This window comes from Bos grunniens, chromosome 9 (genome assembly GCF_055505025.1).
Source record: "Bos grunniens cultivar Pamir isolate PY7600 chromosome 9, Bosgru_T2T1.0, whole genome shotgun sequence".
NCBI classification, from domain to species: Eukaryota; Metazoa; Chordata; class Mammalia; order Artiodactyla; family Bovidae; genus Bos; species Bos grunniens.
This window is the reverse complement of record NC_141173.1, coordinates 97,148,259-97,268,835: the sequence shown is the minus strand read 5'-3', so window position 1 is coordinate 97,268,835 and position 120,577 is coordinate 97,148,259. Positions and strand designations below refer to the sequence as shown.

Here is a 120,577-nt window from a genome sequence, read left to right as displayed (position 1 = left end):
CCAAGCCAAGGGAGCAGGACTGAGGCCAGAGGGGCCTCGGGCCTGGACACAGGGCCCCGCGGGACTGGGGCTTCATCCGGGGCGAGGGCAGCCCCCTGAGGTCGTCTGAGCCAAGCACGGGGAAGCTGCCACTGCCCAGCTGGGCCCAGGGCGCTGGACCAGATGGCACCAGCAGGGCTGGAGAGAAACGCATTCAGGGTCTGATTGCAGGTGGAGGTGGGAGGATATGCTGATGGGCTGGATGTGGGGTGTGAGAGCCAGTGAGGGGTCCAGAGGTGCCAGGCGTTTGGCCCGAGCCTCTGAAAAGACGGCCTTCCCTTGACCAAGGGGACAGGAGACATCCACCGAGCACGCGGACAGCACACGGATGGGGACAGGAGACATCCACCGAGCACGCGGACAGCACACGGATGGGGACAGGAGACATCCGCCGAGCACGCGGACAGCACACGGATGGGGACAGGAGACATCCGCCGAGCACGCGGACAGCACACGGATGGGGACAGGAGACATCCGCCGAGCACGCGGACAGCACACGGATGGGGAAAGGAGACATCCGCCGAGCATGCGGACAGCACACGGATGGGGACAGGAGACATCCGCCGAGCATGCGGACAGCACACGGATGGGGACAGGAGACATCCGCCGAGCATGCGGACAGCACACGGATGGGGAGGGGCTTTGGAGTCATTCAGATCCACCTCCATCAGTACACCACACATCTGCTAAGCCTTAACGTTCACGTCTGTAAAACGGGCCAACACTCACCCTCCCTCCTGCCCAGGGTGCAGCCGAGAGGATTAGGAAAGCCTGGGGCGGTGGGTGAGCTTTTCCTCAGAGGCCCCGGTGGTAGGCGCCTAGGTAGAGAGGCCCTTCTGGGCCTTCTAGTCTCTGCAGAGGGCTCCCTTCAGTCCAAGCACTAACACCGCCCTGGATGAGACCTAAATGAAGGCACATGCTTTCTGGCTCCCCGGAGAGTTTCATTTAGGGACACGGAAATTTTTAGTTTCATCTCATTGTCCTGTGTCGTGTGATATCCTTATTTTTGTCAACCATTTTTTCAGTACCATCTTATTTACTGAAAAAAAATCTGCATATAGGTAGATCCATGCAGTTCAAACCTGTGCTGCTCAAGGGTCAACTGCGCTTCAGCATCAGGGCTGAGGGTCGGTTTCTTGGGGACTTTGACCCCAGGGAGAGTGGTATTGGGGGGACACAAATAGTGGGGGCAGGGAGCAAAGCCTTCCTCTGGGGAGCGCAGGTGAGAGGCAGACGGGGCCCACTTGGCCATGGCCACTGTTAACCATCTGTGTGCCCTCGCAGTCCACCAGGACCCTGCTCCATGGGACCTTCCGAGGAACGCAGAGCCCCGCCCACCGTGACAGCATCCCCGCTGGGTGGTCCACACACCCCCAGGTCCCAGGGACCACCATGTGCCGCTCCTCTTCTAGGAGACTCGCCGGCCACGCTCCCTACACGGACTTCACGTGCAGTCAGCCATCTCGCCTCCAAAGACCTTCTGCCTCGTACCAAGAAAGGCCATTTCCGTTCAAATTCAGCCTTTTCCAAATTTTCTTAAAGCTAAGTCCTCTCCAGTGTTTGCAGAACCTGTCAAAAACCACGCAGAACAAGTGTTCCGTGTGGGGCCCTGCGGGGAGTGTGCTGTGTGAGACACTGGGCAGCAAAAGGGGCGCCTTCTTTCATCCTGAGCCCTTCCCCCGGAAGCCACAAGGTGGGCAGAGCGGGATGGTGGTGGGCTGGGCAAGGCCGGCCCCGAGGGGAGGGCGCCCATCAGGGGTGGCAGAGGGTGATCGTGGGTGAGGAGGGCGACCTCAAGTCAGGGTCACTAAAGTCAAAGACCAGCTTCCCCGATGGAAACTCAAGACAGGGCAACTGAAGGGGGCAGGATTCTGAGTGGAGTCCTCTTAGTGAAAAGTGTTGCCATGACAACCAGCAGACCGGAGGCACCACAGCTCGAGGGTCCATGTGTGTTGTTTTGGGGGGCGGCAGGGGTGGTGACGTCCCAAGGCATCATGGAAGCAGCTCACTTTCATGTGATTCAGGGAATAAAGTTCTTTGCCTGGTACGTTTCATCAATTTCATTTCTTTCATCTAAAGCCAAGGGTCATAGGGCCTGCCTGGGACCTGCCCCTCACGGTGCCTGCCCCCATGACTCAGCGCTGCTCTGGAGGAGTGAGGCCTGCTCTCGGGATGCTTCCCCTAGGGGGGTGCCCAGAGCCCCGCCAGGTGACCCCTGACACGCTCTCCCTGTCCAGGGGTGACAGGACCATTTGTTCAATTCTGTTTTCCTCTAACTGCATCAAAACAGCAGTATAAGTAAACTTTATTGATTCACCAACTGCCCAAAACAGCATAAGAAGTAAAGAAAGGGAGTGAAAGTCGTTCAGTCGTCTCCGACTGTTCGCGATCCCATGAACTATACAGTCCACGGAATTCTCCAGGCCCGAATACTGGAGTGGGTAGCCTTTCCCTTCTCCAGGGGATCTTCCCAACCCAGCGATCAAACCCAGGTCTCCCACATTGCAGGCATATTCTTTACCAACTGAGCCACCAGGGAAGCCCAAGAATACTGGAATGGGTAGCCTTTCCCTTCTCCAGGGGATGTTCCTGACCCGGGAATCAAACCGGGGTCTTCTGCATTGCAGGTAGACTCTTTAGCAACTGAGCTGTCATGGAAGCCCATAGCTCACTACCAGGAGGAAGCAAAGAAATGTGAGTAATAACTCACAGCCTGACTTTGGCCTTCCCCTGCATCTTTAGGGAAAACAGTTCACTTCCCCCAGGATGGGAATGACAGCGACTGTCATGGGGCTCCTCAAGCTCCACAATAACGCTCCAGCCTTACCTCCCCAGCACCTCTGGCCACTCTGTCCCCAAACACCCAGCTCCCTGCCTTGGAGTCCGTGCAGCCTGGAGAGGAGCTGCAGGACCACCCTGCCCAGGATTCGTACAGTGACCCACCCTCCTGGGAGGCACAACACTCTCAGCCACCCTTGAGCTGCCAACTCCCCGTCGGCCAAGTTCATCTGAAAAAGAAGTCATGTCCCGCTGGGTCATGGGATTCTCCAAAGCTGGTGAAGGGGTTTCTAATCAATCTAACCTGGCCCCCACCCCAAGGCACACCACCTGCTGGTGACCTGACCCCTGGAAGAAAGATAAGACCTCCATGTCCTCCATGCCCACTTCTTGATCTGGTGCAAAGGGGTGGAAGAATTCCTTCTAGACAGCCCCCTGGGGTGGCCGTCGACGTCCCTGAAGGTGGTTGTGGCCAGCGTGTCACAGGTTGGTAGAAAGCAGACAGCTGCATCTAGAAAGCTCTTGGTGGGAGCTGGGTCTCCACTCTTGCGTGGATTTTCCTGGGCACAGGGTTTGCCTACACTGTCCTGACCTTCCACTTATCCCAGCCCCCCGCCGTTCAATACACAGTCTCAACAAAGGTGGGGCTTAAAATCTTGGTTAAAAGGAAACTAAACTAGACTCGTGAAAGGTTGTAATTCTTACTTGCTGTCGGGGAGCGTTTTCCTAAACTCCTACGACCACAGCTGGCACAGACTGTTAGTCGATTTGCAGGGGCTCAGGGGAAGAGATTATCAAGGTGCTCGAGAAAAGAGCGTGAGCAAACACCTCACATGCGTGGTCACATCTGGCCACCAGGGAAGACAGCCCGAGGCGCCGATGAAGGGTCAAGTTCACTCACAGGGCCCGCGAGTGCCTCTCCAGGCAGAGAGGACTCCTGTGTCTTAGTGAAAAGGGAGTGGCTTGGACAAGTTTCCTGGACAAGTTTCCTGGACACAGCATCTGAGAACCAGCAACCGTGGGCCACAACGCAAACCTTTATATAAGACCCCAGAGTGTCCGTCTCGAGAGAGATGCTTGTAAGTTCTCAAGGGGAAAACAGTCTCTCCAGTTGGAAATAATCAGAACATGAGCAGAAAGGAAGGGCGCTGACTCCGGTAAGTCTATAGTCAGACATCATACTCCCTGCTCGGTCTGTCTTCATAGTAACATCCGGGAAGCTCTAGATACTAGTCGGTCATTTCAGGTGGAAACCAGATTCATGCAAGAGAAGCCCCCCTCCCCGCTCCATGTAAGCCTGGGGTGTATACCAGGACTGTGGGATCTGCACTCATGGTGGCTGTTTTGGTAAAAAAATAAATAAATATCCCAAGGTCTGCTTCCTTAGAAGGAGGAAGAACCAGGTGTGGGTGAAGCTGACAGAGCCCCCCGTGGGCCTTGAGTAAGCATCTACACTCGGAGAGACTCAGGGACACTTGTGAAGGGTTGGCCGACACCCAGACACAACTGTCTTTGGAATGGGACAGGAGACGCAGAGAGGGCATCGGACGCGGCAGCAAACTCAGGGGCTTTTCACTTAAGGGCAGAAAGCAGGACCACCCAGTTAATAATTTATCTTTTATTCAAATCGTTGAATACCTTATATTACAGTAAATTTGATTGGAAAAAAAATGAGGAAAGAAATCAATTTTTAAAAATACACTCATGTTGAAATCATATAAGCTAGCCAAACGAGAGTACAAACCCAGGAACCCTGCGGGTTGGTTGGCTTTCCAGAATATGAATACCACTGAGTCTATATACAGCTCTATAAATGCCAGAAAAGTCATTCGTTAAACACTTCAGAGAAAGGCGCCAACAGCCGGGGAAGGACGCGGTCCCCCCTCCCGTCCTGCGGACCGGGCGGCCGGTCTCGGCCGTGCCCGGGCGGGAATCCAAGTGCAAGGCTGGGGGCGAGAGCCTGGCCCACTGGCTTTCATGCAACTTCCGTGAGTCACGCACTGTGCAAATTAAGGCTTCTTATAGGTCGAATGGTCGATAGACACTTTTTTTTTTTTCTTAAAAAAATAAGCACAGTAAAGGTGGTATCATGAGAACCTGAAGAGGTGAGACCTACACCCCAAGTCTGGAAAAAAGTCTGACATCTCGACTCCCATTCTCTCAGACACACATGTGCGCACATAGGCACAGGCGTGCGCATGCACGCGCACACGCGCATACGCACACACACACACACACACATCAATCTTTGGGTGGGTTGTTTGACTTCACCAGCTGGCGAGAGAAATACTGATAAGTGTGCTCTGTGCACCTGGAATCGAAGACATCATGCAAAAAAAAAAAAGGCTGCAGCTGTTACTGACTCGGGAGGCAGAGAGCGGGCGGCTCCCTCCACAGCCCAGGCAACTGCGGACCCACGCGTGTGCGCACGCACACACCCGTGTGCCCTGACGCCACAGAAGCAAAAGAGAAGAGACAGAGTGGTGGAGTCTAACTGAGAGGATACATGGTGGACCAGTTCAAAGCGTCCGAGCATGCCCACAGCCTCCCCCCGCCTAAAAGATGGACAGGAAAGGTTACCCCCCTGCCGGCAGGAAAAAACTGTTGGTGGTTTTTTTTTTTTTTTTCTTTTTTCGCAAACCTGAGTAATTGTCAAAAGTCAATAAATAGGAGAGAATTAAATGCTAAAATATAATGATCAAATACCCTACAGGGCCTAAAGCAGCAAGGGTCTTCCTTAAAGGCAGCCCTCAGTCCCAAGACGCGTCTGGCCCCGGCGCCTTTAGGAAGCGCACGGCGGCCACGCTCAAGGTGAGGGCTGGGGACAGACCCGGGGCTGGCGCGGCCATCAGCGGCCGCGCCTCCTCCCCGTGCCCACGGAGAGGGGCGCCCCCCTCCTCCCCCACCACCAACACTCTTCCCTTTTTTGGACAGTTTTCGTTAAAGGCCAAGGACAGAAGCATCACGGAGTCCCATCGGATCTGGTCGGAGCCGGCGCGGGCGAGCCTAGACGTGCAGGAGGTCCTCGTCGCTGTCGTCGTGGAAGGTGCTGATGGGCGTGGCCGCCGCCCGGGGCCGCCCCCGGCGCGCCGGCTCCCCGCGCACCAGCCCCACCCGGTCGTCCGCCCGCAGCGGCGGCGGCGCCTTCCGAGGCAGTGGCCGCAGCGGGGGGCCACCTTCGGCACCAGGAGCCCGGCCTGGCGGGCGCACCTTCACCTCGGGCAGCGTCAGGACCTCGTCCTCGCTATCCTGCTCGTCGCCGTGCAGGGCGCTCAGCGTGTCGGCAGCTCTCACCGACTTGGCGGCCACGTGCCCGTTCTCCTGGCCCTCCTTCCCGGGCCGCGGCGCCGGCGGCTGGATCTCCTCCATCAGCCACTCTGTCTCGTTCTCGTCCGCCTCCTCCTCCTTGTTCACCTGCCAGGACACCGCAGGGACCATGGGCCCACCTGATACCTCATCTGACCACCCCTGAAACCCCAGCAGGGAGAGGAAGGGGAAGGCTGGCAAGCGCCAGCTCCTGCTGAGATCCGACCAAGGCAGACAGGGTCAGGGACTCAGGGACGGGCCCTCTGATCCTGAAGCCCTAAGTGGTAGAGAGAGGTGCCGAAGGGGAAAGGAGCCCGGTGGACAACACCACGTGGATGCGTGCAGTTGAGGGAGACCTTCTAGAAAGCAGCTGGCAGGACAATCAAGAGCCAGGAGAGCATTTATGCCACCTGGGCTCAACTGCTAGAAACTCAACCAAAGGAAATCATCCAAATGCCAGGGCACAACAAGTTTCATTGTCATGCTTTCTGTAGAAAAGCCAAAAAAGTAGAAACGATCTGAATATTAAATGCTGTAAGAAATTAGCCGCCATCACAATTAGAAAACCTTGAAGAAGAAAGGACAAAGAATGTGTTCAGGTTGAGAGCTACGAGAGGCAGTTTCCCCTTCGGCGGTTTCGAACGGCCTGCGATGATGGTTTCCTTGCAGCCACTGGCCGACATCTCGACATGTGGACTGTGTGTGTGTGTCTAGCGGGGTTGGGGACGGGGCGGGAAGCCGCCGGAGGCCTCAGCAGGCCTTACCTTCGAGTACTTGTAGGACACGTTCGCGCTCCGGCGGCAGCAGTTGGTAAGCCTGCTCATTACCATCTCCCTGCAAAGGGGGTTCCAGTTACTCCAGCCTGGAGCCACCCCACCCTGGATCCCCAACACTGTGCCCCCCGACAGGAGGCTGTGCCCACCCAAGCACACGCTCCCTCAACCCACAACAGCAGGGCTTGGAGCCAAGTCAGAGGAAGGAAGGCTATGGAATCAGGAGAAGCAGATTCAAACCCTGTATGCAAAGACACGCCCCGTCTTTGTGGTGCTAACAGAGACCAGAGTGAGTTACCCCACATCTCTGCGCGTGCTCTTCCGCATGCGGATGGAACAAGCCCACACCTCCCTGCCACCCCAGGGCTGTGCTGAGATTACCGGGCTGAGTGGCAAACCCAGGGCCAGCTTACACCCAGACCTCCTGCCCCACTCCAGCATCTGGCTGATGGCCTCTGGGGTGGTGGTGGTCAGCACTTCCTGACCCTGTCATTTGCCTCTGGATTGGTGGGCAGGTGAGGGGGGAGATAGGAAGCCCCAGAGCCGGCCCATCCCTGCCCTTGGGACACGGCTGACCACATGCAGAGCCCTGGGCCTCGTTCACAGGTGACGTGAAACCTGCTGGACAGTCACACTGGCCTGCCCGTGAGTGACAAGACCTTTCATCCGCCAAAGGGGAGACTACGGATGGGGGTGAGGTCACAGCTGGCACCTCGTAAATGCTCTCCTCTTAAGGGAAGGGGTCAGTTGATCAGAAGATGGTCAGCTCACGTGGGGACACGTGCAGCGAGCCATGTCCTGGGAACAGGGCGGGCTCGGGCTGAGGCCCATGGGGCATCTGGCCACGTGACCTGACAGCTCAGACGCACAGACAGTCATCGCAGGAAGCTCTACACAACACAGCGTCCAGGGTCTTAAGAGCTCTAGCTGCTGCTGCTCAAGAAGAGGAAGCCAGGGCTTGACTCTGGGCCTCTGGCCTGGCCCCCCGCCCGGACCCTCCCCTCTCCTTACCGGCGCTCCTTCTTGTACAGCAGCAGGGTGAGCAGGCAGGCGGTGAGTGCCACCAGCAGCAGGCTGAGCACTGCCCCGACCGCCTGGCTGCGCTCTGAGAGCCCTTTGTGCTCCTGGGCGTCATCCCCTGCGATCTCCTCGTCGAAGCCCGCCCTACAGGGAGACCACAGCGCTCAGCCCCCTGCCCGGCGAGGCCCAGGCCCTGACTGTGCACACCCACACCCAGGAAGACACGAGCCACTAGCCGGGAGAACCCCCGTGGGCAAACCCCTCTGACGCCGAGACTGAGGTGGAGGGGCAGGAAAGGCCGAAAGACACTGCCTCCGCCACACGAGCTTCCATCACTAAGGGGATGAGGAGAGCTGCTTTGGAGAACATGCCTCGCCCCCCTGCAGCCTTGCTGACCCTGCTGCGGGGCCCTGAAGGCACAGAGGCACTTCTGGAGCAGAGACTCAGGGGGACACACCAGCTGCCCTGGTCTTCCAGGACCACGACTCTCTGCTCTGGGAAGACACAGGGTCACAACCCAGGTAACAACTTCTCCCTCGCAACAACTCATCTCTGGAGCCAGCCTTGGCACTCTGGGGCTGGGGGACACTGTGGGCCAGCACCCCGCTTACCCCAGCGGGCACACGGCAGAGGTGTGCCAGGAGAAGAGGTACTGGCAGTCGGCAGTCTCGTGGCTGAACTCGGGGATCCCGTCCTTCACCAGGGGGTCACAGTGGAAGAAGATGGTGGAGGACACAGACTTTGTCTTGTCTTTTCCACACTTGGAGGACGAGGTGAACACCACATCCAGGTCGCCATCTGTCAAAAAGGCAGACGCACACACAGGCACAGTAGCGTGAACATGCGTGCTTCAACAGCGGGCTGAGTTTACCTCTCCATCATCTGCAAAAGGTCTGCAGAGACTTAGAATCAGACGAAAGGGTCCTTCGTCTCATGTCCCAGAGGAGCTCTTCACAAGACTGCTCACACACAATATGGAGCCCCTGCCCTAAGTCAGGAAGCGGGAGAGATTTGAACCTTGCCCTAAGACAGGTCTGGCCTTTGTCCTCAGCAAACAACATGATGTGGAGTGGGGGCTGCCCACATGTCTCAGTCCGCCTAGACACCAGGGTTGACCATGTAGGCAACCAATCAACCAACAAATCAGCCCACTAACCAACCAATCAACCAACCAGTCAACTAGTCAACCAGCCAACCAACCCACTAACCGAACAACCAACCAACTAACCAACCAGCCAGTCAACCAACCAACCAACCAGTCAGCAAACCAACTAAAAAACTGACTAGTCAGTCAAGCATACACAATGAAGTATCAACAAACCCTGGACATGGAGGCGCAGTGGGCCTCCCTGGTCAGCTCCTGAACTTCCGTGCGTGTTGTCACACGTTCACACTGTCACACATTTGTCCGTTGACACCTCCTGACTCCACAGGGAGAAGACGCCACAAGCGTCTGGCTCCCTCCTGGACTTCACCCTGCGGTGCTTCTCCCACTGGCTGGTTTTAATTTACACCCTTTCACTATAATAACCTGTAAGCATGACTAAGACAGCTTTTCGTGGTGTCTTTCTAACGAGCTATCACACCCAAGGAGCGCCCCCTGAATGTGCAGCTGGTGTGAGACGCAAGGGGTCCCTGTGCGGACCCTGCCTCGTGAGGACAGCTTGGCGGCCGGTGCGCAGTTGCCCCCGCTAGAGGGCCAGGGTGTGCAGTGTGTGCGGTGGAGCGAGTGGAGGCCAGCCCCGAGGCCGGCCATGTGGGCTGGGCTCAGGGGGCCCCCGGGGTCCTCACTCGTACGTACCCGGCTGAGCCGTGACCCGAGAGGGCTGCCCCACAGCCTGGACTGTGGACACAAAGCCATGAGGTTGGTGAGGAGCCAAGGTGGCAACACCGAAGCTCAGCCAGAGACGGGCCTGGAGGCCTCCCGCCCTCACCCTCTGGAATGAACGCAGACGTGTGGCGGGGTGGTACGTAGATGAAGGTCTTAAAACCAAACCTATTTCCTACTGGTGGTGAGTGAATGGAGTGAAAAGGTAAGAAAGGGATTTATCTAACCAAGAATAAATAAATGCGCACACACACACACACACACACACGCTCCCTAAGCCTGGGGACTGCAGGAGGCCAACTAGACTAGACATAGGCCTTACAGACATAAGGTTCTCAGCCTGGTAACTGGGCCCCTGACCAGGGCTGCGGCGTGGAGCCGGACCACTGCTGCAGACCCACCAGCGGCAGTGCCCCTGGGTGAGAGAAGGGAGCCCCGAGCTGGGTGTGGCAGTGCGGAAGTGGGTGGGGGTGGGCAGGCCGAGGTGTGCCAGCAGGAAGGCCCGAGAAGTGGCAGGGTGCCTGCAGGTGCTCTTGATGGAGAGGCGTGGACGCGAGCCAGGCTGACCTGGCAGGACTCTGCCCAGCTCCAGTGGGCACTGCCAAGCACAGAGACTGGCTTATTTACCACCTGCGCATGGAAACTTCTCTGAGACTCCACCTACTCAGGGAGCAGCTACCCACCCCACCTCCTCTCGGGGAGGTCAAAAGTCAGCTGGTTTTGTAAACACATTTAACTGTTTTTAAAAAAGCAAGTTCATTTACCTAGTTCAAAAATCAAACCATGAAATGGTTTACAGAGAAAGACTAGTTGATGAAAACAAAAACACAGGAGCTGCCTCCTGGAAATATTCTTTCCAGGTCAAGAAGGAATTAGCAAAGACATGGGTGAGGGGGGTGAGGAGGTATAAACGTCAGTGGCACAAGAAAGAAGCGTACATATGAAGTGCAAAGTGTGGGAACACAGTCAGTAACTACGTCACGTCTTTGCATGGTGACAGATGACAACCAGACCTAGCGTGGTGATGATTTTTGAAATGTACGGAAATGTTGAAAACGCTATGTCGTGCAACTGGAACTAACAGAGCACGGCAGGTCAATTATGTTTCAGAAACAAACCAACAAACTCACAGAAAAAGAGATAAGATTTGCGGTTACCAGGGGTGTAATACTCAGATGCCACACACCACATGCTAAATATAACGAACCCTGCTGTATGTCAAAAGAATAAATCCTAAGAGTTCTCACTACAAGAGAAAAATAATTTTTTTTCTACTTTTTTAATTTTGTACCTACAGGACATGATGGACAGTCACTAAGTTTATTGTGATAATCATTTCATGATGTATACAACGCAGATCATAATTCTGTACACCTTAAACTTATACAGTGTTAGTCGTTCAGTCGTGTCCAATGCTTGTGAGACCCCATGGACTACAGCCCCCCGGGCTCCTCTGTCCATGGAATTCTCCAGGCAAGAATACTGGAGTAAGTTGCCATTTCCTTCTCCAGGGGATCTTCCCAACCCAGGGAGCGAACCCAGGTCTCCTGCATTACAGGCAGATTCTTAACCATCTGAGCTATGGCTCTATGTCAATTTTATCTCAACAAAAAGGAAGGAAAAAAAGAAACACAGGAAAAAGCTGCATCCGTGTAGCGGAAGGCCTTCCTCCACACCCACTGCGAACACTTGGGCCAGGTCGCTCTCTTTTCATCCTTTTGACAAATATAAAATCTCTTACCTTCCCCTAGTAACATCTGAAGTTTAAAAATAAAGAAGCATTGTGATGAAAACCAAACCAACCAAAAGTAATTCTGGCTGTGGTCCTTCATGCCCACCTCACCACCTCTAGTTTAGACCAGGCTTTGCACATCTGTGTAGGACGTAAGTCTTCCCGACAGTGAACCGCTGCGACTCTGACATGTGCTGCTCAGTCCACAAGACACAGGATTGGATCTGGGGCTTTCAGGTTAAAACCAATCTGATGTTTTAACCAAAGGGAGTGTGTGCTCATAAAAAGGTTAATGTGCCTCCGAGGAAGCTAAACGTGGCACGCGGGTGGAGAGAATTACCTTGAACGTAGTATCTGGTTTGGTTGGAGGTTCCGACTTTGCGACTGAAGTGCTGGTCGTTGGCCTTCCTCTGGCAGATGCTGGCCCCAGAGCAGGCGGGGCTGCTGGAGCCCGTGATGGACGACAGCTGGATCTCGTAGACGTACCTGTCCCCGTTGGTCCTCACGTCCCCAGAGGCGCTGAATCGTCTGAGGAGAAAGAAAAGGGCTCGGGGACAGCCCTGGATCCCGGGACCCACCTAGTGACGCTGCTAAGAAACTTAAAGAAAGAAACTAGTAAAGCCAGAAGGTTCCTCATCAAAAATCGGTCCAGAAGGTTCCAGCTCCGACCCCTGGGCTTATCACAAATGGTAAGAGGAGGAGCGACATTATTTTCACACTCGAGAGACCTCGCCATCTTTGGGGTTCGACTCGAACAGCTAAGCGATGCCTGCCCTCTGTCTGAGCCAGACGTGACAATGGTAACTGGAAACGGTAACTAAAACGCGCCAACACGGACCTCTTCGTCTCACAGCCTTCAGCCGGGCAGAGACGGGAGGATTACGGGGCGGCGCTCCCACAGAACGGCCCCACTTACTTGAAGTAAATATCCCCGAGGCTGAAGCTCCGGCCGTTGGCCGGGTTGGTGATGGTCCCATTCACCATCTGCACCTCCTGAGGCTTCACGGCGCAGGCCGCTCGTGAGTCCCAGCTGAAGTGGTAGGTGCAGCTGTCGACGTCGAACCTGCAGGGGCACACGGACCGCGGTCACGGCCCCCCTTCCGCCCACCTGCCAGGGCCCCGGGAGCCCCCCACCGCCCACCTGCCCTTCCGCCCCGGGAGCCCCCCACCGCCCAACTGCCCTTCTGCCCCGGGAGCCCCCCACCACCCGCCTGCCAGGGCCCCAGGAGCCCCCCACCGCCCAGCCCTTCCCGCCCCGAGCCAGGGACCAGCCGCTCCAGGCTAGGGGGTTGACTTCATCTCCCTTCCCCAACACCATCCAGCTCAACCACCATGTGAAAAAAAAAAGCAGGCAAGCACTTCAACATGTAATTTTTTTACATTTAGACACTGGGCAACATCTAACAGCTGGGAAGATCTGCTCCCGTATTTTTGAAAGCCTGCTTTACAAGCATTGATTTTGACCCTTTGACAGTTCCTGGGTCTCCCCTTTCCCAAGCCCTGCTTCTATAAGGAAATTGGGCCTGTTCAACAAGCACAGCTCACATGCTCCCTCTGCTGGCCAAACGCCCTCCCAGCACCAGAGGCGGAAATTTCCAGCAAAATAAAAGGGCATTCCAGGTGGTGCCGCCCCACCTGCTGGGAGTCCCAGACCAGCCGCCTGAACAGCTGGCCGTGGGCGGCACCCATTAGTGAAGCCTTAGTTACACTGAGACCTTGAAGACGGAGGCCGGTGAAATCCCACTTTATGCAACTGCTTTATCAGTCTCATGCACGGGTCCCAGCCTCCATCCAGGACTCCTCCCTTGCAGACTTGCCCTGGCCCCACCAGGCTAGGGGTCTCAGGGGCCGGTCCCCCCCATCGCTACTGTGACAACCCCAGTATCCTCTCTGAGGCACGCACACTAAGCCGCCAAGCAGAAACCGCGGGGAGGAGTTCTGACGGGGGCCCAGCCCGCCCAGCGCCCAGCTACCCCCTGGGGTGGGGTACCCCGCACCCTCACCTCGTGAACGAAGGCCGCCCCACTGTCTTGGCACAGGTCAGCTCGATGACAGCAGACGCTGTCTTATTGTCCCCACAGTAGTGGCCTTTAGAGTAAGTTACGATGACTCTGTCATCTGAAACACAGACCATTGAACTGACGTTATCTCTAGGGCATCCTAGGAGCCTCAAGGTCAGAAGTGGCTCTGGAGACTCATCTCCCTGGCGGTCAGCACCGCCAGCCTGGTGACTCGCACCCAGCCCACGTCACTACCTGCATGGCCAGAGGAGACCGGGGTCACAACTCAGCCCCTACCTGTGAGCACTCTCCTGTGTGATAGGGAGACCCCAGGGCGTGCAGCTCAGGGCTGAGCAAGGAGCCCCCCGCATGGCATGTGTGCAGGGCTGGACCGCAGGTAACGGCGGCAGCCTGAGGTCCCCAGCTCCCTGCAACCTCTGTGCCAGCCCGGCGCTTCCCCCATGTGCCCCACGAGCCACCTGGGATGAAGAGGGCAGGGGGCGAGACCTCCACCTCGCAGAGAGACGGCCCACACAGAACCGCTCTGGTCTGCTCGGTCTCCTGGCTCCACATGGGGCTCTTCCTGCTTCTGAAGAGGGTGTGGTTGAGGAACCAGCAGAGCCCTAGTATGCAGGGGCCAAGGGAAGCAGGGACTCGCTTTCAGCAGCCTGGCTCCCAGGGGCCAGAGATTCTGAGAGCTGCCCTGGGGACGCCCGAGCCCAGCCCTCCTCAGCGGACGGATGGCGGCTCCAGGGGCCGGGACACAGCAGGCTCAGGCCTGGCTCTCGGCAGTCCTCGGGCGTGGCGCTCACACCCAATCCACATCCTTAGAGGCAGTGGGCCCAGAATGGGCAGTACCAGCTGCCAGGGGTCCTCCAGGCACGGCCGAGGCACAGGGGCCAACCAAGGGGAGCTGAGGGGTGAGACCCAGGCTCCCAGCCCCAGTCACGGTCAAAGCTACTCTGGGTGAATTTGTTATAAATAACTGGGCTTCTCTGGAAAACTCTGGAAGTTTCACAGCTTCGAAGAGAAATGCTTAAACTCCTAGAACATGGAAACAACAGGTGGAGGTCTTGCTGAAGTGCTGCCCCGCCCCACAGACGAGATGGGCAGCACTCTTGACCTTCCAGGCCTCAGGCACTCAACCTCAGAAGTGGACTAAGACGTTGACCTGGAAAATTGCTGAAGGTTACACGTGTGCACACACATGTATGACACACACACGTATGAAGCACAGATCTTGAGGACTGCTGGTTCCTGTGATAAGAGTCCGACTCTTCACCCCATTAGGTGATGTCCCCTAAGTGAACATGGGGTCACGGTGACGGGCCTTAGACGGTTGTCCTGTTGGGGCCAGAGAGGCAAGATCCCACCTGGCGTGTCAGAGAACAGGAGGTCTCACTATGCTTTTCAGGAGGCTTCAACCTCCTAGTCTTTGCACTCGGCTGTGGGAAGACCCAGGTCAGACGTCCACACGATGACGAGGCACAGGAAGAGAACGACCCTCAGCCCCCGGCGCCCTTCACGGCAGCAACAACCGAGGTCTCCAAGGTCACGGGCTGGGAGGTCTGGACACTTCTGCTGGGGCTCGGGCGGGGGGTGACTTCACCCCCACTTCCAACCTGCAGAGTCGGGGCTTACTCTCCAGGGTGAGAGCTGTCCTCCAGAATTTCCTTTCTCCATTTCAACGGCTCAAGTGGACTAAGTCTCCCTGTGCTTTCATCAGGACAGCTTGGGGAACCCCAGCCCCTCCCCGCAGCTGAACAGGCACAATGACGGCTTTCTTCCTTGTCCCTTCCACCAACCCTGACTGTCCCTAAGTAAAGAAAGCCCAACCTTCTCCCTTCACATGAAGAGTCTTTCACTCAACAACCAACTGCAAGAGAAATTTTCCATCAGAACTATTAACAAAGAGCTTCATTTTCCGATGTCAAATTATTAAGACATTTACGAGGATGTATCTGGATGGTCCTGACCAGGTTTTCGTGTTTGTCGTCTGGCTTCTCCCGAATAAACCCGTGCACGTGTACGGGGAGACTCCGGCACTCGGCCCACAGTTGGAGCAGCGACTCACAGGAGCCCTGGACATCCCAAGACCACCCAGCCCTCTAGACACAGATCGGGACCTGCCGTCTCAGAGAACACGAGGCGGTTCTAACGCTTCAGGAGGCACCAGGCTGCCTGAGAAACGGTTACTGAGAATAACACTCCTGCAGGTTCCGACGGAAGCCAGCGCTGACCCTCCAGTCCCAGGACGACACCCTCACCTTCCCAACTCAGACGCGACACGTGTGACCGCAGGGCCTTACCTACAACATCCAGCTTCTGTGTGTGAACGAGCCCGAGGACCTGCACCTCGCCAGAGGTGCTCTTTTTGCACACGCTGGCTCTCTCCGAGCAGTCCTGGGGTCCCTTGTATATTTTCTGACACAGGTTGATGTAGTACCTGCAGAACAACACGGAGGAGGTGAGCAAGGTCGGCGTCTGTCCCGACACGCTTGGGGGCAGCTCTTCCCACCCTTTCAGAAGAGGCTACCGTCCGAGCATCTCTCAGCACCTCTGGACACAGCCCTGACTCAGGTCTCTGAGTAAACGAAGGCCAGAGAGTGGGTGGGCGCTGAAAATGCGCACGTGCCCACCGGGCACACAGGGTGAGTCCCGAGAGTCAGGTGGCTAACAGACTCAGGCGGCCGAGAGTCAGGACAGGCAGCGGCTGAAACCCTGGCAAGGCATTCCCCCGTCTTCAGGTTCCCGAGGCTTCCGGGTCCACGCTCCCCACTGCTCTAAGCATGGAGCGGTCAGGCCAGCACAGCCAAGGTACTAGGGGCAGCAAAGTGGGGCAAATTAACACCCCCACCAACCCAACACAGATGGGTGGTTTAGTCAAAGTCATGTCCGACTGTTGCGACCCCATGGACTGTAGCCCGCCAGGCTCCTCCATCCTTGGGATTCTCCAGGCAAGGATACTAGAGTGGGTTGCCATCTCCTTCTCCAGGGGATCTTCCTGACCCAGGGATGGAGCCTGGGTCACCCGCATTGCAGGCAGATTCTTTACCAACTGAGCCACCAGGGAAGCCCAACACGGACAGCATCCCAGACAAGAAGCAAACTGCGCCTGATTCCATCAGGCCCACAGCTGCTCACCAGCTGCTTTGGGATCTCAAGGCTGGCTTTAGCTGCCTCTGCTTCCAAACCCCCCGGAATGCACCAGGCCTGCCCGAGCAGAGGCCTGAGGCTGTCCCACCTTCAGAATCGGAGCTTGAAGCGCTGCACACTCGCCCCGTCGGGGCGACGGACACAGCCGGCAGGCTGGTAGGGGGAGGTACTCACGAGGCTCCGTTGTGGACGAAGGACCAGGAGCCGGTGAGGGACGAGAGCAGCCGCAGGTCGTAGGTCCGGTGCTTCTGGACGAACTTGCACTCCATCTTCTTCGGGGGGCAGACCACCTTCGTCTTCCACTCGAAGGTCACCTCACACCCGCGCACCTCGCTGAAGACCTGGGGCCGCCCCACGTCGGCGTCCTCGTCACACTTGAAGATGATGACGGACGTCCGGTGGCTGGTGGCTGGGCGGCACGCGAGGCGAGCGTCAGGCCCCCCGCCCGGCTGGGATGCCTGCCCCCGCGGCGCTGGCGCTGAGGGGTGCTGTCCATCCCCAGCCGTTCCCCATTTCCTGCTGTGTTTCATTCCCATTTCCACCCTCAAATTAGGACCAAGTTCCCCTTCTGCACTTAGCCACCCCACAGCAACAGTACAATTCCTTTCAAACAGGTATTACTTGATTAAAGTATGAATGATAACGATAATAAGAATCCTGTGATAAGCTAAAAATATGTCATCTAACCTACCAGGAAAAAGATGCTTTCGTAATAAGCCTCCAAAGAAGGCTACAGTAGTGCCTTGTAGACTTAATGTTTCTAATTCCTCGTGTGTGTGTGTGTGTGTGTTAGTCGATCAGCTGTGTCCAGCTCTTTGTGACCCCACGGACTATAGCCCGCCAGGCTCCTCTGTCCATGAGATTCTCCAGGCAAGAATACTGGAGTGGGTTGCTGCTCCCTTCTCCAGGGGCTCTTTCCCAGCCAGGGATTGAACACAGGTCTCCTACATTGCAGGCAGCTTCTTTCCTGTCTGAGCCAACAGGGAAGCCCTAATTCCTTAACATGTATCATTCTGTTCCATGGCCACTTACAAGAACTAAACAACTTGTCATGCAGTTGTCCCGTCACTTTCCCTGAGAACTCACATCTGTCTGTGCCCCGTGTGTTACTAGGACTCTCGTGGGTCCATTCTCTCCACGGCAGCAAGGGCACTGAGACCCCCCACACCCCGCCCCTGCCCGGCACAGCCCACTGTAGAGCGGACGGTTGCAGAAAAGGCCCTGCAGACCTGGGACAGCAGCAATTCTAACGAGCGTGGACGTGAGCCACTGGTGCTGAAAAAACTGGCATGCGGACACGAGCCCCTGGAGCTGGGGAGGGGGAGAGCTGACCGCCCCACACCTATCTGTCACCCTGCCCCACAGAGCAATTGATGACTTTTCTTTATGGAAAATAGCCCCGGCGAGAAAACACCACATGCACCAGAGGCGCTGCCACTAACGTGGACAGTCCAGGAAGAGAACCTCCAGGTGCAGGGCTACCGCACCGGCCAGCGGGGGCCCCGGCGTGTCCACTTACAGTGCTTGCAGAAGCCCCACTCGTGGTCTCTGTCGTAGTTGGCGGTGGTCGCGCACCAGAGCCTGGCCCTGCTCTCCACAACACACTCCTCGTAGCTCTTCCCGTTGAACACGAAGGGGAACACACACGGCTCGCCGTCCTCAGTTTCTGGGAAGGGGAAATCGGAGTGACCCCGATTATCCACACCGCGTCAGCTGCGCCCGGCCAGGGGCGGTCACCTCGAACAAGGATTCCCCGAGAGAAGCCCCCCTAAACTGACTGATGGTTTGTGGGCCTGAGCACTCACACCCAGGGCTTGTAGGATGGGCCGTTTCGTGCGCTGGGGCTCATGGCATCTGGAGCGCCATTCCTGAGTTCCCTCCTGCTGCCGTGTCTAATTCCTTGTCTACTGGGAACAGACACTCCGCCCGCTCGTAAAGACTTACCCGGAGGGCAAGTGTCTCCGTTGGCGTAACTCAGGATGACAGCTTCGTCCTGATGCCTGTAGTCCAGCTTCATGGACGCCAGCCGCCCGAAAGACGCCCCCTTACTCCCGGACAGCAGGCAGACAGCACCGTCTTTGCAGCCTCCTTCGTCCAGGCCTGCGGCCGCGGTGCACACCCCGACACTGTAGGTGTGCAGGCCTCGGGTCACCTGCGGAGACACCGCCCCGCGCTGTGACTGGGTCTCCAGAGGGGGCAAGGCCAGCGCTGGGGGTGTGGGGGGCACGAGCAGGAAGGCGGAGCTCTGTCCATGGGCCGTGCACTTGCCTGAGAGCTCACCCTCCTTGTCCCCCCCTGCAGAGCGCGATGCCCTGGCCACTCCCGGGCACGTCCCCCCTCACCAAGGCCGTGCCTCCTGGTGCAGCACTGCAGACCATGCTCCCACGGGCCTCCAGCTGCCTGCCCCCTACCCTAAGCCACGTCTCCTGCCAGTAACCCCAGAGTGCTGAAGACTCGGGACTGAGCACAGAGCAGCCACGACCTAATTGAACACGGTTCTTCTCCCTGGCCGCCCCGCCTCTGCAGGCTCTAAGCTGCTGCACACCCGTCCTGGGGGCCTGCACCCAGGCAAGGTCTCTTATTCTGGGAGCCAGAGGGCTGGCACCTGGGCGTATGACTCAGAGCTCACCGCTCCCCGGCTGCCACACGCAGGAGGCGCCGGGATCTCGTGGGCTTGGTCCACAGCCGTGTGACTCAGTAAGATCTACATCTCAGGGATGGCTTGGTCCACAGCCGTGCGACTCAGTAAGATCTACATCTCAGGGATGGCTTGGTCCACAGCCGTGCGACTCAGTAAGATCTACATCTCAGGGATGGCTTGGTCCACAGCCGTGCGACTCATAAGATCTACATCTCAGGGATGGCTTGGTCCATAACCGTGTGACTCTGTAACGTCTATGTCACAGGAATGTGGGCCCCAGCCTCTGAAGCACAGCCTCCCGACATTCAGCCTGGGGCGAGACCAGCCCCTGACACCCAAATGTGTCTCAGGTCGGGGCTGAGGGGTGGTCTCTGGGCGGCAGGCAGAGGTGGAGCCACATAGGCTCTGCCAGCCCCGCCCCCTCAGGCACATGGTCACTCACACGGCCCTGAGCAGCCTCCTGCTCTCCATCTGCGTGGAACAGGCCATGTGACCCTCCTCACTGAATGAATGAATCCTTGCCAAGCCCACGAGAAAGGCTCACTCTGAACCATGGGGCACAGCGAGGGTACGAGCCGTGACCGGTTAGCACACCATCCAGCGCCCCTGGCAGGCCGAGCCCGCACCGGGGACAGAGTGAGGACCACCCCCATCTGTCCCCCAGACCCCAACAGTGCACGAAGGACTGCAGGTTCTCCAGCGCTCACGGAGGCCGCATTATAACACACAGAGGAGCCTGAGAGTGACGCCAGGTTGCAGGGGCCCCGAGGTCACGGGCTCTGGGGCACGGCGTTACCTTGAAGGTGCTCTTGGAGAGACTGGACAGGTTGAAGCTGTAGTACAGCTGTTCGTCCGTGAGGGAGCAGCCGTCCGTCTTCACTTCGTCGGGACAGACCAGAGGAGTCTCCCACTCGAACACGAAGTCACACACACTGGTCCTCAGCAGTTTTGGCGTTCCCTGTTTGGGAGGGGGGCCCAGGTGTGAAATCCACGTGGATTAACAAGTACAGTAACCTCCCCGCTCCCCCCGCAGGGCTGGAGACCCCTGCCCCAGGCGCTGTGGGCTCAGAGATGCTCCCAGACCAGCAGGGGTCCCGGGTGACCCACGGTGGGCTCTCTCCGAGAGCAGGGAGCCACCATCCTCGCCACGGGCAAGCAAGCAGCAGCCCCACCAGGCAGGCCTGCCTGCACCCAACTCCCCTCCGCCCCCAGGCCCGTGTCCCTGCACTTAGCATGCCAATACTCCAGACCACCAGCTCAGAGGAAAGGGTGGGGGTGGGTCTTTAAACTTTGCGACAGGGAAGCCTGAGACACTGAAGAGTCTCCGGCGGCAGAGGAGGGAGCAAGTGTTTCCTGTACATTCGAGGGGCTGTCCCCACCCACGTCTCTGGAGACTGAGGGGATGTTTATACTGAGGGCGAGACACAATCCAGCCGGACATTCCACAGGCCAAGTATCTAAATAAATATCCATCAACGTCCTCACTGCCTCCCCTCCCTCGTTCAGCGGCAGCCATAAAAACAGATGAAGAATTTCATTAATTGTTGCTGAGAATGCGTTTTTCTATTAATGTACACGGAGGAAGTATTTCCACTGAAGATAAAAAAATGCAGGGGAAGCAGAGTTCATCAAATGTCTCTCTGAACTGGACCGCACATGCAGCGTGAGATGCCCTGCTTCTGAGCCCCGCTGAACACTCATCGCTCTCAGCACTCCACCGCTCTGAGACCTAGCGCGAGTCTGGGGGGCACCTGTGGACATGCGTCCAGACCCCCCCCCCCAAGACACGCGAACGCACGTGCAGAGACAAGAGGGGCTAGCGGATCATGGCTGCCCACACCTCGGTCATTCGGGACTCCCCTCCCGCCCGGCAATGTGTGAACGGAGGCGACATGTCGGTCCAGGAGCTGTGAGGTTTCCACGCAGACGCCCAGGATGGCAGCCCTTCCTGGGAAGGCGGCCGTGAGCCACTTCCTGCCACCATCCACTCACCCACGTCGCCCATTCCCATCAAAGGACTTGTAAGGTTTCCAGAATTTAGGAATTTCAAAAGCACAAGTATGGGGGAAGGGAGTTTCCGACAGACACGTACGCAATGCTATATTTAAAATGGATAACCAAAAAAAGACCTGCTATATAGCACAGAAAACTCTGCTCAACGTTAAGTGGCAGCCTGGATGGGAAGGGAGTTTGGGAGGAGAATGGATGCATGTATGTGTCTGGCTGAGTCCCTTCGCTGTTCACCCGAAACTATCACAACACTGTTCGTGGCTATGCCGTTGTGCTGTTCGGTCACTAAGTCGTGGCCGACTCTTTGCGACTCGATGGATCGCAGCGCGTCAGCCCTCCCTGTCCCTCACTGTCTCCCGGAATTGGCCCAAATTCATGCCCACTGAGTCCGTGATGCCACCCAACCATCTCATCCTCATTCCTTAAACGACTATACTCTAATACAAAATAAACAGGCAGCACAGGGGGCTGAGACCCAGGCCGCCAGCACAGAGCTGTCCGGTGGAGCAGAGGTGGGGACCCCTGCCTCTGCAGGGCCACGTGACGTCAGGCAGCCCTCCCAGATCATCACGAAACGGGGGCCGCAAACCAATGGTTTATCTCCTGTTCCCAGAGGGAGGGCAAGAGAAAACTTACACAAAACTCCTTACAACAAAACAGCGCTCTTTTTTAAAGGAAGCTGTTTTTTAACTGCAGATAAAAGGAAAATCAATGGCCTCCTTAAAAGTAGATGGTACACTATCATAGCTACTGATACTTTTATCCCAAAGCTCTTCTTTCATTTGCTAATTTGTGAAATATGAATTATATCCGAATGATTACAGCTGCCAAAATGTCTGACTTCCCAACAAGAATAAAATCAGTAATGTTAAAATTTAAAAAGAGAAAACCAAAGTTGACATTTTAGTGTGATGGTAGGCAGGGAGCTCAGACAGTAAAGAATCTGCCTGCAATGCAGGAAACTCGGGTTCAATCCCTGGGTCAAGAAGATCCCCTGGAGAACAGAACGGCAACCCACTCCAGTATTCTTGTCTGAAGAATCCCACGGACAGAGGAGCCTGGCCGGCAACAGTTCGTGGGGTCGCAGAGTCAGACACGACTGGATGACTAACACTTTCTTTCACTCCCAGGCAAAGGTGAAGGCTACTTCTTTGCTCGAGCATTTATCACAACAAGCCTCCTTGTGCCAAATCTGCCCTGGTGACTCCGGGGGGGCCCACTTATTGCTAAACTGAGGGCCTGCAGTGATTCCACACACCACTGACAGTACACAGCGCGAGGCAGGCGCTGTGGACACGGGCAGCCTTCGTCCGAGGCAGGCTTCGAGGGCCTCCGGCTCTGGCCGGCCGGCCCGCACACCGATGCCTCATACACCGGTGCCCACTTACCATGCTCACGCCCCGCTTACAGTGGAACGTGATCAGTGAGGTGTAGTTGAAGTGCCGGTCCGCCAAGCAAGGAGTGCTGCTTTCAAAGTTCAAGTAAACTTCGTTGGCTATGGGATTGAGGATCGGAGGTCCTGCCACTCGGCCAATATCCTGAACAGAGAAAGCAGATGACGTTTCAGGAAGGTAATCGTTCCCCAGGTTAGAGGAGTAAGGGCTGACGGAGAAGTTACAAAAGTTGCACGTCCTCAGTTTTGAGGACAAGTAGCACCTAAAGAAACCGTGTTACCAGCGGCTCACGTGAAAAGTCCTGACAGTGAGGCACAAAAAAGAAACCTCACTTTGCCGGTGGGCATCGACTACATGAGCAACAGTGGCTGTGCTTCTGCTCAGGGTGGGGCTTCCCTGGGGGCTCAGATGGTAAAGAACCCACCTGCAGTGCAGGAGGCCTGGGTTCCATCCCTGGGTGGGGAAGATCCCCTGGAGAGCATGGCAGCCGACTCCAGTGTTCTTTGCCTCGAGAATCCCACTGACAGAGGAGCCTAGAGGGCTACAGTCCATGGTGTTGCAGAGTCGGACACCACTGAGAGACTAACACTTGACTAAGGGACAAATTTATCACCAAGGCATCTACTCAGGGTCCACTTTCAAAGATTCTAGGCAACAGGAGTCTCAGGTCACACCCGGAAAGCTGCTCAGGCCCTTGACCTGCCGGCCGGAGGCTGGAACCCACATGGCTGCCCCGTCCCCTCAGCGGCACCGAGGCGTGTGCACACAGCACACACTCACACCCCCACCACCTTCTGCGGCTTCGCTCGGCCCTGGCACACACCGGCCGCTCAGCCAGTGTTTTTGAGCAAATAGACACACAAATCAAAGAAATGTGATTGGCCAGGAATGGTGTGTATGTATATGTGTGTTTATGTGTGTGAGAGATGAGTGTGCGTGTGAGATGAGTGCATATGTGAGACGAATGTATGTGTGTGATAAGTGTGTGTGAGATGAGTATAGTGTGTGTGTGAGAGATGTGTATGTGGTAAGTGTGTGAGAGATGAGTGTGTATGTCAGATGAGTGTGGTGTGTGAGAGATGAGTATGTGTGTGTGGTGTGTAAGAAATGAGTGTGAGATGAGTGTGTGGTGTGTGTGCTGTGTGTGAGATGAGTGTATGTGTGGTGTGTGAGAGATGAGTGTGTTTGAGACGAGTGTGTGTGTGTGGTGTGTGAAAGATGAGTGTGCAGTGTGTGTGAGATGAGTGTGTGTGTAGTGTGTGAGACATGAGTCTGTGTGTGTGAGATGAGTGTGTATGTGTGTGTTTGAGATGAGAGTGTATGTGTTTGAGATGAGTGTGTGTATATGGTGTGTGAGAGATGAGTGTGCAGTGTGTGTCAGATGAGTGTGTGTGGTGTGTAAAAGATGAGTGTGCAGTGTGAGAGAGGACTGTGTGTGGTGTGTGATAGATTGTGTGTGTGTGAGATGAGTGTGTACGTGTGGTGTGTTTGAGATGAGTGTGTGTTTGAGACGAGTATGTGTGTGGTGTCTGAGAGATGAGTGTGCAAGTGAGTGTGTGAATGAAGCCACACAACATGCTCTGTTCACCACGCTAAGGCCACGATGACACACCACCCTCTCTGGTTAGAGAACTTCCTCTATTATTTTTAAACCTGGAAGAAGGTAGCCACATGGGAGAAAACGGCTCCCGGCTACCGCCGGGAAGGCTGACCGCAAGCACTTCCTGCCAACACCAACTGTCCAGGCCCCGCGCTCATCACACAGCCACGCTCTGGTCAAGCTCACATCACGGCCAACGTCCCCAACTGCTGCCCACGTCTTTCCCTACCTGCACCACCGGTAACGTCCTCCTGTTACAAGGACACCTCAGTCCCTCGGGACCAGACTCACAGTTAAAACAAGCAGGAAACAGCCCACTCCAGGGGTGCATTTCACTTCAAATAACACACGCTGAGCACTGCGCAAAACATGAACTCGTGAAGGCGATGTTTGGAGAGGCCCAAACCTACGCTGGGAAATGCTGGCGTACACCGAAGCTTTCAAGGCAGAATGCTTGGTTGTTAGCCAACTGGCTTATGCCCTTAATAATAAACTCATTTACCAAAGAACATGCTTGTATTTCACAAGCTTTTCATGACACAAGACCCGCACTTAAGCAGACACCAAGCTCCATCAACATCCTTGGGGACTTCTGACCTGATATAAAAATGCCGTCTCTCCGCACACGTGTTCACATTTTCTCCCGTACCTTCTATCACAACAAGAGACAGCTTAATGCACAAACCCTCACATTCCTCTTCCCCTGGCGGACCCAGAATCACAGAGTCCCAGCTCACGTCCCCATTCGTTCTGCCTGAAGACTCTCCACCGACAGCAAGACACACGACACGCTGGGGGTGCTGCTGAAACCCCCTGCGGGGCGACCTCTGCCCTCGGGCCCCACACTCACTATCGGGGGGCCGTCCACGGGAACCTTGCACACGGCCGTGCCGGCGGGGCAGGCCAACCCGTGCATGGGGTTGAGCGGCTGGCAGATGTTGATGTAGAAGTCGGGGCTGGTGTCGGAGCGGTCGTCCTCACTCTCATCGTATGCTTCGTAACCCCCGGTGCGGTGGATGAGTGGGGACAGGTCGATGAGGGAGCTGCCGTTCCTCACGGAGCACTCGGTCTATCAGACGGGAAACACACCTCTGGGTTGGCATCTACAACAACTGAGCTCCTGACCACTGACCAGCAGTCACCGCGAGGATTTAGGCTGAACGAGAAACGCACTAAAGGTGGATCAACCACCACCCCCCACCACGTGTTTTGCTTTATTTAGCATCGGGCACTCTGAACCAAGCGTTATCGGGGCCACGGGAGTGGACGAGAAGCGGGTGGGGTGCCCCAGGACCCATGGGAGAAGTGGAAGGCCCCTAGGTTGGGCGGGCTGGGCCGCCCCGGACTCACCGTCTGCTCGCAGGCCAGGGGTGTGTGCCAGGAGAAGAAAAGCGTGCACGTGCGCTTGTCCAGGGAGATCAGCATGGGCCTGTTGGTGGGCCCGACCTCAGGCCTGCACACGAAGCTGATGACGCTCTTGTAGCTCAGGCCGGTCTTGGAGGGGCAGGGGGAGCCGCCCTCATACACCAGTTGCAAGACCTGGTCCACGTAGGTCAGCCTCTTGCTCGCCTTGCCCACGCTGATCCTGGTCTGCCCAAAGCAGGCCCCTGTGCCCAGCGCAGAGCCGGTGGGAAGGACACACAGTCAGGGACCCAAAGCACTTGCTTCCTGATAACGTACTTCCTGCAGACCCAGATGCTGCAAGCCACAGCCTGCACTCCTGGTAGTGCTACCCAATTTCAGCAAATGCTACACATCTAATACTTCACCCCATGGTTACAAATCACCCCCTCACAGCCCCCGCCCTGACCCCAAGAGGATTGCTGCCGATGAAGGCATCTGATCTCTTCGCTGGAGGGGGAGCGTGGAGGGCAGGCCGCACTCACCCACGCCGTTGGCGCAGTTCTCGTTGTCCCCGCACACGCTGAGGTAGACTAACCCCTTCTCGCTGTAGGCGGCGGTGAAGCCGGCCCGGCCGCTCAGAGAGCTCAGGTCAAACAGGTGTCCTGCACGGGGTGGGCGGTGGGACACAGTGACCCCTCACCCACCTGCTCAGACACAGATCCCACGGGCCATGAGGCCCCGGACTCCTCGTGATGAATCTGCCCCCTTCACCGGCTCGGCCCTGAGAACCTTCCTGACCCGCTAGAGAGTACTGGGGGGAGGTGGGCGTCCTCCTGGGGCCGGGCCTCAGCAGCTCCTGTGATTCGGGGTGGGGGGAAGTTGGGGAGGCCCAGACAGCACTTCCCGCTGCCAGAGAAGCACCCTGTGTTCCCAGTGCTGAGACTCAGCAGTTCCCTGGGTGCTCCTCCAACCTCACCCAGATTAACCCTGAAAGGGAACAGGAGATCGACTCCAGCTCCACAAGCCAAGAGCCAGGGACCAACAACCCCAGAAACAGGGGCAGTGGGAGCACAGGTTTCAGGGGGACTGGCCGTCTCCTCCACTGAAGGAGAGTCCCGAGTCAACAGCAGCCCGCAGAACTGGCACAAAAGGCCAACGTGCACCCTCCAGACAGGACACTGCCTGCTTCTCAACCTCATCCGGGGCCTCTCATCATGCCGGGGGTGGGGTGGGCGGGTCCCTCACTGCAGGGGCAGGGGAGGCCCGCGGGGTCCCTCACTGCAGGGGCGGGGCGGGGGAGGCCGGCGGGGTCCCTCACTGCAGGGGCGGGGTGGGGGAGGCCGGCGGGGTCCCTCACTGCAGGGGCGGGGCGGGGAGGCCGGCGGGGTCCCTCACTGCAGGGGCGGGGCGGGGGAGGCCGGCGGGGTCCCTCACTGCAGGGGCGGGGTGGGGGAGGCCGGCGGGGTCCCTCACTGCAGGGGCGGGGTGGGGGAGGCCGGCGGGGTCCCTCACTGCAGGGGCGGGGCGGGGAGGCCGGCGGGGTCCCTCAATGCAGGGGCAGGGCGGGGAGGCCGGCGGGGCCCCTCACTCACCCGTGGCGGGGTTGGTGACCTGGCAGTCGTCGTGCACGTTGCTCTTGACCGCGCAGGCAGCGGCCGTGGGCCAGGAGAAGGTGTATTCGCAGTCCTCCACCGCGCTGATGAACATGGGCCTGGAGTTCTAGAAACGAGCAAAGACAAAGGCGGCTGCCAACGGGCCACAGGGCGGACCTGGGAACAGCGCCGACCCCCGTCAACAGGAGCTCCCCTGCGCCGCCTGTGACTCATCCGTCCCGGGGTCTTCGTGGGACAGAGGCAGGTTCAGAAAAAGCAAGGGGTCAGTGTCTGCTCCGGAGACGCCCCCGAGGGCCCTGACACACACGGACGAGACGAGGCCTGATATCCACGCAGGGGCCAGGGGTGTGTCCCTGCAGCCAAGCAGTGAGACGGGGCGCAGGGGACGGGCAGGCAAAGGATGAGCAGAGGGCCACCATGAGTCATGAATGAGGAAACCCGCGGTCATGCTCTAAAAACCGGAACTGAAGTTTGTTACGGGAACAAAAGGGGAAGCGCCTCCAGGACTAGTGACAACTGAGAACCGACCGACCCCGCACCGCCCAGGCGAGGAGACTCCCCGCCTTCCGGACGTGCCTCGTCCACGTGGCTCAGGCCAGCCTGGTGCAGCAGGACCCTTCTCCCCAGATAACCCAGACCCGGGCACCCGCATGCAGAGCCCCCTGGGGCCCCTCACCTGTCCTGCTCAGCCATGAGCCTCTCCGCTCAGTCACACAGGGAGTCTATGGGGGCCCAGAGTGTCTGCACCCCAGGAGCTTGGGGGTCCAGGCTCAGCCTCCGCATAGTCTCCAGAGGAGAACCTCAGCATCCACCCCGTCCAGGGGGGCAGGCCTCAGGCCCCCAGGAGGCTCTCCCTGGGGCTCCCCCACCACCAATTCTGGCCACACGCAGCTAGACAATGACACTGAGTGGGCTAGCTCAGCCTGTCCTCATGGCCCATAGCCACAACCCACATCTCCCACAAAAGCACCTTCATCTCGCAGATGGACTTGTCCCCACAGTAAAAAAAAAAAACAGTTCAGGAAGACAATTAATTCTGCACCCACCTCCACACTGCACAGACCAACCCTCTGGGGAAGGGACTGCCCAGAGATGAGACAAGACTCCGGCTCTCATGCACCAACCACAAGCCAGCAACGGGGCCCGGAGCCTCCGGTCTCTCCTCTCTACCCTCGCCGGAGCTCGTGTTGGTAACGGGTGACCAGCTGAGAGGGATGAAGGGACTGGGGTGCACGGTCAGGAAGCGGGAGAGCTTGGCTTGGAACCAGGTCTGCCGACCTGCCGTTTTTACCCCCGAAGATGAGGGGCAGGCTGGCAAACGGCAGTTCTCTCTCCAGCCTCCAGGGGGCTGAGTCAGACTTTGACAATGATGAGTCACACAGTCATGTCGGACTCTTTGCAACCCCTCAGACTGTAGCCAGCCAGGCTCCTCTGTCCATGGGATTCCCCAGGCGAGAATACTGGAGTGGGTAGCCATTCCCTTCTCCAGGGGATCTTCCCAGTCCTGGGACTGAACCCGCAGCTCCCACATTGCAGGCAGATCCTCGACCACTAAGCCACCAGGGGAGCCCCTAACTCTGGAAGTTGAATTGCCAGGGTGGGCACCCAGGACCACAGGCCCAAGGCCGCACTGCCTGCGTCCCCTGTTAGGCCGGGTCACCCTGAGGGCTTCACCATGCACCCGAAGGAAGTGAGACGTCAGTCCTGCTGACTCAGGACCCACGCCAGGGTGGACACAGCTGGGTCACTCACCACGTGGCTCTCGCTGCACGTGAAGCGGATGGTGGTTGACTTCTTCCGAATTTGGTCTGGACACAAGTCACCATCAACGTACTTCAGGAGGGTCAAGCCCTGGCTCCACTGAGGACTGTCCCGCACCCTGCCCAGGTTCACGGGCTTGGGGCCGCCCAGCAGACACACGGCCGCCTCCGGAGGGCACGGATCTGTAGCACAAGCAGAGACGATTAAGAGCGACCATTGGCCGCTTTCCAGACTAGGACTCACAAGGCACCTAACGTCTGGCACGCGACACTCTGACTCTAACAATCACTCCAAAATACCAGTGGTTCCCATTGTTTAAGTCAGATGCTGATGACACCACGAGCTCTCGTGGCATGAAACATTAATTTACTGCAGATGGACTGGGGGGGGGGTAGATGTGGAGAGTCAGGAGAATTCAGGACAGGACAGCCTCAGTTTTTCTGACCCCCAAATGGGATGAAGCTAAGAACACCCAGACTGAGCCCAGGGGACGTTGTGAATGGCCTATGTCCACGTGCTATCTTTATTTCAGAAGTCACCAAGAACTGCGCCAACTCCCCAGTCCTGGAAATGTCTGAGTCACCTGCCTGGGGAAAGAACGGGCGGGCCCCACTTCATGGACTGAGAGTGTGGGGTCACCAGGCGGCCAGCACACAAAACAGGGAAGTGGCCACGGCCACACCGCATGCAGCAGAGAAAAATCACTCAGGATGTGAGTGGGCTGCATAGACCTGCCAGGGAGACAGAACAAGCTCCGTCTGCAGGACCCCAGCAGGCCGAGGGGGGCATCGGGGTCACTCCAGGTTGCTGCTCCTGGTCCCCTGGGTCCAACCAGCTCTCGCCTCATCACTGGCACCAAGGGTCTGGGTGCATCGTACCAGGACCCCCACCCACTTTACTGTCAGTAAATACAAAGGGTGTGTGGCCACATGGCCATTCGCCGCCTTCCAATCTCCTGCCCTGGCTGAGAACCACCCACCACCGTGATTACCTCCCACTACCTCCGTCTCTTGACACTTCAAACAGGTCCTCACGCTCCCAGCACGCCTTCAGCACTGACTTACCCTGGACCACACCAGGGCCTGGTCATCAAGACCCGCAAGTCCTCCTTCCACTTCCGGGCTAATGTGTCCCGACTCCCATGTCAGAGAGTGACATGACTTCGAAGAATCCGTCCTGACTCCCTCTCTCCCCCACAAACTCCCTACGAGCCCCGAGCCCGCGCGCCCCCCGCTCACCTGAGCCAGCCTGCGGGGACAGGGACTTGCACACGTTGATGAGGTAGTGCTCGGTGGACCCTGTGCCCGTGACAGCCTCCCAGTTGTCGCTGTACCTCGACAGAGACGAGAGGTCGTAGGTTTCCCCAGCCTCGTTTCTGCAGGGAAGGAAAAAGCGCCCTGGTGAGGTGCAGCTGGATTCCGATTCAGGCTTGAGCACCCCGGCTGGAAAGGCTCAGTGCACAGGAGGAGTGTACTCCTGACACCCAGGGCACCAGACCCTACCAGAGGCTGGACTTGACCCCTGGGGTCTCCAGCTCCAGGCGGAATCAGCAACGACACAGCCTGAGCTCAGGAAACGCCAAGCCTTGGTGCAACGAGATTATGTACTCAACAACAACAGAAAAAGCAAAGTGTAAGTGCGCGCCCTGCTGAGGGCAGTCAGGAGACAGGGGTACACAGACGGCTGACACACGCGGCGCCCAGGGCATCCCGGTCAGGCCACCTGCTGAACAAGCCCGAGGCCCCCAGCGGTTCCCGAAGTAAATGCAGCTGGCGTTGACCTCCCTGGAGAAAGTTTACTTTCTGCACGAACCCCAGGCAGGGACAGGTACTGAGAGTCAGCCCTCCGCCGGGTGCAGAGTCAAGGCTGAGAAAGACACTCAGCCTGCCCAGGGGCCCGAGTCAGGTGGGGACACAGGGCGGCCAGAGACACCACTTCACCTGGGGAGACCAGAATCAGCCACTTGTTCAAAACTACATGCCAAAGGCGGGTGGTGTTGATGGAAACGGATAAAAATCGCCCATCCTATGAAGACTGGAGAGGCCACAGGTATTTTTTTTTTTTTTTAATGTACAGTAGAACAGATGGTAATCAGAGTACAGAGAAAAAATAAGGCAGGGAAGGAATATGAAGTTTGGGAGGGGAAAGAGGAAGTGAGATTTTTAGACAGTGGCCAGAGAAGGCCTTTCTGAGAAGGCCATCTCTGAATAAGCTTAGGATGATGCGGAAGAGCCTGCCCCACAGGGAACCGGGCAGAGGGAGCAGTGGGAACCAGGAGCTTGGGGCACAGAACGCCAGGGTGTCCACAGGAAAACACGGGGCCCTGTGTGGACGGAGCAGAGCAGACAGGAGCCATGGCACAGTGGGAGCTGAGGCTGGCAGCGGGGCGGGGGGTGTTCCAGCCCACCAGACGACTTCAGCTGGTAGCTCCAAACGACACAGGGGCTTCATCGCATCACGGGGCCGCAACGACATTGGCCTGGGCTGACTTACAACCTCCCAGGACCACTCTGGTCTACGGCCATACCACTCTGAACACACACCTGATCTCGTCTAATAAGACCTCTAACCCCTGTGCAGGGCCAGTCCACGGTGGCCAGGGGATCACTGAGGGGCCGCTGCACCCATGCAGGGGGAGACGGGGATGGTCGAAACGGGGGGCGGAGGGGGTTGGTGCTGCTTCTGGAAGACAGAACTCTAGGTACTTTGAAAGCTGAGGGACCATTAATGGGATGAGTGAAGGGATGGGGCTGGCATTAACATCGGCATCTGTGGGAGACAGACATTTGCAGAAGCTGATCCTCAAGAACTCCATAGAACGGATAGAGATTTACTGTAAACGGTTAAAGACCTAAAAGAAGAAACTGCAACTATAATAAAAGGGGGGTGGAGTGGAGAGAAGAAATGAGAAAGAGTACCAAACAGAACTCAGTCATGAAAATCAAAAGACAACGAGCAGGTGGAAGAGCAGATCGCATCAGCTGATGAGAGAGCCAGTTAACGGGAAATGGATCCACGGAAACAGAATGCGGTACAGAAACAGGTAAAAAAGACACTTAAAATATACAGTGCATACGACAGGCGAAGTTAAGATATGATTAATAAAAGGCCCTCAACAAAAGGCAACCTTCAAAAATGCAGTCACTGAAAATATTCCTAACTGAGTAACAGGCATACATCTTCAGTTTTAGGAAGTACCCCCTTCCAAGCAACATAAATAACAAAGCCATGCGTAAGCAAAACAGACTGAGACCACAGAACAAACCCAAGAGAACATGTACAGAAAAGGCAGGTTATCTACCTGATAATGAAGCTAGGACTGAAAGGCCAGACTCTCTAACAGCAACCCGAGATGGCTCACCTCCCAAGGGCTGGTGCACACACGCAGAAGCATTCACCTGGGCTTCTGTGCCAAGTGAGTGGTGATAAAACTGAGCCCTTTCACATGAAGGCCAAGATTAACGCCACACACTCCCTACTGGTACAGGACCACCAGGCAGTGTTACGGTGCGCGTGGACCCCAGGACCAGCTCCAACAGCCTGAGAAGCCAGCGTCGGAAGACGCACTAATTCCTTCCCAGTCCCAAGTGGGACATCCTGATACAAACTCCTTACCCCAACAGAGACCAGAGGCAAGCAATCTGCAAACAAGCATGCTGCGTAGCATTATACAAACAGAGCACTTAGAGAATGAAAATTAGGTCGAAAGGAAAGGGCGCAATGCAAAAAGGAAGAGTAAGCCAAAGAAACAGAGATATTTCTTTTCCTTTGCAAAGGGAAGAAATTTATATAGTCAAACAACCAATGAGTATTTTTTAAAACCACAACTTACAACTTATGTGAGAAGGAAAAAAATAAGTCAGAACTAAAACACTAGACCACAATCCTGTGGAGTTTGGGAGAGTGTGTTTGGTGCTAAAACATTCTCTATTATTTCATGGTTGGAGGGGTGGGTAGAGCTATGGGTCAACTTTAGCTTCCTGTTAAATCAAAATTACATGTGTAAGGCAACCACTAAAAGAAAATGGATTATAACTCAGGGAAAGTGTGATGAGATTTTTTTAAAAGAAAACAAAAATTAGAATCCATATCCTCAGAGATAATTAGAAGGACTTATGTGAAATTTAAAATAAAACTTTCCAAAGGATCGTTTTTTTTAAATTCAGAAAATATTCCAGAATGGAGTAAAAACTCATAGAAGATGAGCAACAAACTTTTTCACCAAATGTGCATGGTTCTTGTTGGAAATGGGACAAGGCCTTCAAAATTGAAGGAAACCTAATTTGACTCTGTCGTAATCCTAGTCCCAGCTAATCAGATCTGAGAGCAAGTCAGTGGCATTTTCAGACACTGCATGGGTCCTCTGCTACCCAACCTCTCCACAGTACAGGAGGATACACTCCAACAAAAAAGAATACAGAACAGAGGACCTAAAACCCAAGAAGCAAAGGACCCAAGCCAAGAGCGATCCAAGAGTTTAATATGCAGAACTAAAGCCTAGAGTACTCACCTAATCTAGTTCCCCGTCCCCACAGGCCACTATTGAAGCAAAGTATTACCGTGTAAACCGGACTGCCCCCCGAGAGTCAACGCCCCATCGACTTACTTGAACGAACACTCGGTCAGGTCGTAGGGTGGGCAGGCGTACTGCGTGCGCCACTCAAACAGGTAGGAGCAATCGGACGTCTCCTGGAGAAACACGGGCTGCAACGGCAGAGACGAGATGTGAAACGGGAAACCCTGGGTGGCCGGTGCTTAGGACGCATATCGGAAGGGACAGACCTGCTCATTAAGCTTGAGACAAAACTGATCGAGGTTTTGAACACTGAGTCTGTAAATCACACACTTGAACTAGGTTTAACCAGGAGGTTGCACGAGACAGTAAGAGCAGGCTCGTTTTATGAAAGACAAGGCAGCAAAGCCAGGGCGAAGTCCCGCCCTGAGTGCACTCACCACCTGCGTGCTGCGGTCGCAGTAGAAAAAGATGGTGGTGGAACGCTGGTACACCTTGTGGCAGGTGTCGCCCCCGGTGTAGTTCATCTTCAGCACCCCATTCTCGTAGGTCAGCTTCTGATTAAACAGACCTGCCGAAGAAGCAGCCAGGGATGTGAGGATGGGCTCAGGAAGGCCCCGGCCGGTCAGCACAGACGCGGCCCATCGCATACCCTGAACAAACCCCCACAAGACCAAGCACGCCAGGCCCGCCAGCTCCTTGAACCAGGCCTCCTCTCACCCCAGGCCGTGACCTTCAGACCAACAGACACGCAGACCACAGACCAACAGATAGATGCCACGCAGACACTCCTTGACCTGATGAGCTCAGAGGATGCCGGCTCCTCAGGGAGGCCCATGGACTCACTCTGCCAGCTACTTCATGATTTGTAAAAAAGTCGTAAGTGCATCACCACCTGCCCAGCTGCTGAGAGAGCGTGAGGACCGACAGTCTGCCCTACCAGTTTCACGGCCCAGCCCAGTACCAGACACGTGCCCTTCGTCTCTGTTCTACAAAGTACCACCCCAGAGCACCTACCAGTAGTCCAGTGGGTCCCAAAGTTGGGATAAAAAAGAAGAAATATGAGCTGAGAACTAACCAGTGTCGCTAAGTAAGAATGAAATAAGCTCTTAACGACACGCGTCAGCGTGTGTCCTGTGAAACCAGAAACATCGCTAACACGCTGTTTTACCAGGACACAGCAGATGTACTTCTTTTTCAAGAAAGATACCGTCTTTAGATCTTAAAACACAAGATATAATCTATCATCTTAAATGTGGAATTCCATACTTAAATACGGAATTCCAAGAAGAGAAGGAAGAAAACCACAGTACCTGCCACTTTTTGAAATCCCTGGGGTCCCCGCTTTTCCTGGCATGATGAGATGACCTTGGACTTGTCACTGGTTGGGCAGACGCCGGATGTCAGCTCTCCGCAGACGCGGAAGTAATAGGTGTATTCGCCGGCCCGCACGACAGTGTCGTTCAGACCAAGAGGTATCAGGTTATACAGGTTGCCGTGCCTTGGGTCTCTCACCTCGCAGTAGTCTCCTGCAAGAACGTGAGAGGGGAAGGGCAATGACACACACACACACACACACACACACACACACACACACACCCCTTCAGGCAAAACTTCTGCAACCTTTAATCAGCTAAGTACTGTCTTAAAACAGGCCTTAAATACCATTTCCACCTTCTCTCCTTCTGGCTTGTATGCATAAGACAAGCTGCCCACAGTCTTCTAGAAAAGCTTAGGTCACCGGAGGAAGGAAGATCCACTTAAAATCAAACCTCACGTTCACGCTCTCAAGTGTGAGACGCCAACAGCCCATCGACCCAGCAGGGGAGGAAAATGTCCCTGGTGAAGGGAACAATGGAGTGGAGTGGAAAATTCAAGGACAAGAAGCTATCCATCCACTAATAAATACATAGGCGTCTCGAGATCACGCCCAAGTCTTCACATCTAAGATGCTATCAGAGCACGCCCTACATCAACTTTCACAACTTAGGTGGGCGGGGCCAGGTCTTACCTTCCGCACGCACGACGGGACAGGCTTCCACGGTTCTCCAGAGAAACACATACTCACAGTCGTTCTGGAGCTGAAAGGTCGGGGAGCCCTGCAACGGAAACCAGCGCTCAGCACATGCTCATCCACTTAAGAAGGGAGTCAGAAGGTAGCAGGATGGACACGCAACTCTTCACCTCCATGAGAGAAGTACATGGACAGCCCTCAGGAAACACACCAGACCAGGACATTCTGGTCCAATCCCATCAACAGCCTAAAACCCCCCAACACTCCGGCAAGTTCAACATCAGATGCAAGGCCTGGAGTCTGGGGGAGGCGGAAAGGAGGTTGCACGGACACGCACCGTTGTGTGGGCACACTCGAGGTTTATCCTGGTGGAGAAACGCTGGTTCTTGCACTTGTCCCCGTTGACGTAGACGAGGCTCAGGGACCCGTTGGCGCCCACCTGAGGACTGATCTGCACGACGCCTAGGTTCAACTTGCTGTCTTCCGTCACCAGGCAGGACCCCACAGCGGTGCCTACAAGGGCCAGGAGACAGCGTTGAAGGTGGCGGGAGGGGAGGAAGGCCAGGTGAACGCGAGTCTAGGGCACGGCACGCACCGTGGCAGCCGGGAATGTACGGGAGAGGCGTGCACACGCTCAGGTAGAAGGTCCTCTTCTTCCCCTCATCGAACGTGTCAACCGCGGTCCACGGCTTCCTGGCCTTGCTCAGGCCACTCAGATCATACTCGTTCCCGGCGGGGTCTGAAATACACGGGAGCACTGCAGAGCCCTGCCCTCCTGGTAGCTCTGGACACCACCTTTCAACCCCTTAAGGAGGCAGGAACTTAACACTCGTAACAGAAATGAGCAGACCCACAGGAAGCCGACAGGCATCTCCTGCAGAAACATGCACCAGCCCTGACGCTCAAAACTGCCACGACGGGACTTCCCCAGCGGCCCCGCGGTTGAGACTTGGCGCTTCCAATGCAGAGTTCGACCCCTGGGCAAGGAACTAAGATCCCACACGCTATGTGCCACAGACAAACTTTTTTTAAGTAAAAAAAAATTAATTAAAACTTTAGTGATTCCTAATTTTAAAAATTTCTTTTAATTCCAACACAGAAACAACCAACCAAAGAAACCAGCTGTTACAACAGAGCACCACGGCTGAGGAGGTGGGGGCCGCGACAAAGAGTGAGGATCCAGCTCAGAATCGGGGACCCCTTTCAGAACTTTATCCTCTTATCCTCTTCTCCCTCCAGTAAGGAGCTCCAACAGTGCACTTGATTTTTCCCCCCTTAGTTTTCTTCTTTGTTCGTAAGTAGCTTCTGATCCCAAACGATAGCTCAAAACCATGAACCCAGATTCACTTCAAGAGAAGTTTTACAACTCTAAGCATCATTCAAGGGAAACATGTAACACAAATGTCATGCTGCCTGAAAATAAAACACACACACACGCACATATACACACACATATGCTCACAGGCACGCACACACACTTCCAACCAGTCTCACCTGTGACTTGGCAATCTACCGGAGAAGGTACACAGGCCAGCGCGGTTTCAAACTCGAAGAAAGTGTTCCGGATCCCCAGGCTAGAGTCGATGTCCTGGTGCAGGAACTTGGGTGTCCCTGGGTAAACGTCGTCATTGCAGACGAAGCGGATGATGAAGGCATCAGCCCTCCCTGGGAACAGAAGGCCAGACTGTTGAGAAACAGCAGTGACCACAGCGTCGCCAGACACACACGGCTCACTGGGACAGCGTGCCCAGACATGAGCCTCCAGGCTCATCTGCTAAGACAGTGTCTCAGCACCCAATCTGTTCCAGGGACCTGAGCTAAGAAGAGGTCACACTCATTGGGACAGTGACCCTCGTAAGGAAGGTTCACACCATGAGCACGGTGTCTTGGCATTCCTCTATTCCAAGGATGAGAGCACTACATCCATTTATCCACCCAAACACTAGAAAACCACCACTCTCCTTCAAGGGTTTATTCAACAATGTTTACTACATTCATACTACACACAGGAGTGAGAGAAACAGAAAAAAACTCGCTCTCCTGGGAGCTGACCCTCAAGGCTGCTCAGCGCCCTGACAGTGAGCAGACTTCATGCAGCCTCGGCAGGACAGATGGAAATGCAGGAAGACACTGCAGGATGGGGCTGAGAAACCCCAGGGTTTGGCAGGGGGGGGACAAGGCACGATGGCTGGGCTCACTGGAAGGTGCCATCTGACCCCAACCCTGCAGAAGGGAAGAAAAGAACCGCCTGGCTGTCTAGAACGGAGACTGCCGTGAGCAGCGGGAAACACCAAGGACGAGGGCTCAGATGGGGAGGGTGGGCCTGCCTGGTCGAGGAGCAGGAGGTCAGAGGGGCCCGAGCAAGAGCAGCAGGGCTCCCGTGGCCACTGGACAGGCCTGGCTGCTGCTCTGGGCACACGGGGAACCCTGAGCCAGGAGGGGGTGGTCTAAGCCAGGAGTGATACAACCCAACACTTCGAACATCACTCGACTTGCGGAGCCGAGCACAGACCACTGGGGAGGCGGGCAGGGAGGAAGTGGAGGTGGCACAGCCAACATGGAGGCTCCTGCGGGGAGGGGACCGCGTGGGCAGAGGCTCCACGGAGGGAAGAGCCCCAGAGTCATTACCATGTCACTGAGTCCCGCAGTGGCCCCCAGAGATGCCTGGTTTTCAAGGGAGGACACTGAAGCGGAGGGAGAGGGAGGGACAAGCCTGGAGCAACACAGCTCTAAGGTCAGACGTGCGCTGCACCCCCGGGGGGCTGCTGGCGCCTGGATCCCAACCCAGCAGAGAAACGTCAGCGGCTGTCAGCCACACGACCACACTGATAACCCCGCAAGAGACAAAGGGTCGTTTTCCAAATTAGGGTAAAAAATATATATGTATATATACACACACATACACATAAATGTCTAATCTAGTTCATTATTAAACAGTGGGGTCATTTTCCAAATTAGGACACACAAAAAAGGATACATAGATGCCTAATCTATCCCATTTTTAAACAGTACCCTGGAACTGGAAACAAAGAGAATTATAAACAAGACGGAAGGGACTTCTCTGATGGTCCAGTGGTTAAGATTCTGAACTTACACCATAGAGGGCGTGCATTCAATCCCTGATTGGGGAACTAAGACCCCACGTACCACACAGGGTGGCCAAAAAAATTTTTTTTAATAAAATATCAATAAAAAACAAGAGTGAAGCACATTTCTTTTTGGATATTGAGGTGAGTGAGCAGCTGACTCTTTGGACCCAGAGGTGAAAAAGTTTACATCTATAAAGCAAAGGATTCCCGTCCCCCTGGGCTCTACGAACAGACTAAAATCATCCGTCTGTGTCTGAATCCTCCCCAACAAATGAGGCATAATGAGAGCAATTCCCTTTCTAGGCCAACCCTTCATAGACCCAACAGCAGCCCCCAGACCCAGGTCTTCTGTCCTCGAAGTTAAGAAGACCCCTGATTTTTAGCCCCCTTCCCAGGAATCCTGAAATCAGCCTTTCAACACCCTACAGTCCTCTTCCCGGTGTGTTAATGGATCTGTCAGCTTGAGGCAGGGTGCACAGCACGAGCTGACGACTGCAGACTGGCAGAGCCATCCCCACTCCCTTCCGGATCTTGGCTCCCTCTGACATGGACTCAGACAGCCCGTTATTTTGGGCACCAGACATCACACAAATGCCCCTTCCTGAGCCCACCCCAGTGCAGTGAGAAGTGCGCAGGTCCAGAAGTCAGACCATGTGGGTTCCGACCTCAGCTGTGCTCATTACCAGCTGCATGGCCCTGGACTGTGTGTGTGGGGGGCACCTCTGGGGTCCTCTGATCCGCAACACTGAATAAATGTGTCTGTCGGCAGAACCAGGATTAGAAGCAAGAGACCTGGCTCCCAGTACTGGCTCTCTGTCCAGGGCGCGAGGCCTTCTGGGCCTTCATCACCTGGGACGCCAGGAGGTGGTTAAGAAGCACATACGCCAAGAATGAGGGGCCTGGGGTTGGTGGAGAACCAAGCAGTTCAGCACACACAGCACCTCCGCGTGGGACCAGCAGGCGGCGGCCAGCACGCGTGCACGGCAGCTGCTACTCCACCACCACCGTCCCCCAGGGCTCTCACACTCAGCATCACACCTGACGACACCAAAACAGCAACTATCTGTTTACAGTCACAGCTGCAGGAAGGAACAGAAATGAGAACCCAGTAAAGATGGCAAAACTGTTATTATCTTCACCCATCACTTCAATATCTGAAAAACAGGGGACAAGAGGCCAAGTGAACACTTTCTTATCAGAGCAGCCGCTGGGGGAAGATGCTGGGGGTTGCGGGTGTGAACAGAACCCAGCAGCCTGGGACCCTCCGGCTGCAGAATGCACTCAGGGGCTGGGGAAACACCCTGGAGGCCAGGCATGCACGATGCACGTGAGGCCAGAGGGCAGCCAGACCCGGAGCGTCTACGGACGCGCACGTTACTCTTGGAAAGGTCGACAGTCACAAAACCACCAGGACGCTGGTGAGTCACTAAACCAACAGGGATCTGAGCTCACCGTTGGGGTGGGAAGGAAGCCCCGTGTAGTTCAGGGTTATAAAGCCCTCAGTGGACAGCTGCAGGCTCTTCTCCAGGCCCACCAGCCTGCCCGGCTTCAGGGTCTTCATGTCGTCCATCTGGACTTCTGCCTCGCAGCCGGAAGCTGGCTTCCCATCCAGGGTGCCACAGGCGGGCATCTCACCACACACGTTGAACTGCAGGCCAGAGGGCGAGAACCGCACACCAGCTCAGGCTGCGTGACCCACCGCAGACACAACCCCGCAACGCAAACCCTGCCCTGCCAAACAGCTGCTACTCTTCAATATCACGCAAATGACCAATCTGCCACGTCTGGGCAATTAAATCCTAAAGCTAGTACATAAGGCAAAAACCAAAGCCCAAACAGCAATGCCCATAAACTGCCTCTAATGGTTTAGACAGCCCTGTATCTTTAAATGTATGAGACAGTCTGCATGCAACAATATATGCCAATATATATAGCCAGAATGTTGCAGTATTTTTGATTGTAATAGGAAAAGCACATATGGCTGAAGTCACATTAAAAAGTAAATATAATGGGATACCCCTGTTGTTTTTATTTAAATAAAAGGTTTTTGTTGTGTAAAAACCTGTTTTATGTTCTGAAAAACTGTTTTAAACATTCTGAAATTCTGGAAAAACCTTCGTATGGCTTTATGAAGTCACATATGAATGTGATATATGTGAATATACATATGTGTGTTTTACAGGTATATGTGAATAGACATGTGTATTATATAATACACATAACTCGTTTCATTTAGAAAAAGTACAGGTAAGATTTGCCAACATGATCGATTCCCACACATTCCTAACCTGCTTAATACTAATCTAACAATGTTCCTGAAAATTCTTGCTCTAAGTTTATATCCATAAGATATGACACAGAAAACTGCACGTTATTTAACCTTTTATCCGGTCCCCTTTTATGTAATGATTTATCCATTTACACTAGATAAAGACTGTTATTCAGTTATATACTAGTAGACATTTTAGAAATGATTCATTATTGTCAAAAAATTAATTAAAATTTGATTTTTCTCCCCAAACCTGAATTGTTAATCAAATCTAAACGTAATTAGATGCATCCAAATTTGGAAAAAGCAGATACCCCTGTATTTCTTTTTTACTTTTAATTGGAGAATAATGGCTTTACAGTACTGTGTTGGCCCTGTATCTCTCGAAGCTACTGACACCGTTCCACTTAAATCCAGCAGTTGACAGAATGAAGCGTAACTTGCTCTTGGGTGTGAGACACAGACAGATTTCTCTATCACCAGTCCGTGTTTATGGACAATGTACACAAAGTTAAGATCTCCATACACACAGAGTCTTTCCTTAAGATCACAGTTTCCTATCTAAGAAACAGCCACAGGAGAACACACCCAGGCCGATGGCCTGCAGCCACGTGGGCTGCGCGGCCACAGAAGCACACAGCCAGCAGGAGGACACGTGGCGGCCCAGCTCTGCAGGGCCAGGTGCCAAGATGCAACGCCAAGTAGTCGGCTGGTGGGCGGTGCTGTCCGAGGCCCTGCTGGCAGCACAAAGCCCAGCGCCCTGGCTCCCGGGAGCCTGGTCACCCCACCACTACCGTCATCCAGAGCCTGTCCCTGTTGTCTGCGACCCTGCACCCGTCACCTCCTCCTGCCCCCCAGCCACCGCACAGAAGAGCCTTTCTGGCTGGTTCTCCACGGGATCACCTCTTCCAGCATGGCCCCGACAGAGGTCGTCATCTTGTCTGGCATGTTATTCCAGGCTCACCTCCTCGGGCAAGTCCTCCAGGGGACTTACCTCTTCTGACAAATCCCCTAAGGGGCTCGATCTTGAAGTTCCTGTCTGCCTCTCGCACTCACACAGGCAGCCAAATACACTGCAGTCACCTATTACAACCTGTTACAAACCAAACTCTAGGGCGGCAACTTCTGAGAGGGGGTGGGGAAGGGAGGCACCACGAGTACCGTGCTGCTGGCTGACAAGCCCGCCATGTGTCGGTGACAAGCCCCACTGGGGGTCTCGAGGCTCCAGAGGAACCTGCATGCCCTCCCACATGCGCTGTGCCTACAATGCCCCCCCACCCCCGTACTGGTTTTATGACATTCTCATCCCAGCTTCCTTTGGGATGAGATCCCCGCTTCAAAGGTTACTCTCTTCTTCCAGCGTGGGTTCTGCTAGGAAAAGTTAAACCAAAATACAGATTTTTAAAAACCTCTCTCTGTCCAACAGTGCTTAGTTTATAATGGAACACACTAAGTAGAGTTTCTCCTCTTCGCTGCTCCAGACATACTGCCAGGGCCGCCCACAAAGGAAGGGCTGTCTGAAGATTCTGGAGCACGCCATCAGCTCGTCTCCCTTTTACAGGCAAGCATGATCAACATTTCCTTTTGACCAGGGACTCGAAACCCCAGTGGGCATGAGAACCAGCCTGCTGGGCCCCACCCCTGAGATGCTGCCCTGGCCACAAGTTCGCAGGCCATGTGCATGCTGCTGGCCTGGGACCACCAGGCCAGATGTAGGGCCAGGACCAGGAGCAGCCCATCTTCTGTTCCTAGTTCCCATCTGCAGAGCAGGAGGGGCAAGGATTTCACCTCATCTCCACTTACACTTGGACTCCTTGCCTCCTCCTGGGCGAGGGCTGCCATCCGTGCCCTGGGAGGCTCCTAAGGACACCTGCCTCCCCTGTCACGAGATGAGGGTGAGCTCTGTGCCTCCTCCCATCCTTCCAAGGCAAATCAGAGTGCACCCCGCAAGTCTTACCAGAAACGTCTTCCCGATGCCCGAGACCCCGTATCCTCGGGAATCGTTCAGTGGGTTCAGATCAAACACGTACCCGCTGTTGGGGTCCTTGATGGAGCAGACCTGCGGGAATGAAAGGGGCGAAGAAGCACATTCAAACCCAGTCCCGGAGGACATGGCAGGGACAGAGCATCGCCCACGCCTGTCTGGCACTGACCCCATAGGAGAAGCAGCCCCGGGCGAGCTCATGGCCCCCTTTGGTGCCGCATCTGAGGCGCCCCAGGTGGGACAGAAGCTCAGCGGTGCCACCCTCCCCTGAGACCCTGAGACTGCTGTATTCACCCGAACAAGACCACGGCTGAGCCCCGAGGAAGAGTGAGGAATCATAAGTGAAGTGAAAGCCGCTCAGTTGTATCTGACTCTTGGCCACCCCGTGGACTAGACAGTCCATGGAATTCTCCAGGCCAGAATACTAGAGTGGGTAGCCTTTCCCTTCTCCAGGGGATCTTCCTGACCCAGAGATCAAACCCAGGTCTCCCACATTGCAGGTGGATTCTTTACCATCTGAGCCACCAGAGAAGCCCTGGAATAGCCTATCCCTTCTCCAGGGGATCTTCCCAACCCAGAAATCGAACCGGGGCTCTCTTGCATTGCAGACGGATTCTTTACCAACTGAGCTATCAGGGGGACCCAAATCAGAGACAGGTCCATGAGAGATCCACAAATAACTCCCTGTCTCTCTCCAATTCTAGGAGGAGCAGTGAGCCCCCTCCCCGGGTCTTCTTTCCACCCCGCCCACCCTACGCAAAGACCGGCACAGGGGCTTCAGAAAGCCCTGCCGGCGGGCAGGGGCCCGTGGGCTCCCATCCGCATGCTCCGGGTACACTCCTCTGGGGGACCTCTGCCACTCAGAGGAGACTTGAAAAGGGAGGTGAGGACAGCAAGCAAGGCAGAGGCAGGGGCGTGGCTGGGGTCAGAGCGCGAAAACCTCGAGCGCCACGTGAGCCACCCGGGCTGTAGCCTACGGCCGAGGGGCCACCGACGCATCCCGGGTGTGGCCGTGATGTGAAATTAAGCCTCTGTCCCCACAGTGGCAGAGTGCCCCGGGGCCCCCGTGAGGCCGGAGGCACAGCGGGAGGGAGAGGGAGGGCGGGGTCTGGGAAACTGGGGAGCAGAAGGAAAGTCCTGGTTCTCATCCCAGGATGGGAGGTGAGCCAGGGCAGAGGGCGGGGAACACAGGACCCCTTCCAAACGCCTGCTGTCCAGGCAGGGATTAAGAGGCCAGAGGGAGGGGTGGGGCCGGGATGCAGGGCGGGGCCGGAGGGAAGGGTGGGGCCAGAGGGAGGGGGCGGGGCCAGAAGGGCGGGCCCAAGACCCCACCCGTACCTGGTCTATGTCCGTGGTGATTCGGATAGGACAGGCTGCCGCCGTGTTCCACAGGAAGCTGACCACACACTCCCAGTTGAGAGAAAATATGGGATGGGTATACTGAAAGGCCAAATCCGGGATACAAGTCAACTCAAGGCCATGTAACATGCTCTAACCACCAGAACACTAGTGGGATAATAAGAATTCAAGTCGGTGGATTAACATACAGCGGAGCAGGTGAGGAGTTAACCTGCCTCATCTGATGAGGATGTCATCCTTCCTACTAAGGAGACTGCTCTCTCTTACACGTGAATGCCAGTTAATCTACCTGGGGGTCACACCAAGAGTAAATGGTAGAACTGGGATCCAAATCTGGGTCAGAGTCTGAGACTGCGCTTTTGAACACCATTCTACACCCAGAGTTGGACTATAAAGAAAGCTGAGCGCTGAAGAATTGATGCTTTTGAACTGTGGTGTTGGAGAAGACTCTTGAAAGTCCCTTGGACAGCAAGGAGATCCAACCAGTCCATCCTAAAGGAAATCAGTCCTGAATGTTCATTGGAAGGACTGATGTTGAAGCTGAAACTCCAATACTCTGGCCACCTGATGCGAAGAGCTGACTCATTTGAAAAGACCCTGATGCTGGGAAAGATTGAAGGCAGGAGGAGAAGGGGACGACAGAGGATGAGATGGTCAGATAGCACTACTGACTCAATGGACATGAGTTTGAGTGAACTCCGGGAGTTGGTGATGGACAGAGAGGCCTGGCGTGCTGCGGTTCATGGGGTTGCAAAGAGTCGGACACGACTGAGAGACTGAACTGAACTCAACTACACCCAGACACAGAACAGCTGGGCCCACGGGCCAGGTGCACACGAGCACAGCCACGCCGCTGCGGACCCAGGCAAGGCTGGCTGACGGGGTGAGGTGTGCTCGAACATGAGCCGCATCAGCTCCCACACGGGCACAGTCTCCACAGCCGGCCAGACACCCAGGGTGTGATCAGTCTCAGGGGGGGACCTCCGCCACCCTCCCTGACAGAGGACTTGGTGGGGGGAGGGGAGTCATGGAGAAGCTGAGCCACCCAGCCAGACACGCGGGGGAAGGGGACACAGCCGCTAGTCCCCACGCCTCCCCACCCTCTCCGCTACGGCATCACCCACGGTGAACTGCAAACACGCCTGTCCCTGCGGCCCCACCACGTGGCTGTGAAGAGCCCGGGGGGATTGCAGCACAGCACCCCCGGAGACGTGGCTCTCTGTTCGCTCCGTGTTGCCTGGGCCCACGAAATGCACCAGGCCGTGGACCGGTGCTGAGGGATACAGTAACAACGTGAAATCGCTGTGAAAACTGAAAAACACCGTCCAAATAGGATGACACAGGGAAGCTAAAAAAATAAGGGTCTGAGAGGGCTTCCTAGAATTGTCCAGTATTTCCACCACAAAGAGATTCCAGAGAGGGGAGTGGAGGGGGATGAGGCCCAGCAGAGGGGAGAGAGGGGCCCAGGGTGGGGTTCGGAGGGGCCCCGGAGGCGGCCAGCGAGGTCCCAGCTGCTCAGCCAGCATTCCTTCCTGGCGCTGAGAGCAGAACTCGGGAAGCCCAGCTCACGCTTATCAGTGTGTGTTTATGGCTTAGCTATGCGAAGCTTTGCTTGTACAAGCCGAGCTCAGCCCGCCAGCCTTCTCCTCCCCTTATCAGGGCAACTTTCTTAAGCTCTTAAGATGTGATCTCCTGGGAAAAAAATCGTGTGCTGGCAAAGGACAGAGAGAACTTGACATCTGTAAGATGACTAGGATGGAAGTGACCGAGCCCCCCGCCTGCTAGGTGGAATGGACTCACTGGGCCAGTAACATGTCCACCAAAGTGGAGGACGCTGCAACTAACCCTTTCGAAGCACCTCTATCATCCCCACTGCACGTCCATTGAAGGGCTCGGTGACTGCTCAAAAAACACGTGATGCAATCGTAAATGTAAAACTCCAGGTTAAAAAAAAAAGCAATTAGGTTTAGAATAACAATGGACACGGTGGAAATGGACCCAGTGATGGGTCCACAGCACTGTGACAGCATCAATGCCACTAAACTCTACACCTAGAAATGGCTAAGATGGTAAATTTTGTGTTATACTGATATATCTTCTACCACATTGCTTTTTAAAAACCAGCAGGGAATGAGTGAAGTGAGACAGAGAAAGAGAAATATTGTGAGACACCCCTTACGTGCGGACTCTAAAACGAAATGACACAGTAAATGAAGTTATTTACAAAAGAGAAATGGACTCACAGACTTAAGAGAATGAACTTAGGCTTCCCAGGCGGGAAGGACGGGGGGAAGGGACAGTTAGGGAGTTTGAAGGGACATGCACACACTCCTGTATTTAAGATGGATAACCAACAAGGACCCGAGTCGTGGCACAGGGGACTCTGCTCAACTGTAAGTGGCCACGTTGGGTGGGAGGGGAGTTCAGAGGAGAATGGAGACTCAGAACTGTGCGGCTGAATCGTTCTGCTGTCCACTTGAAACCATCAACAACACTGTGAATCGGCTAAACCACAATACAAAATAAAAGTTAAAAAAAAAGAAAAGCGCAGACTGTATATAATGACCCCAAAGCATCCGCGCGTCGTGTTTTCTCTTCTGCTCAGCCCTGGCTAAGGAGCTCGGGCCCGCCTGCAGCCTCCGTCACCTCCTCCATTTCCCAGCCTGGAGATTTCATTCCTGCTTTCCCAACAGACCGCTCGTTATTATTCTGTCGGTGTCCACCCACAGGGCCCGGCCTCCATCCCCTCATCTGTGAACCATGGTGTTTGGACCAAGCCATCTCTAAGACCTCTTCTGCTATGGGGTGTGGCCCTCAGATCACAGAACTGTGGGGCCCTCCAGAACTCACAGAAACTCACATGCAGGACGGCGTCTGTGTGGCTCAGAGAGAAAGCTCACGTCTAAGGGAACACCTTGCAGTGTGCATCCCAAGCCAGCACGTAGGGCTTGGGCGTAACCTGGAGGAGGACAGGTGCAGAAGCACCACTGCCGTGGCCCTGGCCTCCCCGAGTCTGCAGCACATTCGGACCTGAAGTAGAAGCAAGCAGAACCCACGTCCCATGCAGAGATAGAGGAGCCCGACCAAACGAGGCCACGGCGCTGCCCCGCCCCCCTCACCAGGCTGCCGGTAGAGCAGACAAGGTGGATCCTGGTGGTGTAGGTGGTGCGCCTCTGGTCGCTGGTGGTGCAGGCGGAGCCGTTGACGTACTCCAGGAGCAGGCTGCCGCTGTCCTCCACCATGGGGCCCGTCTTCGCCACCCCCAGGTTGCTGATGGAGACGGTCTCAGAGTACGAGCCCTGCGAACACACGTGGCTGTTAGCTTTCCCTCTGGAGAGACCAACTGTGTTCTTCACTACTGACACAGTGGGTGTTTCATTAGGCACAGCAGGTGTGTCCTACAGATTTGCCACAGATGCTGGATTAGCGAATTCGAACCACCACTCCTCTGCAGAGGGGAAACACAGTCCGCCCTCGAAACCCACAGGTTCTGCATCTGCAGGTTCAACCAACTTCAGATGGAAAACACTCAGGGGAAAGAAATCCCAGAAAGCTCCAAAAAGCAAAACTTCCATTAGCCACCCACGTCTACTAGCACAGCACTGACACTGTGTCAAACGCTGTGAAACCACGGGGCGGATGTGCACCAGGGCGTGTGCAGACACTGCGACACTGCGCATCACGGACTTGCGCATCCTCGGGTTCTGGGGACCAGCCAGGACCCTAGAACCAATCCGCTCCCCGCACACCGAGGGAGGGGGGACGTTTATCTCTACGGACATTTATCTCTCACAGACTTCGATCCTGATGCCTCAAAACCCTGGTAGATCCTTTTTATTTCACGAAAGTGAAAACGCGGTTCAGACATGTTAAGCAACCCATCCAAGGCCACTCCTCTCCCAGGCATTCGAGGAAGGACCAAGCCCGGTCCACGTGTGGCCAGGAGCCAGGATTGTCCGGCCACCACACTGCCCGCCCCCTCTTGCCTCCGTTGTTTGGACGTCTGGGTAGCAGAACCGAGACAAAAATGCAGAGCCATGCCAGGCCTCTCTGCACATGTCCACGACAGACCGTGAGAACACCCGGGCACTGATTTGGGGTCACGAATGAACGGTAGCGAGTAGACCGCTTGCAAATACAGAATCCGTGAATAATGAGAGCAGACTGTCCTTGGAGGCCGTTGCTCCAACCCAGAGCACACACGTGCCCAAGTGCACGCCAACACACCACCACGCTCCACTCAACCAGCAGGGTGCGCCCGTCAGCTTCCCTGAAATCATCTCTGAGCTGCCGTGTAACGGACCCCGGGAAAAGTACATCCTCGACATGCTATTTTTAAAGAAGCACACAGACATCTTTATTTTAAGATGCGCTGTGTACAACAAGGCACCCAGGGGAGCGTTACCAAGGTTCTGGCGGTGACTGCATTCCATCGAATGACAGAGTGCAGCCTGCACCCGGGCAAGAAGAGCTGGCGCTTGGATCTGCCAAGCAGGCGTCCCCTCTAATCAGTCCAGAAGCAAGAGCTTTTGGAAGCTTAAACTCTCCTTGATAAATGTCTGCTGTTCAGAGTCACTTCGTCTGCTGAGAACCGTGAGCAGAGGCGGTTCCCCACACCCAGGGGTTTTGTTTTGTTTTTTCTTTTTTTTCATTTTAAATCTGAGCAACGACTCAAGTGTGATTGCATCTCTGGGAAGGTGGGGCAGGTGAGTTTGCAGCGAGACCCCCCTTATCTGTCTCAAGGGGCTTCTTGGCGCGAGCCAGACCCACTCAGACCCCTCCACCCTCTACTGCCAAGCCCTGGGCTCGGGAGGGCGGGGAGGGCCGCCTCACCTGCTCGCCCTGGTACTTCATCTGACAGGCGGACGCGTAGCGGTCACAGCCCGGCACCGGGTTCAGGGGACGACACACGTTGATGTAGTACTTCCGCCACGTGCTGCGCGCCCCGCCGTTGTCCAGAGAGTACCAGTTTCCCCCAGGACCGCCCTCGGATTTCGCTAGCCTGAAAGGTCAAGGGGGAAACGCACGCTTTTTCCAGCCGACAGCTTTCGGCCCGATGATTCATTTCTAAGTGGTTAGAGAAATAAGAAGGGAAGGTGCACTGCCTATCAAACCCCCCCAGAGGCTGGCCTACCGCGCCTCCTCTCTAGCCTTACAAGACACAGACCTCTCTGCATACTTGGGACTGCCCCCACACCTCTGCAGTGACAGGCATCACTCTGAAGGATGCAGCTGAAGACGGAGGTTTGTGCTGGGCAAACACTGGCTGATCCTGCGCAGGCTCCCAGATCATTAGAATTCATGCAGCTTGGAGCTCCCCACCCTGATCCTGCACGCTCTCTCACGGTCTCAGGGACATGTCCACCGGCAGGGCCTAAGTGACCTCGGCCCTAACTGGACGGGGCCAGGCCAAGGGCAGGCGGGCCTGCCTCACCTGGAGAGGTCGTACTGGTCCAGTGTGACGGGGTCAGTCACGATGCACTCCAGCGGCTCCTCCGGGCAGGCGTAACTGGTGTACCACCGGAAGTTGTATGTAGAGTTATCTTCCTCCTAATCTCGGGACACACACACACACACACACACACACACACACACACGGGAAGGACGGCAGAGAAGGGGACTCATTACCCAAAGCCAGCATTTAGAAAGAGGTGGGACATTTTTTCCTCAGTAAGAATCGGAGGCAAGTTCATCTCCTTTGTCCATCCCCTCTCGTTCTATTAAAAGGAAGATTGCCCAGCAATGAGTTAAGATGGAACTCTAGCTTGTTATGTGGGAATAAGGCAGGGCTGTTGATGCTTTTGTGTGGTATCTACCCCAAACCAGCAGTGTCGAGGGCTGTGACTGAGGGTGGTACGGCCCACTGTTGGTCAGAAAATACACACTGCCCGTGTCCCCTGGCAAATCTAAAAGGATTAATTAAAATCAAAGGAGCTGAGGATGTGCCCAGGAAACCAGACTAATAACGGCTCTGCTTCTAAATAAAGGGCCCGTGACAGGCTCCTGGATAAGTCCCGGAAGCCAGACAACGTGACAGCTTCTCCCCGGGGACCGCCCCAGTTCCTGTGTCACCTACAGCAGAACCTTCCTCGCTTTCCTCGCTCCAGAAAGTCACGAGCCCCGCCTTCACCCACTTTCTTCTCTTCCCCCGCCTTTACGAGGCTGATAACCTCTCTCTCCCTCCTTGGCCCCTGTCGCCACGCAGACGCACACGAGCACCCGTGACTCCCACCTGATATTCGGGAAAACCCACTCCGGCGTCTCGGTCACAGAGGAAGGTGATGAGCGTGGCTCTCGGCGTGCGCTTCTCGTTATTGTAGGGTGTGCCGTCCCTGTAGGTCAGCTGGATCATCCCGTCGTAATACGAAAGCTTAGCATTGCTGCGTCCCAAGTTCCAAGACTTCCTATCACTAAAACAAGCCAAGTGTTTCTCAGAAAAGATAGCGGGACCAGCGCTGGGCAACACTAGGAGCATGGGGGTTGCCAGGACCTGGACAGGAGGATCTCCACACAGTGGGCGCGGGAAGGCGACCCCACCCCCACGCCAGACCCGGATCCACCGTCAGCGCCGCGGCTTCAAGGCCCAGCTCCCTTCATCTGAGCTAACGCTGCACTGAACTTGGAGAAGCGTGGGCACAGATCCCCCCAGGCAGCCGAGAAGTGCTGACTGCACAGAAGTGAGGGTCCCTCCCAACCCCACGCACCCACTTCCTGTCCTGCCCCTCCTCTGGAAACCAAATGCCCTTAGTCCAGGCCCTCCCGGGGTTTAAAGGCTCGTCGGGGAAGGACGTTGGCAGGCGGCAGACCTGTCCTGGAGGAGGACATCCGCGCGCACGGGACACCCGAGGGAAACCCGGATCGCAGAGTGGTCACTTGCCTTCTGGACACCTGACAGGCCCCCGAGTCCGACGGGCAGGCGCCCACGGACACCGGGCCGCACACGTTGATGTGGAACTCATACTTGTCCGTCTCGACCTTGTAGGCATCCTTCTTTGTGAGAGGCGTCAAGTCGAAAGAAAACCCTGAGGAAGAGCCGAAAGCACCTCAGGCGGGTCGGACCGTGGGGTGCAGGAGAGGCTGGGCTGGCCCGACGGCATGGAGACGCCACCGACCTTGCCCTGGGGACAGGCCTTCTCCACCACCACCTCACTCACCCCTTCCTGCTGTGTTCACCCAACGCCCGAGTCAGAGCCCACAATTCCTGGCCGAATGAACCACCAGTGTGTGGGAAGCGGGACCACAACCACAATACAATGACCTTGAAAAGGCTACGGTGGGTTTCACGGCCAGAAAGGCACTCGGAACGTCTTTCCAGACATGATTTATTTCCCGTGTTCCTTGGGTTTCATGATTAGCAAACCCACTTCAACTATGACTACCAAGAGAGGTCTTTTCATTATCTCAAGTAAGCCTCAAACACCAGATTTTCAGAGTTCTGGTTAAACAGTTTTACTATAAATTCTGAAGCAGGTTATCAACGCTGAAACACTCAAAGAGAAAATGTTAGAAGACAAACAGGCTTTCTCTGGTGGCTCAGTGGTTAGGATCTGCCTGCTAACACAGGAGACATGGGTTTGATCCCTGATCTGGGAGGATCCCAGGTGCTGCACAACAGCTAAGCCCATGCTCCACAACTACTGAAGCCAAGAAGCCACTGCAATGAGAAGCCCCCACACCACAATTCGAGAGTAGCCCCCCGGTGCCCGAAACCAGAGAAAAGCCTAAGTAGCGATGAAGATCCAGCGCAGCCAAAAAACAAAAGCCAGCTGAAGCGGCTGCAGGAGAGGCTGCCCCACAGGGCGCTCGGACACGCACCTGCCTGGGAGTCAAAGACCGTGCAGTTGTCCCCCTCGGTCCTGGAGAGCACGCAGGCTGCAGCCGTGTGCCACTCAAACTCGTAGAAGCAGCCGTCAGCCCTGGAGGTTGTCAGCACCGGGGCACTTTCTAAATCACCTGTTGATGGGTACACACAGACTGGTCACTGATCCAGTCTCGAGAAGCTTCCATGGTTCCCAAACCAGCTCTATAAATACTGATCTTAGATCACTAGAGTGGTCACGCCGACAGGGTCAGGACAAGGGTGCGGGTGGACCAGTGTTTAATGGGGACACAGCTTCAGCCTGGGAGAACGAGACAGTTTTGCAGACGGACGGTGGTGTAAGCATACCTAACGTACAATGTGAACGGAAAGTGCTTTAACGCCACTGAACTGCGGTTAAAGGGGCGAATTTCAGATTACGTGTATTTCACAACTCCTTTATAATGGTAAACTTCATGTTATGTATATTTTACAATCTTAAAAAAAAAACAAAATTAAAAAAAAAAAAAGATACTGTCCTGGTCCTTGAACTTAACTCACAGCCGGGAATTTATCCAACGGAAATCTTCCAACAGGAGGCAGCGGGGACATGTCACAGCACAATTAATGCTGGAAACATGTTATTAATCCAACAATAGAGAAAAATGAGTAAAAATAGTAAAACCAAGCCAGCAGCAACAAGGAAGTCCCGACAGATGATAAATAATGACTGTGAGACACAGAAGAGCATTCACAGAATGCCATGTTTTGAGAAACATAAAAAATGTGCAGATATATATATAGATCCTGACCCCTGGAAAACAATGTGAACCTATAAATAAAGGCACATCAAGAGGAGTATTTATTGTGTGCCCGCTAAGGTCATGGACGATGTTTTGAGCCGCTCGCGATGTTCCCCCTCTGGAGGAAGTCAGGGGGCCCCACGATCGGCCGGCACCAGGCCTAAGGAAGAGGAAGCCGTGCCGAGAGCATAACTCATCTGGAAAATTGCAACATGACCCCCTCGGACACCATATGGTTTCTCCATCTCTGGGCCGGTTTGGGGCGGGGGCGACAGAATCCAGCGGGGCCACCGCGACGCTCCTGGACCTCAGTGCTCTACTGCGCTGTCCCAGCGGTGGCCGGGGAAAAACGCAGCAAACAGAGAATGCACGGGCGCCCCTGGCAGGAGCCCGGGAGACCCCGCGCTTTCTGATTTTGTGTTTCATTTGTACCTGGTTTGCACATGAGTGTTATATTTGTTATTATCTTCTGGCCACCACCACACTCATCACCATCTGAGTAAGAGAGCTGAATATTTCCTTTCTCTCTGGTGGGAGAAGAAATAAATCTGCCCAGATTTTTACTTCCATTCTTATCTAGAAAAGAGAAAGCAAAGGGGGAACAAAACATAAGACATGATCAAAAGGGGTTAACAATGCAGACGAAGAGGTACCAAGAGGGAGCCGAGGCCCACAGGTGTGCGTTGGCCCCTTTCCCAGCCCGCCAAGCCTGCTCAGGACGGTGAGCGGGTCTCTAGACGCGAGTGACACATCTGACAGAGCAGGGGCGGCCCCGCTGAGGACCCTGCGGGCACCTTCAGGCAGAGGACGAGGAAAATGCAAGAGTGACTCACAGCATCCTTCAAGGGCAGGGGAGGCAGACAGAGGCAGAAATGCCTGTCACGAGATCCCAGAAAATAACAACGTTCCCCCATTTAGGGGGGCCTCAGCTGCCCTGAGGCACAAGGTCATTTGAAACCGAGGGGGTAGCATTTGTCCCGTGACCAAAGTAGAAACTAAATCTGTTCAGGGGGCCAAGCAGGTGACCACTCAATTCTCGGTTCAGTGACTTTTACGACAAAGCAATGAAACTCTGTCTCAAGTCCTTAAATAAAGGCAGGGACACGCCTGCCTGCTTAAAAAGACACACCACCAATTCTGAAGCCTGGGATAATTCCTAAAATCCAACCTGGATTTTAAATTTAAATTCACAATCCCTTATAACTCTACTCGCCGCTCTGTGGTGACCTAAATGGGAAGGAAATCCAAAAAAGAGGGGATATGTGTATACGTATAGCTGATTGCCTTTGCTGTTCAGCAAACTAACAACACTGTAAAGCAACTGTGTGTGTGAGTCGTTCAGTCGTGTCTGCCTCTCTGTGACCCCGTGAACTGTAGCCCACCAGGTTCCTCTGTCCATGGGATTCTCCAGGCCAGAATACTAGAGTGGGTAGCCTTTCCCTTCTCCAGGGGATCTTCCCAACCCAGAGATTGAACCCGCGTCTCCTGCACTGCAGGCAGATTCTTTACCACCTAAGCTACCAAGGAACTAAAAAGCATCTGTACTCCAATAAAAATTAATTAAAAAGTTAACAATTCACAATCGCTTATCTAATGCTTGCAAAACAGATTCCAATTATCCTGCCTGTCGCTTTCCAGGTGACACTTAAGTAACATGTTCAAACACTTAATATCCAATTGAGAAGTTGAGGCCAACACAGTTAAAAGCCAAAGGAACTCAAAGGGTCCGTCCACTTCTCTCATACAAGATTCTGAGAGTCCCCTTCTCCGGAAGCCATAATTCTTGAACAATTCCAGGCAGTACGGTCGTTAACAAATCAAAATCAGTTTTTTTATACAAGCACTGGCAGTTCTCTTCCTCGGGTTACAAGGTGAAAAGATAACCAAGGATTTTCCCACATGCTTCTTCCTGTCTCTAGGGAGCCCACATCAGAAGGCTTCCGTCTGCTTCAAGACGCCCGAGTGCCCCAGTTCCCTACATCTGAGTCATTAAACTCTCCTTTCCCGCCCATCCTTTGTGCGCTGAACCCAGAGAGAGGAGGCTGTGATGAACCACAGGAAGCTCATCTTCATTCCCTGCAGCCTGGATGCAGCCCAGCTCCGCCTGCACGCACGGGCATGGCTCACCGCAGGGCACCACTCACCCACGGCACACACGGCCGCGTCTTCGGGGCAGCCCCGTGCCTGGCCCGTCTGCAGGACCCTGTGGCAGATGTTAATGAAGAAATGCTTCTTTTCTGCTTCCCTCTGACTGCCATCCACAGCTTCCCAATTTTGTTCCAGTTCTGTAACAGAAAAAAAAAAAAAAAAGCTTTTTCTAGCCCTAGGCAGTGATTGCTTTTCTGTGTGAGTCACACCATAGACTGTGATGAAGCAGAAGGTAAAGGCCTGTGGTCACTAAACAACAGGCTCTCACATCTCTGGACCTGAGTCGGCTGAAGGCACAGACACGCGGCGAGAATCTCAGGCTTGTTTTGAACATGACAGTAACAAACCAGCCCCAAAGAGCTCCTCAGAAGAGGCGGCTCACCGGGGCGGCCTGAGGGTTAAACAGCAAAAGTTCTCCCAAGCCTCCGAGTTTGAAATCAAAAAACTGAAAAGCAGAGCCAGGCGCCAGCCCTGGGACCTGGCAGGCGCAGGCCACGGGTGACTCGTCTGCCTCCAGACCACAGATAAGGCAGACCCGGCCCGGGGCTTAGCACTCGGGGCCCCCAGAAGATAAACAAGACACGGGTGGTCCCTGAACTCAAAACCGTTCACGACCCAGTCGTGTTTGAACAGAAAACATCCACAGAGGTAGAAGCAGCAGGGGCTGAGAGCAGAGGGCAAGTCAAAGGCAGACCATCCCCAAACGGCCCCCGCGGACGTCACTGAGGACTGGGAGGGAAGGCGGATGTACACACGGAGAGGATGCTCCTGCACAGACTGGAGTCCGGGGTTTACAGCGAAAACCCCTCATCAGCGGGAGCACAACGCACTCACTACCCAGGGCTGTCAGCGACCTGGAAGGACCACTTGCTAATCAAGGACAATCGTTCTGAACGCTGCGGTGGGAGCGCTGAGGGGCCTTCATGCAGAAGGATGTCTGACTATCAGGGAAGGATTGTAGCTCTCACTTCACAGTATCTTAATTACCTGGTGCAAACGCTACACAAAAAAACCCTGCTCCCACAGAACCAGTTCAGTTCAGTCGCTTAGTCGTGTCCGACTCTGCGATCCCATGGACTGCAGCACGCCAGGCCTCCCTGTCCATCGCCAACTCCCAGAGCCTATTCACACTCATGTCCATCGAGTCGGTGATGCCATCCAACCATCTCATCCTCTGTCGTCTCCTTCCCCTCCCGCTGTCTATCTTTCCCAGCATCAGGGTCTTTTCCAATGAGTCAGTTCTTTGCATCAGGTGGCCAAAGGATTGGAGTTCCAGTTTCAACGTCAGTCCTTCCAAAGAATATTCAGGACTGATTATTCATGGAACCAGAGAGGGGGGCCAAAGTCAGCTGATCTTGAACGCATCTCTGCATCCTTCACAGACCTTAGGCTGGGCCTTGGACAGAGAGATCGTTACAAAAAAAAAAAGGAAAGTGAAGAGAGGGATTGGAAAGGAGCACTCAGTTTACAGCAAGGAATAACCGGGGGAGGAGGAGGAGGGCAAGCTGCTCGAGTCAACACAGCTGGACGTGGCAGCAGAGGCCTCGCACCCCGGTCTGAGCAGAGCAGAGAGTCCTACCCGCTCAGCAGACAGAAGGCCAGCCTCTCCACCAGCCCACAGAAGGGAACCAGGGCCCCAGGCCCACGGCTCAGAGGTGCCAAACCACAAGAGCACTGGGATGTTAACTCCCCGGGCAATCCACTACCTGAGGGCATCTGCGATGGGGCTCATGTTCCCAGACTGGCACCCACAACAAAGGGATCCTCCTTTCAACGTGAAGCGGCCCTCAGCAGCGGGGGCTCAGAAACATGAGTCATCGTTCCCATAGCAGCGGGTGATTATGCGACTTCAGGCCCCTCTGGCTGTCGTGTGTTCTATTCCACGTGACAGAGGCAGCTCGTCGGCCCTGTGCTGTGCTGTGCTCAGTCTCTCAGTCGTGTCTGACTCTTTGCCACCCCCACGGACTGCAGCCCGCCAGGCTCCTCTGTGCACGGGGATTCTCCAGGCAAGAATACTGGGATGGGTTGTCATGCCCTTCTCCAGGGGGACCTTCCCAACCCAGGGATCGAACCCACATCTCTTAGGTCTCCTGTACGGGCAGGTGGACTCCTTACCACAACACAACTCGATGTATATACACACAACTCGACGTATATACACACAGCTTGACGTATATACAACACAGCTCGACATATACACACACAGCTCGACGTATACACACACAGCTCAATGTATATACACACAGCTCGATGTATATACACACAACTCGACGTATATACACACACTGTGAGATGAACACCTCAGTAGTGCAGATGAACATTCATCACAAGAAACTAGAAATTTCTATGTGTGTGGTGAGAATTTCTAAGATCTACCTTCTCAGCAACAACGGTTAAAAAAAAAAAGTTTCTAATCACAAAATACAGGGCCTGGCACACGGAAGGCACTTGGTCATTTTTTCACTGAACTATGATAAGAGGAGCCCAAGGCACTCCAACTGGGAACGGTAACACTGACCTCAAATTCAGATATCTCACCTCCTGAGTCAGCGTCATCTCTGATAATTCATGTTGCTCCCTGAGAAGGGAGGAAGGGCTGGGATACGATCAGTTGACAAAGAGAACGGTAACAGCATTTCCAACCATGCTGGTGGGGAAGGAGGCGAGAGGGAAGGTTCTCGTGCACTTCTGGCCGCCTACCTGAGTGCCGGGCCAGCGCCGACAGGTCGAAGCGCTGTTTCCCGTCGGAGACGCCGCACAGCAGGGCCTCCTTCTCGTGCACGCAGGCGTACTTCGTATCCCACGTGAAGAAGTAGGTGCAGTCCACCTCCCCAGTGAACACAGGAGCCCCTCTGCCATTGTTACCTGCGTCAGGTAGAAAGGGAGAGAGTGCCCATGACGTGAGAGACGCCAGGACCGCCAGTCGGCACACAGGCGGGACCCCTGGGGCAGCCGTGCAGGCCAACAAGCTCAGGGCTCCAGCCCCAGAGATCAGAGGGCCCCCAGGCCAGAGCACCTCAGGCAGAACCCGTGCGGTCAGCCCTGTGCCCCTTTCATCTCGGGAGGATGGCCTCAACAGGACAGCAGGGTGTTTTCAATGGGTGTGAGCCCCTGGGCAGTGCTAGGCAGCTCATGGCCTGCGGTCAGCTTCCCAGAGGCTCATAAACACCCTTTTAAGTCAGACCAGGGAGTAACTCCGGTTCCAGGACCATCACAGTCTTAACGATGTGCTTGTGAGCAGGACAAGTCCCCAGGGACTCGTCCCTGAAATGAGCAAAGAGAGAGATAAGGTCTGATGAGGTCTGGGCCTCCCCCCACCCACAGCTGAAGGGCGCTCAGGTCTAGTAACCTCACTCCCAGAGGGGCCAGCATCCCAGATCCTGGCAACTCGGGCACACGTGGGCCTCTAACATTGCCCTCCAATCCATCAGCCCTCCCTGCAAGCCAGTTTCCCTGGTCCACGTAGCCTGGGATTCTGCAAAGTCTGTTGACTTTTCCCCAACAAGAAATTCTATCCCCCTGCCTTTCCAAGCTAGTGCGCCACTGGCACGGCAGCCGGTTTTCCACCCTTGATGGTTTAATAATCCTCCTCTGGACCTCCTGCACGACTTGCCTTTCTTAAGGTTCAGTGCCCTGAAGAGAACAATGTTCCAACGAAAAGCAAGATAATTGCACCAAGGGTGAAAGCTGCTTCAATTGCAACTTCTATTAAATCTTTAATAATATAAACGTCGCAGTTGTAACACCAGCAACAGCGGCTCGTTGTACACGGACCTCAAGCCAAGGTGGGCAGGGCGCTAAGCCCAGCATTCTCCACGGGGCTGGATGGCAAACAACGTGCTCTGCGTTAAGGGCTTCGCATCCGTTCGAGGATTTCATCCTTTCACCCTTCACACCCTGTGGCATGGGGACAGTTTTAGCCCCGTTCTGGAGATTTAGGAGGGCTGAGTAGTCTGCCTATGGCTCCAGAGCTAGAAAGCCAGAAATCAAACCCAGACGGTCTGGCCCCAGAGCCAGACTCAGAGCCACAAAGCGGTAGTACTTCCCTGCACTACTGTGGGTTTTTTCTTTCTTCTGTTTTTCAGATTTTTTTTTTAGTACCCTAAGCTGTTCTCCCTAAGAACTGGTGTTCCCAACCTCCTTACCAACAACACAGAGTCCACCCTCTCCAGCTGGGACAACGGTGCCCCCCATGCTGGAGCAGTGAAGCTCCTCCAGCTCCCTTCAACACCCCCGACCCCCAATCCACCCACAAGGTTTGCACTACTCCCCGCTGGATCAGTATTTCATGAATCCGAAAAGATTTGTGTTTCCTGAAAACCTGAGGCATCCGGAGTGTTTTTCTTTCCCCAGGTAACTTCACAAACGATTAAATACCAATAGTACAGTGAATGCTTCTAGGGTCATCCTCCCTTAGGAGCTAGGTTTGCATCTGAAACGCCCTAATGATCCACAGGGAGAGTCTATTGTAAGTAAAATTTAAATAACCACTGGCCTGCCTGCCCCTGACCTGCATTCTTATTTAACTCCTCGGAGAACTTTTGGAGAATAGAAAACTAAGACTCCTCACGACCAAGCCACGTTGCCTTTATTTTGTTTGGTTGGTTTTAGATTCAAACACATAAAACTAGGTTCATCCTTATAATCCTTATACAGCTATTACAAACAAGTCGGATAATTTAAAAAATTAAAATAAATGACTCGTTCATTCAGACCAGGTGGCTTTTTAAATACACAATGGCCTTGCCTCCAGGACCGCTATTTTCCTATGGGTTTCCACCCACCAGCGGGATCACCGGTGACTTTCTGTAATCTCTCCATCATTGCTCTCCATGCAATTCCGAAAGCTTCCCGGGTGTCCCACCTGCACGGGCTCATTCCCAGCACACCCTTTACGTGGCCTCAGGGAATGTGGCCTCCACAACCAGCGGGAGGCGAAGCGAACTCTTCCCACCGTAGGGGGCGGGGCGGTGGGGAGCGCTGCCCCATCCCCACCCCCACCCACCCCCACCGCCCCCCGCCCCATCCCACTCGCCAGACCGGTTCAACCTTCCCTCAGGGCACACAGCTCAACAACATTTCCTGTCTCCCTGCCTTTGAAGTTGGATCCTGTCTCTTAGTTCTGGCCCATTAAATTAAAAAAAAAAACAAAACTGCAGTTCCCAAACTACGTGGAGTCCTGAGGCCACGTCCACAGACAGCAGCAATACAAGGTGGGAAATGTACTTGTCTCCAAGCGACCGCACAGGGCGAAGGCCCCCCAAGACCGGCACGGAGACCAGAGAAATGAAGTCTTGGATGTGATGACCTGTCACTTGGATTTGTGGATGGTGTTTTACTAGCGCAGGCTAACGTAATTCCTCCCCGCAAAATAGTCTAATGTCCTTATTTGACAGGATCACCAATAATAAGATCTATTCCATCAAACGAGATGTTAAGTTATTGAAACAGATGGGAAAGAAAATACATCGTGGATGAAAGAAAGAAACTTCTGCACCTCTGTGTCTTAAAAAGCAGGAAACCCTAAACTCATAAGCCTAAATAATTCCTGGAAATCCAAGTTGAACTATAAACCACCCTTCACAAGACTCTGTGGCCAATTAACACCCATTCAAACATGCAAAAAATACATTATTACGTTTATCCAATAAACATAGACTCCACTAAAGGCTTCTCTTCTCTAAGTTCTCTAAACTTAAACTCAAATAAAGCAACAATGAAATAATTTTAGACTACACACAGTTCCATGCATTGGAGAAGGAAATGGCAACCCACTCCAGTGTTCTTGCCTGGAGAATCCCAGGGACGGGGGAGCCTGGTGGGCTGCCGTCTATGGGGTCGCACGGAGTCGGACATGACTGAAGCAACTTAGCAGCAGCAGCAGCAATATAGTACATATAGTTAGCTCCAAATTACAGAGCTGGAAGGAGCCTTAAATATTTCATATCCAACTCCAGCCTGAAAGGGGCTTAGAGTCTCCCACAAAACATCCAAAAGTCTCCGGGTCGGGTCTCTGTGTCACCAGTCACAGGGACCTAGAAGACAGGTGTCTTCAGGATTAGGGCATCGCCGTTCACCTTGGCAGCTCTTTGGCACCAAGGTTACGTGAAGGAATGCCCTCTCCCAGAGTCGGGGTGCAGTGTTACGATCCATCGCTGATGTGATGGAGCGTATAAACGTGGAACAAATTCGGTAAAACATTAACGACTGTTTAGCCTGAGGGGTAGGCATGTAAGTTTTCATCGTAACGTTCCTTCTACTTATAGATTCGAAAACTTTCCTAACAAAAAGGGAAAAAAAAAAAAAAAATGACCTCTAATCGTTTTTCCAGTCTCCAGCCCACTTGGGCTCTCTAGCTTCCTGGCACGACTCCCGGGTCTTTCCTGGGAGTCCCTGACCAGAGGCCCTCCTCAACATCCTCCTGCGGTCTTTGGGGGTGATCATTCGATCCTCCCAACGTGCCCAGATGAGATCAGCGCATTCCCGACCACCTCGGCCAAGTCATTAATAAAAAGCGCAGACGGAGCGCGGCCGGAGGCGGCAGCGACCGGGCGGAGGGGGCCCTGGCCCACACAGAGCGCCCGCAGCAGAGCCGCCCACCAGGCTGGGGTGGGGGCAGGCCGCCCGAGGGTCTGGGCAGGGGACTCGGGGGCGAGGAGGAGGCTGCCTTTCCCGGGAGGCCCAGGCGGAGAGGAAAGGGTGGACTTCACAGAGGGCCTCCTGAGGGCCCGGAGGAGCTGGGGATGACGGCAGAGGGATGGAGAATCTGGGGAGGGCCGTGGGGCCTTCCAGCAGGAGGGAGACAGATCCAGAGGCCGCACCCAAGCCAGATGTGTGTCCCACCTCCCCCCACCACCACCACCACCACCCAGCCCCTGCACACTGGTTTCCCGACAGAGTCCAGACCCTCCACAGGACATGAGATCCCCACAGTGCTCCCCACAATCTCTTTAGCCAGGGGTGGGGCCTTCAGCTCTGACCTGCTCGTGGCGACCCTGATGCCCACCTCTGCGTGAGCTTCTCCTCCTGCTACGAGTGTCAGCCCCATGGCCCCCGTCTTTGGAGCCTGGCTCACCCCTGCACTGTCCCGTAGGCCTCACCCACACAGCACCTCCTAGTCCTCAGGGGGGACTCAGACACCAGCCCACTGACCTGGGGGCCTTCCTCCTGACACAGGCCCCCAGCGACAGACCTTGCCGGATGCCCTGACCCCGCCCGCGCCACCCTGAACTGTGGTCCCCAGCACCCTTCTCCCCTGCCTCTGCTCTGCACACACCCAGAGAGCTCTCAGCCATCAAGGCGTCCCCAGGCCTCGCAGACAGGAATCCATAAAACGTGTTTGATGAATCAACTGAGAACAGGACTCCAACGTGAAGACCAGGATGCGCGTGGGGGGCGAGGGGGGCTGACGGACCACAAGCAGGGCCGTGAACCACGGGGATGGCGGCGGGGGGCAATGGGAACCGAGGGGCGCCCTGAGGCCCTCCCACCTGCTTCTTGCCAGGTGAGTCTCTGCTTGTGCCCCAGGGGCGAGTCACCCCCTCTCCTGCCCGCGTTCACCTCCAGACACCTGCCTCTAAAGCTCGGCTCCCGCCATGCATGGCTGCCTCTCCCAGACCCCCGGTAAATCACGTAGGAACCTGCCCCGGGACTAGAAGGTTAAAGCTCTTCCATGGGAACGTACAAAACAAACAGAGGGAGGAACCAGGGGCCCCTCGGGGTGGAGGGATGGGGCGAGCTGGCCGGTTACGCGGACAGGGCCGGACTCGGGTGGTTCCCAGGCTGCAGCTCTGGGCTGAGGCCCGGCCAGCATGCAGAGAAGCGGGGGGGTCACCGTTTGGGGGGCCTGGGAGGGGATAGCGCTCTGATGAGGGTGAGAACCCCATCACCTCTCAACAGACCCCAGCTGCATGGAGGATCGCTGGAGTGGGAACAGAAACAGCAGTGCCACGGTGGCCTCGGGGAAGCTTCTCAGTCTCTTAGAGAGACTCAGGGTGTCAGTTGTTCAGTCGTGGACCCCATGGACTGTAGCCCAGCAGGCTCCTCTGTCCACGGGATTCTCCAGGCAAGAATACCGGAGTGGGCTGCCATTCCCTTCTACAGGGGATCTTCCCAACCTAGGGAATCAAACCCAGGTCTCCTGCATCGTAGGCTGATTCTTTACTATCTGAGCCCCTAGGGAAGCCCTCCACTCCACTTAAAGACGCCCTGTGGCCTCTTACAATCCCCGGAATCCAACTTCTATAGCAGGGCAACCAACTGCAGAAAGGTTCACCTAGAAACTCGTTTCCTGGAAGCAGAGTTGTTGCGTGACAACCCACCAGAAGGTGGTGAGCAGCCCAGGCCTCAGGCTCCGTCCACACCCCAGTGAGAGCTGAACGCGGGACAGAAAGGCTTTCCCGGCGAGGCGAGTGCCGGGCCCACTCCCAGAACAAACAGAAAATGAAAACAGGATGTGTGTGTCCACCATTGGCTGGGTGGGTGGGGGGGTCCTCCTGCCCACTACCACAGAGGGGACCTTGTGGGGCCCCGTCTGCAGGAGAAGGTCTGACCACCCCCCCAGCCCTCTGCTTCCACGAACCCAGCCCACCGACGCAGAGCCGCCACTGTCTCCAAGCGCACTCACCTGCTGTCTGATTGCACTCGAAGTTGATGACACTCATCCGCTGGAAGCCGGAGCTGCACTCTTCACCCCCGAAATAGATCAAGGTGAGGTCTCCATCCGAGTACCTAGGTTTTTGTAACATACACACACACACATGTTTGGTAGAACCAAGAAAGAAACTTGAATGTCTAAGCATTTCTACATAAGACTTTTGCACACCATCCATAGACCAGCACAGACGCAAACAGGTGGGGACACGCTCCCGCCGTCTGGGGCAGGACCGTTCAGAGGAAAAGAGCCCCAAATGGATGCGCTTGTCATCCTCTCACTTCAAAGTGATAACTGGCTGGATGAAAGCACGAAAGCTTCTACTGGGAACATGGGGACTCTTCTGCTCTCATTTTGGGGTTCTGTACAAAATAATTTATGCCCAAGAAGACACTGCTCTACCACCAACTGCCACAGAAAGTCTGACAGAGGGACCCCAGATGACAATTTCAGAGAACTAACGCTTTGATAAAAGCTTTTGTGAAGCTAAGTCCTGATTTCAGGGCTCAGGAGAATTGTCCTGAATGCATTCTCCTGGTTGTTCAACTCTTGGATGTGATGCCAGTGGTGTTTCAGATTTCTCAAACCGCCAGAGAAAAATCAAAACTTCTAAAAAACGTAAGTTGTAAAACGCCAAAGCCACATCAACTTACCATGTAACCTTGCTACAGTACAGTTCCCTACAAACAACAGATTATAAAACAAACCGCACTAACAGAAGCACCGGCAGTGTAAAGCCAGGAAAACTTCCCCCTGGGTCAGGAACGAACGGCACTGGCACTTGCCTGACTCAAGCAGGAAAAAAAATGCCAGCTTAGCTGACTTCCCTGTGCTTAGGTGACTTCCCTGTGGAAAATGGAAGCAGGCATCTGGCAGGAGAGTGTGTTAGGCTTCACAGGGACATGCAGGACACCCTTGAGAGTCACGCGGGGGCCATACCCACCGGAGGGTCAGGTTCTGGGGTCTCCCGGCCACTTTGACTTGAGTGGAATCTGCCTTTTTCACTTGGCACACCGCAGCATCTTTCTTATTACAGATGGGCGCTTGGCTTCCTCCGCAGATGCTCAAATAATATGTATACTCATCCGCCTCCGAGGTGTAAAACAAGGAGTCTGAGGCTAAGGAAAGGGGGACACACGAGAAGGGTCTTCGCGAAGCGCACAGGCCTGGGACAGCCACAGCGTCCTCCCGTCTGACCTGCAGCGCCCGCCCTGAGGCAGGGGGTGCTCGGCCTGGGCCCCCTCCCGGCCCCCAGCTCACCTTCCACCCGGCTCAACGGCTGGAGGTCGACGGCCACGTCATGCTGCGCGCTGCTCAGGGAGCAGCTCCGGCTTTCCAGGTAATCCCTGTGGCAGGCGTACTCGGTGACCCACTCGATCTCAAAGCGGCAGTTGGATTTCGCTGTGAGCTTGGGAATGGTGCCCTGCCACAAACCCGGAGAAAAAGGGAGAAAGATTCGTTTTATTCACACGGCTCAAATGCAGACAGAATTTCTCTGCTTCCGGAAAAGCTCAAGGGTGTGCTGCTGGGCTTTACCATTGTTCTCATTCTAGTACCGCATGGCCCATAACGGATTGTGATGATTTGACTCGTGACTATTCTGCTTCCTCGCAGCTCTTCTGGTCCCTTTCAGAGTCACATGCAAACTTCAGCCTGGGAGCCCACCCTGAATGCAGTCTCCCCTGCCCCACCATGCCCCTGGTGAGCAGTCACAATGTGTTAAGGGCCTGTGGTCTGTTCACTCCTTTCTGTCACAGGTGCCAGATGGACCCCCTGCCCCCAACCAGGGGGGTGGAAATCACTGCATCTGTGCGCACCTGGGGAGACAGGCCCTAGCCCCTCCCAGGAATGTCCATGGGGTAGACGGAACCTAGCCCCTCCTAGGAATGTCCATAGGGAAGACGGTCCCTAGACCCCTCCAAGGAATGTCCACAGGGGAGATGGTCCCTAGGCCCCTCTTATGAAAGTCTATGGGGGAGACAGTCCCTAGCCCCTTCCTAAGAATGTCCATGGAGGAGATGGTCCCTAGCCCCCTCTTATGAATGTCCATGGGAGAGATGGTTCCTGGCCCCCTCTCATGAATGTCCACGGGAGAGATGGTCCCTAGCCCCCTCTTATGAATGTCCATGGGAGAGATGATCCCTAGCCCCCTCTCATGAATGTCCACGAGAGAGATGGTTCCTAGCCCCTTCTTATGAATGTCCACAGGGGAGATGGTCCCTAGCCCCTTACTAGGAATGTTCACAGGGTCTTGGGCAGGCTTCACTTGTACTCAGATCAGTTTTCCTCCCGGGTGGGGCCAGGCTGTCACCCCCCGCCACAAACCCACCCTCTGGGAAGGGTGCTGAGCAGTAAGTCACTGTGAACAAGGGCGCAGCGCCACCCTTCTGACGTCCCTGGGGAAGCGGCCCTCTCCCCGGCCCCGGCATCAGGGGCAGCCGTGCTGCCTGTGGGCACGTCACGCTGCCAATGCTTACTGAACACCTGCTGCATGCCAGGCATGAGGCCCAGTGCCAGTTTTACCATCACGTGGCCAGCAAGCTGCAGAGGTCCAAGTCCAGCCCCGACCGCTTACTCAGGAAATCGATGCCCTAACTAACCCCTTGGCTGAGGGCAGCCTGACAAACAAACAGAGATGTGGATCGAGAGCTGAGCGAGAGCAGCCGGACGCCCAAGGCCGTGTGGGGTGTGACTCCATGTACGTGGGAGGTCGGGAAAGGCAGAGGCCAAGGGGCGGGGGGGGGGCTCGCGGCGGCGGCCAAGGCTGGGTGAGCAAGGGGTGATGGTGGCTGGGCACAAGGCTTCTCTGGGTGATGGAAAAGTTCTGAGGCGATAATTGTGCAATTCGGTTAGTGCACTAATAACCATTAAACTGCACTTAGGCTGGGCAAATTTTTACAGTATGTAAATTCAAGTAAAGCTTTCTAAAAGAGATTTATGTGACAAGGTGAACGTTTTACTAAAGTTCCAGCTCCTAAAAGCATTTAATGAGCCGGTGAAAATGCTTCAATAAACCTTCTAAGTATTAAGGGCCCCGGGCCTAAGTCACCCAAGCTCTGCCCAGGCGACAGTCAGGCTGGACACAGAACCTCGTAAGCTCCACGGTGGACACACTGGCCTCGACCGCCTCGCGTGGAGGGGCACTCCCCACCGTCTCCCTCGTGAGAGTGTGGACTGAGGCTCGCTGGACGCGGCACAGATCAGAGGGGGAAACGCTGAGACCATGGCTGCCTTAGAACATCTCCCTGATTCTGATTCCCACTTGTAGGATGGAAAGAAGAAATACACAAATACATGCAAAAAAAGAGTATAAATGACACTCCTCACAATCACATTCGGGACCAGCGTCGGTTACTGGCCCGCCGGGTCTTGGCTGAGTTGACACCATGCAGCCCCGGAAGTCTGGCTGGACCCGCACTGTAGTCTCATTCTCCACTACCACCCCACCCGCAACACACACACACACACACACACACACACACACACACACAAAACGGCCAGCTGCCAGCCAGAAAGCAGAGAAATTCCACGTTTGTTTGGGGGAGGACATTCTTTGGCAAAAGAATTCCGTTCCTCCTACTTCATTCTGCGGGGAGGACAGGCAGAAATAAATTGGAGGAAAGCCCTACCCTTCCTCCCTGGGGACGCCTCCCTTCAGCAGCAATGCCATCTGCAAAGACACTTAAGCAGCAGAGGCCCTGAGGGACTGCGCTGGCCCGGGGCCCAAGGACACAGCAGATGCAAGGCCCTACCCTCAAGGAGTTTACAGCGGGCACTGGAATTTGAGTAAACAGCGAGATATCAATCTGCCCATGGGCAGGGGGCAGGAGGCAGGTGAGGGGGCCAACGCGCTTCTCTTGAGGCTACAGGAATCTCCCTTCGGGCCCTCGTTTCCTCTACACCGGGATCCACCCCCGGAACCCCAGAGCGCTGTCTGCCAGGCCTACACGCCATCTGCATGACTCGCTTCTTACTACGCTCCTAAAACCACTTAGCCGTTTTTACCTTGCCTCACCCGAAGCAGTCAACAGACACGTGAAATCCACAGGTTCAGGGTCATATGTACATTTTTTTTTTTTAAATATTTACTGACATCCGCCTCGCTGTGAAGTTTTTAAAAAAAAAAAATCTGTCCCTGAACCACTGGAGGTCATCCCGCGCGACCCTTGAACAAAAACACCATCCTGTGGGTGTAGATGGAGGTCCCTCGGGCTGATTGCGAAATAGCACACAGCCAGCCAGGCACGTTCAGCACACAGCTGGGTCCAGCCCGGGCCTGCTTGGCTTCCACGTCCACGGTGGCTCGTCTTCTGCACGAGGACCCCCAGATGCAGGACTGCTGAACACCACTGGGGTGCAGAGCTCAGGTCAAGCCACTCACCTCTCTGCGCTCCGACGGGCACACGAACGTGATGGTCACCGCCGGGCTGTGGCCGTCACAGAAGTCGGGCTGGCCGGCCCCTTCCTTCACGTAACTCAGGACGAGCCTGGAGATGCACACGTCGGGGAGAGAGTGGGGGTGAGCAATGCAGACATCACAGCCCTCATTCTGCCCTCAGCACCCTCATTCAGGCGAGAGGAGAACAGATGCAGGTCACAGACATAAAAGAAACCACAGGACAGACTCACTCGCGTTTATTTTCATTTGGGGGACATAAAATTTAAGTGAACTTCAATGACTGCTGTACTTTCTCAAAAAACAAACAAAACCAAAAAAAAAGTCAAATAATCACCATGTAAACTTAAGTTCTTAGAAAAGCTGTCGGGAGGACAAGGAACAAAATCATAAACCATCTAACAAAACAAAACAAACACAGCCCAGCTGGCCAAGTGCGTTTCAGCCCACAAGGCTGCACGACCACTTCCTCTCTAAATGACAACTTTTCAATGCAAACCGAGGACTTTCCTTTTTAAACCCGATGACCGCCCAGAGCACTGGCCACATGGCCTCCCCCTGGCAGGGAGACAGACCCTGGAAAGGCCCGTGGGGCGCCGGCCTTGCTGCAGGCTGTGGCCACGGAGGCACCAAAAACAGACCACCTTCCTGGTCTCTGAAGGTGACCTCGGGCTTTCGCTCCATGCCCATGCTCTCCAGAGTCCTCTCCAGCCCCTGCCAGCAGGAAGAAGAGCCCGTTTATCACTTGAAGACAGGGCAAGAGGCTGAACTCTGCCCCCGCAAATTTCACAAGCGGAAGCCCCGATGCCCAGCACCCCCGACGTGACTGTATTTGGACACGGGGGGCCTTGGAGGAGAGGATGAAGATGAGGTCGCTGGAGTGGGCCCCCGAGACAGGACAGCTGTCCTTATAAGGAGAGGGGCTCGGGACACAGACACACAGGCCAAGACCATGAGGGGACATGGGGAGGAGGCAGCCGTCCACAAGCTGAGACCAAGGGTCTCAGGAGGAGCCCCTCACCACGCCCCCTGCAGACATCTCAGCCTCCAGAGCTGAGAGGGAGCTAGAGGAGCTGCCTGGGCATCCTGCAGCCCTTTGCCTGGGCGGCCCTGGCAGGCGAACACACTCGCACACGTGGGAATCTCCCAGCATGCTTCAATTTAGGTCACGCGCCAGTGTTTTCTGGGGACAGAGTGCAGTCTATAATTGCACACGCTGACACACCACGAGTTCCAGATGGGAGCAGGTGCGGCGAGACGTCTACCAAAGGGCCCCGGGAACAGAGAGTGGATAAAAATCCTCACTCCAAGTTCAGGACGTGGTCATGTGGGACCCACCGGAGACAGCAAGCTCTCTGCCAAGCCAGGGGCAAACCCAAGTCAGGAGGAGAGTGTGTGTCAACAGCAGGGCTCCTTAAGAGAAAATGAACCACCCCTGCCGGAAGCTAGGGGGCCCACGGCGGGCTAGGGGGCCCACCGGACCCCAGTCGGGAAGCAAACTGTACCCAGAAGAACAACGGCAAAGTGGCCCTCCTGCCGCTTGCCCTCCAGGACTGTTTTTTTTAAAAGAAGAGATAAAACTATGGACATAAAACCAATGTCAGGGGTGATGAAGCAGGGAAGACACTCAAACACACCATAAGGTAGTGGCAAGCTCATAAAATGGAAACCATATGGATGGATGCGGGCTGCATCGTGATAAATGTGTTCCTGCTCTAGGAAGAAATGATTAGAAAGTCACCAAGAATGTGCGACTCAAGCAATGACCAGTAAGTTTACAAGCACGTGTGAAGTAGTAGTCACTTGGCAAGGCCTTTCTCAAGCCCTGTTGAAAAGGGGTATTCTTGCAGCTCCCCTGAAAAAGCCAGGCTCTTGCTGAGGACTGCCCCTGCCAGCAGCAGACTGACCTGTCATTGCTCACGAGCTTCAGCCCCTCCTGGGGCCGGCCCACGTCGAACGCGCGGTCCCCTCGCACCAGGCAGGCGGCCGCGCCGGTGGGACACACGCGCACTTGTGGACTCGAGGCCCGGAGCACCTCTGGAAGAGGTAACATGTGACACTGCATCAGACCACGCGCCGGGCACAGCAATCACACTCAAACCTTGGGTCCAGGGGCTCTTGTAAAAACTGTCAAATTTTCTTAAAGTCTCCAATATAAGGTAATAGAAATTTGGAAACAAGGACAAGTAGGATCCCATCCCAAGACCCTGGGCAAGCCAAGGCCCACTCTGAAAGTGGACAACGGGATGAGCTCTCTGCCCGGCTGGGCAGCTGGGAAGCGAGGACGCAGCACTGGAACGCTGGCTCTGCCCCTTGTCCGCAGGAGCGGCTGGGAAGCAGGGACACGGGACGTGGCTGGCGGCTAAGGGATGTACCCCTTCCTCCCGGAGCCATGGATGGGAACCCTACGGTGCCAGGGCAAAGGCACTGAAGCCTCTAAAGAAATCTCTCCCCCACTCCCACACCCGACGCCCTCAGACACAGACCTATGTCCCTGCAGACATTGATGAACAGAGATGTGTCCGGGTCAGAGTCGTCCACCAAGTAAGCACCGCTGGTCTTGATCAGTGGGTTTAAATCGTGCTTCTTGAGCTCTCTGTCGAAAGCGTAACAGGGCACCTGGGAGAGAGAAGGGAGAAGGAGGGGCTTCCACACACGCCTTGGCGGGGTGGGGAGCAGGGGTGAGGCGAAGCCTGCGACCTCTGCCACATGACACCGGGCTCCATGCCTCAGGTCTCCAATGAGGCCCCCGAGGACGGCATAATCAAGGCCTGCAGGGCTCCGGCTGCTCCCATGAGCATCTCCTGCCTGCCCCTTCCCTCCCCGCCACACGGTCCGTTCCCATCAGGGTCCTCACTCATGGCTCCCTGTCCCTACCCTCCCTTAGCAACCACCTCACATCACCCTGGCAGCAAGTCCTCTCCTGCCTGCAATGATCTCTTTTAAGGGGGCCTCTAGGTTCCAGCTTCCATGTACCCGACTCTGAGCCAACATCTCTACAACCACCAGATCAACCCTTTAACAGTTCCACCAAGTCACAAGAGATTGTCACATACCGAGTGAAGTTAAGTCAGACAGAGGAGAAATACTGTATGACATGCCTGATGTGCAGAATCTAAAAAGACACTATGCAGCTCAGTTGACTTACAAAACAGACTCACAGACATAAGACGATGAACTTAACAGTTGCCGTACAGTTGCCGGGAAGGACGGAGGGAAGGGAGGGTTAGGGAGTTTGAGACCGACACATACACCCTGCTGAATTTACAGTGGACCCACAACAGAGACCTGCTGTACAGCACAGGGAACTCGGCTCAACGTCCTGTGGCCGCCTGGATGGGAGGGGAGTTTGGGGGAGAATGGGTACCTGTGTATACATGGCTGAGTCCCTTCGCTATTCAACCTGAAACCATCACAGGGATGTTGATCAGCTATTCCTCAATATAAAATAAAAAGTTTAAAAAGGAAAAACTAAAAAAAAAAAAATTTTTTTTTTTTAAATAAAACAAAATTCCCTCGAGTCACATCACTCCTGCTCAAAATCCACCAGGGGAGGGGAGTTTGGGGGAGAGTGGGTACAGGTATATATATATATATGGCTGAGTCCCTAAGCTATTCCTCAATATAAAAGAGTTTAAAAAGAAAAAACTCAAAAAAAAATCTTTTTTTTAAAGTAAAATTCCCCTGAGTTACACCACTCCTGCTCAAAATCCACCAGGGGCCACTTCCCATCACCTTGAGGGTGCAATCCCAGCTTCTCCATTGTCTCCGACCCTGGGGACCACTCCACGCAGTCACACTGGCCTCGAGGGGCACTTCAGCCCAGGGAAGTGACGCTGCCTCTGCCTGGAATAGTCCCTGGCATCCCCTCTCACCTTGCTCAGGCCCCGGGGGAAGCGTCACCTGCTTGGCGTGGCCTTTTCAACATCTCCAGCTCTCTCTGCGCCTCCCCTACCCTTTTTCTTCATTGCACTGGTGTCTGTCACCAGACACCTCCACCTGCTAACGTGCGAGTGAGCTCCTGAGGACGGGGGGCTTTGTCACTGCTGTGGCCCCAAGCAAGGCTCAGGACATGGCTTGGAGCCTGAAGTTCCTCCTCTGGGCATCTGGCCCACGCTTGTGAGTGTGTGTTAGTCATTCAGTCGCCTCTGACTCTTTGCCACCCCAGGGACTGTATCTCACCAGGCTCCTCTGCCCACAGGGCTCTCCAGGAAAAGAATACTGGAGTGGGTTGCCATGCCCTTCTCTAAGGGATATTCCTGACCCAGGGATTGAACCCAGGTCTTCTGCATTGGCAGGTAGATTCTTTACCATCTGAGTCACCAGGGAAGCCCTACTGGATTCTAACTCACATGTACTCTCTCATCTCTATAAAAGAATGGCCTCTGTTTTTAAAAAATTGAGAACTAAACCAAACCACTGCATTGTACACTTCAAATATATGCAATTTTATTTGTGAATTACACCTCAATAAAACCGGTGGCGGGGAGGAAAAAGGGGTCCAGGGGAAGGTTACACATGAAACCCATTATAGCGGGCAAGACCCTGTGCTTTCCAAGCTCCACCAAACTCTGAAGGTAAAGCGGCCAAGCCCACAGGTGTGCCCCTGAGGAAATGCCTGGTCACCAAGTTTATGTAAAACAGCCCCCAAATCTCAGCTGCAAACTAATACACCACATCATGTTAACTGCCTTAGCCAAGAAATATTCTAAAATCTCATGTTCTCTGCAAATCATTTCAAAGGATCGATAGTCTATTTCATCATTTCCACTGGGTAATTTTCCTTAAACTGTTTATTTGGAAAACTGAAGCTATTCACAGGCAGGTTCATTTACAAAGGTTAACTGCTTCATGTTAATGTTTAGCTTTTAAATGTTTCTCGGAAAGATGCTATCAACCCTGCAGGAAAGCTCTGACCCACTAACCCTCTTCCCCTGTTCTGTTTGCAGAGACTTCAGAGAGAGCTACTGGATTAAACCCAGGGACTCGCACCCCCTCGGCGGAGGTGGGGGAGGCGGACCCAAACTCATGTCAACCAGACCCTTAGAGCAAAGCTTCCCGCTGCCTGCGACACTGACCAGACAGCCCGATGCCAGCCAAGGAGGGCAGGCACAGGCACAGAGCGGGTTGAGGGCAGGAGGCCAGAAGCCACGCCTGGCACCACGTCCTGCCGAAAGGCCATCGAAGTGCACGAGCGGGATGACCGCAGACTGTGACGAAGCTCCAGTGGAAGTAACCCACGTCCTTGATCCTGCAAATTCAAAGCTTGCCAGTCCCTAGCAGAGTAATACAGTTAACAGAAATGTGTTAACTCAGAGGAGGGGGATGGAATTGGGCTGACTGGTGAGACAGGAGACAAGAAGCAACTTTCCAGCTACGAGATTAAGAGAGTGAGCAGGACAGCACCCAGCAGGCGGGGAGAGGGGCCACCTGCCTCAAACTAGCTCTGTGTCACCCCAAGGCTAGACGGATCCCCGTGAGCCAGGCCTGCAGACCCCCCCAGCTCAAGGCCACAAGCAACTGCTGGCCATGTCTCAACTCCAGGAAGGAACAGGAGACACGCCCGACGCAGCGCCCCCCAGAATTGGAGCGAGCGTCGGAAAAACAAGCAAGGCTCCTGGGGAGAGTCCTCCCACTTCCTGCTCCACTGAGCCGAGCAATGGAGACATTCATCAGCCCCGGGAATGCGGCGGCCGGCAAAGGGGGTCTCTGCCAGCTCCACACACAGCACACTGAGTCACCCTTGTTAACGGTGTACGTCTGTACATTAACCATATTTATGCAACTCCGCTAGGCCCACACGCTTGCCAGGACTGCGTTTTCTGTGTTCCCTAGGGGTGGAATGGTAGGGGGTGTGTGTCCACAATCTTGTAAAGAAATTACGATCTAAGAGGACTCCACCGGGATCCACTGAGCAAAGCATGACACGGGTGGGTTTAGACGACACTTTCTGGAGCCCACCCCCGCCCCATGCTCTCTGCCCATCACTCCATTCTAAATCTGATGAAGCCAAAACAACAGAAGCAATGAGGAGACACTAAGAATGGGTGGCGGTCAAGACCACATGGCCACAAAACCAAGTCTAGGTTTGTTTTTTTTTTAAAAGAGGGATGATGAGTGTTTCTGCATTTAATGTAATTTTTGAAGTTATAGTATAGCCTATATGATGCAATCAAATCCTACTGAAGACAAAGAAAAGGGAATACGCTTTCCCACGACTTGCAGGGAGTGAGAGCAACACTCCTGCAGCAGCCATCAGGCTCTCACGTGTGTCAGTCACTCGGTCGTATCTGACTCTGCAATTCCATGGACTGCGTGAACTGAACTCCCCAGGCTCCTCTGCCCATGGGATTCTCCAGGCAAGGATACTGGAGTGGGTAGCCATTCCCTTCTCCAGAGGATCTTCCCTACCCAGGGATCAAACCTGGGTCTCCCACATTGCAGGTAGACTCTTTACCAACTGAGCTGCCAGGAAAGCATCAGGCTCTTGTGTTCTTTCTACTCATCCACACCTAAGACAGAGCAGACGTCCTCCACACCTTCAGTCTATGGGCTCCATGAATGCAACAGCGTTTTCAAAATGTAATGACATTCCTGACGCTGAGCCCCTCCAGAGAGGAAAACTCAACAGATAAAAGCCCTGCCGCCAACCAAGCCCAAAGAAAAGGTCACTGGGAGCAAATCAACATTCCCCCTGCATCTTTCGATCAGCTTCTAAGAAAAGTTAAACATCACTTTTGAGAAAAACATAGGCTCTAATCTCCCCATTTCCACCCCCCAAAACGGCTCAGGTCCAGGGTCAGCACCCTCGTTCTGTAAACATGTTAGGCTTTATGAGTGACGTAGGTCTCTGCTGTGTATTCTCGGCTTTTTTTTTAACAATCCTATAAAAATGTAAAAAAACAATCTTAGATCTGGGGCTGCACAAACACAGGATGCAGTTTGTGACTTCTTGACCTACAAACACAAAGAAAACCAAAAACAAGTCACCATTTCTTTCTTTGGGGAAGTAATTATTCTTCAGGTGGTGGGAGACAACTGTCAGTTCAGCAAAGCAAGGTAAAAGGGAGACCCGGTTAGAACAGGAAAAATGGGGGTAATAACTATCGCTTGCAGAGTCAGAGACCGAGAGAACCTCCATGGGGCCTGGGGTCTCCTGGGAAAGCAGAAGGCACTTCACACTGGTTCAAGGATACTTTACCTGCTGCTAACGAAATATTGGCAAAGAGTCTAACCTAAGTTGTTAAATGCAAAGTTTAAATCTGACACCATCTCCTACTAGTGTTATTTCATTAGATCTTCTTTGCTTCCACAGTTTGAACTTCCTTCCCATTGAACGTTCCTTACACACAGGAGGCACTCCGACTATCTTTTCTTTTAGAGATGGCCACATCTGAAGAATCGGTGACAGCTCAGTATTTGTAACTTAACGTGGCTTTTAAAAAAAAAAGATACAAACGTCTCTTTTTGCCCTTCTTAAATGACAACGTATTAGGCCATCAGATAAATGACAGATTACTCCCATAACTGATCACTCCCAGTTCCTAGCTCCTAAGAGGGTCTCTGAACTCGACTCTACAGAACAGAAAGCGAATAGAGAAAAAAGAGAATGCTCAACCCAGGAAGACTATTGCCTGGGTGAACACGGGAAAGCCACCTTGAAATCCCAGGATGCTAGAACTGCAGAGGAAAGGGCCCTCTGTCCCCTCCACTGCCAGGGAAAAGTCAGAGGCTATAGGTTAGAGAGGATGGTGCTTCATCGATCACCAGGAACAAGAGCCAGATACCAGAGAAACAAGGGAAGAAGTGACAGTCATCTGGCCTCTGAGGTGAGCTGGCAACGAATGTAAGGGCCAGGCACACCTGACCTGGATCCAAGATGCATTCAGAAGCCACTCCCAGGCCAAGGAGATGGTCTCTGCAGGCAGCGTGGTGATCTAAACCCCAAAGTCAACTCGAGACTTAGTTCTTGAGATGCATGGCATCAGAAACCAGGAAATCACTTGCTCTACGCGAGTGAGCCGTTCCATTTCCAGTCCGTCCTGTGTGTTTAGAACACCCTGTCCTAAAAGTAAGAACCATCCAGGACAAGTTATCAAGGAAACCATGCGGTGTGCCTGTGCGCGTGTGTGTCAGCTGCTCAGTTACATCTGACTCTTTGTGACCCCATGGACTGTAGCCTGCCAGGCTCCTCTGTCCATGGGATTCTTCAGGCAAGAATAACTACAGTGGGTTGCTGTTTCCTTCTCTAGGAGATCTTCCCAACCCAGGGATCGAACCCAGATCTCCTGCATTGCAGGCAGATCTGAGCTATCAGGGAAGCCCAAATCATATGGTCTCTCTGCTCAAACGGAGTTTGAAAACCAAAAACAGACTTCTACCTCAAAAAGGTATGTGTCTGCACTTCAAACACTTAAGGTCCCAGAATGTACTTCACAAGCATGTAACCCTGAAGGGCCCTTGTTACCTCTTTATTCGCTTTAAATATATTCTTTTTGCAGGCTGCAGTAGTCCTCCACTCGAAGTAATGCACACAATCTGTTGCAGTTACAAACTCGGGAGTTCCCTATTTTTAAAAGAAGTAAAAATAAGTTAGCATACTGCGTATTGTAAAGTGCTCCTTTTCTAAAGTTAGAAACCATGAAGGCTAACGAAAAATTTTAAACTAGCAGCAGTGGGCGGGGGGGTAGTAACACACAACTGTTTTAGTTAACAAGGTCAGCCGAGTGAGAAGTTCCCAAACTCAAAACTTCTGAGACAAAAGCTTCATAAAATCATGATGGAATTTGGCTCTAACTGATCCAAAACTGTTCTACTGCCCCAGCTATGCGAGTACAGTAAGCTCATGGGAAGTAATCCTTGCAGACCTTCCACTCTCAAACTCCAAATGTTCTCTGAACCAAATGCCAACAAAACCAAAGCCAGAAAATGTGACCTCATGCTTCCTGGAAGCCGATGGAGGAGGCCCATCTGGACCTGACCGAGCTCATACACCGGCCTTCCTTAAACGCCCCCACACTGGAGGGGGGCCCCTTCTAACAGACGGGGACCAGAGATGACCACGGTGTGGCTGGTTGATAAGACCCAGCGGGAACTTACCCCTACACTCCACGGAGCAAGCCTAAGGAGCTCTGCAAATTCTGGTTCTTGTAGCATGAACACAGAACTCCTCAAGAAAAGTTAGTTAAAATTCAAACGACAGCTTACTCTGTAACTCAGACCTCCAGATTTCATACCACTGCAAACAGATTATTTCCCAAAGTTTCAACATGGACAAGAGTGCAACAGACAATCTGGCCCAAAATTAACAATACTGAGTTATTTTTCAAGTTCTTCACATAAGACAGGATGGGCTTAAAAATGCAACAGTCACAGCACTAAATTCTAAATATGATATTTTAAAGCAATCTGGTAGCCACGTGAGCTTCACTCTCTCTGATTTTTCTAAACACTTGGATTCTTACTCTGATTACAGAACACTCGTAGAACATGTACACAAATCGTTTTTCCTAAAAGCTAGCAATCATTTGCTGAGAGTCCCTTTCTAAACAGTAAAGACTAAAACTAAAATATCACATACAATATGCAGAGACTGAGGACAAATGTCATGCTTTAAACAATTATGTTCCATTTCAACACTAGTAATACCCCAAAAGTTGGGCACCCCATTACCCACTGGCCAAGGTTTCTTCTTGATAGATGTCAGTTTGTCCAATTAATGTAAATGAGAAAAAAAAAGAAAGAAAACACTTTAAGAAGCAAACACGCTGCCCTGAAAACTATCAAAAGAAAATGCAGAAAGAAAAAAAAAATTATGCCTGCAACATAAACATTAAACAGAGCTTTGAGTTTAAACACACTAATCTTTACATTGTCCTTGTACACAGGATGTGGGTCAAGTTTCACTTAAACATTGTAACTATAGGCTTAGGATTTGCTTACTTATTGGTTTTTAATGATGGTGGTCATTTGGTTGGGGTTTCTGTTTATCTGTTTGCTTGAGTTTTTAATTTTACTCACTTACTTGTCTTAGAATACCAGGACAGCAAGAACGCCCCAGGGACAAATGTTTCTAAAAGAAAGATTATGAAGTGACTCCGCATGGACTCACCAAGGTTTTCCCACATAAGAAGGTGATGCTACTCTGAATTTTGTGATTCTGCTGCTTACAGTTCACTGTTGTGTTAAATTCCAGAAGAGATCTGCTTGCGGTTTTCAAAAGAGAGTCACCTATTCGGAGAGAAAAGAGCATGAGCAAGCTAGAAAACATTCCTAACCAAAAGCTATTTCCAAGTGCGAGCACACTAAAAATGGCACTGCAGTTCATCTGAAAAGCTTATAAGCTTACACAGTGCCCTGTCCCAAGAATTCTCTGTCTCAGGAATGCCATCCTCGCCCCACCTCCTGCTGTTCAAGCCCCAAAGAAAACGGCATGAAGTCCTGTCTTTCTCTCATCTGTCAGCACGGGCAAGTCCCAGCACTTCTGCCTTCTTCTCAGATCCACCCACGTCTCTCCATCTACGACGCTTGCAACCACTGGTACCCGTGTTCTGGCTACAGCCTCTTGATGGGACCCCTCGCCTCCAACTCCTGTCTCGTCCCTCACCATCCTCCCTTTCCCACCCATCTTGCCCCAGTCTGATTTTCAAAAACATAAATCAGAATATATAGTTTGGCTGATGAAATCCTTCTATAACTTCATACATACACGCTGTAAAAACAAAAATGTTTAGAACAGTCCACAAATCGGGGTGATCACTTTTCAGTTTGCCTGAGATATTATTATAACAAAAAAATCTATATAGTATCAGTGATGACAGTTGGCACAAGAACAGACAGACTGGAACAGAGATCAAGACATCAGAACAGAGCACAGACATCAGGGTTCTTGAGTCAAACTTTGATATACAAGGTATCAAGTCAGTGAGCAAAGAGACTGTTCAGTAGATAAAACTGGAAACAAAATAGCAATCTGCACTGGCAAAAAGATAACTGAATCCCCACTTACCATTGTATACAAAAATGAACTCTAAATGGATTAAAAGATATAAACATGAGAAACCAAATTCTCTTAATAAAATATATACAGTTATCTTTTAAATCCTAATGCAGCAAAATATTGAAGACTCTAAAGCATTAACTACCAAAAAAATTTTAAACTTGACTTTTTATTAAGTTTAAAAGTTTACATTCATTAAAAAGTACCTTGAGGAAAACAGAAACAAATTATAAACTAGCCGATACACTGAGCTGGCAAAGAACTAGCATCAAGAATATATATACTCATACACAAAAACAAAATCATTTTTTATACTTTTAGGAAAGAAAAGGAAACAAATGACCTCTGAGAGAAAACGCTGAGAGGAAAAAGGGGAAAACCCACACCAAGTCATAGTATGGCGATTTCAATATCAAAGGCAAAGAGAAAATTCTAAAGCTTCTAGAGGAAAAGAATTTATCACATGCAATAGGTAACAATATGAAATGGGCAAGACATGATCAGACAGAAGAAAAACATCTTCATAATACAAAGAGATGTTCAACATCACTGGTGATCAAGACCACATGGCATACCAAACCCAGCCATTATACGGACAAAAATTAAGTACCAAATGTTGAAGGAGAGACAGCCCGGAATTCTCCTGTGTTGCAGGTGGAAGTATGAACTGGTTTAACCAGTACATAAGTTGGCATGGCACTGAGTCCTACCACTGAACATCACATACCCTATGCCTTAGCTAGTCAACTCTTAGGTAAATACATAAACAAAAGCCAAAACATGTGAAAGAATATCTCGTGTTCTTCACACTAGTGAAAACCTGGAAACAACTCAAATGCCCATCAAAAGAAGAGTGGATAAATCAACCCTGCTAGACCTACACAATACTACAACATAGGCATCAGAGGAATAAATCAGGGAAAGACAACAATACAGCTGTTTTTTAGCAATATGCTGTTACCACTTAAGCGCCTCCAAAACTACACATTGCATGATATACACTTTTTATTAAGTTAAAAACACCATATACAGCCAGACAGGCTCTGACTAAAGTAAGAGAGAAAAAAGGAAATGTTGGTATACAGGATGTGGGCAAATGATTACCTCCAGTGAGGAGAGACAGGAGCATGGAGAGATAGTGGTTATTCTCAAGGTCCTAGATTTTGTGAGAGAAGGGTTTCATTGCATTATCCAAAACAACTAATTTAAAAAACAAAACGGAAAAAAAAGATTAGCTCACAGACTAATGATGAGTGAGTGTCATGACCTCAGGATTACAACTGGTCTACTTTGATACCTACACCGGAGATCTTTAAGCAAGGGGAGAAGAAAAAAAAAAAAAAAACAGAAAAAGAGGGGAAGGGGTAAAAATTTTAAGACGCCAATGGAGAGGAGATAATAATGGCTTTCAGGCTCCATAGAACCAGATTTAACAGTACACCGGTTCTCTGCCTTGCCTGTCTAAACCGCGGCAAAGGTTTGCCAGGATCGTTCTTCCGCGCCTAAAACTCCAGGAGGTTGCTCTGAAAAAAAATTTTTTTTCTCTCGCGACCCAACAGCCTCAGAGGCCTGCGGAGGCGGCTCCGGGACCGCGGACAGCGCCCCGCGGCTCCGCCCACTGTGGGCGTGGCCAGGGAAGCTGGTGACGGGGCGGGGCCTCCCGCGCCCCAGCAGCGCGCGCTCCAGGAGACTCGGGGCGCAGGAGGTGGGGGGGGGGCGGGCTCGGCCAGCGGGAGGCAGTGCGCACAGCCGCCAGAAGGGGGCGCTTCCGGGCCATGGCAGGGGGCGGGGGGAGCCCCCCAACCTTAAAGACCCTCCCCCGCGCCTCTGTCCCCCCCAACGCGGCGGCCCCATCCGGCCCTGTGCCCAGAGCTCCCGGGGGCGCCTCATAACTGCTGGGCTCGCCCTGCGCGCAGACCAGACGGGCCCTGGCCTTGAGCCGAGACGGACCGGCCGAGCTCCGTGGCCGCGGCGCTGGGGACAGCGGCGTCCCTCAGCGTCAGGCCCCATCGGCACCGCGCCCGCTCGCCCGTCCAGCCTGCCTGCAGCCCACTCCTCCGCCTACTGGCCAGGACCGATTGCCCACCCCGGCACTCGGCAAGAGGCCGCGGTGCACCGCGGCAGCGCCCCCGCGGCGGACTCCCGCGGCACCCCGGCCAGCCTGGCCGTCCTCCCCGGACGAAGGCCGGGCGAGGACTGCGGGGCGGCGGCCAGCACGCCAGGCCCACGGCCAGCTCCCGAGGACGGCGCCAAATGGGCTGGGCCGCGCTCGCCGGGCCCGCCAGATCGCGCCGGGTCCTCCAGACCGCGCGCCGGGCCCGCCAGACCACGCTCTCCAGGCCGGGCGCGCCAGACCAGACCACACTGGCGGGGCCCCAGCAGACCAGACCGCGCCGGGTCCTCCAGGCCGCGCTCTCCAGGCCGGGTCCTCCAGACCGGGCTGCGCGCGCCGTGCCGGCCAGACCGCGGTCTCCCGGCAGGGCCCGCCAGACCAGGCCGCGTCCGCCCAGGCCCGCCAGGCCGCGCCGGGTCCTCCAGACCGCGCTCTCCAGGCCGGGTCCGCCAGACCGCGCCGGGTCCTCCAGACCGCGCGCTCGGCCAACCGGACCGCGCCAGGCCCGCCAGACCGCGCGCGCCGGGTCCTCCAGACCACGCTCTCCAGGCCGGGTCCACCAGACCAGGCCGCGCACGCTGGGCCCACCAGACCAGCTCGCGCTCACCGGGCCCACCAGATCGCGCCGGGTCCTCCGGACCGCGCCAGACCGTGCGCTCCAGGCCCTCCAGATCACGGTCTCCAGGCCGGGTCCTCCAAACGAGGCCACGCGCGCCAGGCCCACCAGACGGCGCTCTCCAGGCCGGGTCCGCCAGACCAGGCCGAGCTCTCCAAGCCAGGCCACGCCGGGTCCTTCAGACCCTGCGCCCCGGGCCCGCCAGGCCGCGCTCGCCAGGGCCCGCCAGGCCGCGCCGGGTCCTCCAGACGGCGCTCTCCAGGCCAGGTCCGCCAGACCAGGCCGAGCTCACCCGGGCCCACCAGACCAGACAGCACTGGCGAGACCCCACCAGACTAGACCGCGCCGGGTCCTCCAGGCCGCGCTCTCCAGGCCGGGTCCTCCAGACCAGGCCGCGCGTCCAGGGCCTGCCAGACCTGTCCGACCGCAGCCTCCAGGCAGAGCCCCCCAGACCGAGCCGCGCTCGCCTGGGCCCGCCAGACCAAACCGCACTTGCCGAGCCCGCCAGGCAGTGGCGGGTCCACCCGATCGCGGTCTCCAGGCCGGGGCCGCCAGACCGCGCCGGGTCCGCCAGACCACGCGCTGGGCCCTCCAGACAGCGCTCTCCAGGCCGGGCTCTCCAGGCCGCGCTCGCCCGGGCCCGCCAGACCAGGCCACGTTCACCCGGACCCGCCAGACCCGGCCACACGCTACCGGCCAGGCCCCGCGAGGTCCTCCCGACCCTGCACGCCAGGGCTCCCGCCAGGCCACGCTCGCCCGAGCCCGTCAGACCCAGCCACGCTCTGCAGCCCGGGCCGCGCCGGGTCCTCTCGACCCTGCGCGCCAGGGCGCCCGTCCGGCAGCGCTCGCCCGCGCCCGCCAGCCCCAGCCACGCGCCGCCGGCCAGGCCACGCCGGGTCCTGCAGACCCTGCGCGCTCGGCCGCGCTCACCAGAGTCCGCCCGACCAGGCCGCGTGCCAGGCCGGCCGGGCCTCGCCTGCCGCTCTCGGCGCTCGCGGCCGAGCCCGGCCGAGCTCGCAACCCGACCTCGCTGAGGCTGCTCGGCCTGGCGACCGCGCCTCCGCCGACGGCCACGGGGCCCAGCCTGCGGGCGCCGGGCCTTCTCAGCACCTTGCTCAGGGCCTGCCAGCCGGGCCGCTAGCCCTCTCCGACGTGCTCCGGCCAGGCCGCCCCCTCGCGGAACACGCCCCGCTCTGTTGTATCGTGTCTTTCGACGTGTACCGTTTCGCGTGTTCGCCAAAAAGAGAACCCCCTGCCCAGCTCTCGCCTCCGCCTCCTGCCTCACCTTTCCGCTCCTCTTTCTATGAACACTCCAAAAGAGATTTCTACTCTGGCTCCTGCCCGCTCAGACCCTCCCTCCCTCTAGCCTTGACCACCCCCACCACCCTCCCGCCGCCCCCTAACCCCGGAGCCATGTAATTCGCTGCTTTCAGTTTCAAGTCTTTGCTCAAATGTCACTTTCTCAGCAACACCCACCCTGCTGAATATTCCTCAACACACACTCCCAAGGCCCCCTGGCACTCCCGCCTTTCCCCTGTCTTTTCTACAGCATTCATCACAGTCTTAATATCCCACTTAGCCACTGTCTTTCTTTCTTGTGTGCCTCCTTCTCCACTAGAATGTAAGCTCCGTGAGAAAAGGGGTTTTTGTCCGTTTTGGTGACTGATTCATTCAAATATTTGTTACAAATCAATAAATGAGTATTAAGTGTTAGCTGTTTTTTAAAAAAAAAAATTTATACATATATATGTTATGATTTAACCAAGTAAATCAGAATATACTACAATGTACTGAACTATCCCATGGTTAGGCTGTTTCAGCATATTTGCCACAATTTTCAATGCTACGGGGAATTTTTTTTGTACAAAAGTCTATGTACAACAGACGTTACAGGAATCTAAGTTTTTAAATGTAACAGATAATTCTAGACTATCAGGAGACTCTAAATGAGATAAAAATATGAGTTAACACCTAGAAGGCAACCAGGTATCACCAGGTATCATCTTATATATCTAACAGAATTATATCTTTTTTGAAAATGAAAGATACAAGGCACAAGAAGAAATGGTATTTTCACATGTTAAGAGACATGAAAGTAAATCTAGTGATCAACCTGGATTGCTGCTGTAGACTTCTGTGAATGCACACAGGGATCATTAGGTATAACCTTAAGTTAGGAGTCAGTCTGCTTGGAGTAAATGAAGTCACGTGACCAGTGACTGCAGCTGAATTTCATACTCTGTGCTACCCCCAGGTCACCTATAAGAAGCCAGTCAGAATCCCAGGCTTTGGTGGTGAGTAACCTCACTTAACAGTGGGTCTGTTACCTTGGTGAAAGGGGCTATAATAGCCTTCATGAAGTGCATACATAATTTTCAACCTCCAGAAAGATTAATTAAATGAAAATCATGGTATTAATATTAAAGCTGTTAGGAGGAATGTGAACATATTCAGTATTTTTATATACTTGTGATGTTTAATGTTACATCTAATTCAGAGGTTATAAACTAAGCAACTGATTTAGAACTGTGGCAATATTAGAACAGCTAAGAGAATTTCAAGTTTATCATATTTCTACATTTAAACTATTAAATTTATAAGAATTATTGTTAATCCTTAAACTTTTATCGTCAGATCAGATTATCTGATGTACTTTAAACAGAAATCAAATGTATAAAATGCATAAATCATTGTAAAATGTGATGAAGATGATTCAACTAGGTTGTAAATGTAACCAAATGATTGTTCACTGACCCCATAAAAATGACTGCTAAACTCTGCTAGATTTATATATGTAACAATATCACTGGCCTAAGGAAGAACTAATACAGGATTTTTTTAATCAAAAATAATGTAATATTATTTAGACGAAAGTTGAGGTTTTAATATTTGTTTGTAAGTACAAAAACTATGGGCACTATAAAACTCACATCAACAATTATCTTCCCACAAGGGTTAGAGACAATCATCTTCCTATAGTAATATATGAATGTGCCCGTTTCTAGGCTGCCTGCCAGCATTCCATGATTCAACCATTTAAAGTTCTGCCAATGTGACTGAAGGAAAACTAGATTTCATTATTGCTTTGATTTGCATTTATGCCTGGCTTACTAATGAAGCTGAATTGACCATCTGGATTTCTTCTTTTGTGAATTGCCTGTTCTTAGAGACTTTGCCATTTTGCTCCTGCATTGTTTTTCTTATCATTAAGAGAAATTCCTACCTCCTTCAGATTATATTTCTATTTTACTAGGTTTCCCCCACAATGTTCTATTGTCTTTTTACTTTTAATCTTAATCCATAATCTCTGTAACACAATACAAAGGAGATGTCTAGTATTGCTTCCTAGGAGATATATAGCTTAATTATATCCAAATTTCAGGTTATACATTCAGTTCTCATGTGTTCGGATCTGTTGTTAAACTAGCTCTTCTCTCTGATCTGTTGGGAGCGCCAGTCTTTGCGGCTATTTTCCAAAATCCACGTTTGTCTTCCCTTTCTAGCAAATTGGTGTTAGCGTCCAGCGGTCCTCTAAGAGCCAGGAGTTCAGGTTACCCACCACAGCTCCCGTACTAGCGCTGTAACTGTCTGATGGGACACTGTGATCGCAGAGCAAGAAGCCAAGCAAGTCCACAGGCTCCGCAGCTGGCCTGTCAGCATTCAAATCCACAACCACACAACCTCTGGCGAGCTGCTTATCCATGCAGTGTTTCAGCTTTCTCCCTTATAAAATGAGGGAAATGAGATCATCTACTCCAGAAGTTGATGAATGAATTAAATGAGATACTTTTTACTTAGAACACCTGGCATGTAAGTGCACACCAAGTTTAGTGATTAGCTATAAAACTAAATTTTCAAGAACAAATTTAGTTATTTCGACTGTATAACACAGATGAGCAAAATGAGATCTGATTCAAGACGACCTGTGCTCGTGTTAACGTCGCTCTCGCTCGCTCACACCCGTGTGCTTTCCTGAGTTGAAGGACAGGGCAGTAACGGCCAGTGCTGAAAGCACACGTCATCCAGCATGCCATTCTCTCCCCCGGGGGGTCTGAGGCCCCGGGAGAAGTATGTCATGTGTGTCTGGGAGTAAAACGAGATTAGAAACAGCTGTTTTATATCATTGTCAACCGGTAACAACTCATCTTTTTTAACTCTCCCTTTCAACCAACCTCTCCTAGTCCACCAGGCCCAGCTTTCTAAAAACACATTTTATCAGATCACCTCCCCCAATTACCGTCACAAAGAATTTATAACGGATCCACTATCTGCTCCAGAAAAGACCAACTCTCCTGCCTGGGCTTCCAAAGCCTATCTAACTTGGTCATTCTCAAATTTTGTGCCAACTTCACAAATCCTCCTGCTAGTGACTTGTGTGTGTCTGGTACGTTACACTGCTCTGCACTGCCACAAACCAGAAGCACACTTTCACTAGCCAAAAATACTATAGCCCATGCTATAGTAAAATCAAGAGGAAAACTACTTTTCCTCTTCCTGAAAACCTAAGTAACACCAGCCAGCAGGCCCACTTGGGGCCTCTCTCCCTGAACTGTTCAAGAACTGTTCAAATTAAGAAACTGATGATCTCATTTGCACTCTTTTTTTTTTTAATTTGGCTGCCCTGGGTCTTAACTGTAGCATGCATACTTGCCTCTTTGCTGAGGCACGCAGGCTCTAGTTTCCTGGCCAGGGGATTGAACCCAGGACCCCTGCATTGGGAGTGAGGACTCTTAACCACTGGACCACCAGGGAAGTCCCACAAACTTTTTAGGTATATCACAAAATAGTAAAATTTGGCCCAGGAGTTCAGAACGAGCTGGTGCTTTCTCAGATCTCTATCCTGGGCCCCAAATCCCTCTGACCACTGTTCCCGGTCTAGACTGTCTCCATGTCGGGGGAGAGGGAAGCCAGGCAGACACTGGAGCTGGACCAGCAGACCTCCCAGACCTCACTCTTCTTTTTCTAAACATTACTTTCTAAAAAGCCCTTTCAAGTGTGCTTAGGAATTTGCGTTCAAGATGACAGATGGAGCTACCAAAGGAACCCGCCCCTCCCAACTCCAAAACCGAGTCTCCTCTCCCTGGCGCCACACCATCATCACCAGTCATATGCCGTGTCCACTTCGCCCCGACCCACACTGTCAGACCTCACCCCTGAAAACGCCCGGGTCGCAGGTCACCACGGACACCCACGCCACCACCCCCGAGGATGACACCTCCTGCTTTCACATCCGCCCCACGTCTCTTTACACATCTGCCCCTTTCATGCTCCATGTAATGTGGCAGGGCCATCAACCATGTGGATCCATTATCCTCCCAAAGGAAAGGGATCTCGACCGAAAAAAAAAAAAAAAACCCACCACCAGGGCCGCTGGGCAAATGAAATGAGCCCTAGGAAAGAGGTCTGTGCTTCTTCCTCTGGGAGGAAGCCCTTAGGACCATTTAATTTTTAGGGGGACCATCTATGACCCCACGTGAATAAATACTGCCTGAGACTCAAACCACCACAGCAGAAAGCAGAAAGATACAAGCGGGAAGGGAGTTGGGCGCCAGAGGAAATGGGGGGGAAAGAGAGAGAAAAGGAAAGACAGAGTTTAAGAAAAAAACGGGAGAAGGCAGAGCCATATAGGAAACATCCTCCTGTAGCAATAAACACAAAGGCGCGTCAATCTTCGTAACGACTGACTGCACGGCATCCTCTGGACGGGAGGAACCTAACGCTGTCTCAGGGCAGACATTTACATTGCTACCACTTTGAACTCCTATAAAACATAAACTACATATTATGGATTATCAGCTTATATAATTAAATAGACAGCTTACATACATAGAGTCATTTTTGCAAAATCAGGATCCCGCACATGTAGGAAGCTAATGGCAGTTTTACTTACCCACAGAATGAAAGCTGTCTGTCTTCAAGTCATGCATACAGACAGCACTTGATGGTCCACACTGGGCAACACCCATATTTCCACAGATGTTGATTTTATAAAGCATGTTATTTTTGGTATCCACTGCTTCCCATGTATAACTAGAAAGGAAGAAAAGCAATTTGTCACTGTCACTGATCTGCCAATAATTAAACTTCTTTCTAGTTTCATATTCAAGCCACTTTCAAGCTTAAGACTTCCATAACCTAGAAGATACACTTTCATTAGCCAAAAATACTAAAGTCAAACTATGTTAAGTTGAATAGAAGCCAGGGCAGAAACCACTAAATACCACCTTGATCTGGTTCAATCCGCTCTGAAGCAGCCTCAAGACTCCCTAAGCATTAAAATACTTAAAATTCTACCATTAATTTAAGAATACCAACTCAGATATTTAAGTAATTGCTCAAGAATTATGTTGAGTTTTAAGGCAGTGACCTTTCCAATCACCGTGGAATGCTGCAAAGCCAAATGTTTGTTTTTAATTTTGTTTATCTTATTTAAAAACTAGTTACGGCATGTGAGATAGTTCTGGTTCTGGTTTTACCTTTAATAGTTCAGACCCGAAGTGACAAGACGAAGCTGTGCCATCAGGCAACAGATCCAAAATCAGACAAAATTAACTTTTGATTGATTCACTACATGAAGTATTTTATATGCATTGAAACTTGCTGTTCAAACCTCTGGCAAAGTAGATACTGAGTAACTGTTCATGAACCGATCTGCATACTTGGGACAAAATACAGCTGACCCTTGAACAACATGGATTTGAACTGCACGGGTCCTCTTATACAGCAATTTTTTTCATGAAGTACTGTACTGCCATATACCTAACGACACAAGCCATGGTTGGCTGAACACACAGATGCAAACTGTGGATGCAGAGCGTGAACTATAAAGCTGGATGGGGATTTTCAGGAGGGGTGGGGACGGCAGGGTGGGGTGTCATTCAAGGGTCAATGATAATGTCTGCCAGTTCTCTCGTAAGGATTCTCAATTCTCCACTCTTCCCAGGGAGAATGCTGTGTCAATTTTGTAAAAATTTCCTCAAGAAGGGTAGATAGGAAACAAAAGCAAATAAAAAGTTCCTCACAAAACGCAAAAGGTACATGAATGCAACGGTATTGTCGAAAGGACAGGAGATAAATCAGAATTCCTATCCTGGAACTGTGGAGGAACAGGGTATGAGACCTTGAGGTTGCTAAGCCTGGAAACCACAAGTATGTGTCAGGAGCTTACCGTGGGCAGCACCAGCTTGATGGGAAAATACAGCCCCCATAGGACCAGTCCACGTTTCAGGCTCCCCTTTCACTGGGTGTCAGAGCGCTGACTCGGCACAAACCCCAGGCAACACACCCTTCCTTGCCCACAGGCAGTCTCCCCAAGAGCCCCGTCCAGCAATGAGGAACCCCAAAAGGAAGGTTACTGGCAGACAAGGAGCCAAGTGTGCTCCTGAACCCAGATCTGGGGACTGATCAACGCCATCTGCCAGGAAACCAAGGACCTGGGCACATGTCAGCACTCAGACAGGGCTGTGAATGCTCCGCTGGGAGTTCTGACAGTCACTGAACTTCAAGAAACCTGAAAAACAGGCTGGAGTGCTTTGGCAAGCGCCGGCCTTGGGATGACACTGGACTCAGATGCAGTTACCACTATAAACTCAGCCTTCCTACCAGTAACACCTTTTACCTCCCCAAGCCCAGAGCTCCATGAACCAAGAAAATGACCCAAGTAATACCAGGCGCCAGCAAGTCATCTATCCAGGCCTGTTTCTTTTGACCTTCATAACCTTTCTTCATTCGCTTCACAAATAAGTCTTAAGTACTTAGTGAGGAGTACAGAAATGATCAAGCAATGATCATTCCGAAAACGCCCTGCCCTCTTGGAGTGTATATTCCAGGGGAGGACAGAAAATAAACAGGTAAGCGAACACACAGGAGAATTCCACCTTGTAACACAAAAGAATAACAAAGTAACAGAAATGTGATTGGAATCCAGAAGAGTAACTGAGATAAAACTCAGGCTAAGACTTGAATGACAAAATGCACAACCCAGAGGAAGACCTGGTGGGAAGGATATCCCAGCAGACTGACCAGTCATTCCGAGGTCCTGTGGCAGGAATAAACAGCACACGGATGGAAGGGAAGGAAGGGCCCTGTGGCTGGAGCGAGGTGGAGAGAGCAAGCAGCAGATGAGATCCAGGAGATGGGAACACCGGGTCACAGAGATTAAAGAAAGCAGTTTTGATTCTGAACTTGAAGCAAAAACAGGCTGCTCAAAGATCCACGCTACGGATTTTTCCTTAAAATTTTAAGCTAGTGTTTTTATGTGCAGAGTATTAGTAGACTTTTCTATTAAATACAGTTAAATTAAGGCAAATTGTGAATCTCTTACTCAGGGCCCCTAAGTTTTTCCAGGATAGCAGACACCAAATTTAAAGCACTGGCATCATGAAAACGTTCCACAACACGAGAGGTGTGTGAAGGTATTTTAGAATGAGTGAACTGGTAGCAATCAACTCGAAAGAAATGCACATGGTGACTGAAAACACTACGCTTTTCTTAAAACAGAAACCCACTGCCATTTTTGCAGAGGTGATAGTTAAATAAGGCAGATGTAAGCAGCATGTGTGAGTGGAGCAGAAAAGAGAGGAGAGAGAAAATGGGGGGGGGGGGTGCTGTCCTGACGATCTGGCAATCAGAGTTCCTAGAAAGACGCTGCCCGAGTCAATCGTATTTCTTTTCTCTACTTGTATTTCATATTTGCGTTCTGTCAAGCTTCATCAAAACGATAAGTGGTTATGGGAGTAAGGGGGGAGGGTGCCGTGAAAGTACTCGAGTGCCGGGTGTCTTCGAGGGTTTGCCTGAACCACCAACACAAGGCAGCAACTCACAAACCTAAACTGCAGCTCTTGGGTGAAGAGTCCTCAGTCAGCGCTTGAGAGGGTCCGATTCCAACAGACACGTCTCTGCTTTAAAACAGACACACACGCCCAGCGCCTCGTCGTTAGGAGCTCAGCAATGATTGTTCAGTTGAAATCATCAATCTGAAAACTCACGAAGCATATTCCAAAACCTACAGCGTCAACTTCTGTGCCCCTCAGTTAGATTAAATTATCATCCTTAATAAACACGTTTTAAAGATGATTTCCCTAAATGTGAAAGTCAAATAAATATCCGTTAGCACTTGAGAGAACTACGCGTTTGGCACTAGATAATCCTAGCCTCCTTGCCAAGATTGAAAGGCAAACTACCAGAATGGCCGAGGCCGAAATCATTCTTTAAATTTATGCTGAAGTTTTAAAGCACTCTGATCGTATTTGAGAATGAGAGAATGGCTTCAGAAACAATAAAAGTACATAGACTAAATAAAATTTAATGAAATGTTAGAGGAATATTAATATTTCGTCCAAAAGTTTTCCACTAGAAAATTCTCTACATGAGGTGAACACGTACAGCCAAAATGAGGAAACACAACGGTAAGATTTATTTAAGAGCCAAGCAACTGAGACCATTCAGCTGAGATTCCCAGAAAAGTCTATACACTAAGCTTTTGGGGCTTACATAAATAAAGAAGGGGAAAAAAAAAAACTAACAGGAAAAAATGAGTCTAACGTGTCAGACCAAAGAGAAAAATGAGCTATAATATTAAAATTTTAAACTTTTAGCGGGGAACAAACCATGGAAGAAAATATCTCCAAGTTGGGTGGAAATGTAGTCTTTATTCACACACACACACACACACACACACACACACACACACGCATGTTTGAAATATATTTGCTTTACAAGCATGGACTAGCATGCAGATGGTGTAAAAGCCCAGTGGGCATCTTCACAGAACTCTTGACTCTCCTATCAGGCCAAGACTTCTATGAGACACCGTGGTTCTAAGCTGTCTCCCCCTTTCATCTGTGAGAAACAGGACGCGAGGAGATGGAGCAGAACCCCAGGAAGTGCCTGGTCTTTGGGAACCAGCACCCAGAGGCCCCGCCCACTTCGGGGTCTTACAATCAGTTCCAATTCTGCGAGGAGACAGCCTAACCTCAGTTAGCAGCGCTCTTCTGGACACAAAACCACCTGGACAAGAATCCTGGCTTTGAAAAGTAGCACACGCAAGCAAAATCTTTGCCATGCTACCTCTTTCTCCAGAGTATGAAACATCATCAGCCAATGTCCCCCTCCCGCTCTTGAAAACTCCCAAGTTCACTTCGAGGCAAACCTGGCAATTAGACACACAGGTCTGCACACAATGCCCTCTGGACCGCATGGGCTGGCCCCTGCTGTTATCCTCAGCTCTGACACCAACTCTCCTGGCATTTCCCACCACCCACTGGTAGATCTTATGTGCCTGGTATCTCCCACTGCCCCATGACTCAGGACAGGAGTGTCCTCCATCCCAGAATGACATAGGGACATATACATGGACAGAATCAACATATGCTGGCAGGCTGGGAAGGAAACCGGCCAGTGGACCCCGGGTCCTGATTCTGTACAGCAGGCCGCCCAGGCACTGTACACGGTTACTCAACCCTCTCTAATTCCTCCACTTTACAGCCAGACTCCATGGCTCAGAGACATGAAACCCCCTATTCAACGTCACACAGCTATGAAATGACAACGCCAGGCAGAAGCCCAGGTCCATCCCAGCCCCAAGGGCAAATACTCACACTAAGATCAACTGCCTCATTTATCTGAAATTTTTTTTAAGTTTTTTTTTTTTAACTTTTCAGAAGATATTTACTTTTAAGTACAACAGTGAAGGTAGCAAAGCATTCCAGGAGACTGTAGGAGCTTCAGTCTTGTCGCAATAGGTGCCCCTGAAATGGCAGACCCCAAGTGCCGATTTGCAGAGTGAGTGAATGCACCTGAGTGTGGCCCCTGGGGAGAAGCTGTTGGTGAAGACTTCTGTGAAGATCCAGGCCACTCCACACCATGTTGATCAAAAAAAAAACACTTTTCTGAGCTCACTGTTAGTTGCTCAGTCGTGTCCAGCTCTTTGCAAACCCCATGGACTGCAGCCCTATGGACTGTAGCCTGCCAGGGACCTCTGTCCACCGGATTCTCCAGGCAGGAATACTAGAGAAGGTAGCCTTTCCCTTCTCCAGGGAATCTCAAACCTGGGTCTCAAACTGAATTCTGTGGCTGAGATAGGCCCTGGGGGTGGACGATTCATCTCACCAGATAAACTGAGGACACAGGCTGTGGTCCCTCAGTTCAAGAAAGCTTGAGACCATCTGCCCTTGACCGTGATCCCACGGCCTCTGCCGAAACCACCTTGGACGACAGACAGCAGTCAGTCTGCATCTGTTCCAAGGCCCAGAGGTTCCATTTTAATCTAATTTGGTTTACATTTCATAATATCCTGAAAAGTGCTGGCACACAACCAATTAGAAGATCACCAGTTAGAAGGAAGCACACAACGAGCAGACCGTCAACCAACAGAGATGGCAAGGCGTTCCTACCTTCCCGATACTGTCTCCGGCAAATGCCACACTGAGAGCCCGACCCGGTCAAAACAGGACCGAATCAGAGGCAGCAAGGAAAAAGCCAATCTAACTGGCCATCACAACTGCCTGGAGATCAGAAAGGTTCACAAAGAGAAACAGAGAGCCATCTCTACCAACGTGGTGCCAACGTCCGTGCGAAAGAGAGAAAGCAAAAGAAAAAGCCAGACGGCCACAACTGGACGACTCCTCTCAGCTATTTGACACTGGTGTCTTAACAGGACACCTCTCAAGCTTTCGTACACATCACCACTGAATACCTGCAGAAGTGTAACACTCTGCAAATACAATGTGGTGGTTCTTTCTAATTCTTAAAACAGCTAACATCCAAACTGAAGTCTAGGACTTCCCTGATAATGCTGTGGATAAAAATCCGCCTGCCAAGGCAGGAGAAGTGAGTTCAATCCCTAGTCCGGGAAGATTCCACATGCTGAGGAGCAGCAACTACACCCATGAGCTGCAACTCCTGAAGCCTCTGCCTCTAGAGCCCACGCTCCGCCACAAGAGAAGCCTCCGCAATGAGCAGCCCCAGCTCACAGCAACTGGAGAAAAACCTGCTCAAAGCAACCAAGACCCAGCAGAGCCAAAACTAGGTAAAATTTTTAAAAAATAGATAAAACAAAGTACATACAGTTTAATTATAAAATGTTTGGAATGCCCAACACCTTAAAGAAAAAAAAAAACAAATCTCAGAAAACTGAGTCCCTTCCCCTCTAACACAAAGCAGCTCCATGAACCTTCATTCTGTCCATGTTCTTTAGAGATCTTAGTTCCCCCACTCCCACAAGTCCTGGGGTTATGGTAATAATGGTCATGTGGCCATGAAACATTTGATGACTGGCCTACAATCATCAGTATATAAAGCAGATGAGAAGTACAATGGAACCAGCAGTAAAATTAACAAGCACGTGTGAATCTATAATTTGGTTTCCTTAAAAGAAAAAGTTGGTGGTATACAAGTAAATTCACGTAACATGGTCACTGCCTAGAGAACTGTTTTTTTAAATCTAGAGTGAGCAGCCAATACCAAATCTGGGGGACGAGGGGAATGCAAAGTCTTTCCAACCTGAACAGCAAAAAAAAAAAGATTTCTCTGCTTCTGGCCTACATCCAAGGGCTCTAACGAAACACTCAGGGAACATTTGGCTCACCACTGCCTCTTATCATTATCAGAGAGTTTCTCAGCTCATCCCTCCAGACCACCGACCCTCAAAAATCTGGAACGTTCTCCTAAAATAGCAAAGGGGGAGGATGGTGGGGAAAGGGGAGGGGTGGCAGGGGGAAAGGAAGGCAGGGTTTCCAAACGCACATTTGCAGCAGAAATGTCAAGAGCATAATGTAACCCCTGTTGTCAATAACCCTCTGCTTCCGACACGACGAGAGAAGAATCTGATTTGGCACAAGGAATAAGCACCCTGATCTGCAGGCGCAGGGGGACACAAGAGTTTGATAGAGCATCGTGGCCAAAACTTATATAGGAAGTACTTCACTTCCTATTCTAACAAACCCACAAAGCTGTGGATAAAGATATGAGGCCAGCAAAAAAAAAAAAAAAAAAAAGGCAAGGAAATGCCAGACATTAATTTCTGGTTTTCCCTGTAGTGACACAGGGTCTGGGAGCAGGAAGCCAGTGGTCTGGAGAGCGATCACGCTGGAGGAGAGACTCCGGTCGGCATGAAAGTGGAGGCGCCAGGGGGTCGGCAGGCACGGCTCTAACGCCAGCACCCTGAGTGTCTGGGAGAGGTCCCGAGAAGCCAAGGCAAGCCACGAGGTGCCAAGGGGATGGGTAAGGCGCCCACACCCGTGGGCCTGAATCCCACCCCCCGACCCAGCCTTTCGGGACACACTTAAGCACTCAGAGCCTCACCTTCCAGTCGCCAAGAGTCATCCACCCCACAGCCACCACCAGGAAAACGAGACTGGAAACGTGGAGCTGTTGAGGGACTGTCACCTAAGCCCTCATCTGGATCACCAGCAGGACTCAAAGACGGGTTAAAAACTGAGTTGGCCTGGTTAAGTCCTTTCGAAAGAACTGTCACCTAACGACACTGCCAGGATTGAGGTGGGAGCCTGGTTTGGGGGCCAGGTCCACGGAGCTGATGAAGCTCAAGACAGAGAGTGGGGGGGGAGCTCAGAACACACACCCAGACACACGCACGCCAGCTGCCTCCTGGGATCTCTCAGAACAGGACAGGCACTCGGGCCCACCCAAGCCCGCACCACGCAACCACCAGCTGCACCAGAACAAAGGCCTGATGGATCGGAAACTTGGGGAAAAGGACAGACACGCTCTTCCTCAAGGGGCTTCCAGGAACCCGGTGGCCACGGCCCTCCGCACCCGAGATCCGCCTCCAAGGGCCGGCGGTGAGCCCGCTGCTGCACTTGCTGCATTTTTGCTCCCAGCGACTCTACGGCCCCAGGACGCAGGCCAGGGTTTCAACCCTGCTCCGTGAGGCCCCTTTTACAATCTGGGTGCTTTCTTACTTTGTTCCTCAAATGCAAAACGAAGGCTTGAATTACAGGCTGAACCTCCTCCTTAATCATCACATGGATGTCGGAATTCAACTGCCTTTAACATCAACTCGGCCCATGGCATAGAGATCAAACTTTAAGGCTCAGTCCCCTCAGAGGCCATCACCAACGTCCCCCAAACCCTCACGGACCCAGTACCCTGCCCCTGCTTCCAAAGCCACTAGGACAAGAGAAAGTCTGCCTTCCTAACTTTTTTTTTTGGCACGGGGGAGGCCATGCCAGGTTCATTGCTGTGCAGACTTTTCTCTAGTTGAGGCAAGCAGGGTTTCCTTTTTGCTGCCCTGCAAAAGTTCTCTGCTTGCAGAGCACAGGTTTTAGGGTGCTCACGCTTCAGGAGTTGCAGCTCCCAGGCTCCAGACCACAGACTCAGTAGTGATGGGGGCATGGGCTTAGCTCCTCCTCGGCACGTGGGATCATCCTGGATCGGGGCTCAAACCCATGTCTCCTGCCTTGGGAGGTGGATTCTTTACCACAGAGCCACCAGGGAAGCCCTCATCTTCCTACTTTCCGGGCAGTCAGCTCAGCCGGTTAGTTCGGATGGTGATGGGGCCACTACCCAGGGTGAGTTCTTCACAAAGGGAGGCTGCCGCAGGAGAACAGTCTCTGCTTTGAAGATGCTGGGGTCACACGACTCAGAAACCTTACCACCCGCTGCTGGCAACAGGAAGCGCAGGGCCACGTCAGCGTCACCTTCATGCCACCTAAAAGGACTGCGGCCCCACCGGCTCCCCACCCCCGCAGGGCACTTCCTCGGAATGACCCCCACACTGTCACAACTTCCACCCAGGCTCTCCAGGCGGCCCCTACTTCCCCATCCCCCACCCCCTCTGAGAACGGCAGCTCCATCCTTTCAGCTCAGTCCCTCTCCCCCCACCCCACCCCATCCCACATCCAGTCCTAGGCAGAGTCCACCAGCTCCACCTTCAAAGTCCCCAGAATCGGACCACTCTGCACCACGACCCTGGTCCAATCTGTTATAACCGCTTACCTGGTCCGGCAAAAATTCCCCTCGGGCCGTCCCCACCCGAGGTCACTCCTGGGCTCAAAATCCTCCCAGGATTCCGCCTCCCTCAGAATAAAATTCAGAGTCATTCTTCTTTTTTTTTTTTTAATATTTTTTATTGAAATGGAGTTGACTTACAACACTGTGCCCATTTCTGCTGCATGGCAAAGGGATTCAGTTAAACACACCTACACACTCTCTTCTAGAGTCATTCTTGATGGCCTATGGGACGTGGCCCCAGCCAACCCTCTCCAAAAATTCCCGTCTCCCACCCTCTTTCTTGCTCTTGCTACACGACGGCCCCTCTGCCACTTCCCAGCCACGTCAGCCAGCATCCTGGCTGGAACACTTGATAATGTGATCCCTCTGCCTAACACACCCTTCCCTGGGTCAGATGTGCAGGTGACCCCCCTCGCTTCCTAAAAAAAAGCAAAAGTCCCCCCCACAGACAGGCCTGCAGACCCAGCACCCTCCAACAGCCCCGCCCCATACACCTCTCCCTAGGCTCGCTCACTCACCCAAGCAGCTAACTCACCCACCTCCACCGAAGGATGGACACTCAGAAGTGCGGAGAGTGAGCCACATGGGTTTCTCGCTTTGTTTGTGGTGACACTCCTCCGGCAGATGGCAGGCGGAGGGGCCTCGGAGGACACGGAGGGGTGACTCAGTGGGGACACATCCTTGTCATTTCTAAGAAGCCACCCTTCAGCACATCCATGTTCGTGGTTTGGGGTTTCTGTTTGCAGGCTGGGGTGCTGGGGAGAGGCTTTCAGTACCAAACAAGTGTTTTAAAGATGTCTAACTGGCTTTTGACTAGAGCGAGTCACCCAGATGGCGACAAACTAACGTTACAAGTCAACATCCAGTGGCCAGTCAGCTCCTGGAAGAGCTCTTCACGTGCACACCATGTGTTTATTCCCGCACACACGTACGTGGGAAGAATTGCACATGACCCCACGGATTGTAGCCCGCCAGGCTCCTCTGTCCATGGGATTCTGTACGCAGGAATGCTGGAGTGGGCTCCCATCCCCTTAAGCACACAGGCTCTGATTTAAAAGACCTCCCTGGCCGCCCGCCGGCAAAGGCCAGGCTTCATTGTCTCCACGTTCCTTCATCTTTCCCTACTCCCTCTACCTCAAAACAAAACTCGAATTGGTAACTTTCAAGACCTCAGATTTCTTACATCTCTGAGCCCCAAAGTGAAGAGTGACACGTGCAAAATTGTACCCACCCCCTGGCCCTGCGGGGGGGAAGCCACCCTCCAGAGATTCATGGAAGGATCTTAAAGCAACAACATAAAAATCCCACCCAAGGTCTCTGGCCCATCTGAAGGGCAAGCTTCATGCTTGCAGAACTCAGAGGGGCTGGGATCTTCCCCTCCACCCACCCCAGCCATGGAGGATGCACACAGGCCGGCCCCCCGCGCTGGTTACCACGAGGACAGAAATAGGCGTGACGCACCACTCCAGGCACCTCAAAACCCCGCCTGTGGCAGCTGGTTCTTAAGTCCTGCGGCACCGTGAAGCTGGCGAAGGGCTCTCACAACGCTTCCCACTGGCCTGCATTCTTGCGCCCAGTCCCCACCTACAGCAGACGCCCTGGAATCCAAGACCCACCCGCCTCCAGGGAGACGGGACTGGGCCCCTCCAGAGCACTGACGCCCGTGCAGAAGTCCTCGGGGGCTTCAGGACCTTCTACCAAAAAACAAAATCTGGAGGCTCTGCACTCCCCCGCTTCCCCGGGGTGGTGGACTAATGTGGCCACCACAGGAAGGAGGACAATGCCAAAAAAAAGGCAGGAAAGGGCCCGGGGCCACCCGACATATGGCACCTGGCACCCGCCCCAACCCCACACCTCCTATCAGCAAGCTCCTCCTTGTGTAAGCAAACTCGAGCTGGGCTTTCTGCTACTTGGGAGCTGGAGGAATCCTGAAGAATGGAGCCTCAGAACCGCAGAAGCCTGGATGCAAACTAGACCCTGAGAATCACACAGCCCCGTGGTTTTAAAACTTTAAATGATGGAAACACTTCTTTCTCAAAAGAACTTTCCCATGGAGTGCCAATGTATAGGATGGATGAAGAAGAAACGCCCTCGTGTTGAGGCAAAAAGCCCCTGGACACTAAGAGAACCAGGGAGGTGCAGAGGAACCAGCTAAAAATATCACTGACCTGGCGCACAGAGCCCTAACTTGCAGAAAAAAGCAATCACCGCCACCACCACCATTTATGACCACAAAGGGTAGCTAGGCACGTAGACACACTCTGGTTCTCACACCACCCTAAAAACGTGATTTGCACCCTGATTTGACACAGAAGAAAATCAAAATCTCAGCAGGTCAGTTAACTGGCCCGTGAGGCTTTCCAACTAGTAAAGAGGAGAAAGAGTCCACATTCGAAAGCAGGACAGTGACTTCCAAAACTCCACTCCCAGCCCTCCTGAGGAAGAAACTGAGATGCAGAGGAAAGAGGTGACTGGCCACCACCAACTCAGAAATCCAGCTCTGCGGACTCCAGCTACAGGCAGAACACACTGTCCTCTGCCAGCGGCCGTCAACGAGGGCCCAGCAGCTGTCTCTGAGCAGGAACAGGGCTGGGAGTGATGTTTAGGAGGACGGAAAAGCACCTAAGACCAGCCACAGGGACACACCAGCCAGAGGAACGCCCTGCCCATCCCCCCGCCTCCCCCCAGCAACTTGCAGCCAAGCTTCAACAACTGCTCCCAGCTCCATCCTGCACAGCTGCGCAAAAAGAGGCCACAAGCGTCCCAGCGGAGGCTCGATGCAAAGAGCACAATCAAGAGGCACCAGCCGTCGCAAGGGCACCCACACCATGAAAATGGGATGACAGATGCCAACAAAGACACTGGGCCCAAGGAAAGAGCAATTCATAGAGCAATCCGAGGAGCGCTTTACGTCTTCCAAGGGATGAGCGAAGTCGTGGCAACCATGAAGAGGCAGCTGTGAGTATACATCAACTCTAGACCCTGCTGGAATGTTTCTAAGAAACAGAAAAAAGTTGAAGAGCTTACAAACAACAGGAGAACTGCTAGGCTGGGAAAGAGGACAGAGCCATTCTTCTGGAGCCCTGCCCACAATGGAGGTCAGATACAAAGCATAAAGAACAAACCCAGCAGGACGGAGTATGCGCTATGATAAAGCGAGGCCAAACAGCACAATAAGGAAACTTTGACCCAAAGAAAGAACCTTTTTTTCCCAAACACACAGAACACGCAACTCAAGGAGGTTCTAGGCCACAATTTCACATTTTTACTGCCCACATGAGGGGACAACTCTATTTACCTAGAGAATGAAAAATTTTTAAAAACTGGTGGATCCAAGAAGTTCAAATAGCATTTTGGGGTACAAGAAGAAAATATTTAGAACTGAAGGATGAAAAATCTATGTATCAAAACCCATAAGTAGCATAGTACTCAGACAAAGAAACCCACAGCTTTAAATTCATAGTTTAGTCACTCAAGCTGATTTAAAAGATCTAAGCTTTCAATTTAAATTAGGGAAAAAAAGAGGATAAATAACAAAATCCTAGTGTACAGCACAGGAAACTATTATAGTTAATATCCTGTGATAAACCAAATGGAAAAGAAGATGAAAAAGAACATGCAGGAATAACTGAATCACCTTTTGTGCAGCAGAAATTAACATAATATTGTAAATCAACTCTACTGCACTAAAAGAAATTTCTTTAAGAAAAAAAAATTTTTAAGAAAAATTAGAAAAAATTTTTAAAGAAATTTTTTAAAGTTAACAACAGAGAACATAAATAAAATAAAAAATTAATGGTGACAAAGATGGTAAAATAAATACTAGTTGTTTTGAAAAGACTAAAAAGACTAGGAAAATCTTTAGTAAACCTAATTAGCAGGAAAAATATATAAATTAACATCAGGAATTTTTTACATTTACCTACAGATTCAAAAGGTATTTCCAAAAGCATAAGGGTAAATGCTACGTATTTATATGTGAATTCATAATTAAAATGACAATTTCCTAGAAAAATACAGGTTATCAAAACTTGCTCAAGAAAAAGTATAGAATCTGAGTAAACAGACAAAACTGAAGCAGTAACCAAAACTCCTCCTCCACCACGTTCTACCTCCACAGAGGCACAGGCCCAGACAGTTTTACCACTGAGTTCTACTAAAATTTAAGGAACAGAAATTGTCCATCCTATGCAAAAACTATTCCATATCATACAATATACTAAAAACTAACTGGCTCTTCCCACAAAGCAAAACATTCTTGATACTGAACTCATCCAAGAATAATACAGCAAAGAAAGCTGCAGCCTGAACTCACTTAAAAACTCAGTCGCAAGCTTCCTACATAAAACATCAGGAAATGCGTGTGTGGGTGCTCAGTCATGTCGGACTCCTTGTTGCCCCACAGACTGTAGCCCACCAGGTTCCACTGTCCATGGAATTTTCCAGGAAAGAATACTGAGTGGATTGCCATTTCCTTCTCCAGGGGATCTTCCTAACCCAGGGATTGAACCCACATCTCCTGCATTGGCGGACAGATTCTTTACCACTGAGCCACCTGGGAAAACGGGGTGCTCTTAACATCCCACAATGCAAAGGACAGACCCCACAACAAATATTTATTCAGGCCAAATGTCAAATGTGCTAAGGCTAAGAAACCTCAGTACAAAGATTTCATAGGCTACAAAAAGCCTGATTTAAAAAGAAAAAAAAAAAGGTAAACTGAAGTTCATCAAAATTAAGAAATACCTATTTTTCAAAGGACATATTAATGAAAAAAAAAAAAAGCAATCCAAAGACTGTGGGGAAAATACACCCGGTACAGACCTGAGGAAGGACCTGACTCCAAAAACATAAAGAACTCTTGAAACACAAAAAGATGACCCCCAAAAAGTGTGTTCAGGGATGAGGGGCAAGAGATTTTTTTGAGAATCACAACAAAAGATACTCAAGTGGTTAATAAGCTCATGCAAGATGTTCAACCTCATGAGGCATCCAAATAATACAAGAAAAGATGTTCAATGTCATGAGTCAGCAGGGATGTGAAAATTAAAACCATACTGAGATACCACTACAACCCCACTAGGATGGCTAAAATTAAAAAGACTGACAAGATCAAGTGCTGACAAGGACGAAGAAACACCGGAACTCTCACACCGATGATGGAGATGCAACGTGGACAACCCCTTCAGAAGTCAGTTTGCAGCTCCCATAAAATCAACCCTCACTCCCCAGCCACTGAACAACCTCACTCCTAGGTGTCTATCCAAAAATAGAGCATATGTCCACACAAAATCTTGTACATGAATATTTACAACAGCTTTGTTTGTAACAGCCCAAAAAACTAGTAACATCTAGTTTAGTCTTGGGTCAAAAAAAAAAAAAAATCAAAACTTAGATTACACATTACTTAAAATTAACAAAAGAAATTCAAAAGTTTAATAAAGTAAAATTAGCAAAAGGGGAGCAGTGGTGGCCACCAGTTCTCTGGATCCAGTGCTGTCCAGAGGGTGGTGTCTCCAGCTCTAACCCCTCCCAGTTTTCCCCCCTACTTAAGAAATGTCGATGGATCACTTGGAGAATAAATGAGTCCTTTGTCACCTTGCCAGGATTAAAGGTGAGGAGACACCATTAACAAGAATTCAGGCCTCTGTCCCTCACTGGTCATGAGTCAGCTATGCGGAAAATACAAAGGACTCACAGGTATATCCGATCTCAGCTACCTCCACCTCCATGACCAGTGGGGTCACTGCCAAAACAGCTCCTGGCTGGGATAATAAAAAAAGGCGGGAAAAAAAAGGAGAAAAAGAACAGTATCTGCAAAGTAATGAGTTACTTTCTTCCACCAGTCCCCGTTCTGCGACCGTTGTGAATTCTCTCTTCCCAGCACAGCACAGTTATACATGCCAAGATCGAAATAAAGATGAGACACCTAAATGATTTCACTCAACCCCATCTTTTAAAACTCCCTCTGTGAAACACTGATAAAAGATACGAAGCCCAATCAGGAGTTCATTCCCTGGGATCTTGTCAGGATGATGGTCCTGACAAGAATTAAAGAATTTAAAGAATTAAAGCATGTGTCTACCCACAGTTAATAATCTTGGGCTACACACACACTTATTGTTGCAAGAAACATATACACACAAGTGGATGTGATCCAGGTTCAACATGTGGCCCAAATTAGGCATATAAGCACTGTTCCTTCGGAAAAATCGCAGGGAAAAAAATGTCTCCTTAGAGACATCAACTAAACCAACCTCAACTCCCAGCTGGCTTCATTACTCTCTTGTCCTCAATAAAAAAAAAAAAAAGTTGCAGCTTTTATACAGAAACAATTGGGGGAAAGCTTGTTCTAAATACACTTTAAGGTACTTAACTACTTAAATCAAGACAGCCCAAAGCATTATTTTATAACTCGTATAAACTGTTAAGCCTTCACTCATTAAGAATGTCGTTAACACCAAAATAAAGGGTAGAAAGTCACCCATTACCACGCACGTGTAGAACGGCCTTTTACAAAGTGTATCTCGTACAGAAGAGGGTGAAGCTGTGGACAAGCGGAGGGCCTTCTGGTCTCTTCGGGTGACTTCGCACGGCCTCTGGCCTCTGCCCCCTGACCTCCTGTCCCCGCAGACCCTGCCCCCCAACCTCTGCACATCCCACACAGCTCAGCACTCCACGCCCCAGCCCCGCCGTGCCTGCCAAACCCACCGCGGCCAAGGTGGCCTCTGGATTCCAATGCTTTCTTTCCACCACACACCACCTCCCAAGAAACAGCCGAGGGATTAAAACCTCCGACTTCTTCCACAGTGCAGGACTCGCCGGGTGCATCCATCCTCACGAAGCTTCAAAATCGCACGACTGAGGCTGTCCAAAGGACACGCGCTCAAAGTGCCGGGAGAGCAGATACACTCTGGGTGACTGGCCGTCGTCATCCCTGCTCTGCAGCACCCGGCTAAAGACGCTAAAGCTGCTGCAAGCACAGTCCCTCCTCTGCTGCCTTCATCCCTTCTGCTAACGAGCCACTTGGGGACGACCCCTGCCCACCACGCTCACCCCAAGATGGGTCTGGGCCACATGGGTGCCCTGCAGGCCTCCCTGAAACGGGTCCCAACTTCCCTCCTGTTGGTCTTAAGGGGCCATAGGTGAAAGGTACCCTCCCGGGATCTAAAAGCTAGACTTGGGAGGAGAGGCCGCTGCCCCAGAATCAACCCCCCTTTCCAGGGACCGTGAGACCTGCCTGCCAGGGTTCTCGCGGCCACCAGAAGGTGTCCAGGCACCCCAAACCTGCGAGAAGGTGGCTGCGGACTGCACCAAGCAGCAAACCACCAGGAACCGGGAGAGTCTTCCACGGAAAAACGTGTTCCTCGTTACCAGCAACCAATTTGCGGACGTTTGGAATGTGCCCCTGTGTCCGTGGGGACCGCTGCCACCGACAAGCAGCGCAAACACCAAGAGCAGAAGTCTGCTCTTCACACTCACGGTGAGGCCTGGGCAGCTATTTACGGACAGACGCCCAGGGCTGGAAGAAAAGGCCGCAGAAAACAGCCTGCTTCAGGGCCACTCGGTAGAATTTTTCAAAGTGGACTTAAAGACATGATCAGCCCACATTCCCATTTAAATATGCGCTACAGTGAAGGAACTTTTAGGCAGTCTGACTTCATTCAAGAAAACAGATTTTTTTTTTTAAATCCCTTCCCTAGAGGGGGGTAAAAATGTTTTCAGTATTTAAGCCAAGGTATGCATTTGAAACGGGAACAAACAAAACAAATTTCAAATTTCAGGGAGTGGGTCTGAAGTAGAGACTGTTAAACGCGGCTTTAGAGAAGTCTGAATGTGAAACCACAGAGCAGTAACGGGAAAGAAACGTGCTGAAGCCCACCCAGCTGCAACCCAGCTGGGGCTGCAGTCCTCAGAAGCCTGGCAAAAAGGACCTGTCTGAAGACCACAGAAGGCACATGCTAAAAAAATGCAAGTCCCCTCAGGACACTGTCAAGCACTTGCTAAGTCAGGCCCACGTGTGACCGTGAGGAGAGGCGTTTCAAGATACAACGGCCATTTCCTACTGGACCAAGAGGCCAAGTTCCATCTGGAGATGAGTTTGTGAACCACGGTCCAGGCGTGGTATGACTACCCTAAAGTAAAAGCAAGAGTCTCCTGCAGCAGCTCCAGAGTAGGGGTCTGCCCTTGAGGCCAACTTTATTAAGAAATCAATTCCAATCTGCCAGCAACCAAGACCAACACCACTAGGCCAAGCTGAGCTAATTTCTCATGGATGCATATGGTTACAGCAGCCACTACCCCAAAAACGTCCTCCTTTAAAAATCAGTCACAGCCTGACCTTGGATCAGCGACTAGCTTTTCACTGTAACAGGGGGCTTCTATGAGTAACTATGTATCTTAGGGCAGTTAACTGGCCTACAAACTAATGTGCAGTTAACTCTCCCTCGGGCCCCCAATACCTTTCCAAAAAAGGACAAAGAATATGGGCCTTTCCGCTTCACTGTGCGTTCAGCCTCACTCTCCTCAGGGTAATAATTTCTGAAAGTTCTCAATTCAGGGGTAATAAGACCATCTCTAATGCAAAGAAGACCCCATACACCTCACCGTAAGCTCAAAATTCAGGTCCAAGTGGGCTAAACTTGGCTTCATTCTGAGAGGTGACTTGCTAGTGCCAGGGATAACTGCTGACTTGTTTGTCCACGACTCTTCCAGAACTTTTCACCCCTTTTTCACCAAGCTTTAAAAAATTAATTAAAAGCTGTATTTTCCATCATCCTAAACAGTCCAGAGAAGGTTGGTTAGAAAAATACATGGAATCGGCAGTTCTCCAACCCCGGGACTCCCGGCCATGGCAGAACACTTAACAGTCCTCACTGGGACCAACGATTATACAATCATGGTTCCCAAAGCAAAAGACTCCACTAGAATAATCCACCCGGAGACAATGACATCATGTGAACAGCGAGACAGGAAGTTCAGCTCGCAGAAGTGAAGGGTGAAGTCTCGAAAGCCAATACTGGATGACCACCCTCCATTCTCCCGATTAAAAAAAAAAAAGTCAACTTCTGCAGAAAAAGCTACTTTAAAAATGGAAAACCCACATGGAGGAAATCAATCAGCAAATGAAACCAACCCCCCCCCCCCCGGCCAACTCCACGGCCGTTCCTACGGATGAGTCTGTCCACCTTAAGGGGCGCATCTGAAGCCCCGCTGGTAGAACTTTGGGGGAAACGTGGAGTGGGAACAAAGCGAAGCCGGGGATTCCTGCGTCCTCCCAACTTTTTCGCAGGCGCACCGCTGGGCGTGAGGGCGCCCACAGGGTGTCACCCGGCCGCTCGCACGCACGCAAACCCGCCCTGGACTTGGTGACAGCCACAAGTGGCCGGACGGCGGACCCCGGGCCAGCGCGGGCCATGCGCCCCCCACCCCCTGCCCGTGGGCACCGATCACCCCCGGGTCTCTTATCCTTCGCCGGCACGGTGGCAACTTTCCATCGGGACGGGCAGACACAAGGAGAAGATTCGGGGACCCCGGGCCCTCCCCCGGGGGCGCCCCCTGCACCCCCATCCCGCCCGCTGCGCGCTGGGGCACCACGACCGAAGCCCGTGCCCCGGCGAGCCACCCACCTGCACAGCTCTGGGAACTCGGCGCCCTGGGTGCCCGCGGCCCCGGGAACCCAGCCCGGCGGCAGCAGCAGCAGCAGCAGCAGCAGCTGCAGCTGCAGCAGGAGCGGGCACCGCGGCGGGCGCCCGGCGGGCGCGGGCCCCAGGTGCGAGCTCCGGCCGGCGGCCGCCTCCATCGCGCCGGGCCCGGGCTGCGCGTCCGGAGCCGGGCGAGCGGCGCGCGGCGGCCGGGGGCGGCGTCCGGGACACGGGTGTGCAGCCAGGGTGGCAGGCGGAGACGGACAGGAGCGCGAGGAGCCACGGACGAGCCGGGGGAGCTCGAGGGGCGCGCGGCTCTTCTGGGCTCGGCGGCGGCCCCGGGGCCTGTCACGTGACCGCCCCGGCCCCGCCCCCGCCCCGCCCCGCTCACGTGACAGGCTTGTTCAGGTGATCCCCGCCCGCCCGGCTCGGCCCAGGCCCGGTCACGTGAGCGCGGCCCCGCGCGCGGCCGGAAGCGGCACGTCGCGCGCGCGCGCGCAGGTGCGGGAACCCCCCCCAGGCCTGCGGTGCCCCCCGCTACCCCGCGGGACCCCCCCGCCTCCGTGGCTCCCCCGGGGGCGATCTCGGGAGATGGAGGTGCTGCCCAACCTGGACTCCCATGTTCCCACCCTCGACGGACAGGGAGGGGGAAAATGAGGTTTAGAACCTAAGTGCTGTAAAGGCCGCCGCGCAGCCCTGTTACCATACATTCGATCCCTTAATGAATGGGAACCCACTTTTCTTGCCCTCCGGGGGTTCGATCGCTGAGCCCTGCACCGCGGTGTTCCCACCGTTACACACCCACCAGAGCCTCTCACAAACCTGTGGCAATGTGATTTCCCAAGCGTGGGCTTCCTCCAATAAGGAAGGCAGCCCAGATATAGGAACTTGAAACATAAAGGAGGTAAAAGGGTGACTGTCGAGCGAGTGCCGCCCAGCAAAGCTTTTTAATCGCTCTAATCATGTATTTTGTTAAGCCCATAACTGTGTGAATGGCTGAGCTAGGCACAGTGAGAATAAGAAGGTGAATCTGAAAAGACATGAGCTTAAGAAGTTTACCTGATACAGAATAATCTGATTATAGAATAACCACGATAGTAACGGTTCAATTTTTTTTTTTTTAATATTTATTACTTTTGCTGGAGCACCTCTTCGTTGCCTCATGGAGGAGCTAGTTACCTTATCCGGGGTGGAACCCAGGTACCCTGCATTGGATGTATGAAGTCTTAGACACTGGACCACCAGGGAAGTCCCCAGTTATCTGTTTTTTAATGCTTACTCCATATAAGACACTGTACTAGCAATTACCATGCATGAATCCAGGAACCATATTCTTTTTTTTTTTTTTTTAGAGAGGTATGTGTGTGTGTGCTGGGTGGAGAAGAGCAGAGGGTCATGCCTCTAGCTGCCCACACTGCTATTGTCATTTCCCTGTAGGTACAAGTCTATATTTGCATTATCCTTGCTCTCATAAATGAGCCCAAGAGATGTGTAGGATTCAAAAGACCTTAGAGTTTTAAGGGCATTGGAGGTAATTTAGAAACCCCAACATCGGTGTTGATCACCAAGTCCTGCCGGTCTGTCTTTTTTTTTTTTTTATTCCTTTATTTCTCATGTGTTCCCCATCCTGAACCCTCCTCCCTCCTCCCTCCCCATACCATCCCTCTGGGTCGTCCCAGTGCACCAGCCCCAAGCATCCAGCATCATACATTGAACCTGGACTGGCATCTCGTTTCATACATGATATTTCACATGTTTCAATGCCATTCTCCCAAATCTTCCCACCCTCTCCCTCTCCCACAGAGTCCATAAGCCTGTTCTATACATCAGTGTCTCTTTTGCTGTCTCGTATACAGGGTTATCGTTACCATCTTTCTAAATTCCATATATATGTGTTAGTATACTGTATTGGTGTTTTTCCTTCTAGCTTACTTCACTCTGTATAATAGGCTCCAGTTTCATCCACCTCATTAGAACTGATTCAAATGTATTCTTTTTAATGCCTGAGTAATACTCCATTGTGTATATGTACCACAGCTTTCTTGTGGTACAGGAACCATATTCTAAATGAGGAACAGAGGCACAGAGATGTTAAGTAACTTAGGCAAAGCCACTTTGATGCAGCAAAGGAGAAATTCAAACACATACAGTAATAGCTAATGTTTATTGAGCAAGTTAATTATGTGCCAAGTATACTTTTGATGTTTTGATTTAGCTCATTTAATCTTAACACAATCCTGTAAGACAGATATTTTCATCAGATCAGTCGCTCAGTCGTGTCCGACTCTTTTCAACCCCATGAATCGCAGCACGCCAGGCCTCCCTGTCCATCACCAACTCCCGGAGTTCACTCAGACTCAAGTCTATTGAGTCAGGGATGCCATCCAGCCATCTCATCCTCTGTCGCCCCCTTCTCCTACTGCCCCCAATCCCTCCCAGCATCAGAGTCTTTTCCAATGAGTCAACTCTTCGCATGAGGTGGCCAAAGTACTGGAGTTTCAGCTTTAGCATCATTCCTTCCAAAGAACACCCAGGGCTGATCTCTTTCAGAATGGACTGCTTGGATCTCCTTGCAGTCCAAGGGACTCTCAAGAGTCTTCTCCAGCACCACAGTTCAAAAGCATCAATTCTTCGGCACTCAGCCTTCTTCACAGTCCAACTCTCACATCCATACGTGACCACAGGAAAAACCATAGCCTTGACTAGATGGACCTTTGTTGGCAAAGTAATGTCTCTGCTTTTGAATATGCTATCTAGGTTGGTCATAACTTTCCTTTCAAGGAATAAGCGTCTTTTAATTTCATGGCTGCAGTCACCATCTGCAGTAATTCTGGAGCCCAGAAAAATAAAGTCTGACACTGTTTCCCCATCTATTTCCCATGAAGTGACAGGACTGGATGCCATGATCTTCGTTTTCTGAATGTTGAGCTTTAAGCCAACTTTTTCACTCTCCACTTTCACTTTCATCAAGAGGCTTTTTAGTTCCTCTTCACTTTCTGCCATAAGAGTGGTGTCATCTGCATATCTGAGGTGATTGATATTTCTCCCGGCAATCTTGATTCCAGCTTGTGCTTCTTCCAGTCCAGCGTTTCTCATGATGTACTCTGCATATAAGTTAAATAAGCAGGGTGACAATATACAGCCTTGACATACTGCTTTTCCTATTTGGAACCAGTCTGCTGTTCCATGTCCAGTTTTAACTGTTGCTTCCTGACCTGCATACAAATTTCTCAAGAGGCAGGTCAGGTGGTCTGGTATTCCCATCTCTTTCAGAATTTTCCACAGTTTATTGTGACCCACACAGTCAAAGGCTTTGGCATAGTCAATAAAGCAGAAATAGATGTTTTTCTGGAACTCTCTTGCTTTTTCCATGATCCAGTGGATGTTGGCAATTTGATCTCTGGTTCCTCTGCCTTTTCTAAAACCAGCTTGAACATCAGGAAGTTCACGGTTCACATATTGCTGAAGCCTGGCTTGGAGTATTTTGAGCATTACTTTACTAGCGTGTGAGATGAGTGCAATTGTGTGGTAGTTTGAGCATTCTTTGGTATTGCCTTTCTTTGGGATTGGAATGAAAACTGACCTTTTCCAGTCCCGTGGCCACTGCTGAGTTTTCCAAATTTGCTGGCATATTGAGTGCAGCACTTTCACAGCATCATCTTTCAGTATTTGGAATAGCTCAACTGGAATTCTATCACCTCCACTAGCTTTGTTCATAGTGATGCTTTCTAAGACCCACTTGACTTCACATTCCAGGATGTCTGGCTCTAGGTCAGTGATCACACCATCGTGATTATCTGGGTCGTGAAGATCTTTTTTGTACAGTTCTTCTGTGTATTCTTGCCACTCTTCTTAATATCTTCTGATTCTGTTAGGTCCATACCATTTCTGTCCTTTATCAAGCCCATCTTTGCATGAAATGTTCCTTTGGTATCTCTGATTTTCTTGAAGAGATCTCTAGTCTTTCCCATTCTTTTGTTTTCCTCTATTTCTTTGCATTGATCGCTGAAGAAGGCTATCTTCATAGCACCCATTTTATAGATAAGGAAACTGAGGCACAGACAGATTAAAAGGCTGGCAGGGCATATGGCTACCAAGTGGAGAAGCCAGAGTTTAAGCACAGGCTAGACAGTCCCAGTGGAGAAGGCAATGGCACCCCACTCCAGTACTCTTGCCTGGAAAATCCCATGGACCGAGGAGCCTCGTAGGCTGCAGTCCATTGGGTCGCTAAGAGTCGGACACGACTGAGCGACTTCTCTTTCACTTTTCACTTTCATGCGTTGGAGAAGGAAATGGCAACCCACTCCATTGTTCTTGCCTGGAGAATCCCAGGGACGGTGGGGCCTGGTGGGCAGCTGTCTATGAGGTCGCACAGAGTCGGACACGACTGAAGTGACTTAGCAGACAGTCCCAGAGCCTGCAGCTTAGCCATGGTGGTATATTGCCAAAGAGGAATATGGCCCAAGAAAGGAAAGTTGTGGTCCTAAGAGGGTGCTCAGATGTCCTGCTGAGGGCATCCTAAAAGGGTTCATATTTTGCACAACAACAAAATTTGCACTCATCTCACATGCTAGTAAAGTAATGCTCAAAATTCTCCAAGCCAGGCTTCAGCAATATGTGAACCGTGAACTTCCTAATGTTCAAGCTGGTTTTAGAAAAGGAAGAGGAACCAGAGATCAAATTGCCAACATCCACTGGATCATGGAAAAAGCAAGAGAGTTCCAGAAAAACATCTATTTCTGCTTTATTGACTATGCCAAAGCCTTTGACTGTGTGGGTCACAATAAACTGTGGAAAATTCTGAAAGAGATGGGAATACCAGACCACCTGACCTGCCTCTTGAGAAATCTGTATGCAGGTCAGGAAGCAACAGTTAAAACTGGACATGGAACAGCAGACTGGTTCCAAATAGGAAAAGCAGTATGTCAAGGCTGTATATTGTCACCCTGCTTATTTAACTTATATGCAGAGTACATCATGAGAAACGCTGGACTGGAAGAAGCACAAGCTGGAATCAAGATTGCCGGGAGAAATATCAATCACCTCAGATATGCAGATGACACCACTCTTATGGCAGAAAGTGAAGAGGAACTAAAAAGCCTCTTGATGAAAGTGAAAGTGGAGAGTGAAAAAGTTGGCTTAAAGCTCAACATTCAGAAAACGAAGATCATGGCATCCAGTCCTGTCACTTCATGGGAAATAGATGGGGAAACAGTGTCAGACTTTATTTTTCTGGGCTCCAAAATCACTGCAGATGGTGACTGCAGCCATGAAATTAAAAGACGCTTATTCCTTGAAAGGAAAGTTATGACCAACCTAGATAGCATATTCAAAGGCAGAGACATTACTTTGCCAACAAAGGTCCATCTAGTCAAGGCTATGGTTTTTCCTGTGGTCACGTATGGATGTGAGAGTTGGACTGTGAAGAAGGCTGAGCGCCGAAGAATTGATGCTTTTGAACTGTGGTGTTGGAGAAGACTCTTGAGAGTCCTTTGGACTGCAAGGAGATCCAAGCAGTCCATTCTGAAAGAGATCAGCCCTGGGTGTTCTTTGGAAGGAATGATGCTAAAGCTGAAACTCCAGTACTTTGGCCACCTCATGCGAAGAGTTGACTCATTGGAAAAGACTCTGATGCTGGGAGGGATTGGGGGCAGTAGGAGAAGGGGACGACAGCGGATGAGATGGCTGGATGGCATCCCTGACTCAATAGACTTGAGTCTGAGTGAACTCCGGGAGTTGGTGATGGACAGGGAGGCCTGGCGTGCTTCGATTCATAGGGTCGCAAAGAGTCGAACACAACTGAGCGACTGAACTGAACTGAACTGAATGTTATAATTGCTACAGCCGAAGATCTTCAGTGGAAACTGAAACCATCAGGTGAAAAATAATTGTAAGCTAGAAAATTCACTTTGTCTAAAAGAATGTTTCTCTACTAAAGAAAAATATATCTTTACAATGGAAAGATCTAGTGGAACCATCTTGATCAAGTGATTAAAATTTGTGGCACCAATATTTGGAAAAAAATAATATTTTCTGCTTCCTAAAATGACACAATTTTTTCCTGAATTGAAGAAAGTAGAGAAAATCACTAGACCATTCAGGTATGACCTAAATAAAATCACTTAGGATTATACAGTGGAAGTGACAAATAGATTCAAGGGATTTGATCTAATAGAGTACCTGAAGAATTATGGTCGGAGGTTCATGACATTGTACAGGAGGCAGGAATCAAGACCATCCCCAAGAAAAAGAAATGCAAAAAGGCAAAATGGTTGTCTGAGGAGGCCTTACAAATAGCTGTGAAAAGAAGAGAAGCAAAAGGCAAAGGAGAAAAGGAAAGATATACTCATTTGAATGCAGAGTTCCAAAGAATAGCAAAGAGAGATAAGAAAGCCTTCCTCAGTGATCAATGCAAAAAAATAGAGGAAAACAATAGAATGGAAAAGACTAGAGATCTCTTCAAGAAAATTAGAGATACCAAGAGAACATTTCATGCAAAGATGGGCACAATAAAGGACAGAAATGATATGGACCTAACAGAAGCAAAAGATATTTAGAAGAGGTGGCAAGAATACACAGAAGAACTATACAAAAAAGATCTTTATGACACAGATAATCATGATAGTGTGATCACTCACCTAGAGCCAGACATCCTGGAATGCAAAGTCAAGTGGGCCTGAGGAAGCATCACTAAGAACAAAGCTAGTGGATGTGATGGAATTCCAGGTGAGCTATTTCAAGTTCTAAAAGATGATGCTGTGAAAGTGCTGCACTCAAAATGCCAACAAATTTGGAAAACTCAGCAGTGGCCACAGGACTGGAAAAGATCAGTTTTCACTCCAATCCCAAAAAAAGGCAATGCCAAAAAATGCTGAAACTACCACACAATTGCACTCATCTCACACGCTAGTAAAGTAATGCTCAAAATTCTCCAAGCCAGGCTTCAACAGTACGTGAACCGTGAACGTCCAGATGTTCAAACTGGATATAGAAAACCCAGAGGAACCAGAGATCAAATTGTCAACATCCATTGCATCCTTGAAAAAGCAAGAGAGTTCCAGAAAAACATTTACTTCTGCTTTATTGACTATGCCAAAGCCTGCGACTGTGTGGATCACAGCAAACTGTGGGTGGAAAATTCTTAAAGATGAGAATACCAGACCACCTGACCTGCCTCTTGAGAAATCTGTATGCAAGTCAGGAAGCAACAGTTAAAACTGCACATGGAAAAACAGACTGGTTCCAACAGGGAAAGGAGTACATCAAGGCTGTATATTGTCACCGTGCTTATTTAACTTATATGCAGAGTACATCATGAGAAACGCTGGGCTGGAGGAAACACAAGCTGGAATCAAGATTGCGGGGAGAAGTATCAATAACCTCAGATATGCAGATGACACCACCCTTATGGCAGAAATCAAGGAACTAAAGAGCCTCTTGATGAAAGTGAAAGAGGAGAATGAAAAAGTTGGCTTAACACTCAACATTCAGAAAACTAAGATCATGGCTTCTGGTCCCATCGCTTCATGGCAAATAGATGGGGAAACAGTGGAAACAGTGAGAGACTTTATTTTGGGGGACTCAAAAATCACTGTATATGGTGACTGCAGCCATGAAATTAAAAGACGCTCACTCCTTGGAAGAAAAGTTATGACCAATCTAGATGGCATATTAAAAAGCAGAGATATTACTATGCCAACAAAGGTCTGTCTAGTCAAAGCTATGGTTTTTCCAGTAGTTATGTGTGGATGTGAGAGCTGGACTATAAAGACAGTTGAGCACCAAAAAATTGATGCTTTTGAACTGTGGTGTTGGAAAAGACTTTTAAGAGTCCCTTGGACTGAAAGGAGATCCAACCAGTCAATCCTAAAGGAAATCAGTCCTGAATATTCATCAGAAGGACTAATGCTGAAGCCGAAACTCCAATACTTTGGCCACCTGATGTGAAGAACGGACTCACTGGAAAAGACTCTGATGCTGGGAAAGATTGAAAGCAGGAGGAGAAGGGGATGATAAAGGATGAGATGGTTGGATGGCATCAGCAACTCAATGGACATGAGTTTGAGTAGACTCCGGTAGTTGGTGATGAACTGGGAGGCCTGGAGTGCTGCAGTCCATAAGGTCGCAAAAAGTCGGACACAACAGAGACTAAACTGAACTGAAAATGATGCAGACCATTCTACATCACAGTTATCCAAGTTTATACTCCAACCACTAATGCCAAAGAAGCTGTAGTTGAACAGTTTTATGAAGACCTACAAGACCTTCTAGAACTAACACCAAAGAAAAAAGATGTCCTTTTCATCATAGGGGATTAGAATGCAAAAGTTGGAAGTCAAGAGATACCTGAAGTAACAGGCAAGTTTGGCCTTGGAGTACAAAATGCAGCAGAGCCAACTCATTGGAAATACCCTGATGCTGGGAAAGATTGAGGGCAGGAGGAGAGGAGTGCAACAGAGGATGAGATGGTTGGATGGCATCATCGACTCAATGAACCTGACTTTGAGCAAACTGCAGGAGATAGTGGAGGTCAGGGAAGCCTGACATGCTGCAGTTCATGGGGCTGCAGAGTCGGACACAACTTAGCAACTGAGCAACAACAACAAAATGATGCAATGAAAAATATTGCTGATGGATAATATTTAAAAGATAACATAATGGTGACTCAGATGCAGATGTAAAATGAACATGTGTCAAAGATAATACTGAACTCTTTAATGTGAGAACCAGTAACCTGTTCTAACGGGTTCAAAAGAGAATCCAAAGACAACCCAACACATACACATACAGTCAGGAATGCTGAAGTTATGTTGCCTAATAGATGGAAGATTAGTCAAGACCCATAGGTCAAATGGATGTCAAAGGAACAAAATTTGCAGTTCTAGAGATGAGAACCTTAGACATTACCTTCAGTATTCCACAATTTAGAGAACTGTAAAAGAGCTCGAAGATAATGAAAGCTGTAAAACCCTGTAGAATCAGATAACCCACAAAGTTGCATGAGACAGCATCTAGCTTTCCCCTCGTTACCCAATAATTTTTTAGTCCATTTCAAAGTCTTTCACAATATCCCCCTATAGTGTACAATATCACTTATGTGGTATTCTTGCCAAGATGTTTAAACTAAATCAAAAATAAAATGATCAAATCCAGACTGTGAAACATTCCACAGAAAAACTGAACAGGACAATTCAAAAATGCCAGGGCTCTGAAAGAACTCCTCTGCTTCCCCCTCCCCCTCCAAAAAGGCAAGAATAAACAGCAGACTGAGATACCAGGCAGCTGTTTTGTAAATAAAGTTTTACTGGAATGTAGCAGCATGCAGTTATGTATTGTCGATGGCTGCTTTTGCCTACAGTGGCAGAACTGAGTGGTTGCCATAGAGCCTAAAGTATTTTACCATCTATCCCCTACAGCCAAAGTTTGCCAACCCTGGATCTAGATCAGCAGTTCTCCAAATTGTATGTTTGGACCAGCAACTTTGGCATCACTTGGCAGCTTGTTAGAGATGCCAAATTCATGGGCCTCCCTCTGACCCACTGAGTCAAAATCTTTGGAGATGGGCTCCAGAAAATTCGATCACTAGCTTTCCAGGAGATTCTCATACACATGATGGCCTGAGAACTACTGTTGCAGAAGGGTGAGCAAGAGAATAGTCATGTCCTGGGTGTCCGGTGCATTCCTGGGTTGGGCCGACAACTGAAGGTCCTTGGCTCTGTGCAGGAAGGAGCTCAAGAGGAGGCTGTAGTAAGGGGTGCAGGCATGCCTGCTAAGTCACTGCAGTCCTGTCTGACTCTTTGTGACCCCATGGACTGTAGCCCACCAGGCACCTCTGTCTATGGGAGTTCTCCAGGCAAGAATACTGGAGTGGGTTGCCATGCTCTCCTCCAGGGGATCATCCCAACCCAGGGATCGAACCTGCAACTCTTATGTCTGCTGCACTCACAGGCAGGTTTTTTACCACTAGCACCACCTGGAAAGCCCGTAGTAAGGTGAAATCTAGTTTATTTAGAGAGAAATGGATTCTATAGACAGAATGCAGTCCATCTCAGTAGGCGAGAGAGGCCTGAGATGTGGAGGTGGTTAGTTTTTATGGGCTGGATAATTTCATAGGCTAATGAGTGGGAGGATTATTCCAGTTATTTGGTGGAAGGGGTGGGGATTTCCAGGAATTAGGCCACTTCCTACTTTTTTGGCCTACTGTGTTCAAACACCCAAACTGAGATGGCACCTGTGGGTGTGTCCTTTAACTGATGTATTACAACGAGCGCATAATGAGGCCCAAGGTCTACTAGAAGGCAGATCTTCTGCCATCTTGGACAGAATTGATTCTAACCAGTTTTTGTTATATCCTCAAGGGCTGTGTCACTCTTTTAACGGTTGTACCCTGCCCTTCCCACTTGTCTCACCACCACCCTGAATTAAAGGAGCATGGAAAGGCAGATGACATCACCCTTATAGATAGAAAGTGAAGAGGAACTAAAGAGCATCTTGATGAAAGTGAAAGACGAGAGTGAAAAAGTTGGTTTAACACTCAGCATTCATAAAACTAAGATCATGGCATCTGGTCCCACCACTTCGTGGCAAATAGATGGGGAAACAATGGAAACAGTGAGAGATTTTATTTTCCTGGGCTCCAAAATCACTGCACGTGGTGACTGCAGCCATGAAATTAAAAGATACTTGCTCCTTGGAAGGAAAGTTGTGACCAACCTAGACAGCATGTTAAAAAGCAGAGACATTAGTTTGCCAACAAAGGTCCATCTAGTCAAGGCTATGGTTTTTCCAGAAGTCATGTACCAATGTGAGAGCTGGACTATAAAGAACGCTGAGCACCGAAGAATTAATGCGTTTGAACTGTGGTGTTGGAGAAGACTCTTGAGAGTCCCTTGGACTGAAAGGATATCCAACCAGTCAATCCTAAAGGAAATCAGTCCTAAATAGTCATTGGCAGGACTGATGCTGAAGCTGAAACTGCAATATTTTGGCCACTTGATGTGAAGAACTGATTCACTGGAAAAGATCGTGTTTTGGGGAAAGATTAAAGGCAGGAGGAGATGGGCATGACAGAGGATGAGATGGTTGAATGGTATCACCGACTCAATGGACATGAGTTTGAGCAAGCTCTGGGAGCTGGTGATGGACAGGGAGGCCTGGCATGCTGCGGTCCATGGGGCCACAAAGAGTTGTACGCAACTGAGTGACTGAACTGAATTGAACTGAAAAGACAAGACAACAAAATGTGACACATGACCCTTAACTAGAGCCCAGATACCAAAAATGGAAGGTGTAAGGGACAGTTGGGGATAATTGGGAAAATTTGAACATAAGTTGTATATTAGAAACTCTAAAGTCAAATGGTAGAGGGCATAACTCTCCTGTACAGGATTTCATTTAAATTTTGCAGCAAACCTTTGAAAAAGCAGGACTTAAAAATATTAGCTCAAGACCTTGTGTTATGGGTCATATTATGTCCCTAAAAAATATGTGGGGCTTCCCTGGTGGCTCAGTGCTAAAGACTCCACATGCCAATGCAAAAGATACAAGAGACTCAGGTTTGATCTCTGGGTCAGGAAGATCTCCTGGAAGAGGAAATGACAACCCACTCCAGTATTCTTGCCTGGAGAATTCCATGGACAGAGGAGCCTTGTGGGCTACAGTTCATGGGGTCACGACTTAGCAACTAAACCACTAAACCACCACCACGAAAAAGATATATTGATGTCCTAATCCTTTTGACTTTGGAATGTGACCTTACTTGGAAATACAATTGTTGCAGAGTAATTTGTTTTCATTAGATCCTACGACAGGAGGGTGGGCTCAGTCCAGTGTGAGTGGTGCCATCATAAGAAATGGGGCAGAGACACTGAGACACACAGGGAGAAGATGACCTGGTAAGGAAGGAGAAGTGATGGATCCACAGGTCAAGGGATGCTTACATGAAAACCACATGGCAACACAGAGAAATGACTCTGGCCAAAGGTTGTGCTAAACGCTAGGCTTCTAGAATGTGATCCTGAAACAGAGCAGGATCCAGTGATGCTTCCCCCTCCCCCCATCCTCTGCTTGCCTTTTGTCTGTGAAAAACTTTAGTCAAAGAAGTTTGATCAGCGAAATTAGAACATGTGAGAACAAAGGAAAACAGTCAAAGGAGACCAAATAATAATAATGTAGTCATTAAGCATAGTCAAGGACCTTGAGTTCTTTCTCAAGGGCTATAAATAATGTTCTGAACTGTATCCTGTGAGCTGCCTCATAGATACTGAAACACCAGGAAGAAGAAATTAACTACATGATGACCAGACTCTACCCACAACAGAAGATGCCACATTTCTAAGAACTGGTCACAAATACGTGGGAACAAATGGACTCTGGAACTGAAGATTAACTGTACCTAAACAACCAAGAAGATGCTAGTCAGACCACCGATGACCCATTTGAAGCTGAGTGTAGCACTGACAGCTGCACGTAGCCCCCGCCTGCCCCTGACTCTGTCTATAAAAGCTTTCACTCTCTGCCTATCAGGGGTGGGGAGTCAGCCTTTGGACAGGTGTCCACCACCCTTCATCCCTTGCAAGTTGCCAGCATCTGAAATAAAGCAAACTTTTCCTTTCCACCAACGTGGCCTGTTTATTGGCTTTTGAGCATTTTGAGTGGCGAGCAGCGGACCCACCACACACCTTTTGGTAACGTGATCCTTTCTTCAAGTAGTTAATGGCTTAGTAGGGGAGATAGTGAATTTTAATGTAAGTTTGAAAAAAATTGTATTGATGTCAGCTCCTACAGGATCTTAAGTGGTCACCTAAGAAATGTAATGGTTTCCCAGGTGGCGCTAGTGGTAAGGAACCCGCCTGCTAATGCGGGCGATGCAGATTCGATCCCTGTGTTGGGAAGATTCCCTGGAGGAGGGCATGGCAACCCATTCCAATATTCCTGCCTGGAGAATCTCATGGATAGAGGAGCCTGGCAGGCTACAGTCCATAGGGTTGCAGAGAGTTGGACATAACTGAAGTGACTGAGCAGGTACACATGCAAGAAATTTAGATTTAATTGGATATAAAAGGCTTCCCTTTTATAGAAGGAAATGGAAACCCACTCCAGTGTTCTTGCCTGGAGAATCCCAGGGATGAGGGAGCCTGTTGGGCTGCCGTCTCTGGGGTCGCACGGAGTTGGACACGACTGAAGTGAGTTAGCAAAAGGCTTCCCTGGTGGCTCAGATGGTAAAAAAAAAAAAAAAAAAAAAAATCCACCTGCAATGTGGGAGAGCTGGATTCAATCCCTGCATTAAGAAAATCCACTGGAGGAAGGCATGGCAACCCACTCCAGTATTCTTGCCTGGAGAATCCCCATGGACAGAGGAGCATAGTGGGCTATGGTCCACGAGGTCATAAAGAGTTGGACACAACTGAGCAACTAAGCACAAAATGAGGAACAATAATAGCTAACAATATACTACCTATTAAAGAGCCACTAGGTGTCAAAAAACATTCCTGTATTTTATGATTTACTCTTTACAGCAGTCCTCTGAGCATAGTCATCCTATTCACGTTTTAAACATGAGAAATTCAGGCACAAAGAAATTAAACACCTTCCCTGAGGTTTTGCAATGAGTAAGAGCTTTGATGTGAATCATATAATCTAGTAAGAAAGTCTGTGATTTTAACTCATAAACTTCCTTCTCATTGGGAGATTTGGAGCATGTGTGTGTGTGTGTGTGTGTGTGTGTGAGTTCATAGTTACACATCAGGAAAATTCATCTGACTGCAGGATGGACTGAGAACCACTTTAATGAAAGCACCAGAATTATGGTGACAAAAGAGACAGTGGAAAGGTGTCTGCCCTTCCCTAGGAGCGCCTCGTGCCCACTTGGTTAACACCTGGTCTTGTGACTTCCTTGGGCATGAGGTGCCCTGTGACTACCTGGAGCAGTGGGGGGTGGGGACAGAGGGACAGGGGATAGGGGCAGACGATGTTGCCTGCCTTCCCATGGGGGTTGACCATGCCTTTCTTTGCTGGTGAATCCCTCCTCCCACTAAAGAGGCTAAAGGTATGAGACCCTTGTAACATATCCCTTTTTATAACCCAAGGGAGGGCATGTGCTCCAGTTCTGACCATGGGAATAGATGGGAAGTCTCCCGAGATTTTTTGCAAAATAGTTCTCCCTCAAATTAGAAATGCAAAGAAGATCCTCCTCTCTTCTCTACCCCTCTCTCT

General features: G+C 52.0%; 1 protein-coding gene across 1 annotated transcript; it reads right to left on the bottom strand.

Moving 5' to 3' along the window:
- Positions 1 to 4,420: 4,420 nt before the first annotated feature.
- On the bottom strand, positions 4,421 to 106,728 carry IGF2R (insulin like growth factor 2 receptor). The gene is made up of 48 exons (XM_086316668.1): positions 106,349 to 106,728; positions 87,640 to 87,779; positions 78,133 to 78,251; positions 76,489 to 76,587; positions 70,508 to 70,640; positions 69,929 to 70,058; positions 68,007 to 68,112; positions 64,886 to 65,048; positions 64,569 to 64,743; positions 63,599 to 63,702; positions 57,673 to 57,837; positions 54,969 to 55,109; positions 53,257 to 53,400; positions 52,039 to 52,176; positions 51,101 to 51,245; positions 50,456 to 50,633; positions 49,658 to 49,773; positions 49,057 to 49,225; positions 47,343 to 47,522; positions 44,203 to 44,304; positions 42,838 to 42,939; positions 40,064 to 40,259; positions 37,017 to 37,187; positions 36,118 to 36,261; positions 35,860 to 36,035; positions 35,520 to 35,607; positions 34,822 to 35,037; positions 33,949 to 34,079; positions 33,602 to 33,699; positions 30,234 to 30,370; positions 28,987 to 29,177; positions 27,214 to 27,340; positions 26,164 to 26,283; positions 25,628 to 25,884; positions 25,128 to 25,346; positions 22,672 to 22,821; positions 20,070 to 20,231; positions 18,577 to 18,784; positions 18,152 to 18,298; positions 16,807 to 17,041; positions 15,786 to 15,922; positions 13,480 to 13,594; positions 12,393 to 12,539; positions 11,817 to 12,004; positions 8,528 to 8,714; positions 7,908 to 8,060; positions 6,888 to 6,957; positions 4,421 to 6,231 (listed from the first exon to the last, which is right to left on the bottom strand). Exons 1-48 carry the CDS (start codon positions 106,519 to 106,521, stop codon positions 5,824 to 5,826), a joined length of 7,500 nt encoding a protein of 2,499 aa, XP_086172794.1. The 5' UTR covers positions 106,522 to 106,728; the 3' UTR covers positions 4,421 to 5,823.
- Between the last annotated feature and the right edge of the window lie 13,849 nt (positions 106,729 to 120,577).

Excerpts from the sequence above, each read along its gene's own strand:
- IGF2R (XM_086316668.1), bottom strand. The coding sequence starts at position 106,521 with ATGGAGGCGGCCGCCGGCCGGAGCTCGCACCTGGGGCCCGCGCCCGCC. Across the intron at positions 36,262-37,016 it reads GGTAGATTGCCAAGTCACAG|ACCCCGCCGGGAACGAGTAT; the intron begins GTGAGACTGGTT and ends CGTGTATTTCAG. Across the intron at positions 8,715-11,816 it reads AACCAGATACTACGTTCAAG|ATGGCGACCTGGATGTGGTG; the intron begins GTAATTCTCTCC and ends CCTTTTTGACAG.